The sequence below is a fragment of the Taurulus bubalis genome (genome assembly GCF_910589615.1).
Source record: "Taurulus bubalis genome assembly, chromosome: 1".
In the NCBI taxonomy this organism is placed as follows: Eukaryota; Metazoa; Chordata; class Actinopteri; order Perciformes; family Cottidae; genus Taurulus; species Taurulus bubalis.
In genome coordinates this window covers 21,527,091-21,671,269 of record NC_136589.1, presented here as the reverse complement: position 1 = coordinate 21,671,269, position 144,179 = coordinate 21,527,091, and the positions used below count along the sequence as shown (strand labels likewise).

The window sequence follows — 144,179 nt, the reverse complement described above, 5'->3', positions numbered from 1 at the left end:
CCTCAGCTCTCTACGCGGCTTGCGAGAACATTTTGTCTGTGACCTTCTTCGAACTGTTTCAATGTGTTAGCTGGTTGATGAGACACTCTCGGTGTCGGAGTGAATTTTCTCTCGGTTTTGATGCGCTTGACGAGACGGCGCATCTCGTGCGATCACAATGAGTTTCTTGACACTTTAAATATGACGTTACGAGTTCCGTCTGAACGGCCTGTTACTCATTCACTCTTAGTTCCACTCCAAGTGTGATGCTTATTCATAGAAGTACTTTCTGGCTTATTTGGTTCAGTTTTACAGGGATGAATAGACTTTTTCCTAACCGACAACAGGCTTCCCTTATGCAGGTTTGCTCTGCATTATGGTAAAGTCTTTCCAGTACCAGCACTAAGAACAGAGGGAAAATGACAAAGAGAAAAAGTGGGTTTACATTTTGTTTTCTGAGAATGACAGTGGAACTGAAACGGGGTTGCTTTCAGCACAAGGAGAGGGTTAGTGAGTCAGACTGTTTGGAATCGGCAGTATTTAGAGTTGTAAAACACTCTGAAGGGACCGGTGTTGTGAATGCATGGGGCATCCCAGGTGGCCTCCATATTGTGAGGCACTGTAGCTTGCTCATCCAGCAGAGTTAAAACAAAGTTAAAACATGAGATGACCCTTTTGACCGAAAGGAGACTATATTAGATAACCCTGATATGATGTTAACTACTGTGGTTGTGTGCATTAGGTAGGACAAAGTTTAGTCAATTTATTTATTTGTTATCTAAATACAGATATATAATTCTCTCTTCAGACCATGTATAGAGCAATGTGCACCATTTTCTTGAAATTGATCTCCTGAAAACAGGGGACACGTCTGTACGATCCTTTCTTCACCCGTGAACCCTTTGTGCATTGGGGCTTTTGCAGAACTGTTTCATGGGGGTGGTGCATTTGACTAAATGGAAGACTTTGGCTTGAGACTTTTTTTATCTGCATATATTGCAATAATTGGATGGATTGGAACCATGTTAGGTCCACATTGTGCCTTACCTGTGATGTCAAAAGCAATCAAAACGTCACACATTTATGAATGTTTTCCTGCCCTGCCCATACATTCTCGTTTTCCCGAGCACACAATCTTAGAACGTCCAATTGGCTCTGATTACTTCTAAGGATGAAAAGGATATACTTACATACCAGAGAAGGAGGAGGATGAGAGTCTGCCACATGAACCAATGAGTAAATTTTAAGTCGCACACACAGTGACATGAGACTTGACCTGAGACTCGACTCAGACTTGAGATTTGGAATGCGTGAACAGTCCTTCATCATTACATCAGTACATCTTTTTCAGCACTATGGAGACATTGGTACCAGCTGCGCTTTCTCTCTTTATCTTCTCTCTGACAGCCAGCTGATACACACACACATACACACACACACACACACACACACACACACACACACACTGCTGCAGTGCCCACACAGCCCCGCCTTTACTCACTCACTCACTCACTCACTCACTCACAATATAATTTGCCGGTCACCGTTGTCTTGATACAGCCTCCAGGGTTTCCCATTAACTTTTTACGCAGTCTAGGCCTGCCACAGTTTCATAATAAACTATATGTATTTTTACATTACAGTCTTGGTGGGTCAGGGCCGGCCACTCGGTGTGGGAGGTTCCCCTCCTGGGACCTCACCGTAACGGTGCACCCTGGGTATGGCACCCTGGATGAAGGTGGCTTGTGGCTCTGACCGTGAGCTGTACAGGACCTCGTCATCACTATTCATATAAAACCGCACTGAATTCTTCAGAGATTTAGCCCACGTGCACCAGATTAACTTGGCAGTGTTATATTTATCTTTTAATAATATTTCAAGATTATTTGCCTTTAATGCTTTTTTTAAATGTTCCCAGTCGTAGGAAACATATTTTATTTTATACAAATGTTCATATATTTCAACATGTATAATGTGTTAGAAATTCCAAGATTGTGAACACTAATACAGCACGTGCTTTGAATTGTCTTGCCACTTGACTTGGACTTCAGCTCAAAGACTTGAGACCTGACTTGCCCCTCACTGTGAGGTTTTATGTGGCTTTTTTAGAATGTGGACACACACTAGTTGATATTATTGGCATTACTCATTTAGGGATAAATGGATGAAGTGGTTTCTAGGAGACTGTTATTGAAGTGATAAAGCATAACCTGGCACATAATCTACCCTCTGCCAACTAACACGCAGAGAGCTGTCAGGTGAATTTCACACGTTAGAATGTAGTTCCCACAGTTTTTAATTGATCAAATGCCCATTCCACGATACAAGGAACTCAGCTGTCTTGTGTTGTTGAAGAAAGAAGAAACTACCTGGCTGCTTGCCTCTCTGCTATTCTGTAGCCACCTCCCTCACCTTCCTTTTGCATCCATGTCGTTGCTTAAGTGGGATTATTTTTGGTGTACTGTCATACATTATGCATAACCTCAAGCTGGTTGGTCCAGCAGAAGCATTCTTGCATTTAATATTCCTGACATACTGAGGATTGACTCCTCTGCCCTCTCCCGCTCTCTGCTACACCAGAGCTTTCACCCTCTATTTCCCCCTGCTGTCTGTCATCGTCCACATGGTGCTGCGTCAGGGCTGGACAATATAGACAAAAATGCTATCACGGTATTATTTTATATTCAATATATATAGTCTATTTTTTGTGACCAAAGCTGTATTGGTTAAGGCTACCTTTTGCATTCAATACGGAGGAAATACATATGAAAATCAAATTTACCTTTGTGTAAGGACAGGTCCTGGTCAAAAATAACGGTGGTGGTGGATGCCAGAGCGATGCCATCCAAAGAAACCATATCATCAGATAATTGATTTCTGAGGTGTTCTGGGCCGAGTAAAATAACTTCAGTCTTGTCCGAGTTCAGCAGCAGGAAGTGGCAGGTCATCCAGGTTTTGGTGTCTGTAAGACACGCTTGAAGTTTAGCAACCTGGTGGGTTTCATCTGGCTTGATCGACAGATATAGTTGAGTATCATCGACATAACAGTGAAAGTTTAGGTAAATAAAATTGGTCCAAGCACAGACTGTAGCACATGACCCATTAATAAAGAACCATTAATAATATCTAGTAGAGAGGCAGTTTTAAACAGCTTAGTCGGAACGGGGTCCAGGAGACAGGTAGAGATTTAGAAGTAGAAACCATTGAAGACAGTTGGTCGAGGTTGATGGTAAAAAATCTAACCAGACACACACAGCCTCCTCCATAGCCATCTCACCTGAGGATGGACCGGCAGTAGTCAAGGGCAGGAGATCACCATTCCTGCCTCTAATAGCCATAATCTTCCCATTGAAGAAGTTCATGAAGTCATTACTACTGAGGTCTATAGGAATACACAGATCCACCGAGCTATGACTCTCAGCCAGCCTGGTGACTGTTGGTGTAGAAGTTCTTCAGTCCGAGTGAACACGACATAAAGCTTGCAGTTTGTCACAGCGGCAAAAATATTTGGAACAACTAACTCAATCAGTCGCTTATTATGTTGTTGTTCATTCCCACCATTCTGCTCTGAGTAACCGCAGAGACCAGATCGTCTGCCGGCAGCAAGGTGTCTCTCCTGCTTATGACGGAGCTAGCGACTAACGGCTCACGTTAACGGAGGTTGCATTGGCGCGTAATTATGAATCCCCCTGCTTTTCTCGTCAAGACCCACCCTGTGCAGCATTCACAAGCTAGGATTGTCCAGATGTCCATGATCACAGAAGTACCCGTTAACTGACTTGTTCTGGCCCTATGGCCTGACCAACGGTCTATCCTGACCCCGACTATTCAAGGTCAAAGCCTAAACTCAACCAATCGTCTCTGTCTCAATCAGCTTTGCAGGGCGGGTCGTGCCAAGACGAGCGGTGGGATTCATGATTACGCTGGGTTATGATGCGTTTAAGATCTATTCAGTAAAAATGTGTCTTGGGCGAAGGTAAATTATAACACTATCATAATATGTTCATGCAATCTTTTATGTTTACAGTTGTTTGAAGGAGAGGCTCATGACGCTCAAAACTATTCATCCTCTGTTTTACAGCCACAAGGAAGACTGGCTCCACACACCTTCGCTGCAGATTGATTTATGATACTTGAAATTGGTAGGCACTAGTTTGCAAAAGAAAATGTCATATTTGTGTTTTACTGAAAGAAAAGATATATAAAAATAATAGGAAATCGATTTTTGTTCTATATTTTTTGTTAATATATTGTTAAACAGGTGCACAATATGACCAGGGATGTGATGGAAATGTTTTTTTCATATCTTTTTTATATACATCATCTCAGTAAGTTACTTGCTTTCATCTTGTTCTGGCAACCAAGTCTGAGAAGCACGGCACCCAAAGGGGGCCTTGCTACATAACTTCAGAGGTGGACAGCACTGCAAAAATTTGAGGATGCTTTCCTGCTTTACTCCCAATACGCAATGTTGTCATTTTGGCCTCCGCCTGGGATACTACGGTGAGCATAACCCCGGTTTGACAATGACCTAATACTGCTTTGAATCGTATTATTGGAAATGTGCCTTCTTTAGAAAGTGGGGCAGAGTGAATCATGGGCATCATAGCCCAGCCAGATGGAACCCTTTTGATGGATCATAATACATAATACATTGTGTGTGTGTGTGTGTGTGTGTGTGTGTGTGTGTGTGTGTGTGTGTGTGTGTGTGTGTGTGTGTGTGTATTAGACAGAGAATGGAGATTCCCCGTTTGTCAGCTGGTGCTTGTGTTGCCCACTGACCTTGGGGAAAAGAGGACTATCCCATCTGAAAAGCAGCCTGTCACAGTGACTAACCATTACAACCACGAAGCCAGTTGAATTATCCAAGTCAACAGGATATGGGTTGTTGCTGTGAGGAAATAGTATTCCTACCTGCTTTAGATGAGATGAGTAGGATATTTTTCGTGAGACCGGTGCTGCTGATGCATCATGCTGCTTTTCTTTAAATGAGCTCCACTGAAATTGAGGTAAGAGACTGATGATCCCACAGGGAGGACGGAAATGTTTTTTCCTCTTAGATACTGTGTGTGTGTGTGTGTGTGTGTGTGTGTGTGTGTGTGTGTGTGTGTGTGTGTGTGTGTGTGTGTGTGTGTGTGTAAACAGCATTCCGGAGTTTGCTCAACGTATCACTCTTTCACTTTTCATCAGTTAGTACAAGCAGTCAGATGAATCTAAACACAATTTTTATTTAGGGTGTGCTTTAAAAAATCTGATTCAACAGTATGTCATGTAAAAAGCTGCATCTTTTCAATACCAGAATCTGTGTGAGCCCCCTCAGTACATAGACAATACAAACACATTCTGCAGTGCATCACACGTGTGCTGTAAACTACACAAATACGGTTTAACACAGCAGCTCAGTGACAGGACAATGACTGCCTTTGGCAATTTACGCTGCATGAATTAGCCTCGAACCTAGCAGACTTTTCCTCACTCACAGCTCTTTGTACACTGAGTTGATTGAAGTCAACCAAACTCCGGATTATTTTCTGGCATTGATGCAGAATTGTCGAGGCATCTCAGAATGTGGCGATCGCTTCTGCACTATAGGATCACAACTATCTTTTCAGCAGCTTGATGTAACACATTTTGACGACCAGTGAAGCAGAGAGAGGGAGATCTTGATAAGTTCACTGGCTCTGAAGAGTTTTTCACCTACGTACTGTATGAGAAGCTGGGAAGTCTCCCTGGAAACGGTCCTCTACGTATTTGAAGCAGCAGGTCGGGAGAACTAATCAATATGGCCTTCGAAAGGAACATTTCTCTGCATCCTGTCATGCATGGCTTCAGATCTGATACCATGTACTTTGACTTTTCATCTGAGGATATTCTGTAACAGTAAATACATTGGTTTCTTTTATGTCTTCACCTGTTTTTTTATGAGTCTCTTGTTTAATTGTGAATCAGTTCGAGCTGCATTCACTCCTTGAAAAGTGCTGTGCTGTATGATTATGGGCTTGTATAACTGATTAGTCTTAGGCCTACTTCAGGACATTCTGTAACAGTGTGATGTCACAGGAGGGAGGTGACTCATACCCATAGAAATAAAATACTAGTAGAAGGGACATTCCCATTCAAATCAACGTAGCAGGAAGGGCTACCTTCCGTGTAAACTAAACCGACTTACGGCAAGTCTCAAAGTCACTGAGGGGAGGTTTGGCACGGGCAGTAGAGTCAGAACATTACGAAGCGTAGAGAGCCAGAGAAAATTTGCCATATTCAAAAGTGTAATGCTTCGTCCACAGAAAGCACTGTGCTATAGCCAGATGAGTGACTTTTGTGGGTTTATTTTCTGGAGACGGTGCAGCACTAAAGCACGGTGGAATTACCATAACAACAGACAACAATCACCATTTTATTTAAGTGAAATGGTCGAGGACATTAATTCTATGTCTGTTCTACGCCGGTTCTATTTCGAACGCTCATACCTCCGCATCCCCCAGCAGATCAAACACTGGGGATCGATTGCATTTTACTTCCCCAGTGGCACAAGTGTGTGTGTGCACACTAGCGAAGACTGTATACTAGCTTTGAACCCTGTGAGATCAGCTCCGGTTGTGTCGACTTGTAATGAATTTCAAACACAAGACGACCTTTACTTCATAGGATAAAGGTCACTTTCTTTCTCTCTCTCTCTCTCTCTCTCTCTCTCTGTGGCTCAGGAGGTAGAGTGGAGGTCGTCGTGTGAATGTCATGTGTAAGGAGCTCTAAACTGTGCTATTAATTTGGCAATTATATCAATTATCCACAGCAGGCGTAAACCTGAGAGGAGATTATTGGTGGTGTGTGTGCGTCTGTCCGTGGCTAATCGCTCTCTTGCATACGGCTGGACCCATCAGCCAAATATTTATTGTGCCTATTTATGACTATGCTCAAACCTCTCCTGGTTGCATTGATAAACACAACAAGTATATATGTATTATTGACTGTTTTATACTGCTATTGAGTGAATATTTAAATATTGTGTCCTGCTAGAGATTAGGAGTTGTCCAGATCAGCATTCCAGTCCAGCAGTATCCTTGCTCTTTTTTTCCAATCAACACTGAAGCAGAAGATCACGGCTCAATAGGGCACTGCTAGTGCTTAGTGTGCGGGGGCTGCATACTTAGGCCAGCCGAGTAGTAATCACAATCACAATCACAATTTGGGCTTTTGTGATATTTATTTAAAAAAATTCCACTCATATCAAATCAAGCGCTTCCTAAACTAACAGCCAGCCAGGGTGCGATCAAGATGTTTTGGGGAGTTATCATAATCATTCTTTACTGTTCCAGCGGCAGTCCAGAGCAGAAAGTAATGTAGTGTATGTTTAAAAGGCAATTGTGGTTTGTGTTTGGCTAAAAACATTACAGCTATGGTCATTACAGACACGTCTGGCAGAGATCTTTCTATGTCTATTTGATACAAGGTTTTTGAGTTTAAGAGCGTGAATGATTGTCTGTCCATGTTTCAGGCCTGTGAAAGACCAGCAAACTGTCCAGGCTTCTGTTCTGCTGAGTGAAGCCGATGCTGATGTGTCATAAAACCTGCATTCTCTCGACTGACCATCAGGGGCCGACTCCTCCAATTCCATAGAAGTCTATGAGAAAATGACTCTACTTATCATGTCATTTATTCCCTCAGTAAACATTGTAAACATGAGTGTTTGTCTCAATCTCTAGTTTAGCATCATGGTCATATAGTAAATTATGGTAATTTAGAGTCAAACAGACCATAAAGCAGGGTGTGCTTTAGGGCGGACTTACTTTGATTGACAGGTCTCTGAGACTGCTGTGTTTCGCTGTCGTTTATGTCGTGCTAGTTTCCCTCCTCTGATCTCTGTGTTTCCCGGAGGGCGGAGCTGCTCCGTATGAGCGGAGCTGCTCCATATGAGCGGAGCTGCTCTGTATGAGCGGAGCTCGGGATTCCACTAACTCATATTATCTGTTCCGTTTCAACAATAACGGGCTGGGGAAAAAAAACACGCTATCAGCTTAAGATTAAACAGTGGTGATGTTCTGTCCGGAGATGCAGTGACATAAACCAACTCACAGCAGAGAAACCTTTGGAAAGGAAAAGTCAGTGCTCTGTCATAGAGCTGCTTGTATTGCACTGCAGAAGAATTCGTGTTTAGTTTTTTGTCATGTCTTTGTACTGAGGAGGCTCACACACATACTGCTACTAAGAAGATGTAGCTTTTATGAATGAGATAATGTTGTAATGTGATTTTTGAAAGCCCTTTCTAAATAAAAAGGGAGTTGAGATTTCTCTGCTTGTGGTAACTGATGAAAAAGAAGCCATGAGAAAGTAACATAGACCAGTTTAGACGTGCTGCACTGAGAATCATTGTGCATCGGGATCGTGATGGAATCGTGAGGCCAGTGAAGATTTAACACCTCCAGTGGGCAGTAATGTAGGTCACTGCAGCTTTATGGGAATAACTTTGATATGATTTCTGCATTAGCTCAGCATTTTTGACTATTTTCTTATACTTTAAAGACTATAGGATAATCTGCAGATTAATCTGGAGCTTTAACATTTACTACTGCAAGGATTTAATCCGTAATTTCCACTCCTGCATATGTGTATGTGTAAATCCTCGGTTTTGACCTGTGTGTGTGTGTGTGTGTGTGTGTGTGTGTGTGAGTGTGTGAGTGAGTGAGTGAGTGAGTGAGTGAGTGAGTGAGTGAGTGAGTGAGTGAGTGAGTGAGTGTTTGAGTGAGTGTGCTGGTGACTCAGGAATGTGCCATTCATCTTGATAGGCTGAAAAGGATGCAGGGCTTTAGGTGAGCCTGGGCCCTCGTTCCCTCAACTCGACTGAGCGGCACGTTAAGACCCGCCTTCTTCAGGTTGACAACCAATCGGAAATGACGACATGTGACTACGCAAATGGGTTGGAAGGGAAACACATGAATATCAAAGAATAAGTAAAGAAGAGAATGGATCAATCCAATAATTTAATACCAGCTTCAGACTCTTACTTTTAATGCCCAGCCCTTTTTTTGTTGGATATAATGGAAAAGAGATTACATGAAAGACAAAGACAGTGGCCGCCTCAAAAAGCCTATAGGCACGCTCACTTCTGCTTTTCGCCAGCGACGCTATTCTTTTTTTACTCGGTCGCCGTCGGTCAACGACACGTTTCAAGCTTGGTGCCAGACGTAAGATACTACAAAGGAGCAAGGCGTCAAACTGCACATTTCAAGCTTTGTCTACAATTACGAAGGTAAGACCCTTAACATGTGTTTGTACGAGCCAAAGCTAGCAGTAGTAGATAAACGATGACGATGAACGAACAACGATTAAGTTGTTCTGTCACTTCTTGAACACACGCTACATTTTTCTCAAAGGGTAGGCTGAGCAAATGTAACTTTTACACATAATTTAATGTGGCATTATAAGCGACTGCAGACGTAACTGAGATGAAAGTTATATTCTGGTACGGTGCATCAAATGGTAACATTTATGTTTTCAACTGTACATGGTTCCTTTTTAATGAAATTAATGTCAATTCAAGTTATATGAACTGTAGTTATGGTTCATATTTGTCTTGTTTTTTTCAGAACTTCTCAACCTAACATACTATATGTATAATCTTTCATTGTTATTGATATTGCTCAGTATGTACTGCAACAGACTTGTGCAGTTCCAAAGCTTCCAGTGTGGCAGCGACAGCAGCTTTGTGCAAACCATGTGACAGCACTTTAGAAGTAGACTGCACATTCTCGACTGAAGATTACCTCTGTTCCCCCAAAACACACCTTCTCAGAGACCAGACGTCGCATGAACCAAGAACCAATGTAAATATGTTTTAACATGCTTCTTTGATTTGAATTATAAATACGTACTTGTGTTTGTTTTCCATCGCAGCCCCCCTCCTGGGACCCCCAGAATCCCCAGCTTCCTACCCTTGGTGGCCCTCCATCCCCAGTGAGCATGTCTACTTGGGAACATGACCATCCTCCCCATCTCCTGGAGGGCAGATGGATAGTCATTTGCCTCAGTTTTTGAAAATACAAAGCTTATGTTTAAAGTTAGAGGCTACTGTATCTAACTGTGTAGTAATTGTTATATACATGTGTGTGCACAGTCACTAATTATCATGCATCAGCTCAATTTGTGATTAAAATGAAAAAAAGAATTTCACAAAACATCCATGAACTTAAACCCAGTGGTTGAGTACAACCAGCTGCAATATGGATATGATGTAGTCTGTACTGTAATGCATCAATAATTATAATCTAGTAATGTTTAATATTTTATGTTATTTGGAAATTATTACTTTTACTTTTGATACTTAAAATAAGTTCTGCTGCGGGACGGCAGAACGCTAACAGGTTAACTGAAGTAACATTTTGAATGTGGAACTTTAACTTGTAACAACAGAGGGGTTTTTTTACACTATGGTATTGCTATTTGGTACTTTAAACTTTAAAGCCCCAAAAAACCAGCAGCGCCCAGTGCTGTACACATGAGGAGATCTGAACTGAACCAGGCTCAGGTTAGCGTGTGGCTAATTCGCCAGCGCTAAAGTCAATGATTTAAAAACAACATTCAGTGAGAAAGATAAAAAGTTAGACTTTAGTTTTATCCCATTAAATTATTTGTCTTTTTTAGCTTTTTGTATCTACAAAGTGATGATCTCTTTTAAACTAAACGCTGACAATGTTTTGGCTGTTTTGTGTTTCAGGCTGTTGAGCTGAATCTTTTTTCTGTGTTGATATGTTTTGGCTGAGGGCAGGGATTAAAATGGTTTAATGGATTATCATATTAAACCACTGAGATGATTAGCTCCCAAAAGCATCCCTGTCTGAAGCAGATGCCTCTTTGGTGCAACATTAACAAGCCTCAGACACGAAACAAAAAACAATTTCAACTGGTGGCAAGGTCACTGTTGTGAAAAGGCCTCCAGAACAAGAAAAAAAAAAAAAAAAAGAGTTAACATGATCACGGTACGGCAGTGCAGGAGGGGGAACAAGAAACACTCAGTGTATCATTTTAATCACAGCACAGCACAAGACTTATCTCTTTTTCTGGGTGACTTGAAACCAAAACAAACTACACATTACAGAACTGGTAAATCAGCAGTATTGACTTATTATCTGGTTATAGCAATGTGCTTTAACATGCTGTGACAAGAGTGTGTGGATGATGCATTAAGTTGTCAAATTTGACTCATTTAGCCATTTAATTCCACCATGATTTCATGCGACAGTTACAGAACATAAAATGCACCATCTGAACCCTAACATTAAGCTGGACTGTTTTTGAATTACTGTTCATGAAAGCTGTAACTCTTTTAATTACAATTTGTATGTTATTCGCTAATACAAATGCTAATCACGCGCGATAATTTCTAATGCTAATTGTGAGCATTCTGACTATTGTTACTGGTGTTTAAAGCTGCTTCCATGTAAATCAATGCTTTGCAATTGCAATCAAAACTATCTTCCTCAGGACAATGGCAGGGCCTCCCTTTAATCACAAAAATATTTCATTCTTGCCAAAACTGATACAAGGACAAAGGGAAGTTTAAATTGTAGTAAAGTAGTAAGTTAAACAGTTAAATACAGCTTAGTCCCTAGTATATGTGGATTACAGAACAGATACTTAACCCTAGCTGGTTTCGTTGCATTTTGAGTCACTCGAGTCAAAGCAAGGTTCCGGCTTAGACAGTTCAGATAAGAAAGACAGTACAGACCAACAATCTAGTAGAACCCAACACAGCAGATACAATAGTTGTATTGCAGAGAAACTTCTTTAGAGTGTACTCAGGCAGGATTCATGTAGTTCAGCAGTCTGAGATCTCACAGGTAGAGCTTGCACGCTTATGCTATCGATGTCAGGTCAAAGTGAAGCGTGTATGGTGCCCGGTGTCTCTGCAGGCACTGGTTGTTTGTGAGGAAAGTACCACCAGTCTGTAACACTGTGTACAACCATGAGTGGAGTGTTTTCTGTAGTATGTAATTAATGTTGTTCCAGGTCTTTTGTAGGTGGGCCTAAACAGTTTGTGAGTTTAGTCAGGTTATTGGATCTATCTGTTCCAGGCTCACCCAATTGATACTTAATAAATATCAGAAAAACCAAGTGGACCGTTGATTTTAGTTTATTTTGTCACACAACGGATATTCAGTTATGTTCAACTGCAATCAACAGAGACCAGATGAGTTGAGCTGTCAGCAAGAACATTGCAGTTCCAATTGTAAATCAAAGGTGACACATGATGCTTATTTTCAGGTTCACTTGATCCTTGTATTTTCAGTTCCTACTAGAACATGTTCACATACTTAAATGTTCAGAAAACATGCTATTTTTCTCACTGTCTGCCTTTGTCATAGCTATATTGACCATCTATCTGAAACACTCCGTGTTAGCACCTATCTCTTTAAGTTTAAACTCCCTAGAAAGCCAGTTAAAACTTGTAGCACTGTTAATGAGAAAGGCCTCATGGCTCATGTCGTAAGGTTTTATTGTCATATTGTGGGTAATATTCATAGTGTACATTGCAGTAGATAAAAGCTTAGGAAACCCACGGTGTATTTTAAAAGTACAAAGCATGGCTTCGATATGTAAATAAGCTGTTTGAGCTTTCTTGTTTGAAGTGCAGCAGCTCTCTGATCCTTTTATCACACCCACAGCATAGGCCCAGATAGGCTAAACACACGTCTGCCATTCTAACTCTGGGTCTGCTAAAGCTGCACGTTGTTAATGAGCCTGTTTCCAGGCAACAACTTCATCAGGTTTCCACCAGAGAAGAACATCTTAATAGGACCCCCGGGTGTCATTTCCCATCATCTGTTGCAGGACAAATTTGAAACTGTTAACACATTAATCTGTGAAACAGAAGAGTTAGAAATTGCTGATTTCTAGACAATTAAGCACCTGCTGTTGGTGTGTGTGTCTGGGTGCATACACCAAACCGCTACCAGCGGTTCTCACGGCCAACAGAGGAGCAAAGTTTTCACAAAGTCCAGACTGCACTCTCGGAAATCCACATGCATGGTTTCAACTGCATATCCATTCAGCACTCGGATTGTTGCATGTGCTGCTTGTGTTGACCTGAATTGAAGGCAAAGTAAATACTGTGGAACATACCTCGTCCTCTGGTTTTACTTTTAGAAGGGTTGATCTCTGTGAGGCTAGCTAATGTGTTTCTGACGACAAAGCTATTACTCTTCAGGCCCTCCATCCACTTCCTGCTCGCACCCACTCACTCTGCTGACAGCTTTCATAAAGCCTTCATCGTTGCATCAATACATAGCAGTCAACAAAAACCACATGTCTACGGATGAAATACTAAATAACCATATCTATACATGTTTACATGTATACAAGTTTAATAGATTTTATAGCACTAGCAAAAACTAGGTGAATCAAACCAACAAAATTAAATGAATTGTGAAAGTGAATTAGGGCCAAGAACATTATGATAAAATGATGGGCATTACCATGCTAACTGATCTCATAAATCGATGCAGCAATGTATTGATACCATTCATCACATAGATTTAACCACGTTTTACCATTGAGGAAAATTATCAAAGTCCCTCCAAAATACTATATTAGGACACAGTGTTAGCTTTGATGGCACAATTGCCGCTATTAGCAGTGTTCAACCTGTTAGCACCGTTAGCACCTAGCCATCTCCATCTTTGTGTACAGGCAATCCCGGTCACTTGTGGTTATTGGCTGCTAGCAAATCCATACAAATAGTATTTGTTTGTCTAGATCTGGCCCAGAAAAATATCAAATGTATGTATTGTTTGACTGGAGAAGTTTCGAGACTTTCGAGTCAAAACCTTAAAGGTTCGGCGTACCGACACCCAGCACGGTGATGCCTCCTCTTCTGCGGCCCCTCCCAAAGGCTCAATCCTCGGGCCCTTGTTGTCCATACGTTCTGTTGTTCTGTGGTTCAGAAAGGTGATACATTCTTAACTTTATAGTCCTGTTAATGCATGCTAATTATTGGATGCCTGGCGTAGCGTCCGGAAAACTTAGTCAAACAACTTCTCTGGTTCTCGAAATTTATTTTCCTTGATCACAAGTAAAGTAGCAAAGCAGCTGCAATCGCGATAGCAGGGAGTCGTCCAGTCAACACGCAGGTTGACCGTCCAAAACACCCCGAACAGCCGGAAGTTCGGCTCTTTAATACACGGTTTTCCGTCATGAACATCTAACATTACTATTGGCTCTAACTTGTCTAAGAGGAGGAAAATCATGTTCTCATCTTTTCTCACAAGACTGGAGCGTGCACTCTGGAGCGTGCAAACTGACCTTGCACAACCTGAACTCTAATAGACATAAGAATAATGAAATGAAGAATATCTACAGAATATAACGATTTATATTATCATATTCAGTTCCACAATGCTGTAGGATCAAATCAACTGAACAGATCATAAATACAATTATACATTCGGTATATATTCGGTCTAAATGAATAAAACCAAATACACCAATAATACACCAATAATTCAGTTAAACACCCAAACCATCTAGTTAATTGGTCTCTTACATTTACACGTGATGTACCGCCCACATACATCACAGCAAAAATAGCTCACACATGCAAAATTCATGTGTCGGCTTAGATTTCCAGTTCTGCTTGAGACCTCTACTGTGGCTCAACATGTTACATACACCGATTTTGTCAGTGTCAGCAGTGCTGTTGTCAACCGCATGTTGACGGTATAGCGGAAGCCTCGTGGGCCTGTTGCAGGTTTAGCTGTGTGTTCCACTGATGTCAGAATCCATTACTGGAAATCAGACATCAGACAGGCTGAGAGGTACAGTCGGCATCAAACAAATACCAAAAGGCAAATGGAAGTACCGTCCTATGAAGGATTTCTATCTTCCCTTTTCAATGTCACTCTTAAACACTTTAACGAAAGAGAAAATGTGCTTATTATTTTGATCAGATAAGGATAGAAAAGGCTTGCTCATGGGGTTTAACACCATCATACATTGCTGTCTTATTTGTCAAAGGGGGGAACACTTTTTGAAGTTTGATTGAAATACTTGGGAAAACTTTGTGCGCGCTATCAGGTACTTAACAATGGCAGTTTAATTAATTACATTTCCCAAACCTGATGCTGCAATGTCTTATCACACAAACAACCACTGTGACATCAAGTTTTCAGGTTTGACATCCGCAGAAACTGTAGCATCTCATCATCTCTAACAGTTAAACAGAATCCATTCCCCAAACCTGGCAATTGTAGAGTTCTAATAGTTTAGTTTGTCAAAATTGGACTTGCACATGTATAATTAAGAAATGTGCAATGTGTGAACATTACAATGCATGAGATTAATAATAATTAATAATTGTATGCATAAGAAGGTCACTGTATGTTTATATTACTGTATAATGTTCAGGAGTGAATGGAGTTTTAAAACAAATTGTTAGTACATTTGTTAGGAATGTGAGACTGTCTCTTCAAGAACAAGTAGTTCCCTCATTCGGTTGGCAGGCGGCGGAGTGAGACATTGGGACATCAGGAGTAGAACTTCGGTTGTGCAGACTGTTTTTACCAAACCGGAGCTTCGTTTTTTGCATCGACTGAAGAAATGACACCGCCTCTGGTAACGTAGGACCAACGAACACATGGAGAAGGGATTCAGGTGTTGTGTGGGGGAAGGGATTAACGAATGAGAAGGCATATGCCCCATGACTGGAGAATGTATGAACTAACACGCTCGCAAGAGCACGGGACTTCTTTTTCGACGCGGAGGCGGCAGGAACTGCGTGGTGATCTGTGAATTACTTTGTGGTCTGTGAATCTGCGGCGAAAGGGAAGTCCTCGATCAAGACTGTATAAACTGTATTGTCATTATCTTTTATTAAATCATTTTTATTATAACCAATTGGATTTTGGACATTTCTCCTCGCAAGATCATCCGGGATTCAGGACATTCTTTCACAATGCATGTACATGTATACGGAATCACATTTAACCTTGGAGCAAGGGCTGGGCGGTATTTCCGTAACTACGTCGCTTAGGGAAAGTGGAGTCGGATTTGCCAAACAACGTGGTTGTCTTCTTCTAACTCCTCATGAATTCTCCTTCCCATCTTTCCTTAACCCCGTGACGTTTTCCACAGAGGTTAAGGAAAAGTGCTTAGGGTTAGACGTTAGGAGGTAATTATTTGACAATTCGACCGCAGCCCCAGTGTGCAAATTAATGTCACCACGGACACTGCGCCTGCAATGGTCTGCCGCTTGAACGGATTTATTGTTAAGTGCAGAGAGGACGATGTTTCCCCCGACTTCCTTAATTACCACTGCATAATACACCAACAAGCATTATGCGCTACAATGCTAAACATGAAAGAGATCATGGATGTGGTGACGAAGATCGTCTATTCGAGCGAGAGCTCTTCAAAGACGGCTGTTCTACACACTGATGTGAGATGGCTTATAGAGCTCTGTCCGGAGATAAAGGAGTTTCTCTATGTTGTTAAACATGCAGAATACAACCAACTAAGAGTATGTCAATATGCTCACGTTTCTGCATTACAATTTAAAACGTGTGTAAATTGTGTGTTCTCCTGAAAGAGGGAGCAGCAAGACGTGGGACTGTAATGAGTCATTTTGATTTACTATTAAACCCTTTCACTTTAATTGTCGGGTAGAATGGACTATTTTTTTACTTTTGCACTTTGAATGTCACTTGCAGCCCAGTTATTCTTTAGTTATTTTGTACTTTCAGAGGCTTGATTGCTATTTTGAGTTACTTTTAAAACTTTATTTGTACTTTTTCTTTACTTTTAAAGCATATTTTCACTTTTATTTGTATTTGTTATGATGATGTTCTGATGTTCAGATCTTGTGACTCAAATACATTTGAAGTTCAAATTCCAACATTTTGAGTCATTATTTTTAATTTTCTATGGAAAATAGTCATTAGATTAGTCGACTAATCGAACAAATAGTCGATAGATTAGTCGATTATGAAAATAATCGTTAGTTGCAGCCCTACTGTAAAGTGATCAAACTGACATATTTGATATTCTCTCTCTGGTGTTGAACTTCAGCTTCAGCCCTCATTCTTTTATTTTACTTCAGTTACAGAAGCTTTAATGAAAGAGTTAAACTGGGCGAGCTCTTGAGTCTGAGTCATGCTTCTGATTATCATCTTTTTAATAAAACTATTTTGTTACATTACAATAAAACTCTATCAAGTCAACACAAGTTGTGTGGTGTTTCATAAACTGTTATCTGCATATTTTTAGGATCAGATTATAATCTACATATAAACCATAACAACATAAAGGGATATGAGACATTGTTAGTGTGAGAACGTATTAAATTCAGCATCTTTGAAACTGAACAGGGAGACAGTTTAGTAGCTTTGTACCTTGGTTTCGCTTTTATATTCCTTCTTTCATTTCTATTCCAACCTCGTTGATAAAGTAATACTATGAACCGGGTTGTTTAAATCGTCTGCATAACGCAACACTAAGAACACATGGACGAAGTATTTAAGATGCGCTTTATTGTGGTCCGAGATAGACTACAACATTGTAGTTTCACCGCTGCAGGCCGACGTCACTAACATGCCCCAGCCGTCGCGTCATAACTACGTCGCTTAGTGAAAGTGGAGTCGGATTGGCTAAACACCGCGGTTATCTTCTCCTAACTCCTCATGAATTCTCCTTCCCATCTTTCCTTGACCCTGTGACGTTTTTACAGAGGTTGAGGGAAAAGTGCTTAGGGTTAGACGTTAGGAGGTAATTTTTTGATTATTCGACTGCAGCCTGTCTCTTCCCGCGACAGAGTTTCTGTGATAGTGGGTGAGCTGTACCCAGCATGCAGTTCGGCGATGTAATTTTATAAATGTAAAATTATTAGTGTTACAAATTGTTGTGTCGTGATGTTTTACCCTGGGCGTTAGTTGTTAGTTAGTTGTTATTAATTGTTGTCATAAAGTTAGAAACCATGACTCCATCTCAATACACGTAATACAAGTAGCTCTGGCTGCTGCACCCTCAGCGGTGAGCTGTGAAAAATAAATGTTGCTGCCTGCTGAAGAGTACCGGTTTGACGGTATATGAAAAATTCATACTGTACGGAAATTTTAAACCGGTACCGGTATACCGCACAGCCCTACTTGGAGCACACACTGTCACAAACTGCACTCCCTGGGGGAAAACAAATTGGGGTAAAAATAACATGAACAATCATCAGATTGTTGTATTACTTATCACTAATGCAATTTATTTTGAATTTAGCAATGCATTTACTTTGATGTATGAAGTCAATTTCACTAAATCTCTTCACAGCACTCGTGCATCTTGGCACTTTATACTTTGACCCCTGAGGCTGCTGCTCTTACCTCGTCTCTTACCAATGTTGGTGTGTTCTAACCAGACCGAAGTCTGGCTGTGTAAGATAAGGAGACAGGATGCCGCTCACATGATCTCTTGAGAAAACAATATTTCACAAACCTTCTGTAGTAACTGTGTACCTATATGCGTGTGTGTCCTTTCCCAGATAACTGAAGTTAATGTGAGACCAGTTACACAGAGATGTCAATCCCTTCCAGTTAGCGACAACTCTACAATGATGAGGATATAAAGGAGGTGAGTGTGTATTGACTTAAACTCTTATTCTCATATTCCACAATAGTTTATTTAATTCTTCAAGACGTTTTCACATATTTCATACAAAACACACTTCTAAACTACCCACGTTCCACTGTCTAGAAAACAGAGAAAAAACGTTCATCTGGTTTGAGGAGTAAAAGAGAAAGCAGTACATGTACAGTACATGCCTGTTTGAGATACAGAGATAATATGCAGAGGTATTTTGTTTTTTCAGTTTCACTCCGCAGAAAGTGGTGTATAATTATCTAAGGAAAAAGATTCATGTCCACATTGTCCGTGTCGCATGAACTTTACCCTCGGCGAGTACCTCTGCAGATCAGCGCCCGTTTTATTCATTCAGACAAGGCTTTCCCAGAGACGCTGGGTTTTACTTGTGGATACGGAGCTGAAGCAAAGCACTGAGTGTTTCCAGTGAGCCGTGAATTACTTGGAGCTCTCCAGCAGCCTGTTGCAGATAAAGGTGTTGATCAGTCTGCTCTGTAATAGAGCACTGTCAGCTCTGTAGCAGCGCCGTGCCTGCTCAACTCCACCGTTTAGTAACTTGGACTAACAAAGAAAGGTACCTTTGTTAGTTGTTCACTCTTTGTTTGCTGCCATCCGCCTGAACACGGAACGGTCACATCTTCATTTTGAATCAGCAAAAAGGTCACCTCGAATACTCAAAGGTTAGCTTACTCCAGTCGATCTGATGCTTATGTTTGTGGTTAGCTTCAACAATGGAGAATGGTAAAACACCCAACTAATAGGTCTAATAGCACAGCAACGCTCTCAGTTGTGCCCATTTGGATTGCATGAGTACCAGCAGGCAATGGTTCAACCCCAGAGATCATCAGCCATAAACTAATAGTAACACATTTCACTACCTGTCATCAGTTAGGTCCACACATATCAGAAATACCTTTAAAACACACAGAACCAGAGTTGATTTCTTGAATATATGTCAACATTTATTCCTGCATAATCCATTTGAAAATGTTGGGGTTGTCTTATATTCAAGAAGGAATTTACATGTTACGTGTCCACAAGATGAGATTTTTGTTTATGTTGTTGTTGTCGTTCTTCCTGCAATTAGGGCCAATACAGAAATATCCATCTGCCAACAAACTTTTTTTTCAGTTTTGATAGTGAATATTCTGTCAGTGGTAGAGAGAAACAAAATGACCGATTCTTATGTCAGTACTCTGTGATAACAATATCACAGACCATAGCTGGCAAATGCTGGGCGTCCTTGACAGTATGTCCCATAACTAGAATGTAACCATGCATCCACTATTGGGCCAAGCCGTTTGGATAGCTGGTTGGGAGGGTGCTGTGAATGATCAGATGCCTGCTAGCCTGTTGGGCCACTGCTGGGTGGTGAACCCTTGGCATTGTTGATGAGGCCCAGAGACCTCAGGGATCAGTGGTCGCCAACCCTGTCGCTCTCCAAAATAAAATGAAAATAAATTCAGAAACACATTGGACAGACTGATTAAAATCATGTCAAAGCGGAAAGCGAACTGCGGTCAACTCCGCAGACACTCGGATCTCCGTAGTCAAATCGGCAGACACTGGATGACACTGAAATTTCATTGCACCTTTATACTGACATTCATGGTAAACACATTTAAAAGACCCAGATCGGGAGAGCAAGTGTTTTTGCGAAGTTAGCGGTAAGATTCACGGGAAAAAACATCAGTTTTTTCAAAATAAGATGTCGACAAATTGTATGCTAGCATATGGAAATTAGATTAAATAAATTATATTCACAGTAAGTGAAACATGTGACCTTCAACTAGTGAGTTAAAGAGAAAATACAACTCAATTTTGCGTGAAGTGTATTTATTATTTGATTTGAGGGTTAATGAAAGATAATTAATTTAATTATATCTGACTGATATTTCTGACCACATCCAAATAAATAAAAAAATCTTAACTTTACCGATTCAGATATTTTACGAAGTAAAAAACTGAACTGATTTTGTATCTTTCAAATAGATCATTTCTAACATTTTTCTAAAATAATGCTTCAATTCAAAGTTCATGAATACAAGTGTTGATAAATACAACAGTCAATATTGGTAGTTCATCCAGCCTGCTCATTGCAAATGTGTTTTTTCTTGTGGTTAACAATAATATTCTTTGTCACAGAAAATTGAAAGCTGGGCTAAATTGTTTGATTTCATTCAATTACAATTAGGCCAAATAAAAAGCCTCAAGTTGTAAGCACAGTCTGGGCAGTCTTTTCCTCTCAACGCCTCAATAGGTAGATCTTGCCTGTCACCGAGGCAGAGGTCAGGGATCTTGGGCTTTAAAAGGTTGGTGACCACTGCTCTTGGCCTCCAGGTCCTGGGAGAACTGCAGATTGCAGCTAGTCATCGAGTGATCAACCAATCATCTGCGTACTTCCAGATTTTCATAACCATCTCCACTGTCTTTAGAGCGTTGAGTTCTAGGTTGTATTGTCCGCACCAGATTACCAAATAGTCAGTCTCCCGGATTTATCCCCACCAGAGATGAGTCCCATGAGGGTGGTGTGGTGCGAACTTCAGGAGCTTGACGGACTGGTGACTGGAGGTGCAGATGTTGGTGTACAGCTGCACAGTAAAAAGCCAACATGCAAGGTCTGTTAGCAAGGTTCCACCACCATGTTTCAGAACCGCTCCAGTGGTCCTTGTTAATTTTTCTGTGTTCTTTATGCATTGGCCAATGCTGGCTTACAATTGGTGCCCAGAGGATTTCTATGCTCTGGGCACCAACCCTGAGCTACAATCAGCCTCTTAATTCATCTGAGACAGATTAATTGCTCTAGTGTGAATTCTCTTGTTCATGCAGAAATGTTGTAAAAAAAACTATCCCTTCCATCTGAAGTAATCGGTCTACCACAGTTTGTAAGGAATATGACAGGAGAAGATAGGTGTGAAAGACATGATTCACGCTTCTTTCTCAGTCAGCTGGTCGTTTTGGTCCCCACCTCCTTCACACATCCCACCACTGAGCTGTTCCCTTCGATCTGTCTGTATGTTGGAGGCTTCACAGGCATGATGTACAAACCCAGGATTTAATTTCTGAGAGAGAGAACAAGCAGCTCTGCAGCTCTGTTCAGAAGGAAAGCAGGTACTGAGAGAGAGAGAGAGAGAGAGAGAGAGAGAGAGAGAGAGAGAGAGAGAGAGATTACGCCCACGCTCTTCTCAACCCTGCTCTAAAGGCTGAGTTGAATCATAACATTCAGTGGGCGAAAAGAAAGATTGAGAAAAAATAATCCTTTCCACGCAGATTCTGACGTATGTGCATCTCCAGTCGATTGGGGGTCGTACGGATGGGAGAAAAGGGAAGAGAGGGAGTTGTTGATAGCCTCCAGCAGGGCTTAGTCTGTCCCTCTCTCCATAGGACATTAATGGCTCTCTTGTCTCTTCATAAAATCTACCCAGCCGGATGAAATCCTCACGACTTTTCTCAACAGTTCAGTCAATACTTGCTTCAAAGAATTAAACGTTCATGGCAGGTTATAGCAATTCGCCGTGCAGGTAGTTTTGGCAGTAACAGTTCTTCTCTGGGAGGGAGCTCAATCTTCTTGTTTCTCAACTTACACCGTTTTTCGTGGAGACTTTGTGTGAATGAATGTTGGTTTTCTTCCAGTTTTACGCCAGCGGCATGATAGGAGACGTCATCCACGCGCCCACTCGCTCTCCAGACAACAAATGGCTCTATTTCACATGGGCCAATCAGACATTACGCAGGCTTTGTACTCGGGAGCTTTGTCGTGGCTCAGAAACAATTTTTTTTTCTCATTTTGAAATGAAGCATCTGCAGATGAATTCCATACCTGATTCGTTAAGATCGATTAAAGTCAGGCTCAATTAAAGATATCCCTGTTTTGCTATCATTGTTGCCATCTTAATCGTAAGGGAGCCTGGAGTGACAATGGAGTGAGATACAACTTCTTTGTTTGGGAGAGGACAGGGAGACTCTACTGAGTGCACCTTTCTATTTGGTGTCATCTGACCTTTTCATATGTGTGTGCAGAAGTGATGGCTTGAGTGGCACTCATGTCCAATGGTTTAAAGATCCAATATAATGGATCATGGGAATAATAGGTCGTTGACGAAAATATTTCGTCAGTTTTCCAAACTGACACTATTGAGCGTATAGTGAAACAGTGTTGGTGTCAGCATGTTAACCTACGATGATGAAGATGATAAACTTTATACCTGCGAAGCATCAGCCTCACAGAACCAGTATAGCTGTAGACTGAAAAGAAGCAAACGATTTATGGGTAAGAAAAGTCCTTTTTTTACACAAGGGCTGCATAGCTCACTGCTTAATCTTCAACTTGTCAGTTCTGCAGTGAAGATTTCCTCCCAATTCACTGACTATTAATTTTGGGAAACCAGGGAAAACCATGTGAGGTCGCCGGCTCATCAACTGCAGCTAAGAGAAACCAGATCTTGAGTAGATGACTTGATTGAGGACCTGAGAATCAGATGGAGAGCCACTGATTGACCATTGCAAAAAAATAGAAATGTTGCATAATGCAGCTGTACGTTAAGCCCTTCTCCTCTCCTTCATGTGAGCTGGATCCAACAAGAAAAGCGAGCTACCATGGCTTCCCTCTCTGTATTTCACCTCACCTTCGCCTGCCGCCTTCATGTGCAGTGCCAGCATTCATGCACACACTCCATGCGGAGTCCTTGATAGATGCAGTGATATAAATATCTGAGAGTAGCTGAAAAGGTTTCACTCACGCACCAACTGTCCTCAACCACAGCAGGTTACAGCCCTTTAGAGGCAGACATTCTGTCCTCCATGCAGTCTGACACGCACAGCCGATCAAAAGCGGACACACTTGTTCTTCCATCCTAATCAACTTCCAGCTGATGTTCATCTTGAGCCGTTTTAAGGGAGTTTACCATAACAGGCAAAGGCACAAGGCTTCATAAGGTCCAGTGAATCACTCGTCAGTCACACCAAGTCTGTCTGAGTTGAAGGTTAGTTGGGTCTAGGTGTCCCAAGGTGGTCTAGGGAGCATTCTATGCAGTGAACAAAACACCAACTGTAGGCAGGCTGAGGCAAACAGGAACCCTGCAGGAGGTAAGACTTGTACAGCAGCTGCAGTGATGGAGCCAGAGAAGTGAGGGCGCCATCATTCAGGAATTATTGATTCATCGTTCATACCCTTGTCTGCAGCGGCACAGTAAACGGTTCGGCACACATGTGAACCGCAAATTAAATACACAGTTTAGCTTAACCATCGCAGTGTGAAATAAAGTTATCCGCCAATGTTTAGTGGAATATGCGATCAGGACATCGACATGAATGCCTTCTGTTCGTCGATCCCTGATAATGTTACATTGTAAACAACCAATCCGTGTTGAAATTGACCGGAGGAGAGCCGTTCAGTTCGTATTATGAAAAGTCAATGTGTACTTGGACACGAACAGCCGTCTCCTCGTGAGTCCTGTGTTTGTTTGACCCATCCAACGTCAGCTCCTCTTTCCGTCTATAAATGAGGAAGATGGGCCTTTTGTGCTTCCGTTGGTTTTGTTTGCGCGTTCTGTCTGCCCTGTTATTCTGATACATGACAGTCACAGTCGGTGCAGATACCGGAGCACTAACTAACTCACAGTGCTCTCTGTGGCTTTCTATTCTACCGAATACTATGCAGCGATCAACATGAGGCTGCAGTGGTCTGAATACTGAGAAATCACAAGTCATGCTAACAACAAACTCCTACACAAATAAAGGAAAAGTGCACAGCTTACACTAGGGGGTGTGACCATTCAATTCAAATTCTTGATTTAAGATCGATCCTCGACGTGTTCTTGTCATTTCAGGATGTGGCAAAATACAGCAGCGATGGCGCGACTCCTGTTTTTACTCTCAGTTCTACGGAGAACGTGAACATTACAACGGCTACGTTTTCATTTCGCACAGCGCAAGTCAACTTATGTCTGTTTTCTGTTTTACCAAATGCTTCTTTGGCCGTTCCACAGTTCAATGTCGACAAATTTTCTAATTTCTTCCGTTTTCTCATTCAGGAAGTCAGCGACGGTCTTTCTTGCTCATAGGGCTGCCGAACATCTGTATCAGTATAACGTCGCATATTCATTCAAAGTCATCCAGGTTGGGTTAGGAAAGCTTTCTGCCTAAAGCCACCAGACCGTGGTTTATATGCTGCTGCCTGAATTATTATTATTATTAGCATCTAAAGGACAATATATGCAGTGTGTGTGTGTGTGTGCCCGTGTGTGTGTGTCTAACTGGAATGACTAAACGCTGTGGAATGTAGGAGGTATAATGATTGCTGCTCACTCATGTCTGTTTCACATACTGCTGTGGTTGCCATGGTTACACATCCTTTCTCCTTTTGGTATTATTGTAAGACAACTAGAGTGAAAAAGAGAGGAAATCTCTATCTCTCTCACACACGTGCACACACACATTAGACTGCATATGTGGGGTGTCGTTTTCAAGCATATCCTTCCCAGCGGATGGTCACACGGTGGCTATGTTTGATTTATGCAGCAGCTGGAGCGGGAAACCCCGAAGACGAGTTTATATTCACGATCTGGTTGAGCTCCACATTTCACAGAGATGAGGGAGCATTTAAGGTGTGCTGATGTTTTAGTTATCAGTCAGGACATTTTATGACGTTAGTATTGGTGGTCAGGTTATTATAGTTTTAGCTTTATAACATTTCAGGATAAGTGCACATTTCATTACATTTTCTGAAAATTATTATATTATTGGGTGTTAAAATCTCACCAGCAACTCAGTCCATTTAGAGCGAGTTAAACACAACTTTATAGTCAACCAAGTAATTTTAAATGGCCTTACTATAATTCTCTGTCACTAATGTTGTTTTTATACCATGTGACTTTACCCAATTAATATAGGATATTAAAAAATAATACATATAATACATTTATATTAAAATGTACGAGTAATATTCAGTAAAGAAGAGAGAAGAGATTTTGCACTACAGCTGAAACTGTAAACAGAATATTCAGAGAGAAAATCAATATATCATATTTCGACCCCCTCTGCTTTTGTCAATGGTTTATCCACAGGTCCCATTTTGCATTGATTCTTTTCCGCCTGCACATTGATGTCTGAACAATGACTGGCCCCCGATAGCAGCCCTCTAAGTGTAGTCGATAACGACACGCCATAATAGCTGACATTAGGCCAAATCTTGCTCAATTACAGCCTTAGTCACACGGACATGTGTTCTAATCTGGGCTCTGGGTGTTAATGTCAGTATTTCTTCAAAACATTTGGAGAAAAGTAATCTTGAAAAGTGTTCTTTCTGCTGCACATTCTCATTCCCGTCTCATGCTTCAAGCTATGACGCTCTGTGTTCCCCTCTCGCGACAGTTTTGGACTTCTCTGGGATGATGTGTCCATTTCCACTTGTTACATGAACAGTGTATTTTTCAAAATAAACAGTTTAACGTATATTTTGTTAGTTTTTAGCTTTACTTGTGCAAGAAAACGATTTGATCAGGCTAAGCAAAAGAATGTGGGTTGGGTTCAAATAAATACGCTTGTTATGGGAGTAGCGTTACTTAAGGATGTAAACTAAGTAGTAACTAAAACAAATAAGTCAACAGTGCCTTGGTTTCATACGGGACATGAACAGCCGTCTCCTGGGTGAAAGTTGGTCTTTCTTTACAACGTCAGTTCCTCCCACATGGCTTTACATCAGAGTTGGTTGCATCTCATATGGACATTAATGGGTTCCTCTCAGTGCGTCTCAATCAGATTGTTTTTTTAGGTAATTGAAACTCTTATGTTATTGTTATATAGCATTAAGTGATCATATTTTGACGCATTAAACTACAGCGTGAGTGCTGCTGTCGTAGAATTCAGAGGTTGAAATCAGTTAGCTGCCGAGTCTTCGTTTCTTGTGAGAGCAGAACACTGGTCAGCAGCCAACTGAGCGTGCTCAGATCTCATCGCGACTCACCAGCACATTAACACACCGTCAGGAGTAGACTGTGAAATGAGCCCTAATTTACTTTCAGATGCATGGCCACTGGTGGTCACTAGGAGGAAGCAGGAGTGGGTGATTATGGATCACATTTACTGTATGTGTCATTTTATATTGTGAGGTGATCCATATATTTGTGAGCCAAGTTTTCCGTAAAAGCTAATTAAATACCAAATGTTCAATTCAATTAATTTGATATAGTCCAAAATCCCCCCACAAAAAAAAGGGCTTTACAATGCGTACACTCATCCCTGTTGGATAGGTTTAGGTATTTCATCGACTGTTTGATTAACCTGAGAATTTAGAGGCAACTGAATGGCAAAGTTTCTGATGGCTGGTATACTATATGTCTTCTAACGGTACACTGCTGTTCAAAGGTTCGGAATTGGTTCTTGTCTTGATTATTTATTTATTTTTCATCAATAATCAGCAATCAAAAACAGTATAATTCAGACACTAAATGTTTTATTTACTTTGGAAATAGTTTTGACCGCAAAAGAAGAAGAATTATGATTAGGATTACAACTTCCATTTCAAAGTCCCCACAGTGTTACGTGATGGGGAGGATACTGTTGGAACTTTGACGCTGAATTAGTTTTCCCATCCAGAAAAGCTTCAGTGACCCGCAATCATTATCAAACTCTAAATATTGAGTGAGTCTCTCTGACTGAGGAAGTTTAAACTGTGATGAGTTCCAGCAGTGCTGACCACACTAACCTTCTATTTACTGTGAAGTTTGAAGAAGAGCTTTTCTAAAGCAGCACATTGCCTGATAATTCCAGATTGTTCTAGTCTGCTTTTATTGCGAAACACACTGAAACAGGAAGCTGTTTCTATTTGACACATTGATGCTAAGTATCCGGTTTATTTTACCAGCGACTGCTGATTCAACTGTTGCTCAGACGGATCTTTGTCTCTTTCAGTCGTCATTCTGGTAGAATTATTGTAGTTTTCTCTCCTCCTTGTAAAGAGGACTTTCTATAAGCTAAACACAGGAAAAGAGCATTCAAACACCTAGCAGCTTCAGGCTATACAACAATGGAGCTCAGACAGACTGCCAGAAGCTGCTCTGGGTCAACAGGATCTGTAGTTGGTCCTCCGTCTGTACAAATCTATTTAAAAAATGTTCATCGCTGCTGATATGAATAGCTTCTATGGTAAATATGTGCAGTCGAACATTCAACGTTTGCCGTGTCTTAATTGTTATACGCCCCCGTTGGGTTTAGGTCTTAAGGTGGTCAGAATGGGGACCAGACCTTGGGTCTCAACAAGGTTTGTCACTCAGCTCCATTAGTCATGCAAACAATTTTCTGGAAGAAGTTTGAAGCATTCCAAAATAGATTTGTCATCATCCTCCTTATCACCTTTCAATGTTCTTCATCTCTCCGTCATCAGCCGCACCGTGCCCCGGTGTAGAAGTAATCTGGATACATTCTCTGTGTGCCTTCGGTGCTGGTATCCGCACTCAGAGGGTGACTCAAAGGCTTTTTGTTCACCAGCTTCCATTTAGCCTAAAATAACTTGATCTCAACCGTATTTCCATTTCTCCTGCCGCCTACACACAGCATCAACCCAGCCTGCCTGGCACATATGGCTCTTTGAAAAATGCAGCAGAAGGTGGTGGTAAAAGACGGGTTGGGGTGCAGCCGTCAATCTCTGATTTGTTTTCCCATCCCTTCTATAATATCTTGTCGACTTTGTTTCCGTCTGCTGCTTTAGCTCCGTTCCTCCTCTCATACACCTCTCCTTTTTTCACTTCTCCTTCTAGAAATTTACATTCAAGCATCAGTTGTATAAATAGCTAATCTCCAGTTCCGCTCCTCGTGGAGATGGCTGTCTAACCGATAAGTAAATCTTGGCCCACATTCATTCAGGAAACAAAATAATAGCCTTCATGACAGCAGTTTACAGTCCGGTCCTGTTCTGAGTAGTGGCTTCGGTTAGATGCTCCCACATGACGCCATCTTTAACTTTTTCATGCAGTCAGAAACACAGTCTGCTTGATGGACCGTGTTGTCGTTCTGATTCGGGCATCATGATCGGTCAGACTAAGTTAGTTCCAGGTCGGGCCAGTTGACAGCTGGTAGTTGCAATAATAAGGCCCTCTCCCACAGCCGGCACTAAGCGCTGAGGTTTTTGCTCATTCCAGACCGCTACAGTTGTAATTTTTACGCCCAGCGCAGCGTTGTGTGAAGAGCACATGAACTCATCCTGAACATGATTTGTGGTCAGGTTGCGTTGTTGGCGCACTGCTATCTTGAGGCAGCAGAATAGGCCAGGCACTTTCCACCATGTGCTATAGATCTTATAAATAGGGTCCATAGAGGGTCATTTGAATTATGATCCAGTTACTCCCCAAAACAGTTATTTTTATATAAAATCATGTACTTCGTACAAAAAATGCTATACAAATTAAATTCATGATTATAGTAATAACAATTATAATAATTGTAATATAATGATAAACATTTTAATGAAAAAATATAATAATAATAACAATAATAATAATAATAATAATAATAATAATAATATATTATTGTTGTTGTAGTTGCTGATAGATACAACGTGATCCTCTTAAGCTAACAAATACACCTCACAAACCCTCGAAAGAGTTTAACTAAAACATATCTTGTTTGTTTCATCTGGAGAAAAAAATCCCAGAAATCTAAAGATGACAATTTAACATTATGTGCTGGAATAATTTCTTAAGGTACAACAGTTTATCCATCTGTCTCTGGCGATAGGGCAGGTTGCCAGCACTGTGAGTCTGCTTTGATTTTGGTCTCCATACAGGTACAATTGTACCAACTACCTCACTATGAGACAAGACTTTACATGGCTACACGCGGTCAAGCAAGTTGTTTTCCCAAGAAGATTTCCGCACAGAACCATCATTCTCAACGCCAGTCGTTTTAACATTTCTCCTCACTTTTCATGCTAAGCTAGGCTAATCATGTCCTGTACTTACAGACGTGAGATTGTGACCTTGATATCTTCCCCCTCACCCCCACAGGATCAGTCCCTCTTAAGTAGTGGAAATACCGTCATACAGATTCTAAATGAGTCATCTACAGCTACTCTTTTTATAATTTGATGTAATCAGATGTATATTAGGGCTGGTCGAAAAAATAAGAAGCGTGTTTAAGACCCTGTTATTTGAGTCCTTGTACGGTAATGTCTGACTTCACTAACGCATCATTTGAAGTGAATCACTTCCTCCCTCGATTCAGTTGCGTTTTATTTTTAGACACAGCACTGTGAGTACACTGTCTTTGCTGTGAGACAGAGTAATTCAGGACTCCCAACCCATAATTGTCCAAAGAACACACATCCAGTGTTTAATCCAGGGTTCTTTCACATCTCAGGCAACATTAATGGGAAGAAGAGAAACTAATGATGTTCATTTACACTGCTCATTATATAGGCTTAGTGAATGAGATATAGCTAAAGCCTGTGGCCTGTATATTTCATGACCCGTTTTCTCTATGAATTTAAAATGTAGTATTGAGAAGTGGTTCGGTGGGTAATCATGACATAGATTCATGAATAAATTGTTAATTTCCCCACACAACGGTTGTCAGGGAGTCTATCACATCTCTTTTGACTGACATTAAGCCGTGGCCTTGGCAGTATCACTCATTTAATCGCCCACCATTTATGATAACAACTTGTAAGTTAAGATTTTAATTCCATTGAGGGAATTGCAAGCTATTTTTATTGAGTTTCCTTTTACCAAAAGGCTCAGAGCGAATTTGAGCTCTCTCTGGTAAACCGTTTTGCAGTGTGGGCTCTGTATGTCTGGGGCTTTTATTGTGAAATGTAAGGACGGAAGGAGTGGATCTTTTCTTTGCTGCCTTTGTGAAGGTTGAACAAACAAAATATACTTCTTTTTTTTGGCAGCATAATGTTCACTGTGTGAACCTACCCAAGACAAAAACAACCGAATGTTGACGTGATTAATCGCCCACAAAAAATAGATTTGAGTCAAGACCAGGGAAAAAGGATGCATTGGGGCATTTTGGTTCTGGTGCGGTTCATGTTCACACACCTAGAAAAAAAAGATTTTTATTTTGAAATACATCTTTTCAAACAAGCAACCAAAACCGAGTCGATCTGTGATATATGGATTTATTCTTATGGAACTCCAGAGCGGTGGGGGGGTTCAACTAATCTCAGTGTGTATGTGTGAGAGTGTGTGTCTTAGCCCTGCTCATCGGGACTTACTGTAGCTTGTTAGCAGCCCTTCTACCAGTGGAGCTGTCAGGTTGTGTTAAGCAGTTGTGTCATGGGCCAAGTAGGACAGAGGAAACTCGCACAGACATGCACACGCTCCCACCTTTCCCACAACGCCACCGCAAATGCAAGAGTGCGAGTGCTCTCATAACCATGCAGCATACACATCAACACTGTGGCCCTGCATGGCTGTTGATCTGTGATAAAACTGCCTGGCAAGCAGTCTGAACCCCGGATTCTTTCCCCAGAGTCGCCTGAGATGTGAACAGTTATATAAGATCAGAGTGAGGGGATTTCTTACAAAACTCTTACCTGCACTAATAAGTATAAGCTGATTGATTGGATGGATTGGCCTCGTCCACTGAGGAGGAAAGAAAAAGGACTGGAAAAGGATGTCCACGTGTATTACTCATCATCCCTCCCTGTGTTTATGTTTAGATTCATTGGTTCCAGTTCTTGAATCAACCCCACACTTTTTCAATTTAGTCCAGTGATTCAGAGGTTTGGTGTTGCCCCAAGCAACAGCTTTTTCTTGGTTACCAGCCAGGCCACTCTGAGCCCTTATGTGTGGGATTTCAGTGGATTATATATGAGATATGGTCACATTACACTTTGGCCGGAGGAACGTTGGTCTCCAGGTTTTATTCAGCTCAAACAGCAGCCAAATACAAGGCTGCGTTTCCTGTTGCACCTCCAGTCAGCTCCAGCAGACTTGTGGATCAGAGTTCTCCCATATTCAGCTTTGACCATGAGGAGGTGCCCAACCGACCAATAGAAATACTGATGCCAGATGTTTGATCGAGTGTGTGCCATCACCCTGTTTAGTGCAACATTACACGACTAGACTACATTCTACTGCATCGTTCTGGGACTGGTTTAAGTCTGTGTTCATAATGTTGAAACTGTCCTCTTAAAAAATCAACCCTATAGGTCGTTCGTACAAGCAGCTGATTACAACCTATATTTATGTGTATTGTTAGGTGTCAATGGCTGTAATTATTATAAATAATAAGTGTAGAGTCTGACTAAGTCTTTGTAGGGATGAGATTCGGGTGGATGGATGGGCCAAACAAACAAAGGACTTTGACACAAGAAACTGCTGTTTGTGTCCTGAGCCAAACCAAATGTTAATTTGTATAATACTGAATTTATTTTACTTATGTCGTCCAACCTGTACGACTTATAAAGTCGTACAGGTTGGACGACTTGTTCCTCATTTCACAATACCTTTTAATCTTCCCCAAGCAATCACTTGTTAAAAAAGGTTTCCTCACAAACAATATTGCACTGGGACATTTTAAGCTTTTGAAACTTAACCCACTCGTCAGCATTTATCAAACATCAACCTCGTCAACCTTACTTTATCTGAGAAAGAACAGTACAGCTGTGTACATTCCAAAAGCCAGTGTTGGGGTGTGGGTCCATGTCGCTTTTTATTCTCGCTGTGCACTAGGGAGTGCACCTGCTGCATGTGGCTCTTTCTGTAATTAGCTGTATACTCTTTATCTTCTTTGGAAACAATTGAGAAAAAACGCTGCACTCAACGCCTGCCAGCCTCCACCACACACTAACTGTTACCACGGTGCATTTTCTATTCTGCTGACATCATGCCGCACAGCAGTTTCATGTCAACTCTTAATATGTTAGCACTGGCACAGCATAGGTTCACATCCCAAAGCTTTTCTTGGTGGAGTTTGCATGTTCTTCATGTGTCAGTGTGATTTTGCAATGGTTGCTCTGGTTTCCTCCTACGGCCCAAAAACCCGCGGGTTAGGTGAAATGCCAGTAGAATGTTGTTCCAATGTGTGACAGACTGGCAACCTGTTTAGGGTTTACCTTCCTCTCAACCAATGTATTCTGGGATCCCACTCACCCGATCTGTCACACAATAAGAGGTGCCATCGTTAGATTGGGCAAAAAGGAGAAAATCAAATATCACAATATTTTGACCAAATACTCTGCCTCAATATCCATATTGCCACCATATTACATGTTGGACTATTGGTGATTTTACAAAATATTTAAACTATGACATTTTTGATAGATAACCATCAGTAATGAGCAGTAGAGGCAAATATTAGGAAAAGCTAGAACAGTTGCAACAATTACATCAATTTACTGTAATGCAGCCTTAAAAACGAGGAAAAGACAACACTTGTCACATGTCATATTACCATTTCCAAAATCGAAGACATTATCGTCTCGTTTTACAAAAACAATGGTATATCGATATATTACAGCCCTTAAAACAACCAAGTTGGTTCCTGCTGAAAGGGCTTTCGTCCTTTCACCACATGGTTGGTGGATCCCACTGTCCGCATGTTGAAGTGTCCTTTTGAGTTAGACACTGAACCCCAAGTCGCTCTCAATGCGCTTTGCAGCAGCACACTGCTCCTAAAATGCAAAGTATGGACTATGAGAAAAAAAATGATCATCAAAATCTGAAGGGAGGCATGGGGTAAAACCTTGGTCCCATTAAAACAGGACTGTGGGGCACATGGGGATGCTTTAATTAAAGGTAAAAAGTTGAAAGGTCTTAACATCTCCTTCACTAATATGATTTAATTAAAGCCACAGGGTTTGTCACCGTCATGGATTGTTTTTTTGTCAGACTTGTTGCCTTGCATTAACCGTTTCTTGTTGCTCCTCTCTCTTCCTGTCTTCCAGAGTCTGCAGCTCTCCTCTCAGGGACAGTCTTCTGCAGCCCTTCTCTGGTCACAGGCCCGCCTGGCATCGCTCATCCATACCATTCCTCTTTCCATCCACCCATCCTTCCCCCCTGTCATGAAAGGCCTGTCCGGTAGTCGGAGTCACCATCACGTGGTCTCCTATGAACCATCGTATGATCTACTGGGTCACCATGTTGACCGCAAGCCATATTTAATCAGTCAGAATGACATGCCTGTGCCCATTCCCATGCCGCATCAAGCTGAGCTTTCCTACTACAACGCTCAGCGTACCCCGTACCCCTCTGACAGCAACAGCATCGTCCCATACGGAACCTTCCCAAGGAGGTGCCTCTCCACCTCCTCATCCCACCATCCTGAGGTAAAGGATGAGTGTTTGGCCATGGTACCATATGTAGGGGGAGGAGGGGGAGGAGGAGGAGGAGGTGGAGGAGGCTATGGGGGCAAAACACCCACCCGGGTACCAGCAAACTTTGCGGACCCGTTTGAGCGTCAGCCATCGTTCTCCAGAGATGGCTACCACACACTGCAGTACAAACGCGGAGTGCTGGCCCACAGTGGGGGGGTCGGGGCCCAACACAACAACAATGACAGCCCAGGGAGAATACGCCACCTGGTTCATTCAGTCCAAAAACTCTTCACCAAGTCACATTCATTGGAGGGGGCACACCACACACAGTCCTCCAAGGGGGCCAATAACGGGAGCGTTAATGGTGGTGGTGGTGGTGGAGGAGGTGGTGGTGGTGGTTCAAGGGCCAGCCCGGAGGGTGAGACTCCACCGGTGGGAGTGCGCCAGCGGAAGCGCAGCAAGAGTCGCGAGCGCTGTCGATCAGCGGAGCCCAAGCATCGAAACCACCACCACCACCACCACCAGCTCCACGGCTCAGCGTCTGCTCCAGGCTCCGGGTACTGGAGCTCAGATGACAACCTGGAACGGGAGCTGTGTCTCTACCACCCCCACCACCACCAACCTCTGCCCTCACCCTCACCCTCCATTTCCCCCTCGCCCATCGCCATGACAATGGGCCGGTACCCCGGCAACAGCCACGACAAGTTCCCCCAGATTCCCCTCCCCAGTCTCTCCTCCTCGCAGTCCCAGCAATACTTCATGATGGACCCTTACGGCACACTCAACGAGCACACACACACCCACGCCCACGCCAACACCCACGCCCACGCCCACGCCCACTCACACCATGGCCACACGCACCACCACTCTGCACTCAAAGCCTCCCGGAGCAACAACGATGTGAAGTATGCAGCATCGTCGGCATGTGTGCCAGTTAGTGGTAGCAGCAATAACAGCGGTGGCGGTATCGTTGGAGGAAGTGGCCCCTTGCTGCCTCTGGGCCTTGTGGACGGGCCCCTTGGGAAGAAAGGGGCATGGTCATCAAGCCTAACGGTGAGCAGGGCCAGAGAGGTCTACACCAACAACAGCAGCCACAACCAGCTTCGAGCCAGCGCAGGATCCGGTAACCTAAACCTAGATAGTGCTCTAGTCAAATCTAAGGGCAGTCAGCAGCAGGAGCGCTCTTGCCATTTCTTACAGGTAACTAATTCCTCCCCGACTCCCATCCAAAACCAACCGATTCACTCTCCTCCCCCCTCTTTTTGCCTCCCTTTTCTCCACAACGTCCTATCCTCACCAATGTTTCCTTTAAGTCAGTGGTGTCCAGTCTTGAGACACTCCAGGTTTTCAGTCCTACCAAACACTACACTTTCTGCCCGAAAAATAGCTTCAGTTGGAGAAGGGCACACCGATGGGTGGAATCCATTGCTAGAGTGGCCATTTTAACGTTTTGGAAATTCTAGCCACGAATTTCCAAGATGTGCACAGCTGCTGTAGTGACACATTCAGTTATCATTTTTGGTCATTTAAGATAAGATAAGATAATCCTTTATTAGTACCGGGGAAATTTACAGGATTACAGCAGCATACAGACAAGTTTCATTGGTCATGAAGTACTATTTTAGCAGGGATGACCTGTCACAGTTTTAGCCTATGCGCCTATGTATGTGGCACCTCACAATCCCCTCTAGTGAATGCCCTGGTGCCAATGCCACTGTCCGCCTTCTGTTAAATGGATTAACTTAAAGGAGGTAGGCCGAGCCCATGCAAAGCCTTATAGATAAAATTAGCAAACAGCTTCAGACCTTCAGAAGGTAAAGCTGTTATGCTATGACGGAGTTAAAAAAAAGCCCTTTGGAGATGCGGTGACGTCCCCTACAGTCAGTGAGCAGAGTGAATACAATGCATCTTCTTACAATGTATTCAGGGATTGAGGCAGCTGGACATCCAGAGTACTGTCAACATGTAGGTATTGGGACACTACTATTACTACTACAGTTGCTACAGGCAGCAGTGTGTCTCTATGATCCTCTTGGTCTTCCACGACCACATGAATCAGAATCAGAACCATTTATTGCCATGTATGTTTTCACATACAAGGAATTTGTCCTGGCAGGAGGTCCATAACATTTAACAATAAACAGAGTGCAATGTTGATACAATACAGTATATAGGCTACAATATGGTATATCATTGAGTATTCATAGTATATAGTTGAGATAATATGATCAAGATATTATTAATCTAAGATATAACTGTGAGAAAAAAGCACAATGACAAATCTGTCTGCTACTTCAGCACCATGGACAGCGCCCTGCACTCTGCTGTTATGGGATTGAGAGATGGGGTGGAAGGAGGATGCAGAAATAGCCTTTTATGCAGCTTTACATGACAACCCCTCCAAGAGGTCAGTGGATGTGCATCCCAGTGTGGTGGGCTGCTCCGGGTCAAAGTCCTGGTATTCTCTAACAAAACTGCATAACTGTTTTATTGCTTTAGTGTTTGGCTGGAATGACAACTGCAGATGTACATGGCAGGAAACCATGACTGGATGTCACTGGCTAAGGCTGGGGACACACTAGAACTGGTAATAGGAGGGCTTTAGGCATGACTCCATCTCACATTCATCAATTTACAGACATTTTTGAGTCATTCTGATAAAAAAGAAAAAAACGAGAAGAAAAAAACCCAGTAAATATATATATATATATATATATATATTTGCAGGGTTCTTTCAATTCCAGCAATGAATCATTGGATCTTGGAAATATATAATTAAATGTAGCAAAATAATTAAAAGTGTTATATAACAAGTTATATTGATTAGCAATAGGGCTTCAATTAACACGTATTTTTTATTATGAATTAACTAATATTCTGATTGTTTTTCCATTAATCAATTAATTGATTTCCAAAATGTCAGACCACATTGACAAATTACCCCTCACAATTGGCTCACGGTCATCAAGTTGTTTGTTTTGTCTGACATTACCATCCAAAATCTAAAAATACTTAATTTTACAATCAACAAATGCTGGGAGTTCAGAAGCTGGCATTTTTTTTAAAAACCTAACAAAACTGAAATGATTAAAGCTCGGGTTGGTAATCTTGAGAAACATGAAAAATTATCCTACCATGCTTTTATTTAATACTTCAATTAGGAATAGTTTGCTTGGTCCACATTGATAATCCCATGTCATGAAAACTGGACTGTGTGTACATGTTTAACTAAACAGATGAGTCTCCACCACTGTGTGTTTTGAATAAAGAAATAGTGAGTTTGGAACGCATTTATGAAATCACATGTGTTATGAAGCACAGATAGCAACACATTGTACACAACAATCGAGACCGTTGGTGTGAGAAATCTTGACTCAATATGCGCCAAAACACAGGTATTGATCGCATTAGCCGTGATTTCATTCACATATGTTGATGTGCATTTGGAAGTGTCGCGTTAGAAAAGCCGTATGGAAACAGCAAGATTCAGTACGCAAACAAAATGTTCACGCTCCCTTGAGGTAGTATTTGTCAAAAAAAAAGAGTTTCATGGATTATGGCAACGCCTTTGCCAAATAAATTCTGACTCACACAATGTGTGAGTGCTTGTCTTCGTCTCCAGACATTTATTTTCTCTCAAGAATACATTTGCTTGCTTGCAGTTTGCAACCCTGACTTCTCCTTTACCTGCAGATCACAGCCAAGTGTAAAGCGTGGCCCATACCACCTCTTTAGGTCCCAGTGAAGTGTTTGAAAGGGAATAGTTGAGGGGCGCACAATTTGCAATCAAATCCCTTGCATTCTGTTGGACAGCTAAACAAATAGGCGGGCTTAAAGTTTGCCGTGATACAAAGCTACAGAGGCTTGCGGCTCCACACGCACACACCTCTCCACACGCACACACCTCCCTCACCTGTCGTTAGATCAGGAGGACGAGGGAGCGATGAAAAGAGGTGAACTGCTGAATCTCAACCGTTTCCGTCACTGGCTCAACGCTTATTTGGTCGGATCAGATTTTCATGAACGCCAGAAGCAAAAGCTGAAGACGCTCTAACCTCTACTTCCTTTGGAGCTTTAGAAGTCGCTCTGCGATTGAATGGAAACACGGCTATTGATGCAAAAAGTCATGCTCAGTGATTTGGAACATTGCCTAGTCGGATGTATATATGTGTATATTTTTATATATATATATATATATATATATATATATATATATATATATATATATATATATATATATATATATATATCCGACAACACTGGACGATTCTAGGCAATGTATGTATATATATATATGAAAGAGAAACAGTGTTACAAAAATTACTGCATGACTGATCTATTGAACCACATAAAGGCCTCTGAGGTGTTTTTTGCATATAATAACTAAACTGAAAACAAGCGTGCAATAATCTAAATCTCCGAGTATCTCAGAAGTGTAATTTAAACACTCCACTGAGAGATGATGTGCTTATGTGTTATATACAAACGCTAGTGCATCCACAGCCTTAGAGGGAACATTGCTCCCCTCCACCGGTCTACTACTCTGATCTCCCAAGTAACCCCACCGCCACCTCCTCCCTCTCCTCCACACCCTCACCCCTCCCACCTTTCCTCCACTCACCCAACTCACTCACCCCCCCTGCACTTTTTATTCACCCCTCTGCCACCTAACCCTTTTTTTACTACCTCTTGGTTTGAGCAGCCTCCCTCTTCCTTCTCCTCTTCCTCCTCTTTCCTCCTTTTGAGTTGAAGAGAGAAGTAAGTGCAGAGCCAGTAGCAGCCTTACTCTCTGAATGCTAGGTCTTTGACATGAACCCATGAAGAACGGCATCCTCTCCTATTTGTAGACTTCATTTTTAATTTAGTAGTGCTTCCCTTCCAGCCTCTCTACCAGTTATCTCACCTTTCCTCACTGTTTTTTCTTTTTGTTGCTTTTTCCTCTTCGTCTTGCTGTGCTGTGCTTTGAGGTGCTGTGTTGGGCAATGTGTTGGGGAGGCGTTTAACTGCCTATAGAGGTAGAGGGGTTCGATGTGTTTGGCTTCTCAGTGGTAGTTCAACTCGGGTTTATTTGCATTCCCTTTAATAGAGGAGCCCTTGTAGTGATTTATGGCTGCCGACAGAACATGTTACGATATGCAAGAAGAAGAAGACTGCAGCTTGTCAACATGGATGTAAACAATGTACAATTTAAAATAGTGCAAATGTTTTATGAATCTATTTGGAACTGCTCTCTAAATGTCAGATAGATCTCAGTAATACAGCTAAAAAGTCTGCGATTCATTCAGCTGATCCCGTCACATCTGTTTCAGTAATCCAGACCAAACTCCCAGTTAAACTCCTCAAACAGTACGATGAAGCTGATTTAATCCTTAACAGCATTGACTGCCTCCACTCAATCCACATTTTCAAGATGTTCCGTTCATCTCAGTTTCAGATTGTGGACAATAATTTGACTGCTCCTCAAGACTGAAGTGTTTCTGCCTTCTCAGCAAACAATATGTAGAAGACGTGTCAACTGAATCTGTGACTTTTGAGTTATTTCTAACTAAAGTAGCAAATGCATTCCGTGAGGTGTTTGAAAGGATTCAATACCGGGTTCAGATGTGATGACATGGTATTGAACCAACCTTTCAAACGGAGGCCGAAGGAAAGAAAAAGATCCCTAGTTTCAATATTGCACTTAAATGGAGCATTCTGGGACAGCAGCAGAATCAATGGTGGAGCTGCATTTCTATACTGACCGCTGACAGGACAGACTAAATCGGTTTCAGTGGCCTCTCTAAATACACTCTGCGTCTGGGAAACACTGAGAAGTCAAATGGGGGATGTAGTTCAATGTGTAGTGAGTAGTAAATGTTAAACAGCCTCCCCGGCACCTCCTGCTGCTGTTTCTTTGTTACATGTACTGCTGCGTGGGATTATTGTGTGTGTGTGTGTGTGTGTGTGTGTGTGTGTGTGTGTGTGTGTGTGTGTGTGTGTGTGTGTGTGTGTGTGTATGTGTGTGTGTGTGTGTGTGTGTGTGTGTGTGTGTGTGTGTGTGTGTGTGGTGTGTATGATTAGGAATTATTGTTCAGCACACATGTATTACACATACTCTGCACATTGTACAACACCCAAATGACATAGTGTAATACTGTTTGGGGCTTTTCTTGAGCCAGGCCCTTAATAGAGACGGGCGGTCAGTGCTAGTTTTCTCTTGTGTGTTACTGATCTGCTGTTTTCATTTGGTTTGATGCTATTTGCTGTCAATGCACTCTTGTTTCCTCCATGTTTCCTTGTTGTCTTGATAAATTCAGCAATCCAACGCAATGCCACTCCCAACTCGTCCAATACCGCAGCCTGGTCAGTGAACCTACACTTCAAACTGGGCTGATCCATATGGCTTTTATATAATATCTCCATGTACGATATATATCTCAATATTTTCACATTTTCTTTCTAAAATAACATAACCTTTGATGTACACGATGATACCAGTGGGATCATTTGAGCCAACTAATCGCAATCTCATCAGAATCAGAATCAGCTTTAATGGCCATGTAAGTTTGCACATACATAGAATTTGACTCCGGTTTCACTTTGCTCTTTGAACTTATACACAATATACAGTAAAGAAGATAAATATAAAGATTAAAAAAAGACATTAAAGACAGTAGTCAAAAAAGTACAGATAGTGCAGATGGAGGTGTCTGATTAACTCAGTGGTTCTCAAACATTTTCTGTCTCGCCCCACTTTGGAGGAAGAAAAATGTTCACGCCCCAACAAAATTGTAACAAAATGGTCCAACTTTTTGTAACTCCTCCATCTGTGCTTTTTCAAATAATAGAATAAAGAACATTGAAATCCCTTTCAAGTAAACCAGATTGCTCCATCAGACAAAAACTAATAACATGAACATTGCAAATAAAGTTCTATCTGTGCAAAAAATAACTAATATTTGGTTAAAAAAAAAACTTACCTAATGTGGCTGCAAATAACCTGTTTTGCACTGAATATATTTTCAAGATAATAACAATAATGTTCAACCTGTGCAAAACAAATGAGTGCAGATATGTGAGCATCACATTGTATCAGCATTAGTGGCTGCAGTGAGCTGCTTTCCTCTACAAATATTTTTAAAACAGGGTTGTAGATTTGATATGGCCGCTCTCAATTCATGCTCAATGTTGAGCTCAAATCTATATTCTGTTTTGAGAGACGCAACAGCAGAAAAGACGATCTCACGGAGACTTTTACCAAAACGGCAAGAATCGGTGAATCGCGCATGCGCCGCGTAACCTGTTAACGGCGCAATGTAAACATTTCCACGAAACAGGCATTTCGCCATGTATTTATTAATGAAGTTGTATGTCCGTGTACTTTGTACTTTTGTAATATGTAAAGTTATCATGTTCATGGAGGGTGTTCGTCCTGAAACCACAAGGTAGCGGTTCATCCCTGTTCTCCATAGTTTGCATGTCGAAGTGTCCACATTGCTCTTTAATTACTATGGGTGGGTAAACTGCAGAGAATAATTCTCCCACTGTGGGATTAATAAACGATGTATTTATTTATTTATTTTTTTACGAATCTGCATCTCCCCCCGCGCCCCACCTGTAATACCTCTGCGTCTCACTAGAGGGGCGACCCCACAGTTTCAGAACCACTGATGTAGCGGGAGAAGAGCAGTGGGGAGAGCACACATCCCTGGGGGGGGGCGCCAGTGCTAATAGGCTGGGTGCTGGATGTGATTTTTCCAACCCTCACCTGTTGCGTCCTGTCTGTCAGGAAGTTTGTGATCCACCGACAGGTGGGGGCTGGCACGGTGAGCTGGGAGAGTTTGGGTTGAAGAACCTCCAGGATGATGGTGTTGAATGCGGAGCTGAAGTCCATAAACAGAACCCTTGCATATGACCCTAGGGAGTCGAGGTTTTGCAGCATATGGTGCAGTCCCATATTTATTGCATCATCCACCGACCTGTTTGCACGGTAAGCAAACTACAGAGAGTCCAGCAGAGGCCCTGTGATGTCCTTCAGGTGGGTCAACACCAGTCTCTCAAACGATTTCATGACCACAGACGTCAGGGTGACGGGTCTATAGTCATTTAATCCTGTGATGGAGGACTTCATGGACTTCGAAAAAGAAACTTTTACTTTTACTTTAACTTAAAATAAGTCTTTCCAGAACCCTCAAAGACTCCAGCTGGAAGATCCGCTGCACAATAAAAACATTATTTTCAGTTATTGTTTTTAAAACATGGTTGGTTAGTTAATTATTGAATGAATCTGCGTGAGAGCCACATACTTGGGACCCCTCTGACCCCAGCTGATGGGTGCTGTCTATTATAGGATCCAGTAGACCTGAGTGGGCCTGAGACGGAGAGAGTGGCTCAGACTCTCTTTGCCTGCTGTCAGCCTCAACAAGGAGCAGTGTGACTCATTTATTAACTGTGATACAGACATTTATTATTCAAAAATACTGCAATCATGCCGGGAGCGAGGACACAAAGTCATCGACTCAGCTAACAAAATGAAGAACTAGAGAAAGAACCCTTTTCTTCCTTTACAATTATTGAAAAGAAATGTCATGTAGTTAAATCCGTCTTCATGTGGAGGGGGCGATATAATCCTCGATCACTGTCCATGTCTGGAGGCACTGATGAACTCTGATGAGGGCCACAGAGAGGACCACAGGGGCTATGTGGACATGCTATCACATATGCAGTCACTTGCTGCTGTTGGGGAGTGTTGTGAAAGCCTGTTGAGTTTAGTGTCAGTACAACACAGATGACGTTGTTTGAACTGCAGATTAGATGCTCGTGAATTTGATTTCAGTAAACAGTGCTCTCAGAGAGAGAGGGGCTTTCAGGATTTCTTTGTAGAAACTGGAGCACAAAGACGAGTGTACAAATTCAAAAAGCTCAACATTAAAGCCTACTACATTTCCCTTTTAAACAATATCGTCGTCTTTGATTGGCGAACAGAACACGGGGACCGGAGCCGCTCTGTCTGCCGTGTCAAACCACATTAAAGCTACTGCCCCCCCGCCCCTCTATTTGTTTTATCTGCAGAATTAGTATCTTCAGCATCTCGCCAGTATGGCTGTTACGCTGCTGTACCTGTTATTTCTGATGCTGCTGCCTGAAGCCATCAATACAGCCGAGCGTTGCCAAGGAAACAATCTACAGCCAGTAAAATAAAACACACGGTGCACTCTACACACGGATGTCACAGTGACTTGTTTCTTACAGACGGACGCTGCCCTTCACCCGAGTGTTTGAACAAACGGCGTCAGGATGACAGTGCGAGCCACAGAAAGCTGCTCCGCTCCTCAGCATTACAGCAGAGCCGTCATGGGCTGCAGTGGAAGTGAGGCCCGTGCGTGGGTGAGAGGCGCTGCTGATGCCACTGCAGCTGGTCCTTTCCCCGCATTCGCTTTTTATAGCCAAACTGCTCATTTGTGTTTCTTTTACGTCACACACACACACACACACACACACACACAAACACACACACACACACACACACACACACACACACACACACACACACACACACACAGGGAAGAGAGAGAGACACATTGAGGCAGATCGGCTCATCCTCTTTCCCCCACCATGATTCATATATAATTAGTCAGAACGACGGTGCAATTCTCCCGCTGTCTGTCTGTCTCCGTTACTCCGTTATAGGGAGATTGATTCGCTCCAGCTCGCACAAACACCCTAAAACGGTGCTAATTCAAACTAATGATCTGCTGTAGGTTATATATACTTATAGACTATATGCTACATGTACAGACATCATGTAGCTTGATCACAGCTTAACATGCTATTATTAGTGTCAGTAAAGTGTCAGTTTGGCAGCCTTGTTGAGGCCCAGCGGGCTTCAGACAAAAGGGATCACATGCAAAGAAACCCAGGTATACTCTTCTGTCAGGTCTGAGGTAAAAACACCAGCGGTCAAGGTTTGGGTTTTCTGAAAGGGTTTTCAACCATTTTTTCTATGTTGACTAATGGGGACAACATTTTTTGGTATTGGTCCAGTATTGAGTGAGAGAGCTGCAGCAATGTCAACGCCCACAACAATTATTATTTTTTAGCCACTGACAGGCTCAGATTGTTTTTAAAAGTGTCTTGCAACACTCTGGAAAAAACCCTACAGAGAAATAAAACCTTCTTCTTTTTTTTACCTTTTGCTCTGATGCGGTCTGTTTGTTTTTTGCTTCAAACCAAGTCTCGCTCATGGAGAAGTCTCGTTCTGAAATATCAGGAGAGGTGACTTGTTGTTGGAAGACAATGGTGGAAACGTGAGTCATAGTTGGACAGTGTTACTGGAGATTGTTGTGCTACATACAGAAAGTGTAGATCAGTGTCATCTCAAAGATTTTTCATGACATGGCATCTCGCGGGATTTCAGAACGAGACTTCTCAGGGCGAGACTTGGTTGGACACAATAACAAGGTTGAGGGAAAGGTTAGTGTAAGTGGAAACACAAGCACTTTTAGTGGACGTACATTGACGGTGCGGAATGGTTCTAAACTGCAGCGTCTTCCCTCGATACCACAGTCTGTAAATAAGAAGTGGACGTAGTCGTCGAGACGTCACCCGTTGGTTCGTGGAATGACGTTTTGAAGCCTTGATTCCATCTTGGAATACGGCCATCGCCATGTTTTTTTTGCAGCTAATGAATGGAAGTTACCATATTTGGAATGCGGAGGAGTGACGTAGAGACTCATAGAAAACAGTATTTATATGAACGTAGTTATTAGCCAATTGCATCAATTAGCAGCCCTCCAAGCGCAGGCGTCTGAAGATTTTCTTAATGGTTTCCTTCTTGCTGTATTCTCTATGTATCGTTCCTGTTTCCTCCTGTGAACAGGGGGAAATGTGAGTCATATGCCATGTGAGACCAACCAAACTACTCACAGTGTAGAGTTACTGCACTGTTCATTTCAAGGTCTTAATGTAGCCTTTCTACATAGAACTATCAACATATACACACTATTACCTCAGATTGTTGGGCAGTATTATAACTGCAATAAAACAGAATAGTTTGGTTGGTGTTTTAAACAATATTTATAATTCCATTCCCCTCCATTGTGTTGGGTTAGAGGCAGACATCGTAGTAATAATACCAAAACTATCTGAATGGATGGTTCTCTACGGAAGCCCTGAGAAGCATGTAAAACAAAATAGTGCTCTGATCAAAATAGATTTCTCTTCTGTGTTTATGACTTCAAAACATTTTTGGCAGGACAATCTTTTTATTTTTTCAGACCAATAGCCGATTGTACTACTGAATTAAAACTCACCCGGAAGAAAACGTAATCACACTTAAAAAATATATCATCAAATCTGTTTTTCTCACTTCCCCTCGAGGTTTCCTTAGGAACCAGAGCGAAGTGACATTTACATTTATTTATTTTTTGTGATTTGAGTGAACCAAGTTTTTAAGTCACCTCTGAAAAACATTAACATCCTGTTTGATCTCTTCAACTCAATTTTTTTTCATTTTTCTCCAAGTGTTGGTTCTATGTCTTTATGTTCTTTTGTGTTATCTTCATCTATTTATAACCACTCAGTCAGAATCTTACCCCATATGACAAGTCTTTCTCAATTAACAAACAGACCCCGGGGCCAGATCAGTGCAGACACATACTGTACACACACATACACACACACACACACACACACACACACACACACACACACACACACACACATTAGGCACCCTCCTGTGCTCATGTATGGACACAGTCCTGGAAAGCAGATGTATGAATTAGCCAGAGAGAAATTTCAGACTCAATCAAAGCACATACACGTACTGCTCCATGCTAATTAGCCAACAGATTGCACCACAGCAGTGTGAGAGCTGTGTGTGTGTGTGTGTGTGTGTGTGTGTGTGTGTGTGTGTGTGTGTGTGTGTGTGTGTGTGTGTGTGTGTGTGTGTGTGTGTGTGTGTAAAAGAGTGATGGATTAAGAGAAATGCCATTCATTAGTTTAGTCCAGCCTGTGCTTTTGGATGCTCGATCTCTCTGAGCATCCCGTGTGTTGTTGAGCGGCATGCTGAGCTCTGTATTTGTAGTGTCCATGTACCATCAGGACAGCTTAGTTAGCCAGTTTGGTGGCTGGGACTCGGACAGCAGCGGAGTGGACCCCCCTGATGGTGTTCCTCTGTCGCCTCCGCCCGGTCCCCAGGTGCCTCAGGACGAGTGGAGCGGCTTCTCCCCGCTGGGGAAGGAGGACGACATCCCTTGTCGGAGGATGAGGAGCGGCAGCTACGTCAAAGCCATGGCCGATGACGACAGCGGGGACTCGGACGGGAGTCCCAAACCCTCCCCGAAGATGCAGGCACGCAGGGCCAGCTACCTGAAAGCCACGCAGCCATCGCTGACCGAGATGACCACTCTCCAGTAAGATTTCCTTTCTGTCTCCGATACAGTAACCATGGATCTCAGACCTGCATCTCGTCCCCTCACAAGTATTTTATTTTCCAGTTTATTCTTGTCTCCTGTTAAAATAAGGCTGAAACGTCGATTGAAACAATGTGTGACATTTCATGAGAGTAGTGTAATTTATTTCATTTTTCCCCATGCATGTGTTTATGATACACATGAACAGGTCTATTATTCTTATATTGTTTTTCTCAAATATGTTTTTCACAAAGCTATTAGCATCTCCCTGGATTTGTATTTCATTTTAAAGCCAATTCAAGGCCATTTTGGTTTTTACATTACGAGCAGGCTTACTTAAAAGTGACACGTTGCTATCTTTTCTGCTAGCATGTAAGTACGAAACAGAAGGAACCTCAATCTGACTCGACGCTAGCTGTGTAATATACTTGTGAATCCATTTTTTGTTCTTCTCTTTTCTTCCCCCACCCCAAGTGCGCCGTGCCTTTAAAACACTAGTGCAGTGTTTGTGGGCGTGGTCACTTGGAGTGAGCGTGCAGCGTTGTTGTTGATTTTAAGACGGGTTTGTAGTTGGTTCATCCAACAGCCAAAGTGAACCGCCCCCAATGCTGCTCAGAGCACTGACACTTGTTGGGAGGTTTCTTAGACTGCGCCACACGCCTTCGTCAGAGCTTTATGCAAATTATTTAACCGAACAACACAGTTTTTTGACTAAAACTCCATGGTATCTCCCCAATGCTTCGTTCTATTGTGCTTTTTCTTGCAGATTCCGATTATTTAGGTCATTATCTTTACAAAGAGGGGTTTTACAACTCTGCAGGTTGTTGTTTAGGCCAGTGGTCCCCAACCCCTGGGCCGCGGCCTGGTACCGGTCCGTGGGTCCCTTGGTAACGGGCCGCAGAGAAAGAATTTATGAAAAAAAAAGCCTGAAACCCTGCCTCCATTTCAACATCCTGTCTTTGTGAAGCGGGTTTTAATGAAGTTACAGAGTGCACATAAAGGTTTAATTTACGGAGTAGAGTCAGTAGACTGGACATAAACACACGTCGGGGCTCGGTCTTTTTCTCCCGTCACCCCGAGACGGGACCGGCTCGTAGCAGAGAAACAAGCTCAGGGCTCCCACTAATTCGGGGTAATGGTGAGTTGTATCTTTATGCACTTTTTAATTGTTCGTATCATTTATGTCATATTTATTACGTCATATTTATTACGTCAAATAATATGTGGCTCAAAAAAGGTTGGGGACTGCTGGTTTAGGCCTTGAAGCATGGAGTCGGGGGCGGCTCGACAAGGCATTTTTGGGGAATATTGATCAAATTATGCTCAGATCATGGTGGATGTTCACAGTTATGATCAAAATATGGTATAAAAGTGAGTTATTTGAAAATAAACATTTTTTTCACAACTAAATTCTGAAAAAACGCCTGATCCCCCACATATGGGGGATCTGGGTGTAAAGGTGTGCTCGGTGAGTCGGCCCCTGAGAGAGGAGTGATCTTCACTCTGATTCACAGCAAGGAGCCAGAAATATCACAATTGCCTAATTAAGCTTTCACAGCTCTCTAAATAGTGAGAGTAATTACAGTCTCTCTCTCTCTCTCTCTCTCTCTCTCTCTCTCTCTCTCTCTCTCTCTCTCTCTCTCTCTCTCTCTCTCTCTCTCTCTCTCTCTCTCTCTCTCTCTCTCTCTCTCTCTCTCTCTCTCTCTCTCTCTCTCTGCTGATATTTAAATTGTGGTCTGATCTGGGTTGTGTGGAAGACAGCCCGCCCTTCAGCCATCCTCTGCCAACATTTGTTCTTCTTCTTTAATCTAATTAAAGCAGCCTTCTCAAGAGCAAAACCATCCATCCATTATCAGCCGCTTATCCGGGGTCGGGTCGCGGTGGCAGCAGGTTCAGCAGGCCGACCCAGGCTTCCCTCTCACCCGCAACAATAATATTTAACACAGTAGGTGTACTCCTTTCAAAGCAAAGGTGTACATGCGCCTTTATCAGTCGGGTGCAGATTTCTGCAGGTGTGTGTATCTACCACTGCACTCTTATGTGATTGTATGAATGCAATCCACAATTTTGTCAGGTGTTTTTGTTTTGTTTTTTTGTGGTCAGTGTTTATGGTTCTCATACTCATTCCAGCCACAAAAGGCTAAATTGCACCTCTAGCCGATGTTCTAAATAGGACCAAAAGCTAAAAGGCCAATATCAGTATTTCTACAACGAACACTTGCAAAGACTAACCCTGAAAAAACTAATAATTTCACCTGACAACTTTTTCCCATCTGTTCATCAATTTAGTTCAGACTCGGAATAGTTTTTTTTCTCACTTGCCTTCCATATTCTCCACTCCCTTTAATTACATACCATCATATTGTTGATGCTGCCAAAGACCATGGTAATAATGGTAATAATGCATCATGTTATGGCCAAAAATGCTGAGTCCTCATTATAGAAGTGTGTGCATGGGAAAAGTACTAAATGTGTGCTGATGAGAACTAGTATTCATCATAAATTGCATACACACACACACGATCAATGATTAAATCCCACACATTCTACATGTATATTAGTTTGCTTTAACATGATCATGACTAATTTACAAAATGACGAGACCTAAATTAGGTCTACAGTGTGTGGTAATAGCAACTTACCTCTTAAAGAGATCCTCGTTGATATTTGAGAAGGACATCGTGACACATACAGCAAAACATATACATAATTTAGGAACATTCAGACATGAATTTAACTTTCATACTGTATGTAATATGTATGAGATCATTTTAATAACGTAGTTCCACTCCAGTATTTTGTTGCTGTGGCTGGCATAGCGCTAGCTTGAATGCTGTTAACGTGGGTCTTTATGGATGGGAGGCTTAAATGCGCTTTCAAAGATGTTTGGGTATTAGATATTCAAATAAATACCCTTTCAATAACTTTGTATTCCTCGTCCTTCAATCAGAGGATCGAGGTTTGATCCCCCGGCTCGCTAGATGCTTCCTTGAGCAAGACACTCAACCCCAAATTGCTCCTGCAAGCTGTTCCTGCGGTGTATGCATGTGTGTGAATGTGTGAATGATGACATTTGGTTGAAGCGCTTTGAGTGGTCAAGAGACTAGAAAAGGGCAAAGTCCATTTATCATTTGATGTGTTACTCGCATGCTGCAGATGATGCTGAGCATGCTGACTGGATCACATAAGTCTGTAGCTCTCTCAGTGGCCACTACTCCAAACAGACTACTGCGATGCTGACCTTATGTGTAACACTTCCTCCCTGTCGTCCCTCTGGTCAGGATCTCGTCGGAGCACTCCCCCAAACTGCAGATCAGGAGCCACAGTTACCTGCGTGCGGTGAGTGAGGTTTCAATCAATAGAAGCCTGGATACCCTGGACCCCAAAACCCTCCTCGACCCCAAATCGCTGCTGTCCTCACCCCAATACCGCTCACGCAATGAAAGCTACATGAGGGCCATGAGCACCATCAGTCAGGTTGGTTGCCAACACCACTGCCTATATGTTGTCAGGATGCTCCACCTGATCATGTTACCATAAAGACACTGAGGCTTGGGAGGATATGGTGGAATATGTGGGGAGTGTTCGAAACCACATTTAAAACAAACTTTCACTTCTCTTGTACGATCCAAGTAAAGCGCCATTGTCTGTATGACCAGCTGTATTTCTTTCTTTTACGGATTCACTGTTTTCCAACCCAGACCTTATTCAAATATTTACCATCAGATAAAATACCTCGTTGATGAGAAGCTTGTTTTGGGCTGTAGCATAATCTGATGAAGTCATTTTTCGACTTCCTTAAAAACCTGGATAGTCGTTGACAAAACAACCTCAACTCAAAGTTGTGGAGCTTTTGATCACATGGTCGTCGTCAGCCACCAGATTGAGTCTGTTGAGTTGCCAAGCATCTGTAGAAAATCAACCATTCCATGATGGAAACACAGCTTTGTGCTTGTGAACATGAGATTCTCCGGGTCGAAGGTCTAAAGGATTGAGAGAAGCTTTCTCAGAGGCTTCTAGACCAGTGGTTCTCAACTGGTCTGGCTCCGGGACCCACCATCACACCTGAATGACAAGCCGCGACCCAAATTGAGTAACATTCTCAACTTCTCAAATTAATTTAATGAAAATATGGTCCAGTTTAACCTGAAATAGTAGAGAATATGTATGCTAACATAAAAACAAGTTTAATGATAAACCAAAATGACCAGCTGGTGGCAATGCTAGAGAGGGAACTATTCCCTTTTTCACTCAATTAGCTGCATTTTAATTAAAAAACAAACACTGCATCTTCAGGACACGAGGTATTACAACATACTTAACAATTCAGAATCTTCAGCCATTTTTAAACAGACTCAACAGCTTTCATGCACAAAGAAATAAGGCCAACAACTAAGAAGTAGTTTCAAAAAGACTCAAATGACCTAACTTTAACTGAGAATACACACTCACTGAATCTATGACAAAAACTTTACTATGGAACAAGTCACTGTCTTGAGGAGCAGCTTTTCCACAAATTCAAAATAACAAAACAAAAAGTGCAATTCAAAAGGATTCTTATATACAACATGAACTTCTCTTGTGATTACCTCATCAGTAGGTAAATACTGAAAAACATTGTGCTTTACAGAAATTTAAGTAGCACTCAATTCTCCTCACGACCCCCGTTTTTTTTCCTGTCATGCAGGCAGCGCCATCAGTTGTGAATTTTATATTCAGTATGCTGTTTAATTTAATTATCCTAAAAACCCAGAGTCACCCCCATATGAGGATGATTTGACACAACCTAGCACCTGCTGCTGACAACATGGAGGGACAAGTGCAAAACAAGTTGATACCAGAGCCGGAAAATAACGACACTCCACTGCATAAAAAAGTCCCTTCAAAATAAAACCACAGGATGAAAAAAAACAAAAAAACATAGAATTTAATTGAATAGATCGGCCACATTCTCACCGTTACCCGATCCAGCTATTCCAGTCGCTGTTGGCCCGATATATGTATGGGTGCATCCCTCGTCCTGTGTTAGAGTAATGCTGCGTTCATGTGGCCGTGGACCTATTTGATTGGCCAATCTAGAATAACATTGCATCACATTGCAGCAAGGTTCAAATTTTGTGCACCTGTGGGTTTTTTTTTCTTCATTCTCCTGAGCGCAATATCAAACACAAACGCCCGATTGGACTCAAGGATTGGACCGGTTAGAGAACAGTGACATAGTTGTAAACTGCAACTTGATTGGTTGGCAAAGGCAAACAAGCGCAAGGCGGTAATTCTAGTTTTTCATGCAGTGCTGGGCCCTATTTCTCGCACCTGGCTTACTGAGTTAGCAGGCTAATTGTCAGGATAAGATGACGTAGGTCTGGTTTTCTCGGTTTCTCGAAGCAAGCTTAGTTAAATCACCAAAGCAACACATCCAAAAATGTAAACCTGCTCCTGGGCAGGCTTACTGAAATTCACTGGATAAGCTGGACACTCCCACCGGACAAAAAAGGCAGCTCCCTTCCTCATTGATGAAGGAGCGATATTAGTTATATTAGTTTTATAAGGAGAGAGTTCTTTCAGATCGCCAGGATCCATCCTTTACATCATCATGACTTCCTGTACGCGGCGATATAGATTTTGCCGGCAAGAAATACTTTATTTACGAAAGCTTCTCGAGCCGCGGACATTGATCACCACAGGCGCAGCCGATCACCCGTCTCAGACACAGACTATCAGCCGCTGCATGCCGCGCTGTTCTTAAGTTTATTTAGCTCTTAAGAAACTTATGGATGTGTTGAAAGCACTCATAATTATATGACAGTGTTATTAGTACACCATACATATCATTATTGTAGAACATGATTAAGGTGATCGTGATGAGAATACAGAGAATCACACATCATTTATTTTCACTGCTTCAATTGATTGAATTTCTGATTAAAGTTAAAGTTGCGTTCACGGCAACAATGTTGCAAAAACGTTGGAATATTCGCAATGTGTTTGCTGTGAATGACTACGGTATTGACTTCCTCATATACCTTCATGATCATCTCCTGCTTCTCATCAGAAAAATAAAAAGAGGTTCCTCTGAGTTTATTTGACATTGTACTGTTAGAACATCGTGGTGTCAGTGCTCCATTATTATCCCTTCTGAAGAGGAGCGGGCGCGCGCATTTATCCAGAAGACTGACGTCTGGCTAGAATTAACGAGACCGTTTCAGCGCGGATCAGCTGTGAAGAAACCCAGATAGCCTGATGTCAATCATCTCGCTAATTTAAGGTGGAGATTAGGACATTTGCTTGACTTTGTTTAGCCAGGTACGAGAAATAGAGCCCTGGTTTCTGTCTGAACCCGACCTGAAACAGCAGCTTCGGATGAACAGTGTTCAGCTGACTAACTTTGGAGACACCACCACACCATGGACACAATGCAGTCTTGGTTGAAAAACAGTGCGCCCGTCATTGTTAGAAATGCTATCTGAGCCCAGGCCTGTGCACAGTGCACCACCACTGCATGTCTCCAAATCCACAAATTCATCCATCACATTACAAGTGCTTCCTGAAAGGACATGTCTGGTCATGTTCTATATTTTTCTTCTTGTCAACAAATCCCATGTGCAGACCCAAACCAAATCGGAGTGTTTCCACTAACGCGTATCAAGGCCTGATGTGTCTTGATCCTCTGCGCCACAGAGCTCCATTGTTGTGCAAAATCGATTAAAAACACATCAATGAGCCACAATGTAGCTCGACACTACCATGAACACACACACACACACACACACACACACTGTAGTTTGTTTTGACACACACACACACACACACACACACACACACCGTCCTGCTTCCCCAAATGCACAGCAGAGCAACAAACGTGGATTCATATGGATAGTTCCGTCCAAACTCACTCTTGTTTAATTAGTGTTTATTAAAACCGACAGCGACCAGCTGTTTAGCGGGCCTTTAAAAAAATATATACATATTTGGGAGCAGCGATGCATTCAAGATTTGATTGAGCTGAGAGCTGAGAGCAGACAGGGACGTACCAGCAGCAAATTGTTGGTTTGGGTCTTTTTTGTGGGATTTGTTGAGAAAAATACCGAATTTTCTTAACTTTCCACCTCAGAAGTCCTGACTTGTACAATCGCCGCTTGCCCATGATCAAAATATAAATATTGTTCTATCATGTTTAGGTGTTGGCACCATTTTTCGTAACCTTGGAATAAACGTGACTTTACTGAATAAGCCCAGTGCAGCAGTCCGCACCTTTGATGAGCTGCTTTCATTTGTCCCTCCTTAACCTTACCATGACCTCCACTTGTATTACTCATCCTGATTACCATGACCATACTGAATCGCCTCTGTTAACAGTTTTAATATCCTCCCCTGCATGGACCCAGCCATTAAACCGCAATTAATCAGTATGCTTATTGTCTTGAAAGTTGAGACCCATTCAATTTGATTTCAACTTGACTCAATGTGAAAATAAAGCTTGGATTGGAAAAGTGAAAAAAAAACAGGCAGATAAAAATGATTGCTGCCACGTCCCAATAATGGGACGTGGCAGCAATCCTCTTCAGGAAATTGGGCTGCTAGAAAGAGTTCGGTAAACAGGGTTGTTCTTGAGTATGTGAAGCTGTTTGAGTGATACTCAGCTCTCCTTCAGAGGCAGCTTCCCTGCCAACCAGCAACCCTGAGTTCCTCGTTTCCTGTCTCCTCCTGTGACACAGAGTTTGTTCCCTCAATTTGGAGGAACCCTGAAATGCATCTTTAATGCTTTATCACATGACGTGATGTATAAACCTCTATTTTAGACACTATTGAAGTAAGGATTTCTCATTTTGGCAGCTACGGCTCCTCCGTCCTCCCTCTCTTTCTCTCAAATCTTTCTCTCTCTCTCGCTGGGAGGAGCCAAGATGTGAGGAAAAGGGAATGGGGAGCAGATACACGTTAGCATAACGGAAGGCTCCCCCGGTGACAAAGGCTGATCCCGCCCCCTGTGGCAGCCATCTTTGTCCCTTGTGGTAGACCTAACCCAATGCTAAGTGCCACAACAAGCGGTGTCCCTGCATACAAAGTGCTCGCTGAGACTGTTCCTGTGGTCGATAAAAGGGTTCTCACAGACCAAGAAATCCCACTAAGGAACCACATAGATGCCAGCAAGCAAACCCTCATTAATGCCTTTGTGACCTGCATGCCTAAAGTACTTCTTGCACCCCAAACTCTGACTCCGGATGCAGTGTGTAATATCCTGAATGAGAATATTCTGGAAGTCTCCCCGATGTCCATCCTCTTCATCGTCCCCTCTGTTTCTCCCCTCTTCTCTCGCCGCCCCCTCTGACGTCCTCCTCCTGTCCTCCTCCAGCTGAGCGAGGTGGAGGTGAACGGGCAGCTGGAGCAGGTGTGTGAGCAGGTCTACAGCGCCATGCAGGCCCAGGCCCTGGAGGCTGCCATGGACAGCCTGGAAACCATGGACACCCTGCCAATGCCGGGCTGCTTCCGGATGCGGAGCCACAGCTATGTACGAGCGATTGACCAGGGCTGTTCGGGGGAGGAGGAAGGAGAAGGAGGGAGGCCGCTGCTCCTGCTGCCATCCTCCCCACCTCGCACATCTGCCACCACCGTCAGGACCATCCAGAGCAGCACAGGTAGGGCACTGAAGCGGGAGGTTCTGGGTATACGCTTGGCGATATGCCAACATTATCGTTCATCACAATATTGGTTGGCCAGGATAATGGTCCTCATCTGTCCACGTTAACAGAACGATATTCAGTTATGCATTGACTGTTATGCATTTAGCACTATATTCAGTCCCTTCTTTCTCTTTTTTTGTTGTTGTAGTGTAGCAAAAAAAGACAAGAAACAACATACGTCTGATTTTCATTGCGGTTATATGAATATAATTTATGGGGCTGTCAGATTGCTGCTAAACCGTCCCGTTAATACAGGTTAAGTGGGAGTTTTTAATCGCAGTTCGACATCTTGTTTTTTAAAAGCTAAACGCCAACAAATGTGGATTGAAGCCCGACATTTTGTTTAATTAAAAAACATTACGTCTATCTTTTCCCAATAAATGTAGACTTTTGTCTAAACCTACCAAAGTGGGCAATCAACCCTCAATCATCGGGGCAGCAAAACATAAACTTGAAAGTCAACGATGGCGAGACCGTACAAGGACAGTTACTACCATGTGATTGGTGTTATGTATTGATCTCAGCAGGCCCTTGTGTAAAATAGCACTTAATAACTGTACACTGGTACTTATGGCCATTTGTGTCTCCAGTCCATAAATATTTATGTATATGTCCGTCGTATGTCTGTTCAACTTTTTTTTGACGATCATTTCGTACATCATTGTTTTTCTTAAAGTAATGTCGTCGGAAGGGTCAGTTCAATCCTTTCCTTCAACTTTAAACCCTGGGCCACGAGCCTCTACATTTCAGAGACTGTCTCAATGAGTATGAAGTACTTGAACCAGCAGTAAGATAATTGTATCACTAGTAAGTTGAAGTCAGTTTAAACATCACTCTTAATGAGAACAGTGATGCTTGCTCTTGGAATGAAGAACTGCTGTTTGCTTACATGCATGAAGAGTTGAATAAACTGAGCATTCTTTTGGCATGGTGCCCCATCTGTGTAAATCTGGACTGGTCCAAACCCTGTTGATAGTGGGAGCTGTTGGTGGATCCCTTGGAGAGTTTCATCACATTGAATTACAATAGGCCCCGACATGCATCAACAGAGAAAGGTTCATGTCCTTCTCAATGGCAGTCACATTTTAAAATCCTGTGATCAGGGATGTGAGCACAGTCACTTATTTACCCTTTTTTTTTTATTTCTCATCCCTTTAAAAATATATATTTACATATATATTTTTAAAGCTTGAAGTAAAATGCCAGTAGTCTTGAATCAGGGACACCTTCAATAAGTTGATCAAATACCCTAACTCATTGTTCCCACTTTCTCTTTCGTAGCTACATTTTAATTCTCACATGTGTTGGCTGTTACATCATTGGCCAGCCACTACGAGTAACAAGCACACTGCTGCTTTAGTCTGAGAATAGTACTCAGATCTGTGAGAACATGACGAGCAGCCAAATTAATCAGCTCCCCTGTTCTCTCAAGAGAGCTGACAATTATCTGGCCTCCATTCCATATGACTTCTTCCAGAGGAGTCCCATGAGATGGACTGTTAGTCACAGTTGTCGCCTGCATCACTCTAAACATGGTAGTTATAATGTATACATATGTAATGTTAATACCACAGGCTACTGCAAACACTTTCTGAAAGGAGAATGTCCTGAACTGTAATCTGAATGTTGTTTCACAATCAGTTACATGCAAACCAAATATCGTTACAAAATGTTTGTAGGTAAGACCCTGCAGACAGCAATGAAGTACAGCTTCTTTGTACTGGAAGGGACATGGAGGGGAACCCTTAGAACGTTGTACTTTTGCGAGGTCTTGCAAAGATCTCACAAAGCTTATCGTCAAACCTTCTGTTGCTGTCGGTACACAGGTTCGACCCAGTGCTGAATATAAGATTCTCAAGCTGGGCAGTTTTGTGAAACATGATAGCTACAGTAACTCGGAGAATAGCAATATGGGACACTGAATTTAATACATTTTAGACACAGATAAGACAATAATTAGCTTCTTAGCGCACTTTGTGGTCCATCCACCTCACACCGGAGACAAAAATAGTTTCCAAGTATATTTTTTTTCAGCCTTTGATTTAAACTCCCAACCCATCACCTTCCTGGGGCGCTGTTCTTCTTTTTTTAATACAGCTAAAGATTATTTAATACTGTAAAATCTGTAAGACTTTCCCACCAAAAGCAGAAGCAAAAGACAAACAGGAGTCCTCTTGAAACAATGTAGGCCACTGGTTTAACAGGGATCATTATGTTATTTTCCTCTTCTTAATCTGGCCAGCAGTTGTGTAGATTAAACGACTAGATAACTTCTTTCTGCTAGATCCCTTTGGGGGAAAAAGACAGTCACTTTTTTTTTTTTTTTATCTTACTCCATGTCTTGTGCCTTCACTGGATCCGCCACAGTACTGCTGTGTTTCACACATAACAGGAGGAAGAATTATAGAAACGCTCCGGGTTGCAGTTACGTGCATAACTGCACTCTGGCGTTGTAACAATGAACCAGAAATCTCACAGAGATAATCTTGTAAAAGCCCCTCCCGCCCCCCAAAAAAAGGTCTGACTTCATGCGTGGTATTCATATGAGAACATGCCAGAGTCGATGCCACGGGGGACTTTGTGTCGGCTGTTTGGTATTAGGGTTGTCTTTATTTTCAAAGTGCTCAACCGGAGGTGACCTACATTCACTGTTCCTCTGGGAATTCTTCTAGAGTTAACCAAGAGGATAAATGGACACACACACACACTCACATGTAGATAAGCACAAATGTGTGTCTCTATACTATTCAGTCATGCGCACACCCGCACAATCTTTTGCAGTCACACAGTACAGTAGATGTTGAGCTCGGCATCCACATGACTAGAGATTGTGCTGAGAAATGTTGGTCCAATGTCCACTGAACTGAGTTATCCACTCAGGCCTATTGTGCAACTGCATTATTATCACCACAGGACTTTTAACAGCTGCATTTGGCATTTGTCTTTATTTGTCCACTCATAGTCATCCGTGGTATATTTAATCAAACACGAGTCTCAACCCAGAAGGCAAGAAAAACACGAGAGAAAACTCGCTAAATCGCTAAAAAGATGGCCCAGCGAGACGGTTGTTCAGTGGTTTCAGCTCGTTGCTTCGACCAGGAGAAAATGTCATTGGCCAGCCTGCTGCCAAACCATAAACTGTGCATCAACATCTTCCTCCTGTTATTACCGGCTGAGGCAGCGGGTAGTGTTTCACCTTGTGAGTCTGAGTGTGAGTCATCAATGGCAAAATGTGGTCCAGGAGACACCGACTGCAGCAGGAAGTAGCACAGAGGAGGTTTTGAGTATTTGTGCTTGGTGTTTCTATTTCTGTCTGTGGACATTAACTGTGCAAGATGCAGTTAAGAAATTCAGTTTCAATTCAGTTTATTTTGTATAGCCCAGAATCACAAATTAGCCTTAGAGGCCTTTACAATCTGACAATCTTTGACATACCAGGACCTCACACTGGATCAGGAAAAACTCCCCTAAAAACAGAAAAAAAACTTTCACAGGGAAAAAAGAAACATAATTCTGAAAAATATGTAATTTTCACGGTTTGGTTTTTGTACAGAATAAAGAAGGTTTTTTTCTAAACTCACTAATTAACATTATTTGTACACTTCAAATGAAAATGAAAATGAACATAGTAAATCAAATTAAATGCAAGGCAGATAAAGTTAGATGAATCTATTTATGCAATAAAGTTTACCTTGACGGTCACTAACTCATCAGGGTGTCTTCAAGAAATAAGTAGGTTGAGGAAGCACTGGATAAATCCAAAGGGTTTATTTCTGAGGCCAAATCTGAAGCAAATTGTCATTTTAAATTGGATAACTTACTGGAGGTGATGACAGAGCCGTCCATTAGACTGAATCAGTGGAGCCTGCATGTCTCATCATCCACTTTAAAGGAAGGTTTCCTGCTCCCGTTCTCAGCTGATCTCCTTGACAGCAGAGAGCGCTCTAGCTGATGCTTAATGATGTTTGTTTTGAAACAGAACAGCCATATCAAGAAAAATATGGAGGAGTCACGGGCCAAACAATAGTTGTTGTCTAGTTTTCAACCAGTTACACTGCAATAAAATTAGTGTTTCTAGACCAGAAAACCCCATGTGCTGCAGATTTTTTTTTTTAATCAAAATAATTACCCAACACTTCAACACCTAAGGGTCCACTAAAAATACTATGATGGTATGTGTAAATAAGTCAAATTAAATCAAATTGAATCAGCCAAATATTGGTTTCTGTGCATGGCTTTAGCGCCCACTTAAAAGATTGCGATGTAAGATGTGAAGTCTAATATTAGAGTGTAACAAACAGAACAGGCAGAAATGGTAAATTATTGGTTTATGTGCCAAGAAATGTAGTCGACATCAAGCGCTTTAACTAGGATATAAAATATACATACAGTGCACTTCATTAGAAATACGCCTAAGATAATCTCTATTTTATTCTAAAACATTCCCCATAGTTTGGCCACCCCAGAGATAGAGAAGAAAATGCTCAAACACCAGAATAAAAAAAATACAGGAAAAAAGACCAAAACAACCAGGATGGAGACACATACATGAGATGAAAACATAAAAAGATGAGTCAACCACATGGAAATAAATACTGCATACCAGCGTGACTGAGAAAGGCCCAGTCAGAGTTTTCTAGAGTAAAACGCAACATAAATGAGGTCAGACTGATGAGCTGTGTATAAGACCAGTTAATCACCTCCTCTCTTTGTGCTTCCTCACAAATCCAACTTTCCTACCAGCCTCTGTGCTCTCCATTCAGCTGCTGAGGGCCATATAGCATCCTCCATATTCATATAAAGACAAAACGTCAGCCTTCATGTAGAACACTCTAAAAAGCCTTTTTGGATCGTTTTCTCTCAGCATGACATTCGACCTTTGCTGAATGTCGTTAACACAACTCCTTCCACTCCCTCTCCATTGTGCACCATCAGATAAAGGCAAAAGGCCAAGGCAAAAGTATCTCCTGTATAGTTTTTGTGTGTAAATGTACCCAATTAAAAATAAAGCAGTGTCATGCAACAGCTCTGCAGTAAATCCAACCTTCATGAGATGTTAGAGATGTTAACTAATTTTGGAAGCTCTAGTTTGGGTTGCTGTTGGTCTGTTCACCTCATTTGTATCAATGAGAGAAAAATAAATATACATTAACTTTCACAATCACTTGACACATTAACTTTCAACAACTAATAAACAGGCGACTTAGTGTGTATTTGAGTATTTTCTCACTGTGGAGTCAGATTAACCCACCAGCCAGCAGGCCACGGGGCAAAAAGAGACCAGAAATGATTTTGTCGAGTACAATTTTGTTGAAGGGTGTAAGCTGCTTGCTTCATTGCTAATGTAGTGTAAACGCCTTAATGTGTGTGTGTGTGTTAGGTGTTGTAGAATGCCTGCACCTGGCCATCAGAAACAATGAGTATTTATATAAAATGAATTAACTTGCGTTGACTTTGCCTTGGGGCTCCACCCTTTAAAAAGGAACGATGATAACCATTTATTTCAGTGTTAATTGTGGAGGTTGCTACATAGTTCTGAATTCAGTTGTTCCACGGCCACTAACTGAAGCTCCACCTCTTGGAGATGCCGCAGGCTCTTCTTCCAGCGAAGTAGTATCCTGGCGGCAGATAGGATGAAACAAAAATAGTAGTTTTCTCGTTTCTGCCGCTTTGGATTTAATCCAATAAACTAATTATCAAAACCTACACGAACCCTTTACCTTCAGTGTGACTGACGAGCCCTTGAGGCAGCTCTACTTATTCGTCCTCTCAATGACAACTCAAATTGTTTTTGAATTCATCCAGCGTCTTTATAGTACCATCTTTTATAGTACCATCTTTTACAATACATTCTTTTACAATGTCCAAACTATATTTAATCCATGGGAAGTTATTCTCATCCACTTCAATGTATTTCCCTACAGTTACTCTCTGTTGGGGGTTCAAACTGGAGGGTGATGCCCTTTTCTGGTTTGTAAAATCAGCCACTGGTGCAAAGATAACCCTGCCCAGTTTTGTGACATCATACTGAGGATTTTAATTAGTTTGACCTAAACCTCAGCTAAGTGTTTCAATGCCAACGCTTCCTTTTTCAGTTTTTGTTTTCAATCCATCCATTATCTTTCCTCTAATCTGGGCCGGGGCGTGGAGAAAAGCTTTACAGTTCTTCCTGGAGAAACAAGACATTTCCCAGCCAGACCAGATATTTAATCCCTTGAGCTTGTTCTTGGTCCAACCGGGGATCTCTTACCAGTTGGACATGATGAAAACCTTACTGCCATGATCTGCACACATCTGCATTTATTTTAAATGGAACCATTAATAGTATGCATACGTTTTACTGCTGGCTTATGGTGACAATTTACCCAAAGATGGAGGTAGCAAACAGCTGACATTGACCTGACATTGATTGGTGGTCATGCAGGCCAGTCGAGCTGATGGCACTTGGCCAAGTTGGAAATAAATGCTCTGAGCAGTGAAGAGGCCAGGAAGTGTAGCTGTTACAGATGTCCACGGTACAAGGTTAGAACCCATACTGAGACTCATGCAACGCAGAAAAATAAAAAAAGGTTTTGCATAATTTAATACTAATTAGAGTAGTTTCCTGTAAAGGTTATGCTTGTTCTATATTTGAAGTCAGCAAGTTCACGCCCCCTTGTCTGGGATTCAGGCAAAAGTTTGCAGAGACTGCTGGGGGCTGAAGAGAAGAGAAGCAAAGTGACTACATAAGCCCCCAGGCTTAAGGAAATCAGGACGGTGGAAGAAGCTCCGATGCAACTCTGAGCTTCGTAGACCCCATCTAGTTCAGGGAACAGGTCCCACACAGCTGGCTCCGGCAACACTGCAGGGTTTTATGATAACAAATTGTGCAGAGTCCGTTGGGAACTTGTTCCCAATTGGATCGGGCCTATTGCTCAGCAACCGGTATTTGCTTGCTGCGTTGTCGGACGGCATGCCCTTTCGGGGGCGCGCCCATTCGGAGTGCATGCTCGTTTTGAATGGTTGCCCGCACGGAGCCGACTGATTACTTGGCCCCGAAAAGCATTCACGAGATCTGCTCGTTGCTCGTAGTCTCCAGTGAAGAAGAGTTTGTTTGTCACGTTAGTACATCCAGCATTCTGCAGCCAAAGGGATCCGCAGTCAGTGATCTTTGGCTAGTGAGGGTGTTGCTACAACTTGTGATGTCCAAATTGCACAAACCTCAACGCTGCACATCGTTGGTTTCCCCAACAATGCACCCGCCAAGTGTGAAGTAGATCAGATGAATGATTGTTGAGATATGAGGTCAGGACCCACAAATAAACAGACAGACAGACACTTTAAAGTTATATTCTCCTTTCAGATAGGATGATTTGACCAAATCAGATCAGTTGGGCTGTTGCACCCAGTGCATAGACACCTTTAGAGGGTTCTCAAATTGACAGCCATTCCAATCCTCCGCTATGGTCCTCAACCGACGCTGACTTAAGTGACATCATTGAAGGACATTTATCAGACTTCACACAGCTCCCTTTGGGAACCCAAAAGACATTATACCACTTTTTTTTTTTTTTTACTCCACAACACCTTCAATACAGACCAGAACAAACTTGAGCCGATCCTTTGACATGCAGCCGAGCAGTTTCTCAACACATTACATGTCAGTCTGAGAAGCTGACTTCCACCAGCAGGAAGCTCCTTTTTCAAAACAAGGCCCCAGTGAACCTTTCCTTTGGCAAACTGCTGATGCATCAGAAACCAAGTGATGAGCTGTCCTGACCCTGTCCAAAAGCAACCTGAACATTCTGCTGAAACACTTGAATTACAACAGGCCAGCTCTGTCTGGGGACGAGCGGAGGCAGAGCAGACCGGCTCCCCCCTGTGGAAGTCTGATTTAACAGCGACTGGGAGGAGGAGGCTTTTCTCTCTGCAAATTTAAATTTGCAGGGTAAAAACCTCCCTCTTTGAGGATTATCCTCATATTCCTCGTTTGGCCCGTAGGCACCGTTACAGCCAACACACAGCAATTATCTCTGAGTATTAGTTAAGTATTACAGAAAGGCTGAAGACAGATGTGGGCAATGACAACTTTGATGTATCTGTAACGTCAGAGGGGAGTTGGAGGTGATTAAAGTACACCAACGCTGCCTTTTTTTTTTTTTAAACGATTAACAAGGAACATAATAAGGAAATGTTATTTAATGTATCTGGCAAGTCACAAAGATGTTGACATTGAATTATTAAACTTGTTATGGTTATGTTTAGACACTCTCAGTACTTGGTTAATGTCAGCGGAAGATCCTGATCTGGTTTAATACATAAAAAAGTCTGCACTGACTTGAGACATAATGTCAGTATTAACTTTTAACCAAAACCACAATATTTAACCAAACACACAGCAGTCTGGATTTGAACCCCGGTCTCTGGAGTCACCTGCCTTTTTCACACCCACCTCTCACCTTTGTGTGGCACATAGATGTATCGCTCCATCCAGCTAGCGATCCCGTTTGACACCATAGTGTTACTGGGAAGGCAATTTAGTATGTTAATGGTATTTTTGGACGACAGGGTTTGGAAGACAGACGGTTAGCCCCTCCTATTTCTAATTATACTTCCTGGTTTCTAATCAATAATTTGAATATTCACATTTACTCAGGCATAAAGTTGATTCGCACAGGTGGTTGTTGAGTAATTTTACTACTTCTGTGGGCTGAGATAGAGACCAGATGAGTATGGAATCTGAAAATATGTCCAGTGTGATGAGCAGGTGACCCAGATTGGAGTGGGACATGGAAAAAAACTGAGGTCGTGATCATCTTAGCAATAGAAGATCTTTGACGTGTCGAGTCTTGGCCAATCAGTGTTAATATGTCTACAGCGGCTTCATTTTCCTCCCACCAGTTTTTTAATGGCAAGCTAGTCCGCTTGCTAATACGTTAGCTAACGTTGTTGGGAGAGACAGCGAGTGACATTACTGGCAGTGGCGAATCCGTGGCAGCGTGTGGCGTCAGACAGGAGAGCGCTGAGTCAGCGGCACTGCGGTTCTACCTACCGACACCTCACTACATATAAGGAGAGGACAATGGAGATTTTATCCAACTTTTATTTTAATAAAAATAACGAAATGAGTTTCCTCCGTAGGGTGGCCGGGCTACTGTTTATATTTAAGGGTTTAAGATCTACGTGTAGGAAAAAGTGTATCCTCTTAATTATAATCTATATAGTTATACGGTTATAATCGCTGTCACACAGAGAGGTGTGCATGTTTAGGTTTACTGGTGGAAACATTATTCAGTGTTCTAGACTAACAGTGACGTCTCCTCAAAGTAAAGTGGTATAACAGTATGACATAATATGGTCAAATAAAAAGGCTGGTACATTATACATATTATGGCATATAAGTGTAATATTATGAAGTGAAATGTAGTAGTATCAAAACAATATTCAGGATAGTATAGCAGTATTGCATATTGTAAGTATTAAGTCTACAAAATATATATATATATATATATATATATATATATATATACACACATATATATATATACACACACACAACCGTACCGGGTCACTTAGAAATTTCCTTATTTTTCAAAGAAAAGCACTGTTTTTTTCAATGAAGATAACATTAAATTAATCAGTAATACACTATACATTGTTAATGTGGTAAATGACTATTCTAGGTGGAAATCTGGTTTTTAATGAAATATCTACATAGGTTTATAGAGGCCCATTTCCAGCAACTATCACTACAGTGTTCTAATGGTACATTGTGTTTTTTTTTTTTTGTGATTGCATAGAAGACTAATGGATGATTAGAAAACCCTTGTGCAATTATGTTAGCACAACTTAAAACAGTTATGCTGGTGAGAGAAGCTTTACAACTGGCCTTCCTATGCGTAGCATCACATTTGTAGGTTCCATTATACTCTCAAAATGGCCAGAAAAAGGAGAACTTTCATGTGAAACTCGCCAGTCTATTCTTGTTCTTAGAAATGAAGACTATTCCATGAGAGAAATTGCGAAGAAACTGAACATTTGTCTGGGTGACCCCAAACTTTTGAACGGTTGTGTGTGTGTATAATATATATATATATATATATATATATATATATATATATATATATATATATATATATATATATATATATATATATATATATTTATTTATTTATTTATTTATTAGGGGTGGGAATCACCAGAGGTCCCACGATTCGATTCTATCACGATACTGCAATATAATGAGTATTGCGATTTTATTCCCTTTTTTTCACCGCAAATTGTCCCCAAAGGAAAACTTTGTCAACATATTGTATCTAAGAAGATAACGTTTTCAGTCTGTTCATCTCAATTCAATAATTTTTATTGCAGCAAAATGTGATTGTCAAGCAGACAAACTGACCAACACTTTCATAAATGTTGCACCTGACAAACTGAACTGCTTGTGTTACAGTCTGCATAGTCGCGTCATTCGAGCTGGACGCCCCAGAGAGGGGGCGGGGCTTATCTCTGTGGTTTATCTCCGTGCAAAGAGTTTTCATTTCTGCCATCCACCATGAAAATAACGAATGAACGATGAAAAATCACGGACTTTGTCCTGTTCGCCGTGCAACAGCTGTGCAGCAGCGCCGCTACGAGTGACAGGAAGTCCAGACGTTTGATTTACACGCGGACGGCGCATTTCTCATTTCTTTCTCCGATGCCTCCCATAATTGATTACATAAAAAAAAAAGATTGATACTTGGCTTCCGTGTATCAATACAATATCGCCACGCAAACTATCGCGATACTATGCGGAATCGATTTTTCCCCCCACCCTAATATATATATACATATACATATACATATATATATATATATATACACACATACACACACATACACATATATATATATACACACACACACACACACCTAAAGGATTATTAGGAACACCATACTAATACTGTGTTTGACCCCCTTTCGCCTTCAGAACTGCCTTAATTCTACGTGGCATTGATTCAACAAGGTGCTGAAAGCATTCTTTAGAAATGTTGGCCCATATTGATAGGATAGCATCTTGCAGTTGATGGAGATTTGTGGGATGCACATCCAGGGCACGAAGCTCCCGTTCCACCACATCCCAAAGATGCTCTATTGGGTTGAGATCTGGTGACTGTTGGGGCCATTTTAGTACAGTGAACTCATTGTCATGTTCAAGAAACCAATTAGAAATGATTCGAGCTTTGTGACATGGTGCATTATCCTGCTGGAAGTAGCCATCAGAGGATGGGTATATGGTGGCCATAAAGGGATGGACATGGTCTGAAACAATGCTCAGGTAGGCCGTGGCATTTAAACGATGCCCAATTGGCACTAAGGGGCCTAAAGTGTGCCAAGAAAACATCCCCCACACCATTACCCCACCACCACCAGCCTGGACAGTGGTAACAAGGCATGATGGATCCATGTTCTCATTCTGTTTACGCCAAATTCTGACACCATCTGAATGTCTCAACAGAAATCGAGACTCATCAGACCAGGCAACATTTTTCCAGTCTTCAAACTGTCCAATTTTTGGTGAGCTCTTGCAAATTGTAGCCTCTTTTTCCTATTTGTATTGGAGATGAGTGGTACCCGGTGGGGTCTTCTGTTGTTGTAGCCCATCAGCCTCAAGGTTGTGCGTGTTGTAGCTTCACAAATGCTTTGCTGCATACCTTGGTTGTAACGAGTGGTTATTTCAGTCAAAGTTGCTCTTCTATCAGCTTGAATCAGTCGGCCCATTCTCCTCTGACCTCTAGCATCAACAAGGCATTTTCGCCCACAGGACTGCCGCATACTGGATGTTTTTCCCTTTTCACACCATTCTTTGTAAACCCTAGAAATGGTTGTGCGTGAAAATCCCAGTAACTGAGCAGATTGTGAAATACTCAGACCGGCCCGTCTGGCACCAACAACCATGCCACGCTCAAAATTGCTCACCTTTCTTTCCCATTCTGACATTCAGTTTGGAGTTCAGGAGATTGTCTTGACCAGGACCACACCCCTAAATGCATTGAAGCAACTGCCATGTGATTGGTTGATTAGATAATTGCAATACTGAGAAATTGAACAAGTGTTCCTAATAATCCTTTATATATATATATATATATACACACACACATATACACACACACACACATGGGTATTGACAAAAGAAGAATTAAAACCCATAATGAACATAGTTTGTCAGCTTCTCGACGAGTGATGCTCTTCGGCACTGACTCGCCCGTCACTGCCCCCCGCCCCGCTGGTGTCACCTTTTTCACCCCTCATGAGTTTGCAGGTCTGACTGTAAATGTTATACCCAGTGCAGGCTGGCATGAAATGGCTTGCATAATACTTAGTAAGGAGGCCATAATAAGTTTCTCCAGCTCGGCAAAAAAAAGCATCTCAAAATGCATCAGATTGATGCTTTAAAATATGGAATATTTAATTTTTTCTTACGGGGGGCATGCCCCCGGACCCCCCTAGAGGGGTAATATCCTTCTCACCCCTGACCCGTTTTCATGCCTGTATTACTCTCTGTGATGCTTAGCTAGATATTAATCTCATATCTGTGTGTTAAGCATAGAACTGAAACCAAGACGCTATTCTTGTTTGTTTAATCATTAATTAAACCTAAATATTATCCCGACAATTTTTGTCCAATGCACAATTTATACCAAGTTGTAGGGGCATTCTATCCTATAGCTTTTGAGAAATCTCCATCTGGACCGAAGTGGTGGACTGACCGACTTTTCCTTCCCTGGACCCATAGCACTAGATGGTTTAAAATCTAGTAGCACAGTGTAGCACTGTACTTATGACACTCGGAGGTCAGAGAGTTTCATCGTTTGCTCATCTCAGTCGTGACTGTTCAAGGGTTAATATTTGTGTACGAGAGAGGTAGCGAGAGACAGGGTTTTGTTGCCGTATGTTGCTGCGTATTGTTTTTCCTGCTGTTTTCCTGCGAGCTGGACATTGATATTTAGATATATCAGCAGCTAGATGTGTAGCTAACAAGTGCTTTATTCCCCCCCCCTCAGGCTGCATGTTATTTATATACACACAGGCGTGAATAAATGTAATTTCACGTCTATATTGGGATCTCCTGGAGCTAAATAAGAAGCATGACCACAGATAAGAATGCAGAGATGGGAAAAAATTAATTGCTGTGTTCCACTGCAGCATGGAAGAAAAATGAATGGGTGTATTGGTGTGCATGCTTATAGTGACAGCTCCAACAGTGGGCCTGCAAAGGACCGACTATATGGAGCTAAATCCAGTTCATATGTATTGTTCATTTGAAAATAACATTTGAACCTGAAAAATCAAGTTTTGATATTGAACTTTTTTTCAGTAACAGATTTTATATTTTCAACTTTCACTCTTTACTTTTACAGTTTCAAATCTCTTTTTTTCGGATTCAAATGTTTTTTTCAAGTTCAAAACTTTTTTCCCAGATTCAGATTGCTTTTTTTCCCAGGTTCAAAACATGTTTTCAGATTGTTTTTTTTCCAGCTTCAGACTTTTTGCCTGGATCTGGCGTGGGGGCGTGGTTTCAACTGCAGGGGCGTGGTCTCATGAGTGACAGCTTAATGCCGCGTTCACACCAAAACAGTTGTGAAATATTCGCGCGTCCAGATTACATGTTAAGTCAATGCACAGCCGCGTTAGGTTGCGAAAAAGCGAATTTTTCGCCGGGCGTCGCGATAGAAGCGAAACGGCGTCGCAACGCCGCTTTTTCGCTGGCGTTCAAATATTTCAACTCCAGCGAATAATTCGCATGACGCGGAGTTGCGAAAGCCAATCAGCGTTGAGAAGCTCCGCCCGGCATCACCGCCGTTACTGAATGAAACTGCTGGTCCGCTGAAGGAGCTCTGGAAGCGGCTTCATTCAGACACTCGTCCTGGAGGAGTCGGAGCTGTGTGTGACTACGGATAATGTTATGAACCCAGACACGGGGGCGGTTGATGTTCCGACGTGTGTGGGACTTCCTCAACAAGTATAAAGCAGAACTAGTGGTTATTTACCTGGTGGATGAAGGAAATAGTAAATGTTTTCAAGACAGAGATAAGCCCCGCCCCTTTCCCCAGCGATGGTTGCGAAAAAACGGATTAACCACAGAGAACGAATTTTTCTTTTTGAATCAGCTGCAGCGTTCTGATTGACTTTTTACAGAGGCCTGTGAACACACCGTTACAGTAGTCAAGTCTACTGAAGATAAATGCATGGACAAGTTTCTCCAGATCCCGTTGAGACATAAGTCCTCTAACCCTTGATATATTCTTCAGGTGATAGTAGGCTGATTTTGTAATTGTCTTGATATGGCTGTTCAGGTCTGAATCCATAACTACACCTAGATTTCTGGTTTGGTTTGAGGTTTTTAACATTAGTGATTGAAGCTGAGCGCTGACTTTCAATCGTTCGTCCTTATAGTAACACAATGAGTCAAGTAATGTTTAATCTGGATGAATGCTGCTGCACAGGGTAGACTATCGTTATGATGATAGTCCGTAGTCTTTAATATAAAACAGCACAGTGTTGTATCACACATTAATCTGTGAGGATCATATTTCCACAGCTGACCGTCATCTCTCCGCGGTGTTTCAGTATATTTCTCTGACAGGTGTATGAATGCATAGACAGGCATCACCTTGACACCAGATATTTTTTTAATATTATATATATATATATATATGACGGACAACAGCGTTTTGTAAAGGATTTATTGACGTGAGTGTTTTGAAAAGGCACGTAGCACCAACTTTCACTTTTGTCCTCACTACGTGTCCTCGCCGTCTCAAGGACAGCCTCACGGCCAGCCTCACGGCCGGGTAGTGAAGTTTACAGCAAACTGATCTGTTTATAGTCTCAGAGGAACATCTGCCTCACGCAAAAATAATAAACCATTTAATTCAAAACCAGTTCATCCCACACAGCAGACGGCATCGCAGGGACAGTACGCTGTGTTCACAGTAGTGCGAAACGTCAGATATTATAGTGTCGTTTTTGAACGGCAAAACCCGGCATAGTGTATTGCTCTTATACTGTCATTCATGCCAAGTATGGTCTAAAACAGCTTGCTAAACATAACTGTGTCACCGGCGTCAATTTATTTTACTGCCAATTTCCGTGAATATGCTGTATGAAGAGAGTCATAATACTCACGGTACCCACGGTACCTGAAGGCAACGTGGTTAAGGCTGGTTGTCAGCCTTCATTGTTAAGCTGTCACTCATGAGACCACGCTCCTGCAGTTGAAACCACGCCTCCACACCAGATCCAGGCCAAAAGTCTGAACCTGAAAAAAAACAATCTGAAAACATGTTTTGAACCTGAAAAAAAGGGATCTGAATAAAAAGTTTTGAACTTGAAAAAAATATTTGAATCCGAAAAAAAGAAATTTGAAACTGTAAAATTAAAGAGTGAAAGTTGAAAATATAAAATCTGTTACTGAAAAAAATATATATTTTTCAAAGTTCAATTTCAAAACTTGATTTTTCAGGTTCAAATCTTATTTTCAAATGAACAATACATATGAACTGGATTTAGCTCCATACACCTACAGTTTCAAAGCAACAGTAGTCCAACATGTCTGTTTCCAAGCTTTTTCCTGTGTGTGTGTGCACGTCACTGTGGTGTTGTTCCTTTGTAGCCAAATGATAGCTTTTTTCTCCTGCCTCCTCGCTTCAAAAACCATAATAGAGGTTTATTTGTTATCTTGCTGAACTAAACGTGTGGGTATCAAACGTTTCTTTAATTGCCATGGAGTTCATTTTCTGCGATAATCCAAAAATCATATTGCCTTTTTGTTGAGAGAACCAGTGCGATTCTAACTTTCGGGGTTGGTCTACACCAGTGGTCGGGAACCTATGGCTCGCAAGCCATATACGGCTCTTCCGGTGACGGCATATGGCTCCCAGACAATTTTGAGTTGGGGGGAGGGGGAAACAAACAAACAAAAAAAAAACAGTTTGGAACTGATTTTAAAATACTAGTTTTTGAAAATTTCACAGGCGTGGTTTCAACTGCAGGAGCGCAGTGTTCCCTCTAAACTGCTCGCGTGCTCGGCCGCGCATGCCAGTCGAAGTGGCCGCGCAATAGATTTTTCAGACCGCACAAACGATTTTTTTTCCAGGAGTTAAAAATCTTTTTTGCTCCAGTGTTTCTGAGATAGGAGTGAGCCATCGTCACAATAATACGATCTTTGATGTGATGTGTCGAGTCTTCTTGACCAATCAGCGTCCCGTTTCTCGACATGCGCTCTCTGTACCTCTGCTAGCGCTCTGCCTCCGTTAGCACCCCCCACCCCCGCTGTCCTCCTCCGGGCGCCAGGAGTGAAGCTCGCCCAGAGCGCCACATGAGCTCGGGCCGGCGCTGTTTAGGCTCCTCTTGGCGGCCATGTTCCAGCAGTTATAGGCTACCATGGCGAAAAGAAAGGCAGAGCAGGCGCCCCAGAAAAAGGTCTGCCTAACGTTCAAACATGAGTGGCTAGATGAAATAGTCCAAACTGACACAGGTAGGATGACACTCAAACATATTTAAATATGAAGTTATTAAATTGTTTATATAGGCTACCTTTAGGAAAAATGACACCATGTCAATTTGATAGGCCTATAATTATTGTTAAGCACTGCATTAGCATTTTTTATTTAAATGTTGTACCTGCTGAGAAATGACTAAACACCTTTGAGATAGATATATATATATATATATATATATGTCATAGCCAGTGAACCAGTCATAACCTCCCCTTATTGAAGTTCAACAAAGATCCTTTAAGTTCAACTAAACTGACTGGTAAAACACCATCATAAAGGATATTGAATAAATATCAACCTTGTATACATATTGATGCATTTGCTGTCATCTCAAAGCACCCGCAAAGTGCTCAACCTCACCACGTATGAACCAGACTACAAGGACATCAGCAAAACCATGCAGCACCAGAAGTCGCATTAAAAGTAAGACATATTTAATTTATTATACGTTAAAAATACTATATGGCTCTCAATGAAATATATTTAGAAATATTTGGCCTTTATGGCTCTCACAGTCAAAAAGGTTCCCGACCCCTGGTCTACACTATTGTGAGCCCGACGTATTCTTAGCAAGTGTCCGGGTCGAGAGTCAACAGTCGTTACAGCTGTGAATGTAGCAGTGCGTGTGCAGTTTATTTGTTGGTGAATAAAATATACAACTCCTCAAGACCAAGAACCTGTGTCTTGCTTGCTACATGTTGATTAAAAGTTCCTCCTGAAGTTTGCAATAGCTCACAGTGACTCGCTGTTTTGTTAAGCTTTTTAAGACATTTTAAATGTCACCTGTTTAAATAATAGCACAATTAGCAAGTTTATTATTAACAGCACTTCCACAAAGAACTATGTGCTTTGTTTGTACGAACAATTCACAGCACATAACTTTACTAGATCTCGTTTTAGTAAGTCTTAGAAAACTTGGTATCATTTAGAGATTGTTGTCTATTTTAATGTAGTTCTACTGAGCTCTCCAGCAGAAGACAATGGCAGAGTTCAGACGACTTTTCCACGACAGACATCTCACGTCTTACTCAAGACATGAGATACCTGTCGTGGAGAAGTCATCTGAACTCTGCCATGTTCTGTCACTCTATGCACTTAGCTCCGGGCTCAGTGATGTAGTCCATTGGCTTACTGTTTGGGATGCGTCAATATTGTCGGTAACAGAAGGCAGTTCAAAGTAGATGATCACAAGAGTTGTCATAAATTAAATTCTCACAATCCTCCTACTGTTGTCACAGGAAACCTTTCTTAAATGTGTAGTTGCAAAAGAGGAAAAGATAACAGCTGAGCAGGCAGCAAGCAAGACACACAAAGCTTATACAACTTTTTTCCACATACACAGTAGTACTCCCTGACACGTGGAAAGACACTTTGATGTGTAAAATCAGTGGCGTTCCCCGAAGAGCATGAACTTTATCCTAAAATGCAGAGTTCTGCAGTTTGTGTGTAAAAAAAAAAAAAAAAAAAAATAACCTTTATCTGTCAGGAATGATTTTATTAATTAAACTTCCAGCTGAACAACCACATTCTCCAACCAACACAACAACACATATTATCACTGCCATCCCAAAACAACCTATATAAACTGACCTATTTTGAGATAAAAGTCTACCTGAGCCGAGAAGGAATGTCACTCTTCTTGGGGAATGTGAAAGGCTCTCTGTAGAGTCAGTGTTTGGTTTGTCCATTCTGGGCTACTGTAAAATCATGGCGGTCAACATGGCTTACTCCATGAAGAGGACTTGTTCCCCATGTAGATATGGAGGGTTCATTTTAAGCTATGAAAACACTACAATTCTTAGTTTCAGGTGAGTATACACTAATGGAAACATAGTTATGGATATCATTTCAGCTGATAGAGTCCTTGAAATGCTACACACTGGTCCTTTAGAGAAAACTGCTATCTTCAATATCACAGTCTTAAAAAAAAAAAAAAAAAATGTTTTCACAACAAACCAGCCACCGGACTAACAACATGTGCAAAAGGTTTGGAAACAACTGCACCACACAAGTCATTATTCACACAACCACCCTTACAAGGAAAACCTAAACATTGGTCGTTTTTAAGTGTGTGAACAAATGTTCCAAGCATCACATTAGAGTAACTAAACTAAAAACACATATTTTTCAACTACACTTTGAATAAGGAAAGTAGTACCGTAGTAGCACTTAAATGCAGTGGTGGTCGTAGTTTTGGATGTACGCCTGTCTAACAGGCACCGCGCCCCTGCAGAGTCACGTCCACCTCGTTGTCTCCTCTAAATGTGCTGCTGCGTATCTCATGCGGTCCACTCACCACATAATAGAATCAGCCACAAGCTAATCCGTTTCTCAGTCAAGATAGCTTCTACTTTTTAAATGCAGATTTATCCAACAAAAGGTGCATTACCACCACCTACTGTTAAAATTACAGAAAAGACACACACACACCACGCCAGGGTTCAAACCACCAATCCTCTGATTGAGAGGCAGGCGTGCTAACCATTGAGCCAACAGTCAGAATGGATTGGAGGACTGACATTACTAGACATACTATTGGGCTATGAAAACAACTCTTACGAAGTCCTGGCATGAATTGCTCGCAGACGATAACCCTCCTAATAAGAAGTTACTCCAATAACGGGAGGGACACAACCTCTAGAAACAAGGAAAATCCTTAAACATAAAACGCTCCCGAAGGAGGGAAAAAAACAAACTACAGAAACACAAATCAAAGCTAGACTAGAAAACTTTAACAAACGCAAAATCACTCTCGAAGGAGGAAACAGAAAACAACTTACGTGGCGAAGCACAAAAACTTTTGGAAAATTCAACTAGGACTGTGGCTACAGGCTTAGGTGCACAGACAAAGATAAAACACTTTGGCACAAGACAAAGGGGAGACGCAGACTATAAGCACATGAGGGTAATGGGGAACAGGTGGAAACAATCAGACAGTGACACATGAGGAAGGGCAAGTGACCTGGAACGAGAGGAGAGTTAGGCTTCAAAATAAAACAGGAAGTTATGAGACCAAACCCCAAGACAAGACAAACCTCACCACGGTGTGACATGTATAGTTCAGTGCTCATGAGGACACATTAAGAAATATAGATCACAGTTAGGCCTGTCACAACACTTACATTAATAACAATACGATTGAAGCAGTCAAGGACATGTCCTGAAAGCATTCATACCATATAAGGACATCTATGGACATGACCTCAATAATCTTTATGTTGGCGACTTATTGTACAATATATGGATATGACTTTGACCATTTTTATGTTAGCAATTTGTGGTCTGATATATGGACATGACTTTGATCATTTTAAGTTATGCCAGAATAAACAGCAGGGTTTCACCTGACTTGGCGATTGCAAAGATATATAGAATATTTGTATAGTTTTTCACATGCCAATTCCCATGTCTGTATATTCTTTGCAATTCAGAGTACAATTTTTATTTTTATTATTTATTGTGTGTGCTTGCATTATTATGCTATTATATAATGATTATATCAGTGGCATAACATGGTTTTAAAATAACAATAATAGTGTTTATCGTAATTATTTCTGGGACAATATCGTACAACAAAAGTAGTTATTGTGACAGGCCTAATCACAGTGTTGCTGGACTTGTTTGTTGAACAGCTGGGTCAATGTCTGAAACATATACAGTATAGAATTTGACCCCCCTCCCTTTTTCATTTTCTTGTAGTTTCATCTTGCATCACCACCTATAAGAAAACCCCTCCTCCAGTGCCGCCCCGAACTTCCACCTGCTCCACAGCCTCCAAGCCCTACATCTCCATCACAGCCCAGAGCAGCACAGAGTCTGCACAGGTACTGCACAAGCCTATTCAATTACTTCTTCCCTCATGTAGTCACACAACATCAACGTTTCCCTCTGTAGTTCAGGTTGATTTGACTGGAAAGAAGAAGATCTCTTCGACTTTGGAGCTACAGACACCAGGATCAAGATGCTTGAAAATACCTCCTTCCTTTTTCCAAGAAAACGTACCGGTACTTACTCGTGGCCATTGTCGGCCTCTAATTTGCCTGGACCTGTTATCCAAAATGTTTTGGACCCCATTCCTGTTGATGGATAACACAATCTCACTCGTCAGATTCCGAAGCTCGGTCAGTGGCTCTACGCTTGAAAAGTGACGCTCTACGTTTCCCTCTCATATTTTGGACGTATCAGGGATGCCGTGTCAGTTTCCACTGATTACATGCATAGTGTATTTTCAAAATAAACTTTCAGGGTAGTTTGACCTCAGCTTTTAGGTTTACTTACACAAAAAAATACTTAGGTTAGGTTTGAGAAAAAGATTGGGGTTTGGGTTGAAATAAGTAAGTTTGTTCCATAAAATAGTCTGTTTGTTACGTCACTAGTGTTGATTAAGTAGATCATTTAAGTCACAAAACTACAGGAAAATAAGTCAACGCTAACTTGGTTCCACATGAAACACGAACAGTGGCCCCTGGGTGAAAGTCTGTTTGCTTGGCCTATCTTGTGTCACCCCACACCCAACCTTTGAGGACTTTGGCGCATTTTGTACAACATCAGTTGCTCTGACTGTTTAATAATGACACAGATTAGTTAGTTGAAAGCCTTGTGAACAGTACCTACAAATGTTCCACTCTGGAGGAAAGTAAAGCAATCCATAGCGTCATGTTAAGCGGATCCCTTGTGCATCACTCACTTACTTCAAAGAATACCCGCCAAATTACCATGCATATATCAGTTACCCACCTTGTGTTACCTTGAATTTTTGACGAAAAACATGCTATTTCTCTCATGCCTCCATCAAATAACGGAGAAAAAAATAAATCTATTGAAGTAAATGGGGGCCTTGTTTAACAAAAGCAAAACTATATCAAAACCAGTTTAGGTTTTAGCAAATATGCATGTGTTTGAGAAGTAGTGAGGATTTTTAAGAATTAAATTATACTGAACGGGTTGTGTGAGAGTTTGTAATAAAAGATCAATATAAAGACAATAAAAGAGTTTTTTTTAATATTTTCTATTTATTCAATATTTGTATCTGCCATAGTCTGAACAGATGGGTTTTCAGTCTGCAACCGAAAGTGTTTCAAACAGTTATGACTTTGTGCAGCTTCTGATTTTTCTGATGTGATATTTAATGGTCAAATCAACCGTTTGTCTTGAGAGCAACGTTCCATGTTTTATAAAACCAACCAGGATGCGTACATGGAAGAGGAGGGACCCAGAGGTGACATGACCATCCAATCAGGGCTCAGTAACTCAACAGAAAGCATCGACAGCATGAAGGCCCTGACAGCCGCCATAGAAGCTGCTAATGCACAGGTTCGTGCTTTGTACTGATAAGAATCAACTTTAGCTTTGTGCAGTTAACACATTGTCACTTTTGAAAAGCCAATTCCCAATTATTATTTTGTTATGTTCATTTTTGTAAATAGTGTATTCACAGTGCACTTTATGCCTCTTCTCATTATTCCCATGTAGGTACATGGACCAGCAAGCCAGCACGTCAGTAACAGCACCATGACAGTCAGCACCCCCATCCCCTCAGTCCTGAGCAGGGGCCCAGTTGTTGAAGTCCACCGGGATGTATATTGGAAAGAAGCACTCAGGAAGGGCAAATGTCTCTCCATAGGCATCCAGGTACGTGTGAGACAGGAGTGGAGGCGGAGAGACGAAATAGAGGTAATAATGGGCTTCATTGTTGGTGATTATAAGGGACTCATCCTGCCTATCTCCTGTAGGTGGATGGACCGGAGGAGATTCCAGATCCAGAGGACCCCTCCAAGTTTACCTCTGTAGGGGTGCAAGTGGAGGATGACAGAGGGTAATCCTTTTCTGTGTTGAGCTTTAAGTCAAAATATACTTGAAACAACAATCTATTTTACCCTAAATGAGACCATCATTTACGAAGTGAACATCATATCATATCAAATGAAGACTTGAAGCTAGAGATTGAGACCAATCTCTGTTACATAAGTGACAGAGAAGTACATTTTTTAATGCAAATGGTTACTTTTCATAGACTTCTCTAAAGTCAGACTTCTTTTGGCAACCAGAGCCCCCCTGCAGGCCATTAAAAAGACTGAAGGTTCAAAGCCTATAAATCCTGAAACATCTGGGCCCCATTCCTCGTACCTGACTTACTAAGTTAGCTGGATAATTTTAAGGATAAGATGACGCAGGTCAGGCTTTTCGGTTCCACGAAGCAAGTTGGAAAAATCACCATAGCAACACATAACTAACTGAACTAACTAACTGAAATTCACTAGATAAGCTGGCCTCTCCCACCGGACAAAAAAGGCAGCTCCCTTCCTCATTGATTCAAGGAGCGATATTAGTTATATTAGTTTTATAGGGAGAGAGTTCTTCTAGATCGCCAAGATCTGTTCTCACATCATCATGACTTCCTGTACAAGTGCCATCAATTCTGCCGAGTCCTCCTCGAGCCGTACATTGAACACCACACGGCGCAGCCGAGCATTGGCCGTCTCACAGAGTGTATGCAGACTGGATCACAGTGTCTCACAGACTGGATCACAGCTTTGAGCTTTTATGCAAGTGGTACATGTTTGTACAGTGTCGGCGATGCGGAGAACATCGGGAAAGCCGCTGCATGACGTGCTGTTCGTAACGTTTATTTAGCGCTTAAGAGACTTATGGATGTGTTAAAGCACTCATAATTATATGACAGTGTTGTTAGTACACCATACATATCATTATTGTAGAAAATTATTAATTAAGGTAGACTCATGATAAGAATAGAGAGAATCACACACAATTTATTTTCACTGTGTCAATTGATTGAATTTCTGATTATGAATACTACATACATACTGATCCACCCATACACATGTTCAAACACCTAGTCATATGGTAATAGGGCTGCAACTAACGATTATTTTAATAATCGATTAATCGGTTGATTATTTTTTCGATTAATCGATGAATCGAATAAAAAAATGTTTTTATCAAAAAAGTGTTCATTTCCAACCCTTTATTCAAAAACAGAAGTGACAGTGCAAAACATCTTCAGAAAGTGCACAAACAGGTTGCTCCTTGAACATCCCTGCGCTGTTAATTAAAACAACAAAATGGACTAACACTAAAAACATACACATCTATACTTTACATCTGCCAAATGTGAGCCCTTTTTACTGTAATTGATCCCTTCAGAGGCTGCATTTACATACCCTGCTTTATCAATATGTATGAAATACTGGGACAGAGGGAAGCTGTACTGCTCCATATAGAGCGTCCTCTTCCTTAAACTCGTTCATTCTGGGTCTCTTATGACCACGACGTTACGTTATTGGCTAAGCCCAACTACGTGATTTGCTTCATTCTACTTTGAGTAAAAAAAAAAAAAAAACTGCAGCCAGATCCGCTGGTGAGCCGGTTTAACGTTAACGAGTGACAGCGTGAACTGAACCAGACCGGGGGGTTACGGCATGTTTAATCACGTTGCGTTTTTTTACAAGCAAGACTGAACTGTAACGGAACATAACGTAACTTTAACGACAATACACAACCCAAACACGTTAGCTAACGCAATAGCAAGCTGACTAGCTTCCATTAAAAACAAGTTTGAGGAACATGAAGACGCTGATTGGCCAAGACTCGACTTGTCAAAGATCTTCTATTTTTGAGAACAACACAACCTCAGCTTTTCTCGTGTCTCACTCCAATCTCAGAAACGCTGGCCGGCCAGTTGCTCTGCTCCGCTCTTTTTTTTCTTCTCCGCGACTTATTGCCCGGCGTAATAATCGCGCGACACAACGAATCGATAATGAAATTCGTTGCCAACACTTTTGATAATCGATTTTTATCGATTTTATCGATTCGTTGTTGCAGCCCTATATGGTAATCTACACATACGTGTATATACACATATATAGTACATGATACATATGCACATACAGTACATATATCCTCATTAGTATATATTAATTTGTATACTACTGCCAGCAGGCACATTTAAATAAATATAATCCGATTGATTTGAGTGATGAGGCACTTAAAATTAGACGATACATTTTCCCAACACTTACCCATTTAACTGATATTTTGCGATGCTTATGTCTAGCCGTTGCAGCAGGGGCGGTTTTATGCTGCGTTCACAGCAAACATGTTGCGAATATTCGCAACGCGTTGGATGTGAGCATTAGACTTTGCCATGATTATGGACTTGACTTTCTGTCTGAGAAAAAGGAGGCTGTTCCTCTGAGTTTATTTGCCATTGTAGAGTTAGAAGGTCCTGGAATCTGTGCACAACTATGCTCCCTTTTGAAGAGGAGCGTGCACGCACAATTATCCAGATGACTGACGTCTTGTTCGAATTAACGAGACTTTGAGGAATCGACATAGCCTGATGCCATGTCTGTAACTTCTAAACTCAATGTCGTTTTAGTCATGGAAAAATACCCATACACTTAACATTATTTTGGATGAGTATAAAGAAATTACATCAAATATGTTTGTTTTTTATAACATTTGGATCCACCAATTTGTCTGGATGGACACATAAAATGCTACTGGCTATTGTAACATTCCAAGGTAGTTATAGTTTGCTAGATGAATATGCTTAACTCTGGGCTAGTATCATATGGTTATACGTAACTATACGTTATCTATACGTAACTGCAGAGCTTCAAGGAATGAATGTCAGCCGAGAAAGACCACATAATAAAGAAACTGGAATCAGAGGGTAGAATTAGTATGAACTACAGTGTTTCCCCTAGGTTTCCAGTTTTTTTTTTTGTGGGGTGGGGAGGGATCTTGAGGTCAGTCGAATATAATGATAGGGGAAAACAACTATATTGTAGAAATGAACAGAACAAAACATACGATGGGGTGTGAACAGCAGTGGTATCAGTAGTGTTGCATGCTGGGTGTGTGATTGTGTGATTGAGTGACGTAAGTGTTGAGTAGGCTAGAGTGATTGACATTTAATAACAAAGTTAGACTGACGGAAGAGATTAGATGAGTAAAGGAGATGGAAACCATGAGTGTGAATACAGATCGCGAGGAGTAGTATAAACATTAGTCACTGATTGTTGACTTAAGGTATTAGGGTAAATTTAACAAGTTCTGTGAAGCATAGAATATAGTCGGCGTCAGAGGGAGGGCCGGTTGGTGATGGAGGTGGGCCGGTATTGGACCAGCCCAACCCCGTCGGCCTACCAGGGATTTCCCCGGTATACCCTATGGCCACTCCGCCCCTGCTTTAAACTGAGAAAGAAAAAGGAAGCACCAGTTCAACTGGCTCTTTCCAACTTGGAGGAACAGCACTTTTAATCCAACTTAATTTTTATGGTCGCTTATTTAAAGCTTGTGACTGTGAATTTTGATAGTTATATTTTTGGGATACACCTAGTTAGGCTGATGTCTGGTCCAGAAGCCCTGCAGTACACCCAACCCGTGTGAAGGTTCTAACTTTCAGTTTTTGTTGAAACTCTTTTACTGGGGTGTATGGTGTGATGAAGGACTAAATTACCCCTCCCCCCCCCCCCCCCCCCCCCCCCCCCCCCAACTGTCAAACCTCAGGCTACAGCCTCCCGGATAGCTATGTGTATGCGTCATGTATTGAAAAAGCTGTATTGTTACATAACTGTCATTTAATGTATTATAAAATAAACTACTTATCAACAGATTTAAATAATTATGTTAAGATAAAGGTTAGTCAGGATCTATACAGTGTTGTCAGACTGACAGCTGATTCAGTAATGAGGAAAGCACTGACAGTAAATATTCCAATTAGGATGCTTGTGAACTGGCTGAACTGCGTGGGATTTTTGGTTGGTGAATCCGACGACTTAAGGATTTTATTGATCAATCCCCTTTATGCATATGTGAATCAACAGCACAAAAGTGCTTCAATGTGCTTAAAGCTGCTAAAGTCAGTTTCCTGGCTTGCTTATTTGAAATACACTATAAAGTAATTTGACAAAATAATCAAAGTGTATTTAACCAGCGATGAGTATAGTATCTTTCAGATCCTGACAGTGGGGTTTATTTAAAACATCGAGTCCATCTATCAGTGTCCTTTCTGCTTCTTATCCATAGCCTGGTAGCGGTGGCAACAGGCTTAAAAGGTAGTCCAGACATCCCTCTTCCCAGCAATGTCTTCCTTCTCCTCCTTGGAGATTCCAAGATATTGACTAACCAGATAATATATATAACCTTGTTCTCTGGGTCTACACCGGGGTCCTTTCAAGGACTATTTCCAGATATATAGTCCAGCCCTTCTCCTGTATCTTGGTCCCAGACCCAGCCCAACTATATCTATATATTGATGTTCCACGTTTCTAGATCCAGTCTATGTTGACAAGAGCTGAGGGTACTGAGCTCACAGGATGGCAGCTTGATGCAGTTCTTTCAGCCTGTGCGTGACCTGCATTAGGCCCTGGCCACCAGACGCTTGCTGCCGAGCTCCTCCCCCCCAGGTCTGGCACCAGGAGATGCCTCAATTTGCGTGTCCATCCGGGGAGAGGGATCCTCCTCTGTTGCTCTCCCTCAGGTTTCTTCCCTTTTTTCCCTGTGAAATGGTTTTTACTATCTTTATTTGGGGGGAGTTTTTCCTGACCCGATGTGAGGTCCCGGGACAGGGATGTTATGTGTACAGATTGTAAAGCCCTCCGAGGCAAATTTGTATTTGTGATGTTGGGCCATACAAAATAAACTGAAATGAATTGAATTTAGGGTCTGTAAAGCCCCACTTTCAAAAGCAGCCAATCATAGAGTTGCAATGGTCAGCTATGACCAGTATTCTAAAATGTTACGTTTTTTACATTAAAATCCTGTGGAGCAAATCATTATCTAGCATGAGCATTTATATGACACGCTAGCTACTAAAGGTATTCTGACTATATACACATGCTCCTTCTGCTTTTAAATGATTGTACCGATGAAGAAAGAGGAACAGTGTTGTTCCTCTTTCTTCATTGTCTTCAGTCTCCATCTCCAGATGAGGTGGTTCACTTTCACACTGATCTGTAGCTTCAGCTTCTATCTTTATCTTATGAACCTGTTTTCACTGCTGAATTAGTTTGTCAACCTAGATACATCCTTCAACACATAGTGTAGACGCTTCTGTCTGCTACTTTCTGAAATTACTTTTACCATTGTTTTTTTAAGAATTTGATCCGATAGTGCAGATAGTGACAGTGTGTGCTCCATGGTAACTCTGGCAGTTACAGTATATGGACTCGCAGCATGAGTGAGACTTAGCAAAGGGTCAATTGAGACCTGTAACCAATTTATTTTTTAAATGGAAGCCTTATTTTATCAACAGAGCAGACATGGAAAAATCTTGGTGTTAAATATTTGTGTTCTCTTTCTTGTGTCCAGGTATCGTCGGTTCCAGCGTTCCAACAGTGTGACAGCAGCTGTACAGGTAAGCTTCCACTACTGCTTTTTTGTTAGTGGGTTACCCCTCTCAAATCATTATCTCCTCCACAGCACTTTTTTGTGTCTGTCAACTGTCTGTTTATTAGTTAGCAAAATGTCTATAGTTAGACAGAGTTAACAACTGTTTGGGTCCTCTCAGATCATTTAGTGTTTGAAGGATGAGGGTGTTTTGTTTGAAGGATGAGGGTGTTTCATTTAAGTACCTGATAGTAGATAAATGAACAAAGATTACATTTTCTTTCTCAGCAGACATTATAAATTTACAATTCTAGTGAAATGCCTTAAAACAGCACTTAACTGTCCACTGAACCCAAGGATGGGCACATTTCCCTCGTAAAGCTTTTAGGCTGTGGATATGAAGCTGCGGGCAGTAAGCGATCAAAATTGGGACTCCATCGGAAAACCAGAACGAAGTGCACATAAAAACTTTTTTCAAACAAAAGAAGACACTTGTTCTGACAGGAACCCAAGGACAGTTAGAAAATTAGACCCGGAGATATTCAACCCTATCCAAAATGGTTACAAAAGATTTGTAGACTAGACTGAATACAATTTGGAAGCTAGTGGACCTCTACTAGTCAGACAAAGACTTAACAGACCTTAACCACTCCAACAACTATTGACTTGTTCAGTTGGTCATTGAGATTTATCCATTATTCCATCCAGGCAGATATGGACATGCCGGACCTGATGGACACCCCTCTAGACTACTCAGACACCGACATGGAAGTCATGTCATCCGGTGCCCTCTCTCGACAATACTCCCGCGATGCTGCCACCTCTACCGTCAGCATCCAGGGCTCAGGGAACCACTACCATGCCTGTACCTCCGATGACTATGATGATGTGGGTTTTGACCCGTCCATCCTCCCCCCTCCAGACCCATGGATAGACACTGTTACAGATGACTCACTGGACGTCAACTTCAACAGCTCTGCTATTCTGGAGGTATGTGGGAGCGTATTCAGGGTTAACCCACGGAAAATGGGAAAACCGTCAATATGTAAATCAATTACAAAATAATTGCTTGGGTGTTTTCTTTTTTGGGTGTTTACTAATTTGATATTTACTCATGGTTACATGTTGGTACAGATATATGAAATTTTAAATAATTGAACTTTGTCTATTCATGCAACCATTTCCATATCTCTCTAAGACACAGACGTCTAAATATTTTTTACATTATTTATCTCAATACTCAGTTCTTCACACCAGCTATATCAAAGTGTCCTTATACCTCAACAGTTTGTATGATGTCTTACGAAAAGATACTCCTCATTTTTCGTACCCTTTCCTACAAAAGCCAGCAATAGGCTTCATTTCTGCTTTTTACATGCAAACGGTCTTTTAAAAATAAACGCCCGTCTTCTACTTGGTTAGGTTTATGAAAAGATTGTGAAAAATGTTACGAGGTTAAGGCAACAATAATTTGTTCTGTGTATAAGATGTCTAGATGTCTCGACTCTACATAGAGACATGTCTTTTTACAATATTTACTTTATTTATTTAGAAAATGAATTAATGAATGATAAAATAATTCCATCTTTAGTTATCTCTCTGTAAGATTCAAGTATCTCTGCTGTCCAACAGGGATTCAACTATTTCACACAGAATTCACTCTCCATGCTCATTAACTGAGTCTGTGTGTGTGTGTGTGTGTGTGTGTGTGTGTGTGTGTGTGTGTGTGTGTGTGTGTGTGTGTGTGTGTGTGTGTTGGTGTGTGTGTGCCTCTATTAGCATTTGCCCGTAGCTTGTTAGACAGCAGCTGACTCTGTGTTGACTCCCACCCAGCTGCCCCGGGTTGTCCAAATGTTTGCATATTTTCAGCGATGTTATTCCTATTAAAAGTGTAGCTTTCTGTCCAACATTGATTTTCATGATACAAATATTGAATTGCTCCTTTAGATCCCACAATCACAGCATCAACAAAAAACATGAACATAAGTTTTTTAAAAGACATATAGATTCAGTGATTAGTATTAGGGCTGCAACAACGAATCGATAAAATCGATAAAAATCGATTATCAAAAGTGTTGGCAACGAATTTCATTATCGATTCGTTGTGTCGCGCGATTATTACGCCGGGCAATAAATCGCGGAGAAGAAAAAAAAGAGCGGAGCAGAGCAACTGGCCGGCCAGCGTTTCTGAGATTGGAGTGAGACACAAGAAAAGCTGAGGTTGTGATGTTCTCAAAAATAGAAGATCTTTGACAAGTCGAGTCTTGGCCAATCAGCGTCTTCATGTTCCTCAAACTTGTTTTTAATGGAAGCTAGTCAGCTTGCTATCGCGTTAGCTAACGTGTTTGGGTTGTGTATTGTCGTTAAAGTTACTTTATGTTTCGTTACAGTTCAGTCTTGCTTGTAAAAAAACGTAACGTGATGAAACATGCCGTCACCCCCCCGGTCTGGTTCAGTTCACGCTGTCACTCGTTAACGTTAAACCGGCACACCGGCGGATCTGGCTGCAGGTTTTTTTTTTTTTTTTACTCAAAGTAGAATGAAGCAAATCACGTAGTTGGGCTTAGCCAACAACGTGACGTCGTGGTCATAAGAGACCCAGAATGAAAGAGTTTCAGGAAAAGGACGCTCTATATGTAGCAGTACAGCTTCCCTCTGTATTTCATACATATTGATAAAGCAGGGTATGTAAATGCAGCCTCTGGAGGGATCAATTACAGTAAAAAGGGCTCACATTTGGCAGATGTAAAGCATAGATGTGTATGTTTTTAGTGTTAGTCCATTTTGTTGTTTTAATTAACAGCTCAGGGATGTTCAAGGAGCAACCTGTTTGTGCACTTTCTGAAGATGTTTTGCACTGTCACTTCTGTTTTTGAATAAATGGTTGGAAATGAACGCTTTTTTGATAAAAACATTTTTTTATCCGATTCATCGATTAATCGAAAAAATAATCAACCGATTAGTCGATTATTAAAATAATCGTTAGTTGCAGCCCTAATTAGTATATCAATAGGTCTGTGTTCAAAGAAAGACTACATAAAAAATACTGTGTATTCATATTATTTCCCTTAATTAAATCGTTTCATCAACTTCAGTCCTGATCATAACTACCAAATATAAATTAATTTGCAGATTTGAACTCTTTAATAGTTTGTTTAAAAAAATGTTTTCATGAAAAAAGAAAATCCCCACAAAAATTAGCTAGGGGACTTTTGAGACTTGAATATGTCAATTATTAGCAGAAACTTATAGAGCTCCATAATACAGCAGCAATTGTGGGAACCAGGAACATGGCATGTATTTTCCTCACAGACAAACACTTTACTCAAGCTGATGCAAAATAGTAAATTCTACAATCTTGAAGCAAGATCCATTGAACACCTGATATTAATATAATCTATGTATTTATGCTGTGATGGCTATGGAAACAAACAAGCTTTTTTTTTACAGATTTTTAGAAAATGAAGTAGTGAGTTTTAAAAAACTCAAGCGCTTCTAGATCATCAACCACAGGTCCGATCTAATAAATTTTAAACGGCTAAAGTACTGTAAACCCTTGTGAGAAGAGAAACGATCGGCTACATTTAATAAAAAAGATCATTATATTTTTATAATTCCGTAAACTCCTCAACATGACTGAGCGATTATAACGTTTCACTATTTAACTCATTTAGTACCCCTAACAATTTCGCTCAAAGTACCACGGCTGTAACCGTAGAGACTGTACGAATCTTACAGTTTTTTTTCCATTCTGGCTTCCGTGTTTCGAGGTCCTGCGATCTCAATGGGCCCCAGACTCATCATCAAGATTTAGGTCAAAGATGCTAATTTTTCTATTTCTGAACCGAAAAACATGATTTTTGGACTGGAAAGGCTTGAAAAAATGTCATTGCTTGTGTTCATTGTGATTATTATTGCAGGTGTGGATGCTTTAGGTCTTAATCTTTCTAAAGAGGTGCAGTGTTACTCTGGGGCATGATGGGAAGGCACCAAAATACAATTTAAAAAACTCGGGGAGCGATCGAGTAGTAATTTCTTGACTTTTGATCATATTTATATAAAATAAATAATAAATATATATATATATATATATATATATATATATATATATATATATATATATTATTTATTTTTATTATTTAGTCTCTTTTTTTTTAAGGCAAGGGGTTGCTGATTCTTTAGAGATCAAGGACAATAGGGGCTGGTATTCATATCAAGGTCATATGAGCTGGAGCAACCCTGTCTCCTAAAAATTACGTTCCCCCAGAACTAATACGCATTCCCAATTACGTTTGATCAGAAACTTATCTCGTCCCTGATTATGTTTGTGTTTGACGTATTACACATACGTTGATTATACACGTATACCTTGATTAAACAGTATGTTGATTATACACGTATTTTTGTTTGATTGTTTTTATGTTTGTGTTTGACGTATTACAAATACGTTCATAATCGTGTGTTTGTGTTATTGTTTTCTTGCTTTATTTAAGCATATTTAAATTTTTAAACTCTGCGGAGAAAAAAGAAAAGAGGGGCGGGGTGAGGCCAGTGACAGCTGGCCAGTGACAGCCGGCCGGCCCGGGCCAGGCGCCGGCCGCACCGGGAGCCCGAGAGTTGGCCGCACCGGGAGGCGAGCACCGGGAGGACCGGCCGCACCGGCCTGACGTGAAAAATATTCAAACGGGCGGAAGGTGTCACGGGACCCAACATCCGGTTTCCAAAATACTAACTGATATGAATGTGTTCAGAACATTTCTGACCACATCCAAACATCTTTACTGTACCAGTACGTTGTGTTTGACTTATTACAATATTTTTGTAAGACCAGTACAGTTAAGATGTTTGGATGTGGTCAGAAATGTTCTGAACACATTCATATCAGTTAGTATTTTGAAAACCGGATGTTGGGTCCCGTGACTCCTTCCGCCCGTTTGAATATTTTTCACGTCAGATTCTGCACTTGATGTGACCACAGAGATCCGAGTGTCTGCTGATGATCGCAGTGGTTTACTGCACTAGATGGAGTTTATCACACACTTTGGGCTGCATTCACAAACAACCCGACTCAGAGAAGACCGGAGCCGGCGCGAAGGAGGCTGTTACAGACGGCCTGACGGCGACGCCAAGCGTCTGAAGACCGAGCCCCGGTGCGGCCGGTGTTCCGGTGCGGCCGGTCCTCCCGGTGCTCGCCTCCCGGTGCGGCCGACTCTAGGGCTCCCGGTGCAGCCGGCGCCCGGCCCGGGCCGGCCAGCTAACACTGGCCGGCTTCTCACTGGCCTCATCCCGCCCCTCTTTTCTTTTTTCTCCGCAGAGTTTAAAAATTAAAATATGCTTAAATAAAGCAAGAAAACAATAACACAAACACACGACTATAAACGTATTTGTAATACGTCAAACACAAACATAAAAACAATAAAACAAAAATATGTGTATAATCAACATTCGTGTTTAATCAACCTATACGTGTATAATCAACGTATGTGTAATACGTCAAACAAAAACATAATCAAGGAGGAGATACGTTTCTGATCAAACGTAATTGGAAATGCGTATTAGTTCTGGGGGAACGTAATTTTTAGGAGACAGGGTTGGCTGTAGAACACCTAGGTCAGCCCTAGGGTCCCCTAATTAACCTAGGGTTGATGAGGATCTCAGTGTCTCTGTATTTTGGCTACACTGTTTATTACAGACTAGCTACAACCCTTTAGATAGAATTTCCAAAATGCAAGAATGTCTGTAATATGATGCATAAGGGGTTAACTCTCAAGCTATATGGATAATATGTTTCTGATTGTGTTACATTATAGTGAACATACAGGAGTGGCTACATGCTGTTAAGTCTGAATGCTTGAATGGCAGGTGGTTCAGCGGTCAGTGTGTCACAGAGATGGACGCTGGTTTCTGAAGCTGCTGCAGGCCGAGACCGACCGTATGGAGGGCTGGTGTCGACAGATGGAGCTCGACCAACGGGACAATGACCTGCCTGAAGATGGTATGACTAAGTTTGTTTTGTTCGTCATGTCCAGGGTTCAAGGACGTACGTTGCTACATCGGAGAGACCTCATTTTATTTGCCCTCAAATCTGGCAGTAGTACATTATTCTCTGCTGGCAGAAAACTAAATTAAAAGTGAAGTAAATTAGGAAAAAGTAAGCAGTGGTTCCCAACCCTTTTTATTATGACCTCTTCACATGAAGAAATGTCTCAGTACAGAGTGACTGTCTATACACCTATTCAAAATGTCTTTTAATTTCCGATCCCAATAAAGTTTCCGTGGAGGATATAGACACAGAGTTTCAAAACTAGCTTTGAATAAAATGAAGTCTTAAAGTGACAGTTCACCCAGAAATTCATTTGTTTCCTCTTACCTGTAGTGCTAAATATCAATCTAGATTGTTTTAGTGTGAGTTGCAGAGTGCTGGAGATATCAACCGTAAAGATGTCTGCCACACTACTATTTTCTTTCCGCCAAACTACACCAACTACCACTGAGCACACTTCCTCCTTTGCAGTGATACATACGGTTGGCGGGTTTAGTCCGGTAGAAAGAAAATAGTGCCTAAAACACAGCAAGGTCTGTGGAGTATCTTGAGTTTTTTCAGATATATTGTTTGACACTTTGAGCTCATAATAGTTCCATCATATGGGAAAGAAGTGTAATGTATGCAGAGGTCCTGCTCCAGGAAGAGGAGAGGAAGGGGGGAGATTTATTGGGAACAGGTGCTGCACCTAACGCGGTGGTCACTCCTCAGCTGTTTTCCCAGTGATCCTGGAGTAAATAATAATACTCACCAATTTAGGAATAATGCCTCGGCCTTTTATCTCACCCCGCAGTTTGATCGTTAGGATTTTTTTATGATATTATGGGTTTTCTCTAGGGTGTTTTTCAGTTAATGCTGTAGGCTCTCACGATAGGCTGTAACTCGTCTCAACCCTTATCAAGTGAGTACGTATAACGTCTATACAATCTAACTGCCTATTTTGAACACTCACATTTTAGACACACTTCACAGTTTTCGACCAGGGTTCTTACCTTTTTTTTCAGTCTCTAAACAACTGGCAGATCTCAGTCTAGTCTCCAAGAGTCTAGGAAATCTGAAGTCTTCTGATATCAGAAGTGTCATGCAATCTCTCTTGTCCTAGGGTAGAGATGTTTGTCTGAAAATGTGATGTTTCTCCTCTTTTGGTAACTAAGTTTATTAAGTCCAGTTTTCCAAGGAACTGGTGGATTCCTTATCCAGATACAGAGATCTGGGGAAGTCCGCAGTCTCCAGTCAGGATAGCTGTTAAATACACACAGAAGCAGTCTGCTCCTACTCTTCTGCACGTGTCAGGATTACATCATGCATCCTACAGCCATTCAGACCAGTGGAAGTTTGTTACCTAATATGGCTATTCAAAAAACACATCCTTTAACACAGGATTGGTTACATATTGCCCCTTATAATGTTGTATGCAGGTTACAGTGTACACAAGTATACTTTTAGACTTTTCATTCACCCTACAATCATTCAACATAAGACAGACATCTCTACCCTAGGACAAGCTCCCACGGTAAAAGACGGCTCAACTTCTTTTGTCACTTGCCTAGTCAAAAACAAATAATTGCACCAAAGGAATCCTTAGTTCACACGCTGCTCATCAGCACGTGGAAGAGCTAAAACACGTTTAGAACGGTCCATTTTCTGGAGCACAGATGGATGTACTGTTGGTTCGTCTCGTTCTAAACTCTGTGTCTTTGCTCGCAGTCCTCGGGAAGATGCGGAGTGCTGTAGGAAGTGCTCAGCTGCTGATGTCCCAGAAGTTCCAACAGTTCAGGGAGCTGTGTGAGGAGAATCTGGTGAGTACATGCAGTCAGTGTGAGTCATTTACATTAATGGGACACCTCTCACTTTTTGTGTGATGGACTTTTGCACAGACTAAGGTTTGATTTACAAACGCATGTTCTCGGTTTCTTGGATTACTTTTCATGTCCTTTACCCATTTACTTTTCCTGCTTTCTCCTCCAAGTTGTCTTCCTTTGTATTTCCTCAACCTTATTCAGGCATGAAAATCCCTCACCTTTCGGCGAAATTCGCCGTTTTGAAACCAAAATATGTCATCCACGTGAATCACGTAGATCCGAAGAGTTTTTGTTTTTTATGGGGGGGGTCAACTGTCCGCCGTTTCTGAGATTGGAGTGGGACACGGAAAAAAAACTGAGGTCGTGATCATCTTAGCAATAGAAGATCTTTGACGTCGCGAGTCTTGGCCAATCAGCGTTAAGATGTCTACAGCGGCTTCATTTCCCTCCCACCAGTTTTTTAATGGCAAACTAGTCAGCTTGCTAACACGTTAGCTAACGTTGTTGGAGAGACAGCGAGTGAGATTACTGGCAGCGGAGAGTCCGTGGCAGCGTGTGACGTCATCCAGGAGAGCGGCGAGTCAGCGGCACTGCAGTTCTACCTACCGACACCTCACTACATATAAGGAGAGGACAATGGAGATTTTATCCAACTTTTATTTTAATAAAAAAAACGAAATGAGTTTCCTCTGTAGGGTGGCCGGGCTCCTGTTTATATTTAAGGGTTTAAGATCTACGTGTAGGAAAAAGTGTATCCTCCAGTTAATTATAATCTATAGAGTTATGCGGTTATAATCACTGTCACACAGAGAGAGGTGTGCATGTTCAGGTTTACCTGGTGGAAACATTATTCAGTGTTCTAGACTAACAGTGACGTCTCCTCAAAGTAAAGTGGTATAACAGTATGACATAATATGGTCAAATAAAAAGGCTGGTACATTATACATATTATGGCATATAAGTGTAATATTATGAAGTGAAATGTAGTAGTATCAAAACAATATTCAGGATAGTATAGCAGTATTGCATATTGTAAGTATTAAGTCTACAAAATATATATATATACACACACACACACACACACACACACACACACACACACACTACCGTACCGGGTCACTTAGAAATTTCCTTATTTTTCAAAGAAAAGCACTGTTTTTTTCAATGAAGATAACATTAAATTAATCAGTAATACACTATACATTGTTAATGTGGTAAATGACTATTCTAGGTGGAAATGTCTGGTTTTTAATGAAATATCTACATAGGTGTATAGAGGCCCATTTCCAGCAACTATCACTCAGTGTTCTAATGGTACATTGTGTTTGTTCATCGCATAGAAGACTAATGGAGGATTAGAAAACCCTTGTGCAATTATGTTAGCACAACTTAAAACAGTTATGCTGGAAAGAGAAGCTTTACAACTGGCCTTCCTATGCATAGCATCACATGTGTGGGTTCATTATACTCTCAATATGGCCAGAAAAAGAGAACTTTCATGTGAAACTCGCCAGTCTGTTCTTGTTCTTAGAAATGAAGATTATTCCATGAAAGAAATTGCTGAACATTTGTCTGGGTGACCCCAAACCTTTGCACGGTAGTGTATTTATGTATGTATATATATATATATATATATATATATATATATATATATATATATATATATATATATATATATATATATATATATATATATATGTATATATATATATATATATGTATATATATATATATATATATATATATATATATATATATACATATATGTATATATATATATATATATATATATATATATATATATATATATATATATACATATATATATATATATATATATATATATATATGTACACACACTTGGGTATTGACAAAAGAAGAATTAAAACCCATAATGATCATAGTTTGTCAGCTTCTCGACGAGTGACGCTGTTCGGCACTGACTCGCCCGTCACTGCCCCCCCTCGTGTCACCTTTTTCACCCCTCATGAGTTTGCAGGTCTGACTGTAAATGTTAGACCCAGTGACAGCATGAAATGGCTTGCATAATACTTAGTAAGGAGGCCATAATAATTTTTGACTCATGGCTGAAGTTAAGTTTCTCCAGCTCTCCCCAGGTTGGCAAAAAAAGCATCTCAAAATGCATCAGATTGATGCTTTAAAATATGGAATATTAAAAATGTTCTTACGGGGGAGCTTGCCCCCGGACCCCCCTAGAGGGGTAATATCCTTCTCACTTTTTTCACCCTGACCCGTTTTCATGCATGCTTATTATCTTCACAATGACCTGATACGTATTTATGCTTTTGACATTTTTAGCCTCCAGGTATAAAGTATATGGGAACCCTAAGAAGCAGGAGTCCGATAAAAACAATTTCTATGCACTCAAAAACAGGAGTGACCCGAGATATTCAACTATCAACGGCTTGATCGAAGCAGCCTGCTTCAATTTTGTTTTACTCATCTTCCTGTGGGCTTCCATAGGAACACGGAATCTCTCTAAAAGGTCATCCAAATTCAAATATCTCAACAACTACTGCATGGATTGTCATGACATTTCGTAGAGATATTCATGACTTCTATTGCCATCAGGTCAGATTTTCAATTTGTTGGAGTTAATAACATGTAGTACTTTACTAGACTGTTAATACTAAAGGAAAACACATTTTTAGCACTGACATGGTAAAAGACCAAAGGTTCCTTCTGATATCTAATATATTATAATAAGTGTAATAGAATCAAATTATAATATAATTATAATGTTGATGGATATCTTTCTTGAGTTTCGTAAAGTGTAAAATAAGATTAGAGAATTGGAGTTAATCCTTCCGAATCATTTTTGATGGCAGAGAAATATCTTCATCATCATCATCATCATCAAAGAATGCTCACTGGGTAAAATCCACCAATGCTATCTTGTATGTGCTACTGTTAATATAGTGTTAGAAGAAGAAATAAACCTATTATTGTTGTTCGGATAAACAATGTTTAAATGAATAGCTGGTGACATTTCCCCCACAAAAATTAGTGTGGTCTTATTTCTCAAGAAACAGACTTAATGAAACAGACTAACCAACCCAATAAATGGATGCAACGAGTAGGGCGGGTCATGACCTCGCCATAGACGGAAAAAAGAATGGGAAGGTCTCATCATATCATTCTGCGTAATATTTGCAGTGAGAGTTTATGTTTTTGGAACAATGGGCCTTCCAAACAACGGACTATTATTTCTGGGACAAGTGGGTTTTGGGTCCAATGGGACGTTTTTGGGATTATTGGGGTTTGAACAATGAGCAGTCCTGGGTTTTCTCTTCAGCTATATAAATGTTTTGAGCAATAGGAACTACATCCAATAGAATACAAGGCAGTAATACACATTTAATAAAAAAAACTATCACACCATGACCTCTGACCAGTAATTAAATATTTATTCATCTTTTTCAATATATTTTATATTGTTTTTTGGTACACATTCTGGAGCACTTTGGTCTTCTCTATACATTTAATTTAAGATGACGTATTGTGTAAAACAGTGTTATCCCTTTTTCTCTTCCCTGGGTTTTGTATTTGATTCTACTTCTTCCCACCTTCCCCTTCTCCGATGTTATAGAACCCCAACGCCCACCCCCGTCCTGTGGCCTCAGACCTGGCCGGTTTTTGGGATATGCTCCAGCTGTCGATCGAGAACATAAGCCTCAAGTTTGATGAGCTTCACCAGATCAGAGCCAACAACTGGAGACCCCTGGATCCCCCTGAACGAAAGGTACCCTTATACACTGACATTTGGTGTCTTGAGCCCCCTTCAGACATACACTTGTTTACGTTAATCTGATTGCAATTGAAAGTTTTACGGCAAATCTGAACAAGCACCCAGAGCACTTTATGTAAATCAGTCCCAATTTACCGTTGTGTCATTCAACAATCAAGTCACGTAAAAACGACCTTCCCATACAGCAAAACTGCATCGCCAAATACACTTTGAGGAAACGTATTTTCTCCCGAAAGCGGTCAGGGATGGATGGATGGATGAATAAATGGCTCAAACACAAAGCTGTCACCCAGGAGAAACTAAAAGTTAACAATGACTCATTTTACTGTGCTCAAACATACGTAGGTGCTAAATGGACTGTACTTGTAGAGCTTTCCTAGTCTTCCAACAACTCAACAAGCTGTAACACTACATGTCATCATTCACCCATTCATACACTGATGGCACAGCCCACAATTTGCAATTTGGGGTTAAGTGACTTGCCCAAGGACACATTGACATGGATCGACCTGCCAATTTTCCTATTGATGGATAACCCACTCTACCACTGAGCCACACTCACCCAAATTAAGCAACATATGCACTTACTTTAAGCCAAACTGCAATGTTTTACGGAACCTATCCAAGAAGCTTTGTTGCTTAAACCTGATATTTTGTTGCATTTGGTTTCAATTCATTTGTTTAAAACTGTGACCATGAAACAGTTCCTTTGAAACGCAGTTGAGAATGCAGTTTGATTGTAAGGGAACATCATTTTTAGGAGTCAGCATTGCATTCAATGCTTGTGTACTGTTGGACATCATGAAGCGAGCAGCATGATTTACTCTCCGATGATGTTACATAAGGAGTGAGTGATGTGAAAATGTATCAGTGGGTTCACTGTGAGAAGAGAGGTGAGCTTGCGATGGTCATTAATCAAAGCTTCAACAGGAAGATCAACTTTCAAGTTCTTCAGTGACGCAGCCTGCAGGAGAACAGCGAGTGCTCTTGATCCTCTTTATCATCACATTTATTTCATCTTTCTCGGTTCTCTCTCTCTCTCACACCAGGTGCTAAATATCGCACCCACATTGTGGCTCTTTCTGTAAATGTCCTCTAATGTCTGAATGAAGTCATTCGGGACATTAAGGTGAAAAACATCTTTGTCTGCATGACATAAAGCCACCACGTAGATGAAGCCAACGCTGTTACATAAAACTGCTTTTAGACCAAAGTCAACAACCCAGAGGGAACCGTGGTGAAATATTTAGTCGGCGGTAACCTTTGTCTTTAACTTAGAGCTTTTGAGATTCAAAAACCAGCCGATGTCACACGTTTCAGACTGCTGCTGTCACCTGCGTCTACAACCCCCCCAATCAAAATACAGCTTGAGATGAAGGAACACACTGACCTGATGCCACGTTGTAATCACCTAAAGACAAACTGTACAGTCCATGTAGCTTGCTCTGTTGTGTTTTGCAAAACCTGCGATGATGTGAGTTGATGACATGTCTCTGCTTCCCTATTTCATTTTCATTGTTGATGGTTGATCACCAGACACATGTTGCACTATAGAGCAAGCCTCTAAATAGAGATCAGAGTGTAACACAATATTATTAGTGTGGCATAGTGTGTAGGGGCCTTTACATTTATATATATATATAAATAAATATATATATATATATATATATATATATATATATATATATATATACATTAGTGCTGTCATATTAGCGCGTTATTAGTGCGTTATAAGTGCGTTATTAACAGCGTTATTAACGGCATTAACGCAAACCAATTTTACAAACCAGTTAACGCATTTTAATTTTTTTTGTTTTTTCTCGCGAGCACCACGCCGGATGTAGCTCAACCGGAAGTAAAACAATCGGCACACCGTTTGGGCTCGGAAGCTAGGCTAACGTTACGGTTTGAAATGAATGAATGGTGAGCGCAATACGGCAAAATGAATGATAAGACGCTAATGAATGGAAAGTTTACTTTCAAAAAGTTGTCAGATGGTTCGCTTGACAAGACCAAAGTGGTATGTGCCATTTGTCATTGTGAACTGAGCTATCATCGTAGCCTATCCAGTCTGAAACCACTGAGACCACTTGATGGCCAAGCACACAGCTGATGCTAACTCTGCGCCCCCTCGTCATAGCCAGACAAGAATGGATGACTTCGGACAGAAACACATGGATACCACAATTATTAATTAATTGCGATTAATCGCGAGTTAACTATGACATAAATGCAATTAATCGCGATTAAATATTTTAATCGTTTGACAGCACTAATATATATATATATATATATATATATATATATATATATATATATATATATATATATATATATATATACATATACAAGCTCCAGATGTTTTATCTCCAAGACCTTTTCTAAAGCAGAGTCTGGACACACCTGTGCTTCTTGGATGGAAACCTTCCATGTTTGTTTGACATGCAGATGGTAATGCCCAGTGGGAAAAATAAAGTTGGTCCATCATTGAGCGAGAGCCCTGCAGCCGTGAAACGGGCTGCAATGTAATCCTTTGGTGCAATTCCGCTCACTCAATCTAGGTTGTTTTAGCAACATAAATCAGCTAAATATTCAACCATGACATTAAAGATTTTTTAGATAACACTAAGCTCCACTTTCTGTACTCAAACTCCAACAACACCACCACTCCTCTCTCCAAGTCTCACTCCACTGCAACAAGTAACATCTTGCGAGATTTCAGAACGGGAATTACCTGCTTTCTCTCCAATGTCCATCAGGGGGCGACTCCTCTGGCTGTATTGAAGTCTATGAGAAAATCTCTACTTCTCTCTTGATTTATTCCCTCAGTAAACATTGTAAACATGAGTTCATGTTTCAATCTCTAGTTTCAAGACTTCTTCAATACAGCATGATGTTCATTTAGTAAATGATGGTCCATTTAGAGTCAAACAGACCATAAAGCAGGGTCTAGTTTTGGACAGGTCTACCTTGTGATTGACAGGCCGCCATTGTCCATGTTTTCGTCTTCGAACTTTAACCCTTTCCCAATTTGTTGTCAGTCCATGACAGATAATTGGGACATTTTGGTTGCCAATAAATGTCTTCTTCGGGTTCTGTTTTATTTAGCTCCACCCTTGCCAAACTTAAGGCTTGAAAGCGACAGTCCACAAACCAATGAGTAACGTCACAGTGACCACGGCCACATCTTCTTATATGCAGTCTAAAGTTTAGACACAATAGCAATTAATTTACCAACAATGTTATATCTCTGTAATAATAATCTGAGCCTTTTAATGGATGTACAAGGATTACATTGCAGCCCATTTCGTAGCGTTCTCACTTAACACTGGACCAACTACCAAAAGCTGTTGTCCACTAAGACAGAAAAACATGGGAAAAGAAGTTCCAGATTGGAAGAAATTGTGAAGTTACCATTTAAAGTAGTGACCGCAGTCCTTCTGAATTACAAAAGCTTTCATCCATGTTGCAAAAGAACACACAATTAAAAGGCAGCTTAGGCTTGCATCGCATCTCTTTTAAACAGCTTGTAGCTCGGTGAAATAACCATCTACACATACATTCCCACGACAGACGCAGAGAAGGCCTTGTTGTTAATCTTGCGGTGCATGGTTGTCTGCCTTGGTCTCTGTGCTGATACAGATGCTCTGCATATCTTCAAGTGTATCTGTAAATCTCTTCCAGCTGTCCTCTGCCTGCCCCGTTGCTCTCTTCCAGCAGTCTCTGTGGTGGCTTTGCATCATTGTGAATACTGACTCTGCTGGCTTCCTCATCCGCTCTCATTGTTGTCTTTTTCTTTCTTTGTGCTTTTTTTTTGTGTCGACAGTGAAGGCGCTCGCAAACAGCCACGCATCTATCAGCATAACTGCAATGCCAACAACACCACGGGGCCTTGACACCTCTGGGCCTCCGTAGCTCCATCATGTCTGTCTTTTCCATCCATCTGCCCATGCTTCCTTCCTCCTGCCCTTCCTCCCCTCTGCCGCCTGCAGCCGCCTCACCGTGTGTGGCTTTTTTATGTGTGTGTTGGACGGGAGGGAGAGTGGCTAAGATTCTTGGATCAAATTAGAGATGTGCATAACACTGAAACACCAACAAAGAAAACAACAGGGATTTAGGAGGCAAATTAAACTAAATGTGTTAAAACACCAACAAAAAGGCACATTTGCTACACATTTGCTACTGACAAATTTTGTTTCAGTAGAAAGACAAAAGACATGATGTGTTCTGCTTAGCAGAGAAATTGGTCCCATGTACAGCTCATGAAAATATAAAATAGGTGCAGAAACAGACCTTTGTCACAGGAAACTCTCACAAACAATGCAGTATATTTATGTTTTCTTATACTAGAATATTATACTAGAACCTACCTATCTTGCATGCATATGGATATGGGTCACAGCCATAGATAGATAGATTATTGTACAACAAAGTTAATATAATAGCGGAAAAGGAAGAAATGTGCAAGGCAACACATGCAGGACAAGAAAGATTCCAGAGTAGCTGCACCGAGTTATACGGAGTGTCTGATTCATCTCACCTCTTCTTCACTTACACACACAAACAAATGCAGAGGCTTCTACAAGCCACTACAGATGCATTAGAGATGGCAGCTACTCTGTGCATCACAGATACACACACACACACACACACGTCTGTCTTTTTCCTGAAATGTTCTCCACCTACCTCCCTCCCTCCCTACCGTCCTCTCCCCACCAGGAGAGGAGGCTCCCACCTCCGGTGCCAAAAAAGCCGCCCAAGGGCCCCCACCACCACCCCCCTCTGGCCAGAGACCGCTCGCTGGAGAGCTCGGAGAAACAGCGGCAGGAGGCCAGGAGGCGCCTCATGGCCGCCAAGAGGGCGGCGTCCGTGCGGCAAAACTCGGCCACGGAGAGCGCGGACAGCATCGAGATTTACATCCCCGAGGCTCAGACGAGGCTATGAGGACACTCCCGGGGACACGCACAGGGTTGACACGCAAACATGGGGAACACCACGCCACACGAACACAACGATGTACGGTCGTCCACACCAAGGTGGAGGGGTGTAACCAAATACCAATACGTTTAGCTTTTGGAGTGATATTCTTCCAGGTCATAACTCATCAACACACAGACGTCACACACATGCCCTTTACAGCAGTGTCTCTAGCTCCAATATTAAGATGGTGCTCCATATTGTCTCATAATCATCAGATCCAGACTTTTTATTTATGGTCAGTTTCAAGCATATTAGTTGCGCAGAGCAGAATCAAAGCTGACTGTTGTTCCACAGGTGTTATTTTTTACTTCACAATCAGATATCAATTAATAGTAAAGATACTGAGAAGCGTCTCAAATGTGTGTCAAGCTGTCTCAATTTTAACAGACATTTCAAATGTAGTTTATTTTAATCTGGACCTCTTCCCATTGCACACACACTCCCTTTTAAAAAGTGTAATGAGGCCCCATGAGTTTTTTTTGTCACCTCCTGTTGTAAATACATCCACCAGTTGATAAAGAAAATCATGCAATGTGGCCCAATGCCCCCACCCCACCCGCCAACATATTATTGTGCTAATTATAGATACAAAACAATGTGTTTTTGAAACAGCCGGTGTGTATTGTTTAGGGGGATCTATTGGCAATATTAATCTTTATTATTATTCTATAGGTGTATAATCACCTGAAACTAAGAATCTTTGTGTTTTTGTTGAGCCCTTTTTCTCTTTATAAGGAGAGAGGCTCCTTATATAATAATAATAAAGATTAATATTGGCAATAGATCCCCCTAAACCCTACACACCGGCTGTTTCAAAAACACATTGTTTTTCACAAAGTCCTCCATGTTTCTACAGTAGCCCAGAAGGGACAAACCAAACCCTGGCTCTAGATGGGGTCAGCCACCGCAGGGACCGCAGGGATTTCACGGGGTCAAGCATTGACATTTTGTCAGCTGAATGAATGCCTGTATGGAGGACAAATCATTTTTTATTATACAACGAAAAACATTGACAATCACATGACAAATTAAAAATACAGACATCGACTCCTCCCTAGATATGGACATTGGCTTTGCGTTACACCCTTACCAACCCATGTGCATTTGACTTTCCAGAACCCACAAGACCCTAAATACTGCACCCTTTAGTGGGTAGCATCAGTTGACCATGACCTGTAAGAGCTGTCCAAACCTCGAATACACCACGGCTTTACAGTATAGCCCCGTTCTTCAGACACATGCAGAACACCTGTAATGTGGGAACACTGTGTCCAACTTCTAATAACTGGGGCTTTTTATAAAGATATGTTCCAGTGGTTCTCCACAGCATGTGTACAAAATCACCCCCAAGATTGAGCAGAATTTAAATACAAAGTATTTCATCTATTATTAATGGTTCTGATTACTAAGGATTAAGGACTCCTTTTCCATCTGCTGAGGAAGATCGTGTAATTATCAACGCACAAAAGATGCAGAGTACTTGGGGAGAAATCAGGGATGCAGCCAGGAGGAGGCTGTGCCAGGCAGCTAGAAGTACGATAAGCTCAGAGTTTGACAATTTGAGTGTCAAAGTCAGACATCTTTTTCCACCAACAATTCACTTTTAGATGCTCTATGGGATATGCCAATAAGTTCTCACTCTCTGCCCGTCAAATACCAACGCTTGGTCAGTGGTCGCCGGCTTCTGATATCGACGCACCTTTAGCGTCTGCTAACTTCAATGTGTACCCATCCGCATCATTATTGGATGGTCAGAGCAATGGACGTTACGTAAAGAGCGAGAGAGTCTGCGTCGGGCGGGTTAGAGATGTTGGTCGGGTCAAACAAACAGGACTTTCACCCACTGCTGACCTCATCGTAAATTAGTTTTGCTGCGTAACTTGCGACCTTGCGTGCAAACTATCTAACAAACCTACTTATTTCAACCCATACCACAATATTTTCCTAAACGTAACCAAGTAAACCTAAAAACTAAATGAGGACGATAGGCTTTGGCGTGTTCAGCCTCACAGCTTGGTCAGATCATACAGGAAGTGGCGTGACTTTTGGGTCTTTGTGTAATATTACACAAACGCAGAAGTGATGGACAATCTTACACACAAACACACATAGTAAACACACAATCATCCACTTGTCATATGACAACACTTGAAATGCACACTGGCGTACACTCCCAGGTAACTCTTTCAGGTCTCGTGGCCGTCTGAACACTGCAGGTGTAATATAGAAACAGTGTTTCTCTTCCCTCCGGAGAAGAGGCAGCCATGATCACTGTTGATCTTTCATCTTTCGCCCCGTCTCCACACCACATCACTTCTTTATTGGACTGAGGGAACTTCCTGTAACGCTCAGCTGATGTTTTCGTCCACTATGGTGAACCCTCTTAACAACAGGGAACATATTTTAAAGGAAAATTCTGTTACTTGACAAACTATGGTGTATTTTCATACGTTTTTGATTCCTTTTGGTTGTGATTATTATTTTATTTTTTACTCGCCAGTCGAGTCAGAGGGCAGCACATGTCACCTCAAATAGGAGCCACCAGCCAGGTATGAACCAAGTGTTCTAAAGCGCTTACTCAAAGATTTGTTTCCAAACCGCCCGATGGCCGGTGAGGTTGCCCTCTCCGTGTTTTAGCAATTCAGCTTTTGATGACCAAAACTACAAAAACTAAGTTGTAAATAACGTAATTTTCTTTTAACTCTGTAACATGGAAAGCCATCAAGTGAATTATGAAGTGCTGAAACTATCACGGCACTATGTTAGAGGCAAAACCATGCCTAATAATGTTGGTAAATGGAGTGGTTTGGGTCTGTGTACGATCACCAACTGTGCAGAGGTCACTTATTTTCTCCCTCCATGGTGTGATCTTCAACTCCGTTCTCCTTTTTGGATTTTGAAGGTGATTTGTATTTTACAGGGTACATTTACAAGCAATATTTAGTGGGGATAGTTTATGGAAGTGCTCAAAGATTTACTATGTAACACAGGACCCTATAATTAATTAGACAGAATGAGGCTCAGTCTAAGTGCAGTGTAATATTATTCTCATGGCGTCTCTGAAGTAGCTTTAGTTGTGTGATTAAAACATTGAATTTAACTTTATTAATTTAAAATCTTCAAATGCATTGTTTTCTTCATTAGATAGATGTTGTTTAGGCAGTCCACAGCTGTAAAAGTAACTCCACCGAAACTCTCACATTTTAGAATGACCGGAACAGAAATGACAATATGGCTGGATGTGAAATATTCTTGTTTTGTTTATAGTTTTTAGACCTTTGAAGAGGTTTGTTAGACTGACAAGAGTAGTGAATATGAAAGGTTTTCATTCGAAAACACTAATATTTTAATTAAAAAAAATCATTCAAACAGTTGGTCGGCTTGTAACTGTTCATCATAATGCTCTTTGGCCCTCCTGATGAATTCCACTGTATTTAGATTGTATTTACCTCTCACTATCCTCACGATCAACCCAAAGATACTACGGCTCTATAGGGTTTAAATTGTTTTGTTATTCATTAATTTAATGTCTTGTTTAAAGAAGTTTTTTTTAAGTTTAAATGTATTCCTCCATAGACTGTAACTTTTACCTCTGTGTGTTTATTTTGGCTAATAAACGACCAAGATGTGTTATTTTTATATCGCCATGGCTAGCATAGCTAGCTCAAACAGCTGTTTTATTACTATAAATCTAACAAAATATAAGTAATGTATATTCTTGATACTGCAACTTTAAAAAACATCCAGCCTCATCGTCATTTCTGTTAGTCACTTTAAGGGGCACCAAAGCTTTGCACGTTTGTTTACTCTTCTTTTTGAGCCCGAATCCACCAGTGAAAACAGTTACAGTGTTTTTTGTGACTTCATCTTTTTCAGGTCTCAGGAAATAACCCCGATGATGTCACAGTGATGTCATTATCTCAGTTTGGGCTTGGAGAGTTTAAATTTGGAAAATAAAGTGTTACAACCTGGAGGTGTGGAGTTAGAAAGTTGAGGGGGTTTATAAGGCAGAAAGGTATAACAAAGAGGCCCTTTCAAGTTGCATTATTGGAAATGTAGGTTCCAGCATTTTGGAGCTTGACTAAAGGTTTGGATACCTCAGCCTCTGCTGCTTCTATTTTGACCACTTGTTTTCAATCCGTCTCCTGAGAGTCCCCCAACTTAATGGAAAAAAAGCCCCTCAAAAAAAGAAGAAGCTATTAAAAAGCATATAAATGTATGATTCACTTATCAGAGACAACTTCCAGTTGACACACCAACAACAGATTGAATTTAGCCACAGATACTTAGACGCTTCTTGACCAGAGTTCTAAAGTGCCATAAGAAGACATTCCAGATCCATATTTCATACTCCACAGCTGAAACACACGTGGTTTCAACAGTAACAAAGAAAATCAAGATGTTTTTTGGGCCACTTCATGTAATCTGTGATAATCCATTTATACTACTACTTATGCCAACATTTATTGTGACAACCTCTTATATAACTGGCATTCATCTCTCCAGAGCAACACTGGAAATCAGAAGTAGGATTCTATTCTACGCTGATGATGACGTGATGTTGATGAAAGTATTCAGTATTTATTTTCTTCTTTTGTAAAGATCAGTTGTGTGTGTGTGTGTGGTGGGGGGGGGAGAGGGGGGGGAGGGTGTAATTTTGTACAGGATCTAATTACCTCTGTGTTTAAATGATGATGACAATGACAGTGAGCCATATTCAATGTGAAATACCCTTCTTATCAAGAGGAAAGGGCCATAAAATGCTGAAAGAGTTGTTTTTCTTTTTCTTTGAGCATTTACTGATTCATTTGTTTTGTGTTCCAGTAGCAAGCTTGCTGTCTGTGTGTTTGGGAGGAACAGTAGAGCAGGAACAACATCACACGAGCCGAGGGAAACAGGAAGAGATGTACGTTGGGAATCTTTAGTGTTTAATAGAAGCTTCTCAGATAAAAGCCTTGATGACCTTCAGACACAAAGTCCAAATGTGATGCTGTGTGTCAAAACTGAGAAATGTGAAACATGAAAACAAAGAGGATGAAACCTATGAAAGATCAGGGATGCCAATATTGAAACAGGATTGTTATCAAATTTAATTTTGCTTTGTTTGCGTGTTATCAGTAACACAATTAGAACTGCAATTAAACCATATAAATGTTATGTTTGAAAACGCATAATTATTGACAACAAAAAAACGTTAATGCAACTGTATGGAGTGAAATGGACTGAGCGTTTTCAAACTGGACTTTAGTTTGATTTAGTTAAGCTTTATTTGCACTAAACTAAATTACAAAAGAAAGAGAAATAGAGTAAGTAATAAGTAAATAAAAGACATACAAAAATAACATAAAAAACATAATTAAAGGAAAATAGAAGACAAATAAAAATAAATGTGGGACCAATCAGCAGAATATTATTAGATTAAAAAGTGAGAATCAACGTTACATTTCTCTTTATTCAAAATGTTTTGGGTAATTCCATTTATGAACACATAAACATCACCAGAGACATTTGCTTTTTCCTGCATCAGGAGTTTGATATGTCATGACATTTTACTTTTTAATGTAATGAAACAATCTTGCAACTCCATTTCTTTAATAAAGTCTGTATGGGAGAAAATCATATTGATATAATCAGCAACCACAACTTGATTGGATGCCAGTTTTACGCTTGACAATTATCTGTCGACAGAATTAAGCATTTATATTTTAAATGATACATTTATACATGCAACGTGTACTTTTTTTTTTTTTAATTGGCAGTCTTGGACTTTCATAGAGGACAACCTTGGATGTAATGCTGCTGCTTTTCCTCAGGAAGAGAATCAGGGTCTCCCAGACATGTTGGTATGTTACTCAAACTGTGTGTGTGTGTGTGTGTGTGTGTGTGTGTGTGTGTGTGTGTGTGTGTGTGTGTGTGTGTGTGTGTGTGTGTGTGTGTGTGTGTGTGTGTGTGTGTGTGTGTGTGTGTGTGTGTGTGTGTGTGTGTGTGAGAAAGAGAGTCTATGTGTTATAACGTTTGTATGCAGTCCATTTGTATATAAAACCATTATGGAAGATGCACTGTGTGTGTGTGTGTGTGTGAGGTCTCTTTAAAGTGCTTCCTGAGTCCCTTGTTTTCTATGTCGGGCCTTTCCTCAGTACGGTCTAGTAGCCTCATCGAGTCTTTCTGTACATTAACTCTCCGCTCATGTTTGTACAGAAAACGTTTGAAGGTGTTTCATGACGCATGCAGACACAATATTAGTATTTATAAATCTATATCTAAGTTGAGAACATGTATTTGATTTATTTATGCTCTTATTTATTCTTTTTTTTTAAATTTAACTATGACATTCTGTTGAAGTGGTCTGTCATGCTCTTCTGATCTTATGTTGTATTGTAAAGAGATGATTATACGTCCATAACTATTGATGAACCATAATAAAATTAAATATCAACTCTTCTTCCATGACTGATCTCTATTCCCATTTGAAACATCAAGGCAGCTCAGCCTGCTTTATCAAAGTCAAAAGATCTTGCACACAACTTCTGCATCATGTTTTTGTTCAGTAAAATGGATTGACTAGTAATTATGACAAAAATCCGAATTTTAAAGAAAACACACTTTTAATATCAATGCATTGTCCTCTAATGTGAAAATACAACGTACATTTGTCATTATGACATCATCATATGTTATAATCTCCTAGGTAGATTGTCATGGGATAAAATGTTGCAGTAACTTTGCTCTTGTATAAATGATAATAGTTTTTCCTCTCAAAATTGCCAGAATGTTTTGTTTCATAATGAATGTCTTTCATATTTATCTCAGGCAGACAAAGGTTTAGAAGCGTGTTCTCATTTGTAAATAATAACAATAACAATCTCAAAATTCTCATAATTGATAAAGTGCTATCAATTTTGGGAGTCGATCAAGTTCCTGCATCGTGTGTGTCTTCTATAACACTGTCCTTTAAACATTTCAGAATAAAAGCATAGGTGAACAAATTAAGTGATTCTGTGCCCCGAAAAATGCTTAAGGGCTTTTTGAGTAAAAAGAGGACGTTTTGAGTAAAAAATAAAAAGACAAACATTACTTTTGTTTCATCCTGTTCTGCTGATGCAAACATCTAACTAATCACTAGCAGTGATGTTGCTGCATTATGTCAGTCAAGATCACATGCACGGTAGAATCTCTAGTAGAGACTTGATCCTGAACCTGCAGGCGTTCTCCTCTCTGACCACATGGTGGCGGTAATGCATCAAGGATGACATGACCCACGTCTGCTGCAGGGTTTCAGGAGGATTATACGGCTTGTTCTGCAGAGGGATCCGCGCATGCGCCAAAAAGAAGCAAGCCCCTCTAACGAGTATGGCCTCTCGCCTTGATACCCGTAGGTTATCAGGTATTTATACTCCTCGGCCATGTTTCATCTGCAGGACAGGTGATTAATACATTGTTATTATCTATTATTATCTTTGTTATATTTGTATTCATGAGATGCAATTTGAACTTGCTTTATTGCAGACAATTAAGATACAACTCTCTCTGTCTCTCTCTCTCACACACACACACACGCACACACCAGCGGTGGGCCGTGCGTTTCTAGGCCTTCAGTGCCATGTAGTCCAAATCAGGGGCGGACTGGGGGGGAATGTGGCCCAGGAGTTTCTGTCAGACCGACCAAATCAATACACGGCGCGTTCATACAGACTGTCGTGTGTGGACAGCAGACACGCAGTCTTATACGGACAATTTTTTTGCACTATTATGTACCTGTACCTGGAAGGACCCTGGGACCCACTTAAGGACCACAGACCCAAGTCAGGACTCAGTTGTCACTTTGGCAACAGAGGTCTCTGTTAATCTCCTCCAATCCACCCCCCAGGGCAGAGCGGGACTCTCTCCCCGGTCTCCTCACATATTAGCCCGGCTCTTAGTCTGGAGCCCCCAGATTAACGGCCAAACCAATTAGAGGCCGCAGCGGACGAGTCAACCCCCTCCCCCCCCCCCCCCCCCCCTTAGATACAGACTCCAGCGGTGTTTATGCTTGACATTTTTGTTTAGAGGTTAAAGAGGCAGAATAGGTATGTATGTAATTCCCCCACACCCTCCATCCTCCAACAGCTACTATCAAGGTGTCTTTGAGCAAGGCAGCAGACCTTCAGCTGGGCCAGGAGAGCTGCTTAATGTCTAGAAACCTGTTGTCAAGAGTTGTCATGGAGTTCATTCACCGAACATACCTTGTCAATGAGGACAAATATACATGCTTGTTCTGCTCTGAGACAAATGATTTTCTTGTTAGTTTTCTATATAATCAATAAGCTTTTTTAAAGGTTTTCAGCAGGTTTGGTGTAGTTTACTTGACCCTCACCCTCATCCACTGGTTGCTTGTATTGTTATTATAGGGCATATTTTAAGTCCCTTAATTTGACTCCAGATTAAGCTGTTGAATTAGAAACAGTTTGTCTGTCCCAGAGGACGGTCCCTCCTTCTTGCTCCTCTTGACTTCTGTCGACTTTGAAGGATTCATTCTTTTGTGGATTTAATCTTTAGCCTCCTACAACCAAGAGTCATCACACACCAGGTTGTCGAGAGTTGAGGTGGAAGATGTTCCAACAAGCAGCCATCTTTCAGCCAAGACACCACACTTTGTTCTCCAAGTGGAACCAAAAGTCAATGTTGATGGTTTTGTGTAACAACACTTCCGTGGTTATTTGAACCCAAACACCGATCTATTCCTAACCCTAACCCGGTGTTTGTGTTGCCTCAACCTAACTGAGCTCCCTGTGAACCAGGAGGTTTATTTTGAAAAGACGTACGCATGTAACGAGGGAAAAATCGACAAGTGTTGCTGGACTTACGTAGAAAAATGCACCAAGAATTGTGAGGAGTAACTTTTGGTCGGTTGTGTGGTCTGAGCGTAGGATTTTGGGCTGAGCATAAACCAACACCCACTGTGCTGGAGGTCTGCTCAGCTGCCATCATTAGAGTTGACCTGGAGCTCTCCTGTGGAGGTCGTGAGCGAGCAGCACACACTCATTATCCTCCACAGAGCTCCCTCCTCCTGCCCTCTGTCCGCATCCCCCGCCTGCATGTGGCGGGATTCCCAGGCCTCCCTGGTGCTCAGGCAGCGGCTCTCGCACTGACACCCTGTGACCTGCTTTCGTCACCGCTCGGACGAACGTGTGTCTGTCTGAGAGTGCAGCATCGGGACACGAGCGAGAGCAAGAGCGTGTTTCTGTTTGCTGTTGTTCCAGTCAAAGTCCAGCAGTTATCAGTACACAGGGCCCCCTTGATCACATTCGGCTGCAGAAGACACAGCAACCTGCATGAGGCTGTGCTCTGCAAGAAAGACAATTTGGTGAACCAGCTCGAGGCCACCTGTGTTTCTGTTGAGGTCACAAGCAGGAAGTAATGACACAATGGTGGACAGCTCCGGGGGTGAAGGGGTGTCCTGGAGTCTGGGTTCATGTCCAATCTCCAACAGTCAACATCGGTTTTCTTTTCGCAATGAAGCCGATCATAGCGTGAAATTCTCGAAGTAGAAGAACAAAACTATCACCAGACTGACCAGATTATGTTGAATGATAGAATAATAAAATAAAGACTTCCTTCTATTCTATCGTCTGGTTCGGGATCTCTGGACGCTTCCTCATCGGGATGTTGGCACTGGGTGTAAACATGGCGGCACACATGGCGTCTCACAGGAAGGATAATGATTAGCGCAACATTAACATTCCACGTCACTCGGCTCGTTAGGTTGAGGCAACAAAAACAACTTCATTGGGTTTAGGCAGCACATTGTGGTTGAGCTTAAAATAAGGAAGTTAACGTTAACAGCGTAACATAAGTTTGGGAAATACCTTTCAAGCGTCTTGAACGTCATCCTTGGCACCGTGTTTATACTTCACAGCTCTGAGCGCAGTATATTCACACTAATACGTTAACATTTCAGTCACATGACACAGAGTTAAACATCTTTTAAATGGAAATGATGTAAACTAGTTGGCAAAAATAAACAGTTCTTTATAGTTTTTAAGCTTTTGGCGATATATCAAAAATAAAAATATAAACCATATGGAGTTCAATAATTCAAAATAAATCTCCTCTTACATGTTTAAACTAAACACTTAATGTGATTGATATTTTCCCCTTTCAGAGACATTAAAGCGGTCAGCAGGTTAGATTCAGCTGAATGATGCAGAGCGTCAACTAGAGATCATTGTGAGAAGGAACATGGCTTATGATTTTATTATTAACTGAAGTTGCTGCTGGAGCATTAATTATTTCCCTTCTTTCTCCATCATACCTGTTGCAATCTATTAGCACACTATTGACTGTTACATAAAAACAATATAGTATGCTATAACAAAGAATAACATTATATATCAATAAAAAAACATAATATATGTAAATGTACATCAAAGTAATATTATGACATAAAAAGTAAAGACAGGTTATATCACATGCCATAGAAATATCACAATATAATGCAATAAAAGTCATTCAAATGTCACAGTTTAGTATTTACATAAATGTTTTTATTAAATTGTCTCACATGCCATAAAAGTAATGCCATAAAGGTGTAATAAAAAATGTAATAGTATCGAATGACAAGACACCTCATATATATATATATATATATATATATATATATATATATATATATATATATATATATATATATATATATATATATATATATATATATATATATATATTAATTGTATACTTTAAAAGTATATTGGAAGCCATACATTTATTTCATAGAAATGCCATAATATGCCATGAATTCATGAAATCTAAATATCATTGTATAGTATGACATAAAGAATCTCATAGAAATTGCATAGTATGCCATAAATGTGTCGTAGTGTAGAATGCTATATGTCATACTATAGTGTCATGACAATTGCATGATATGCCATATAATATGTCATAGTATAGAATGTCATGAAAAATAATAATATAATAATGTCATGTGCCAAAATAAATAAAAAATAATGCCTTCAGGTATTTCATGGAAAAAGTGATAAATAATGTCATATCATTGTATGTCATTAAAAAGTAGTAGTATTGTCATACAAAATGTCTTAGTATAGAAAAACATAAAATAGCCGGAAATACATTTCTTACTGTCAAAGTGACATAAAGAAACGATATAAGAAATGCATTGTATCACAGTAAATAATGCCACTAAAAAAGAAAACTGTATGATAAAATAAAAAGTAATAAACAAATGTCATAGTTTTTTATAACAATTATCATAATCTAGTAAATATATTACTTATTACTATATTACTATTAATTTAATAAATACATTTCATAGCATGTCACAACAATGTCACTGTATGCCAGAAATACATTTCTTAAAGATATGTGTAATAAGTACATTTCATGAAAATGTCATATATACAATCCACAGAACATAAATCATACATATAATGAGAGTAGTGATTTCAGTTGTAATAATTGCAGAACAAAAGAAAAGAAAAAATGTCATAACATGCCATTGAACCCACAACCTTCAGGGTGAGCAGTCCGTACCTGAACTTCTTATTCATAATGAATCAAACACACAAGATCTCTGGAGAAAGTGAACCCTCACAACCTGTGAACGTGAAGGTTTGTCTGCATATTGCAGCAAGAAGAATGAACCCTCAACCTGCAGGAAGCTCCTTCTCTTTTGGGGGTTCAGATCGGTTGAACAGACTGGACCTTCCTATTGTCATCCATTCCCCTCAGGTTGATAAATATCATTTATATAAATATCATGGTGAGCTGATCCTGAACTTCACCATTAGTTTGGAGATGTTTTTGTCCTCCTCCGAGGAAACACATTATTATTATTACTGCATGAGCTTTACACACTGCTTGCTCCATTGCTATATGTAGCGCTTGAACACAATCCAAAGAACATAAATAATTTGAATAGAATTATCAGTAGAATCAATAATAATTGAAGAAAATAGAATGATACTTGGTCCATGGAAACGTCTGTCCATGACTTGTAGACTTTGGCTTTTTAATGACTTGTTATGGCATTCTGTATATTTAACAGAATTCTTCTGTGAATTATACTCCACACTTTCTGTTTTTAAAAGTGTGATGGAATCACTTCACTGCTTCATGCTTATCTGTGGAATACAATCCCCCTTTTATTTCATTTTGTTATTTGCCAAGTTCAAAGTCAATCTATTTCACCTAAAGAGGCTCCAGCCTCGTCAGCACAAAGCACCAACATGTGGAATATGAAATGCTAGACTGAATATTAATATATATATATATATATATATATATATATATATATATATATATATATATATATATTGCAGAGAAAATTAACAGATATGAGCAAAAACATTGAGACGTTCAGGTGTGTATCGCACAGAAGTGAATAAAGTTAAACATGTTTGCAAACTTTTTTTTATGAATTAGAAATAAATCATTTTCAAATTTAAGAATCATCTAAATGCAGCGACCTTCAAGTGACCATCGAGCAAAGGTCACGATGCATCGACTGAGTTACTGCTCAGCAAATCCCTTTAATTTGTTTTATCACCCAGATGGATAATCCCCTGTAGCAAAGATTAGAGGGATTACTATGAAGCTCTGAGGATTAGCCCCACATCTCATCCACTCATTGGTCTGGTTCACTTTCTGGGTTTCCTTTTTCCTCATATGACGGACAAGGTGTTCATATAAAAATACTCATTCTGGGATTAGATGATGATGGAGGAGGAGGTGAAGGAGGAGGAGGAAGATTTATCAGACACGCTTTTTGGCAGAAATTCAAAGTTAGAAATACTGTGATAAAGACAACTAGAGATGTGGATCAGGAACAGTGATGCATTATTTTATGGGTCCATAATGTCATATTAGTTTCCTTACAGTTTAGGTCTCCTGAAAGAACATTGTAATTTACTTTTAAAAGGGCGTTCAAATTAATGCTGTTTGCACAGTTTACATTCTTTAGCAAACAATTAAACATGAAGTTAAAGGTTCAAAGAACAAATTCAAATTTAAATGGAGCTTTTTGAAGGAAATTCCTATTTTGTGTAATTGCTAATAAATTACTTTTCTCTTTCTTGCAAAGGAAATCATTATAAACTGTTTTAATTGTTTTTATTTTACGATTATTAGAATCTAAATGGACACTTCAAATAAAGTGTTGTCATGAAGAATATAAACCTAATTAATTAATAAAACATATACATACTTATATACATGTGTGTGTACACATATATACATACGTATATAAATATATATGTGTGTGTGTGTGTGTGTGTGTGTGTGTGTGTTGTGTGTGTGTGTGTGTGTGTGTGTGTGTGTGTGTGTGTGTGTGTGTGTGTGTGTGTGTGTGCATGTTTAAGGTTAATGGTTGTAAGATTAAAATGTGATTTCTTTGAATCGGGTTCGACATAAATGTCAGTTCTATTCATTCATGGTATTGTATGGAAAAGTAGGCTGCTATTTGTAAAAATACATAATTTTATAGTGGTTATTCTCTTTTCTCTATTTTTTTTAGGTCAAGAACTATAATTTAACCCCACCAGCAGGAAACCCTCTGTGTGCATGGTGCTTTTTATTGTGGGGTTTTGTGTGTGTGTGTGTGTGTGTGTGTGTGTGTGTGTGTGTGTGTGTGTGTGTGTGTGTGTGTGTGTGTGTGTGTGTGTGTGTGTGTGTGAGCTCGGTCCTAATGCCCCGTCCCGCCTGCTGCATGCTGCAGACCGAGGGGCTGCCTGGGAACCGAAACACTTGCTCCGCTCGTGCAGGTCGTCCCGTTCAGAATGGAGCGCGCTCATCAATGCGGCGGCGTGGAGCGCGCGGTCACGGCGCGTTAGAAACCTGCACGGTTCGAATTATCATCTGGTTTGGAGCAAAGAGGAGGGGCGGTCACACACACACACACACGCACGCACGCACGCGCGCACACACACACGTATAGCCACACTGTTGCCTTGGTTTTAATAAAAGAGGTATTTACAACGGTTATACATATTGCAATTAATTAAATTCAATGTACATTCCATTAGAAAGGCATTCAAGAATGACGTAACACGTGTCGAGACCAGCTCTCCCTGTCTTTTTTCTCGATGTTTTTTATTCATAAAATATTGTATAAATAAGGCTCTGACTGATATCTGAACAAACCCCTCTGCATAAACCCTCATAATATATGAATGAAAGAGTAAGGTTTGGTGCATGTAAGAGCTGCTGAAGTGAAGATGTCTGGATCAAAGTCTGAGAACAACGGCCTTTAAAGAGATGTTTATTTATTACATCATGATGAAGACTCTACAGGTGAAGTATAAAATAAACACCTACATGGGTATTTTGTCTGAACGAAGATGTTAAATATAGAAACAAAAGGATGCTTTTGCCTGTATTGCCTTAATGTAATGTCTTCATCTAGACCATGCTGTTGTTGTTGTTGATGATGATGATGATGATGATGATGATGATGATGATGGTGATGATGATGAGGAGGAGGAGGAGGAGGAGGAGGAGGAAGAGGAGGAGGAGGAGAATGAGGAGGAGAATGAGGAGGAGAATGAGGAGGAAGCACACCAGAGAAAAAATCCGTCTCGTCTCCATAAAGGTTATATTGGGACAGTGACGTATGCTGATTGCCTCCTGCAGGGTCCGGTCACGTGTGGTGTTGTGTTGTGTGGTTTGGTGTTGTGTGGTGTGTGGGGTTGTGTTGTGTGTGTTGTGTGTTGTAGTGTTGTGTGTGTTTTGTGGTGTTGTGTGTGTAGCGTGTAGTGTAGTGTGGCGTGGTGTGGTGTGTGTTGTGTGGTGTTGTGTTGTGTTGTGTTGTGTTGTGTGTGTGTGTTGTGTTGTATTGTGTTGCGAGGTGTTGTGTTGTGTGGTGCGCGCAGCACCTGGTTGGTACCGGGACGCGCGTGCATTGTGCGTCTGTCCCCGCGACGGCTTTATTATGTCGACAGCGCAACACAAGCCTCATTTATAACACGACATGCTGCATTTACGGCAATAGGGACGCAAATGGCGTTCTTCCCACGGCCACGGCCCCGCAGCAGCTTTCAATCAGTCCGCAGACACGCGGTGCGCGCGCACCCAGCCCGGCGCTGCGCTAAAGGGCCGTTTTCCTAAACAAAGTGAGCCCTCTCTGAATGGGCTGAATGGACGTGTCCTCACGAGGGGCCGGTGGGTAATCTCCTGTTCGGTGTACCAGGGAGCGTTAACACGTCGCGTGAGGTGTCAGAGAGGCTTGCGCGCTCTCCAGGGCCCACCACTGTGCCTTTATTTGTCAACCAGTCCTCCCAATTCAAAAAGCGCACTGGCTGGCACAAGTGGCCCATCGACCACTCTGCTGGTGCACGTATTTATGGCGGCGGCGCGGCCCACTTACCGCTGAATAAATGACCGGGCTGAGGGCTCTTCTGCGGGTCACCAGGCGGACGCTTCCACGGCTCACGCCGCCCACAGCGACCTGCTGACGGACTTTCAGATTCAGATTCAACTAGTAGTAGTAGGAAAGCAGTAGTAGTACTACTTGCCTGCCCCGGTCATGTGGCAGTTCAATAAATAAACGAATAGTCGTATCAATTAGACGTCAAACATGAAACGTCATTTGTCTTTAGTGTTTCACGTTCCACACAGGATTTTTCCGTTGTGCGTTGAATTGACTTAATTCAATTTCAATTAACAATTAGAAATACGTAGAACATATGTAAAACATAACAATAATAATGTAATAATATAAAATACATTAACAATAATAATAATAGTAACAACATTAATTATAATAATGATAATAATAATGATGATGGCGTAATAATAGTAATACAATCATTATGTTGACATGCACAGAGCGATAAAGAGTTTTGAGCCCATGTCTTCTATAATAACAATAACTAATGTTTGTGTTTTTTTTATCAGAGAAAAACTCAATGAATTTATGAAACCTGTTGCTTTAGCTATACCAGCCTGTTTTAAACGTAAAGCTTAATTCGGGCACATTATTGGAGGTCACATTTACTCGTTGTAATCTCTAAAATGCAGTAATTCGCAACAGAACAAGTTCCAGCTAGTGTCACTATAGTGAGAGAGCCGGTGTCAAGGCGGTGTAAAGCACATGGTGACCAGTCTCTTCGCTCCGGGGGAGCAATTCATCTCAACCTGTCGGAGAGAACATGTTGCGCTTGAGGAACAGAAGGGGACTCCGAAAGGACCGGTGTGTAAACAGCAGAGCGGAGTTGAGACGTTCCTTCAGCCCGGGACAGCGGGGAGAATGGGGCGTGGCGTGGCGAGGAGGCTTATCTAGAGGAGCGCCTCGCGGACAGAGCCCTGATTGGTTGGCACTCCCGGCCAGCGGCACGCGACTATGGATGTCGCTATAAAGAATCCTCGCGTGCCGGTCCTTCAACTCAAACTAACTGTTGACCGCGAGCAGCGAACGCAGAGGCGATAAAGACGAACACAGCGCGTCATTGTTTACAGAGAGAGGACAAAGATGGACAGCGTGCTGGACCCGTTCTCCGGACTCGATTCTTTCTCCTCCCCTCCTTATTTTGACGACGACGACTTCTTCACCGACCAGTCCTCCAGGGACAGACACTTAGACGCGGACGACTTCCTGGACGACGACGTGGACTTCCTCGCAAGCCACCTCCAAGACTACTACGGAAAAGACGCGGGCGGCAGAGCGGCGCCGCACGATGCGGACTACGACATCGGCGACCTGTCCTTCTCCTCCTCGTCCTCCACCTTCTCGTACGGCTGCGCCGACAGCAACCCGGACCTGTCCCCGCGGATGGGCCACCACCACGGCGGGCCGCTGATGAAGCGGCGGCGGCGGATGAGGTCCGACACGGAGATGCAGCACCTGCGGCAGGCGGCCAACGTGCGCGAGCGGCGCAGGATGCAGTCCATCAACGACGCGTTCGAGGGTCTGCGGACTCACATCCCAACTCTGCCCTACGAGAAGAGGCTGTCCAAGGTGGACACGCTGCGGCTCGCCATCGGCTACATCAACTTCCTCGCCGAGCTCGTGCAGTCCGACCTGCCCATCAGAAGCTCCAGCAGCGAGGCGCACGCGCAGCCCAAGAAGGTCATCATCTGCCACAGAGGAACAAGTATGTCCACTTCCAGAGCGCCTCTCAGCTATGCATTTTTGGCCGGTGAAAAATACAGAAAAAATAAGAAAAGAAGCTGAACACTAATTCTCTATTGTTTTCTCTCTCCAGGGTCTCCCTCCCCCAGCGACCCGGACTACGGGTTGCCTCCCCTGGCCGGACACTCTCTGTCCTGGTCCGATGAAAAGCAACTCCGCGAGCAGAACATCATCCGCACCGCCAAGGTCTGGACCCCGGAGGACCCCCGAAAGCTGCACAATAAACCGGGCCTCACGGACATTGAAAACGAGCCTCCCTTCGGCTTGGTGATCTGAAGGAACCAGCTGACACGCGCATAGTACATGTGAAGACTGTTATTGTTAAAGGTGCACTTGAAGGGTGCATGAGAAATATGAGCACCGTGTGAGCTTATACTGTACAGATATTGTATTCAATGTTGTAAATAGTTTTATCATGTTGATAATTTAATTATTTTGTAATTCAGGCAACTGGCAATCATGTATTTATTATTGTTGTTGTTCCACTTTTTTTTTTTTTTACCACAAGTGATAATATATGTTTTAATTTAATCGTAATGAATGAGAGAAACATATTTTTTATACTGTTGTACGATGATTTATATTTATATTGAATCTGCAAATAAAAGCACTTACTGATGAAAGTAAATACATGTGCATTTTCTTCTTCTTCTTCTTCTTCTTCTCCTTCTTCTTCTTCTTCTTCTTCTTCTTCTTCTTCTTCTTCTTCTTCTGGAGTTGAGCATCAACATGTTATGTTCATGAGTCTAACCATACATTTTGAGCTTGAAGATTCATTATTAATCTTTCGTATAATAAGATCACGCGCTGCACATTTACTGATGAAGTCCACGGAAGCTTTTTGTTTTTGTCAAACTACTAACTGATGGTTTTAATGTAGATCAAGATTTCCGTTGAGAAAACTTAACATTAATATTTCTACTATTGTTTGTAACTCACTGAGTTTATTATAAACACGTTTTGTCACCGACTCTTTGGAATTATTATTATTATAGTATTATTATTATGTCAGTGTTGGACCTTCAAATAATACTAATAAAAAAAATGGAAAAAATGTGATTTCTGCAGATGGAAATGAGCTAAATATAGATCATCTCCTCTCATCCGGAGGTCCTTGTTTAATAAAGACTTATCGTGATGAATATGCATAAACACAAGTGACTGCTGGTAGACTGAATGGAGCCTCTGATCACGCGCACAACGTTATTATCACGTTGAATAACTGCAAACAACGGATGGAGCGAGAATTATGAAACAATCACTCCTTAAATATTGTGACATAAATATGCAAATGAGATGCTAATGAGGCGACATATACCCCGCGACAGCTGAAGGTGTTTAAAGTGCATGCGGGCGTGCACGGTGTGGTGGGAGGCTGAATGCCGCTCTGTGCTGCCAGGTGCTGCCGGGGCGGCTTTTCCCGCGGCCCGGAATCCAACATGTGTCCCTGGACCGCGGCTTCCTCTGCGGCCGCCCCCACACCACCAGCGCGCTGCATATATGAACCGCTGGTCCCCATCACACCATCACACACCCACCACATAAAACACAAGGACGAGGCGACTTGCACCGCGGCGCTGCTGCAGGGACCATGAAAGTTTGGATTGTTTTTTATTTATATTTTTACAAAACCTTCCAGCACCGCAGGTATTTATGTTCATCAGTCATCAGCAGATTCTTGCGTGTTAAACAGAAACTTTTTCTTCTGTGTTCTCTCTCTCTCTCTCTCTCTCTCTCTCTCTCTCTCTCTCTCTCTCTCTCTCTCTCTCTCTCTCTCTCTCTCTCTCTCTCTCTCCTGCTCCTCATGCGAGACAGGAGCATGTAATCCTATTACAGCCATGGGAAAGTCAAATGCTCGCGAGTCAATGGGCACCTCCATCTCTCTGGCAGCAGCTTTAAAACTTTGGTATCTTTGTGGCTGCTCGCACCTTCGCGCCTTTGTGCGCTGAGCTGCTTTTTGTTTTAGTGCGCGGAGCTCGAGCGCCTCTCAGCATCGTTGGAGCGGGCAGCCAAGCGGAAGGGACCGGCTGAAATACTCTCGGCTATCTTGTCACTCCGCTACACGGCTTGGCAGAGCTTAAAAAGGACTCGAGCATTTTTAACTGTCTGACAGGTTTTATTTCCTTTGGTCCACAGCAGCAGGCCGGGACATTAGAGAGCCACGCCAAGCGGCATTTGGTTGAGAATGGCTGATTTACCACTTTAGACAGAATGGCAATACACGGCCTAGAGAACTAAGTATTATTATTATTATTATTATTATTATTATTATTATTATTATTATTTTATTCAGCATTGTGAGAATACATTCAAACTGTATTAACGTATATATAATGAGAGGAGGCTGGGGGGGGAGGGAAATCACAATATAGCCCGATTTCTGAAATTCAATTTAGAATTTGGTCGTATTTCAGGAAAACCCCTGACTCTCAAAGTCCAAATTAACAATTGCGAAGAAAAACTAAAAAATATATTTTTAATAAAGGAGGATGTAAGTGACTCAGTGAATCTATAATCATGTTTTCCTGAAGAACAGCTTTTTTTCTGCTATAAGACTTTGTAATTCACACTTCAGATCTACTGATCTTGATGGCTGCTGTTAGTTAACGTGATGCATTCCTGTAGATTAAAAACTTATATTGGATATTAAGAAAGAATGATACCATCGTTATAATAACTTTTGGATATTTTATTGCTGGTGTCATACATTTTCAATATTGAACACAGCACTCCTCCATGCGCCGCCTCATGAAATATGTTGATACTTTTACTAAAAAGATAATAGTTGGCATTCTGTTGGAGCGTAAATCATTATGTATCATTATTTATTCTACTATCTACAATTATTTTGTTCAGGATCAAACTACAGGCCGTCTCCTATGACTTAAATGGGATTTAAAGCATTGCAATGCATATTTCATTTGGAATTTCAGCGATTATTATATGTAATTGAAGGTCACGTTTCAATCAGTTTGAGTCACTTTTCACCCCGCCCCCCTCCCAAATCCTAACTGACTCCCAGCTCCCCATGGGGACACTCGGGTCTATTGGAGAATACCAAACGAGTCCCGCAGAGACAGTCGTGCGTTCACGGCTTTCCTCGGCAGAGCTCCGCCGCGGAGCAGCCATCCTGTCTGAGGCTCACCTCGTGTCCCGCTGTAGCTGCCGGAGGCTGCAGGAGCTGCAGGAGCTGCAGGAGGCAGAGATGGGCACTTTTACGCACCGGCAGGCTGACTAAGCGCGTGTTGGCTTGCGCTGAAAAAATTGGGCTGAAAAGTGAATTAAAGTCCAACGGGTCTAAAACCTCTTTGGTGCTGTGAAGCTTTGGCTAAACAGCTTTGACTGATAGATGAATGAGAAGAGAGGCCGAGTCGCCTCTAAAGCTGCCAAATCCTCTTTGAAGCCTGGTATGAGCGCGCTGGAGAGGCGTCCTAAATCGGCTTGATTTTCAGATTATCTCGCATCGGAAACACAACGGAGCCACTATTAATACCCTTGATTCTGTTTTCTTCCCCTTTTCCTGACCAACATGGCACCAGTGTTCCAGCTGTGAGGATGAGCTGCAGTCCTCCAGCTCCGTGCGCTGGGGTTCTCTGAGCCGGCCAGTAGCCCGACATGTCTTCTATGGAGCGGGCAGCGGGAGGACGTGTGGCGGGGAGGGGAGGTAGAGCCGGGATCGGGATCGCGCTCCCTCACCCCCGCGTGCTCTTTTCCCCTCTCAGACGCGACCTACCGATCTAAATGACATTTTTATGAGCGCTTCCCCTGTCCCGCCTGAACAGATCGGTCTGCGCCGCGTTCTCCCGGGGGATGCACCTGGTAGCCCAAACTTTGTCTCTGTCTCTTTTCATAGTCCTTGTGCCTGAGTCCTGGACAGCAGCTGCCTAAAAGCAAGCAAAGAGAGAGGCCCTTGCAGTGTCTTCGAGACGGGTTGGCACCGTTTTCCGCGTCTTTAATGTTCCATCAGCCTTTGTCCGGGACACAATATGGCAACTGTAAAGCATGTGACGTTTTGCAATAATAAAACACATTTTCAATGACGTGACACCGGGCTGAAAGCGCCGCGCGGGCCAGCCAGGCTGAAACCTGTCCCTGCGTTTGTTTTGTGCGCCCCCAGCCAATTAACAGCGAGGTCTTTTGGCCGCGCCTTGATAAGCCAATTAAATTTATGTCTCCTAATTCTTTTTTTTCAAGGGGAGAAAGGAGGTGTCTTTGGTGTGTCCTGCTCCTCGGAACGGGGAGTTGTCTTGCCATCACCTGGCGCTTTCTCCACAAGAGAGCAAACTGTCCCGGGTGCCCCCGCAGCCATACGCTCTCACCATCCTCCTCCATTGTTTCCCGCCTTGATCACTCATTACCGGGATTTAAAAAATCCTTTATGGGCCATGTTTTGTGTCATATTTTCATCCGCAAGATTAAGCAGATGCTGCGATTGTAACATCCAAACTGTAGAGCTACTCAAGGCTGAAAGAGAGACAGCCACTCGGTGTTGGAGCGGGGGAGAGAGAGGGAGGAAAAAAAGCTTTGGGCACATCTTCAGAGGAATAAAACATTTAGGAGCCATAAACAGACTTCAACCTGCTCTATTTCAGCCTTTGTGTTGTTTGTGAATAATTAATGTTAATAGGGACAGGTTTGTATACTTTGAATGCGGGACCACAGGTGCGGAGTGACAGGATGAATAACCGGCCCTGATTTTTGCCAAAGCTCGAGGGCTCTTGTCCAGGGTCTCCAAGCTGATGGAAAATATTGTCATGTCTTTGATTCGCAGCATTACTTTCACGGAGGACAAAGCCGGGTGATGAAAAGCTTATGTTGGAGTGAAACGGGCGATGACGGTGGCCGCTTCAGACTGCTGAAAGAAAGAGAAAGGGGGCGAGTCAATGGCAGCGCGCGCTCCTGGTTTTGTGCGCAAGTGCTCCATCTAACTCAAATAAAGGAGCCTTTCCAACTTTTAAAGGACCACTTTTTGCCTTTAGTGAAGGCTGGACGGCTGTAGCCATTAAGCATATGGTAAGGCGCTGGTCCTTTGTCCCCGAGAAGCCCTTGAGATACTAACTTGTGTTCTTTCCGGGATATTTAACTTCTAAAAGGCTCCAACTTTATGCGCCGGCAACAAGTGGCTCCGGGGCGCGTGAGCAGCTTTCCCCATTGAGACCAGCAGATTGTCTGAGCCAAAAGAGACAGCGGGTTGATGATCAGAGGAGGGCTTTATTTATGTATGATACACAGTCGCGTACATCTTAGGGAAATTGCTTTTATGTTATTTAACTTGGAGAAATGTAAGTTTCCTTGGATGTGTTCCAAAAGACTCTTTTTTTGCGCATGGCAATGCGTGGACAGACTGCAGCAAATGCGCGTGGAGAAAATTATAACTCAAATAAAAAGTCAGATGAAATAAGATCAGTCACGAAGAGATTGTATTGATGCTTGATGCAACCCCCCTCCCCCCATACAAAATAGTTTGGTCCAAAAGCAATGCGTCAATCGGAACTAGTGTGCAAGGTAAAGGATAATGAAGATAATGATAATTCCAGCGAGAATGGATGCTTAGTAATATGTCAAATTCAGATTTGACCCTAAGAACTTTCTATAAACATTCAACAGGCGTTCTGACTATAAACTCTGATCTCGGGTGCAGCGCATTCATGCGTAAAAGTCGACGCGTAATCCGGCTACGCATCATTGCGTAACAGCGCATCTACTGCGCACCGCAGAGAACTGCACCTCCACTCCTCTGCACCTCCACTCCTCTGCACCTCACTCCTCTGCACCTCACTCCTCTGCACCTCCACTCCTCTGCACCTCACTCCTCTGCACCTCACTCCTCTCCAACGGAGCGCCGGAGACGTGATGAGCCACCAGCAAAGAGGAGCAGTCCTTTGTTCCACGCACGACTTTTAACAGGAGGCCCTTCAAATTAAAAAGCGAAGGTGATGGAAAGCCCAATATTATGCAACCAGTGACGTATTTACAATATAAAATGCCGCATATTAATTGTTCAATAAAAAGTGAAAACTTATTTGAAAAGATGCTGCTTCATTTTCAGTCTATGAGACAACACGTCTATGAGACAACATGTTAACACCTGTTGTAATAAATAATATGGATACCTGGTGTTAAAAGAGGGATTTATAGAAGTAAAGAGTCTCAATCTGGTACTGTGTGGAAAACGAAGCAACGTCAGTGTCCCTGCCTGCTGTGTCTGCTGGGGAAATAAAATGGACGAATCCTTGACGTTGTCTTCGGTCTGATTAGAAAAAAAGGTTCTGTTTCATGAGCTTTGTAATTTTTCTCCTCCACTGAAATGTCATCAATATAAACACTTCACTTTGTGTTCTGAGCTGAGCAATAACTCACAATAACTGTGTGTGTGTGCGTGTGTGTGTGTGTGTGTGTGTGTGTGTGTGTGTGTGTGTGTGTGTGTGTGTGTGTGTGTGTGTGTGTGTGTGTGTGTGTGTGTGTGTGTGAGCCAGCTGGCCGCCTCTGGCCCCTGAAAACCCCCCTGGTGGACAGAACACGGCGGGCTGACCTCCGCGCCGGAGGACTGGAGATGCGCCTTTGAATGAATTAGCCGTAAAGACGTCTCGCTATGATCATTGTTGCGGCTGAAAGCGGAGGGATATGAGAGGCATTGTGCACAGCTTTTTCGTGCCCCGTCATGAAATATTACAGTCTATTCACGAGGAAGCGCCATTGAAAAGATATGGAAATGAAGCAGACTGGGGCTGATTCCAGAGCGGATCTCAAAGCACGAGACAAAAAAAGAAGAAGCAATAAATACATAACTATAATAAATAAGTATCGCATTTTTCAGGGCAACAGAAAGGATCTCAGGCTTTAGTAGTGTTGCATGCCCTGCTGAATGTTCTCCAGTCGCACGCGCTGACAAATGATTCATTACAACTCGGTAAAAAAAAACACCCCAAAAACCCTGAATAACTCCACAAAAAAAGTGATAAATTACCAATATGCAAATTTCAGTCACGGCCGTTTGTACGTGTGCGTCTCCATCCATCTCCACATTCTGCGCTGCTGATCCCCGTCGCGCGCTGAGGACACTCAGCCCGTTTAGACCGAGGGCTTTTGTTCGAGTCCCACACTGAGATCAGCCTCCAGGGAAAGGCAAGGGGGGTTATTTTTTTATATTTTTCATACCCCCCACAAACACAATACATACACACACACCGCCCGTACTTTCCTCTGGCAGTTGCCAGGAGTCAGAGGTGTAAAAGCATGCATCATTTTTCACCAGCTCTCCGTTTTTGATATCACAAAGCGGCGGCTTTGGAACAGCCTCTCCGCTTGTTCGCTGGCCTGAACTTCATGGACGTCCGGCGGCTCTCTTTTCCTCCCTGAACGCGGCGCAGCGGGGAGGGATTTGCAAGACAAATGCAGCTGTGTGTGCGCGAGGGAGTCAAGTGGCACAAAAAGGCCGTTTCAGTCAGCGATAGGATGGAGAAAGTCAGCTTTATGCGGACGTCAAATCAATTAAAAACAAAAAGCCCGCATGATGCAGAACATAGTGCTTATGGTGTTGAAATGCAGCTTATGTTTGGATTAGCAGACTTAATGCAGATTTAGTGTTGTTGTCGGGAGAGTTGAAACAGGACCAGCATTAGTCTATGACACTTTGAGGTCCGTTTCCATTCAGAATAAACCAGATTAAGCCACTTCCTTCTGAAAAAAAAGACGGCCATTGCCCAGAGAAACTTAGTCTTTTTAAAGCTGAGGAGAGTATTTATTTTTTAATGGATGTATTTTTAGTTTTTTTAAACGAGAAAAACATTGTGAAGACGCCTATTTATTTAAGAATACAAAACATATGAAAGTGTTTTTATTCTTTTTATTTTGCAGGTAAAATATTCTGCAGGTTTATCAGTAACGTAGTAATAATGGTCAATACAACTTTGACTCAACTCACTTTATTCACTCTATCGTGAAATGTCACAGTGAATGTGAAGTGGTAATAGTGTTTTTTGTGTGTGAAATATCAAATCGAAAGCATGTTTAGTGGTAATAGTTTTTTGTGTGTGAAATATAGCAGTTAAAGCCCATAGAGTTATTTCCTGTAAGATATATCAGCAGGGAAAACCTGTGAGGTGTTAACAGTGTTATCATTTATCGTGAAATATCAAAGTGAAAGCATGTGAAGTGGTTACAGTGTATTTGTGTGTATACCACATCTGAAGCCTGTGAAGCTATAATTATGTACTTTATTGTGAAAATCAGAACATAATCGTTGGTGTAAACTCATGCACGTGTTGCTGCTGGTCCCGTTGGAGGCGTCATGAGGCTCTCACTCAGCCTCGCTGCTCCTCCTCCTGAGCGGACCCAGCCGGCTGCAGTAAGTCAGGCCTGTGGCTGGTGGCCATGCCGCTGACACTGGACGGCTTCCAGCCTCGGAGGGCCGTGATTAACCAGGAGCGGCCCCGCGCGGCAGGAAGCCCTCCAACCAGCCAGCGCTATTTATACACTTTCCAATGAAACCAATTACTTTTTACAGCGAGCCTCGGCGCGACACTATATGTGTTGTTCCTGCAGACCAATAGAGTACGGCAGTGAAAGGAGAGGCAGACGTGAAGTAGGAAACCCTCCCGAGCTGCTTCAACAGGCTGTAAAATATACCTAGAGTCGGTATCCATGGAGACTCACTGATGGTGAGAGCAGCCAAAGGACGCACAAAGCCTTTTATAAAACTCATTTTTATAATCAGGACTATCTTTTATTACTCATCTTCTGATCCCAGAGCAGCATTAGAGTTGGAAACTAATTGTATAAGCATAAACATTAACATAGTGTTCATACCTTTTCATGTGTACATTGTGTTACCGGTTTTAAGACACATTAAACTAAGTTCACCTCTTATTGAATCCAGACTTGTGAGGGATTTTATTTAGTTAGCACCTTAAAGCTGGCAATTCATCTAGGCCATGAGCAAAACGTTACATATTATAGTTTCTAGTGTCCTGTAACTTCCTAGCATCCACTGGTTTCCATCCATTTCCTGTTCATTTACACTTAAATACAAGTTAGTTACCGGAGGGTCAAATACGGAAGCTAACCCTGCGTCTGTCTTCTCCTAATTAGCAAGTGTTAATTAGTTGTTGTTTTAGTATAAAATAAGTATCACTTATTTGTTTGGTAACGTTTTTTTTCTTTTCTGAGCGTTCGCTCTGCAGATAAAGGCAAACGGACACGTTTAAAACGTGCCACAATTACAGCAAGAGCTCCGGTTTTGAAGCCAATCTTACATATTGGCAAAACATGAGGTTTTCCCATGTAGATTTACAATGAGGATATATTTGTATATTAGTATTAATATATAACTAATATAACCCAGAGTAGTTTTCATGCATTCGATCTGGGTTATTTTATTCTCGTAAATTGAGCGTGTTTCATGGGAATGAACAGGAAGCCGCGCCTAGAAACGCTGCAGTTCTCTTTATACATCCATCCACAGTCCGAAACAGGACGGCTTTTACTTCTTTCACTTCATTCATGTAATTTATTCGTCACGCTCCTGACGTCTAAATGCCTCAATGTGTAAAGATGGTGGGCCGCCCCTGCTAATCCAGTACAAATCCAACATGACTCGTTCTCTTATATCAGAGGCTAGGCCAGATACATATCTTGGAAATAGATCCAAGGTATTCATTACAATTCAATATTCTATAACTGCAACCACATACTCTGTGAATATTATAAGGAATTCACCAAAGTCTACTTTATGTATGCTTCCTTTACTGCCGAGAGGGAAGGGAGGATGTTCCCGCCTCAAATGAGCTGAAAGAACATGTCATATCTTCATTGTCCATGCAGGTTGGAGTGCTGACAAAAGATGTTTCTCACAGTCAGATGATCGCCGGTTTATTGCGCTGCCATCATGTTGTGCCGAGAGTTAAAGTCGGAGACATCTGTCTAATAAATGTCAAGTAAAAGTGTTGTTATTAGGTTACTGGTTGTAAGTAATGTAGTAAGCAGAGGAGGAGTTCAGCTGGATCAGCTAATAAAGCGCTCATATCCCCAATCAGCGGTCCGCCTAATTGACAGCCACATGAAGAGAGAACAGCTAATTGATTATAGGCTTGTCGTATTGCAGCGCACCAGGGGACTGATGCCGAATGGACTGAGGGGATTCTCTCCTTGACCCTCTGTGTGAGTGAGTGTGTGCACGTGAATTTATGTTTCTAGGAAACAAGTCAGTGTGTTTTTCTTGGAACTGAGTTGCCTTTTTGGCTCAGTTCTTCAGGGTAAGTAAACCAAGTTGTCGTTTGTGTGTGTTGACAATTCCTCCTATGGCACAGCACGGGGTCCTCAGACCGCCAGGAACAAGTTCCACACAGGCTGCATCCGATTGAAGGAGTGAGGAGTGAGGGGTTGTTTAATCTCAGCTGCTCCTTTTCTAAACCGGGCTACATGTAAAAGAAAAGGTCTGCATCACAGCCTCCATTGTGTGTCTGTGAGCTGTTACTCAGAGAAAATTCCTTTAAAGAGCAGTGGCATTCCTCTGCGTTGTGGACAACAAAGGCTCCAAAGCTACAGTATAGGCCTCAGTCTGCAGTTATACTGCAGCGGTATAAAGAATGTACTATGAGGAGTACCAGTCACCAGGTCAGCAGTCTCAGCCCCAACGTCTTAAACAGAGAAACTCGGGCGATGACTCTTTGCGTCCTGACTTTGATATCGATGCCCCGGGGCCGTCCAGCATCTGCATGAGTTCGAGTCCCGATGGCGTTACCATGCAGGACGTCTGGCTGAAAATTGTTGATTTCAATTCAAACATTTGACTCCTTTGCTATCGTCGTCTGAAATTATTTACCAACGAGAAGGAAAGGTACGCTCCAAGCAGGCTGGTGGAGTAATAAAGTAATGTGAAAGCAGAAAGAAAATACCTGTAGTCAGAAGTTACCTAATCATTAGGGCTCATCCTCTGATGCTGGCAGTCCAGAGTGTTGATGGCCAGAGGGACAGAGACCGGCACAGATAGATCATCAGCTCCTGCAAAGGCGTATCCCTAATTACCCAGGGTTCCCACTATTTCCATTGACTTTCATTGACTCCCTGGTTAATTATCAGTGTTTTTACACTCCAGTTGAGCTGAAAACATCTAATGCAATGAATGTGTGAAAATGCGTTCTCCTTTACTCCTGGCAAAATAAATAAATAAACAACAAAATATGAAATATGCCAAACTTTCCAACTTCGATTCACCAGAAACACTCCAAATTATTGTATGTATTATTGTATGTACATCAGCTTCATGATGAACAAAGAGCTCTCTTTTAGATTTTTGTATACTTAAGTCCAACATTGTTGGCTACACATCATTCTGAAATACTTTCATGTTCTACATCCATGTATTTCTTCTTTCCTTTTGATTATCATGCTATCTATTTTGAACATTCAAGTTATTTTTCATATATGTTGAAGAAAAAATAAGGTTAATATAGATGTAATACCAAACAAATAGATAAATAAATAGAAAAACATGTATTAGACTGTTTTGCAGTGTAGGATAATGAATGATGTGAGCTGTGATTATTACATCTCCATATTCTTAATCAAAGTTGCCAAAATGTTCTTTTTGTACTGTAACACATTTATTTTGCAGCAACAGTTTCTGTTTTAGGGAATATTCCACTCTCCACCAACGCCCCATCAGTGCTACAGAAGCGAATCACCGTATCCTCCACTTCAAAGTCCTCCATCGCCACACTGTTACGTTCCACCATAAATCGGCAATTCATGGTGCTTAAAAAGAGCCATTGGTTTAATCCCATCCCAAGTCATTTTTTGTTACCTATCAAAGTGAATGTCGGGTCCGGCCCATGGGAGGGGCGACATGACATTTCCACGGCAGCTTCTAAACAGGTCAGTCAAGGGAACCATGGAGTCCAAAGCGGTGGGAGGGGGACACTTTCAACCAAAACCGTGTAACTGAATCTAAACCAGTGGTTAAACCCATTCAGCAGTGCAGGAATGGGGAGAGCCAGAACAATACAATACCATTCATAGGCTAACACAGTCCCAATGGACTGACCAGGGAGGGGTTTTAATCAGGCAGAAAGGCTCTCAGCCAGCCAGGCAGTCCGCCAGTCAGTCAGTCAGTCCGTCAGACTACAGAGGCCCTCGCTCCACATAAAGAGCCCCACATCTCCACACTTACATTTATCTCTCTGTGTTTGTTTTTGAGTGCGTGATGCTCTCTTGCTCTTTCAGAGAGCTTGAGGAGTAAGAAAAATGTAAAGGCGCTTCAGTTGGCGGCGGCTGAGAGATGTGATGAAGTGAAAAGGGGAGTGAGGGGATGGAGAATGGGGAACTGAGAGTCAGTCTGCCCTCGGCCTGACCTGCAGCTTTCAGGGGGCTTGAACACATCAGAAATCCCATTGTGGGAGGTGATTAATTGAGAGTGATAACTTACCATGAACAGAGATTGTTATAGGCTTTAATGTGGTAGGCCTGGCTTTTTAAACGCTGCTTTCACGTAGCTTTGTAGTCCAGCATATGGGCCCAGACGTATTCACTGACAAAGGACGAACGGAAATTTATCACGCTTGTATGTCCTGCTAACAACGTGTTCTCGCTCTCTTTATTTAAACCCCTATCCTCTTTTAGCCTTACTGGCTTTTGAACCTTAAGCACTAATGGGAAAACACGTTCATGCAGTGGCCATAACGTGTTATGGTTAAAGAAAATATAGCTGCAACTAATGATTATTTTCATAATTGATTAGTCTAATGATTAATATACCACTGACTTGTTCAGTTTCACCAATCTCAATTTACAAGAGCCTTTGAATTGCTTAATCAAAACATTTGTTTTTCAATTCATTATTATTGTGACACAAAAAAACCCTGAAGAGATGCAGCAAGTACGTAGCATTTTAAACTCGTAAATTACTTAAGCTATTAATGCATTATCAAAATTAATTTGTACATTTGGATAATTTTACCAGAAATTGTCACGTTTACGAAAACATCATTGCTAGTTGCAGTTGCCCGTCTTTAAAGTTAAACAGTATCAGAAGGAATGAGTCCAGTTGTCTTCCCCTTAATGCCAGCAGGGACTTGGGCTATTTTCTTTGTAAATGTCAGCTAGCTTGCTAGCTTGCCTTTTGTTGTTATTTTTTCCCTGTTTTTAATGCTTTTTTACGAGATATCTTCTCCTCTGAAGCTGAACTCAGACGCTGAACAACTCTGGACCATTTGGGAACGACAGGCTGCTCTGCAGTGGAGCGAGCAGGATATACGAGACTGAAATGTCACTGAAAAGAATGAGATGAAGCCAAACGGGTGAAACAAATAATCAGCCGTGAACTGCTATGACCGAGCCGCTTCATTCATATCTGCCTGTTGTGACGTGTCACCGGAACGTCGCCGCAGAAGAATTGATCTTGACTTTTTTAAACGAGACGGTCTGAGCTAAAGAGCAGCAGGGGAAAGCGGAGTGCGTGGTGACACGCAGTGTTTGCTCTGGACAGCGGTTTCAGGGCCCCAGGGTCCTGTCCGCTGGCCCTTATCTATCCCAGCTCAATTACTGATGTGTCAGCAGTGATCTATGAGCTCAGAGGGGCCAGAGGGGGGGTTGGGACCTGGCTGGAGGTGGCCTGGGACCACATGGCCAAGTCATGGTGTGTGGACTGGGGGATTCTGAGGCTACCCAGAACTAGTGGAAGGAGGGGCATTGCGGTCACATTGTATCTTTCAGGGTGTGAGCGTCTGATGGCCGGTGACACCGAGCGGTGATAGATGGCTGCTCATAGCTGAGCTATTGATACGTCAGTGTCTGTGGATGTGGAGGGAGGACCCGGGAGTCACTGCCAGGAGGTGTCTCACAGCATAAACTCCTATATGAAAAACTCAACTTGACAAAGACTCAACAAAGAAACGCAATTTCTGCTGAATACACAAAACACCTGTAGAGAATTAAATCCAGAAATCTTCACTTACACCAAACGTTCCACATTTACTCCTGTATATATTCTAAATGGTTTTTACTTAGAGGTTTGTTCAGATATCAATCATAGCCACATTCATACAACATTTTATTAATAAAAACATGGAGCATCTTTTTCTTATTTTTTTATGGCTGTTCACAGTATTTTCTGGTTTATGGAGTGATACAAAGAGATATCCAAAATTCCCTCTGTAAAAACCTTTGACTCTAATATGTGAACCTGTGACTCTATCAAGGGTCTGATATCTCCACTGTAAATGTTTGCAAATGAGTTCATATTTAATAAGACAATGTCTGATTTGCATATTCAAACATTAAGATTTTAGAAAACATGTTGGACAAAAAATGCATGTCTAATGTCAGTAATCAACTGGGGAAGTTTATTGGTGATATCTATTCGTGAAAGTTATTTTCACCAGTTTCACCAGTGCTTTAAATCTACATTAAAAGCATCAGCCATATTTTCTATGTGAAATCTTCAACTGTAAAGAACAATTCACTGGATTTCATAGTTTAAAAAACTGTCTTTGATCTAATGTATGTAGATTTCACATGTACTACATAAATGATACATCAAAGTTAAAATGACATGCACATTATTCCTAAAAAATATTAATGCTGGTAAAAAAAGTCTTCTTTAACAAGATATTTTTTAGTAGCAGATGCACTCCTGATATGCAAAGTTATGAACTTCATGAGTCACGGTGCATGAGAGCGAAGACACCAACAGCTTCCCCCCGAACGTCTTCAAATCATCATATTTTGTCTTTTAATCAACAATGGTATAATCTGGTAATGCCAGTATAATAAACAGGCTGGCTTCTGTGCATTTGATAGCTCAGTCTGTGGTGTTAGCTTCCATATTGACAGGGGGCTTAACCCCCTCCTCCCTCCCCAGATTTATCTGAGCTAGTCGTGTAATCTATGCTCATTAAGCTCACAGACCAATTATAGGCGAGTCAATACGAAGCCTGCAGATTACTGCGGTCAGCTCCGCCGTCCGGGTCGGTGAACGTCTCAGCTTCCTCATCAGGAGCTTCAGGAGGAAACACAGCCGTGACCTCTGCTCTCTTCTCACTTCATCACAACCCGCGGGTGTCAGCAGTGACAGGCGCTGGAGATAAACAACATATTTGTACACCGGAGCTTTGACAATAGGTCTTGGCTTTTTGTTCAAGAGGTCCAAGGTTCATTTATGTCGACCTACAACACAGTGTTGCACGACGCAATGCGTGTTTAGTTCTATGATGCTGCTCAGGAAAAAAAGTACAAATATTATTTATAAAGGACTGTGCAGGATAAGATTAGTATTATCACAGAGGAGAGAAGCCGTTCTCAAGTTCGTTTTTTTGTAAGGTCTATGGTGTATTTATTCTCACAGGCTTCAAACTTAAGTAGTAAGCGTGCACGGTTTGAGACCATCCTAGCTTTTACTCAGACTGCAGACTTGTCATTGCAGATAACTAAAATAGTGTGAGTGTGGATACCCTACGGTCTGGGCCAGGTTCAGACAAATATAACTAAAATAATAAGGGAATAATAAGGTAGTCCATGTTCCATGTGAAGCCAAAACTAAACAATGACGTAATCCTTTTTTCAGTCACACTTTATCATGACTATCATCTATAAATGGTAAATTGAAGTTAATCAGACTTTAGGAAACAGTTAAGTGATAATTCCATTTCATTATCCAAACCATTTATCCTATTCATGGTCGGGGGCGCTGGAGCTGATCCCAGCTGATCCCTGGAGTTTATCTCAGGGCACATATAGAGACAGACAACCATTCACGCTCACATTCACACCTACAGGCCATTTAGAGTTCAGTTAACCTGATCTGCATGTCTTTGGACTGTGGGAGGAACCAGGAGAACCCGGAGGGAACCCATGCTGGCACGGGGAGAACATGCAAACTCCACACAGAAGGAGCGCGGGATCAATCAAAACAAACATCACATTTCCACACTATATTCAACATTGAAAATGATTATTATCCACCAAATATGCAGTACTAAAGACTTATAAACATGACTTTAGTCAACGATGTGAGCACCTCAAGTGGAATTCCATTTACCGCCATTACATTGGAGCTGAGACAGAAAATAGAGCGGCAGATGTATACAAAGTTCAGCAAAGAAAAGGCTAAACTATCTTGGATTGAATAAGAATATAGGTGTATTTGTGAGATGAGAGCAGTTAGCAGTGTTTTGTTTTATGACATTTTGTCCATTGGTGGATCCTATTTAAGACACAACAACACCGTTTCATCTTTCTCTAAAAGACTTGTAACAAATCCTGCTAGGGGTGGAAGTAGAAACCATGGTTCACTGTGTGTGTGTGTGTGTGTGTGTGTGTGTGTGTGTGTGTGTGTGTGTGTGTGTGTGTGTGTGTGTGTGTGTGTTTGTGTGTGTGTGTGTGTGCAGAGAATGCATTTGTTTCCCCCTGTGGTCTAGAAGACAAATTAAAGTGTAAGTGCGTGAATCAGCACGGACCCGGGAGGATGAATATTCATTGGCTGGGTGAAAAGCTGGATGAGACGAGTAGGGCTTAGCAGGACCTGCACCTGGTGAACCTTGATCTGTTCGTATCAAAATGTCCTGGTGGTGAAAAACAAGTGGAGGAAACCAATTCACATGTGACGTGCGTGGGGGTCCATGCATGTGTGGGGGAGCGCGGGAGGAGAGGAGAATGAAGAGATCGATGAATATGTATGCTGCGTCCCAGTGTGTGTTCACAAAGAGCACCATATGAGGGAAGTATGATAATGACAAGTCTGTTTGTGCGCATGTTGTATATTTCATCATATTACTTCGGCAATATGTGGTACTTTGGTTTATACGTTTGATATATTGTCGGCTGGATGCAGAGCTTTAGTAATAACACTTGTAGGACTCTCTGATACCGCCGGCTGGTCAGGGACAAGTCCCTAGATGCTTGTTACATGATCATGTATTGTCTTTCAATGGAATCCTCTATCGTGATACGCAATTACGACAATCGGATCTAACAATGAGGCTGATGGGTTTTCATTGGAGTTAGTTCAATGCCTAGACTGTATATGAGAAGAGGACGTAGTCATGGTGACATCACACCATCTTGTATTACGGCCGTTGTCATGTTGTTGTTTTTGATTTCGTATACGGCTTTTGGTAGCGGCATCAACCTGTCATTCACAGTAGCCCCGCCTTAAAGCATGTCCTGCTTTATGGTCTGTTGACTCTAAATGGACCATCATTTACTAAATGAACATCATGCTGTATTGAAGAAGACTTGAAACTAGAGATTGAGATCATAAACTCACTTTTACAATGTTTACTGAGGGAATAAATCAAGAGAGAAGTAGAGACATTTCCTCATAGATTTCTATACAGCCAGAGGAGTCGCCCCCGAAAGCCAGCAGAGAGAATGCAAGTTTAAGACACTTCTGGATCGGTTTGGTTGCCTCCTGTATAAGACACCGTATCGTGTGATGAGAAACATGTTGTGTGGTTCATTTTAGGTCTTTTAATTCAGTGTTTAAACTATTTTTTTCTCCAGTCACGCAAAATCTAAGAAAGAGTTTACATTTGGTCATATGGCCCGTCTAATGATTCTTGTGTATTTGACTACAAATCAATATTTGACATGTGACTAAGTAAAGACGTCATTCACAACATGTTAAGTCCACATCGCGATTAAGGAGGCGTTGCTCTGTATGTTTCTTTTAATCCATTGTGTGTTTTTCTGCCATTCTCAGGCTCCACCCACTGAATGGCAGTATTTGTGCGTTTAGTGCTTGCTGTGCCATTAGCTCCAGCTCCTACAAAGAGCCTGGGTTTGACCCGGCTAGCGCTGTCCCTTTCTCAGGGTCTCATGGTCCTCCTGCATTGTGAATGGTCGTGTTGGCCTTTTCTTTGGGACCTTCGGCCAGTATTGTGAATGGCTGATTTAGAGCTTGTGGTCAGAGAGGCAGGTGAAGGTCAGGGCAGCAGAGGTCAACCCCAGAACATCTGATTTACTTCAATATGCCTGCGGTCACATAGATGAAGCCGTAATGACCATTGGGACTGAAGCCGTCTGCCAGGGCAGCCAGCGCACTGTCACGCAGACATGATGTAGAGCTTTCAGAGGCAGTCGTGCTATATTGGACAAAAAAAGCCAAGTCATTTAAAGGGTCAGCTCACCCAGATTACACGTGTTTTCTCTTTTCCCTCTCGTGGTATTTATCCAATCAGATCATTTTGAATGTGCTTCTTTCTTTGGAACGTCTTTCGACTGAAGAAATATTACGGTAGACAGTATTGTTCTGATTCTGATATTACATCAAATGTTTATGATAATGAGATTAGATTATTCAACCTGTGTCCTACAAAGTATCTTGTTTCAATAACTTTAGGCAATGATCCTATTTAAAGGATGATTTTTTTAAATCCGTTGTCCTTCTTAAGATTTTCGACCCATCGATTGCACCCTTTTGTGACATGCATCGGCCACTCTCTATTTCAAAAGCCCAAACAAACTGTTGACAAAGATTGCAATTGCTGTTCTATTGGTTTTATGGATTGGATTTTCTCATGTTGGCTATTCAACGTTATTAGAATGTCTTCAGGTAAGTGCCACTTGCTGTCTTAATTCCATATTCAGCATTGTTGGTCAAATCTGTCACCAAAAAGAGATATTTTCTCAATGTGTTAATAAAACCGGACATTAGCATAGCGGTGTTTTAAGCTAAATGCTTATGTCAGGATGGATACTAGCATGCTCACAATGCTTCTGTTTAGCAGCTAATGGCTAGTGTGTTCACAAATATCATGGCAACCATTCAGTGGTTGATGAGATAGTTCAGCCCGGACCAAAGTGTAACAAACCAACAGCTGGAGCAGTATGTTGCGTTCAGGTTGTGCTTGTGTAGTAAAGAGAACTACAGGAAGGAGTCGATAACTTCTGGTTCCCTTGACTCTAAGTCAACGGTTCTTTGACGGGGCTTTTGGTTAGATGTCTGAAATAATGGCTGTGATTAACAAGAAGCGTAAGAGATTTACAAGTTTTGATCTACAAAATAAAATAGTAAGTAAATGCTCTGCTTGTGTATTTAGATTTTATGTCTTAATAAAGACGGTTGCTAACAAGTGTTGTAATACTAGTGCTCAACACTAGTGATCCTTTAGCTCCGTGGTGGAGTTCCTTTATAGCCGTTGATGTTAGATTTTTACTTCTGTCAATCGTATTCACATTTCAAAAATCATAAAAGTGCTATTTGTTTGTGAAGATTATCTTGCTGAAACTCATATAAATATCATGATGACTTTTTCTCATTTGGCATTTTGTCAAGGGAACAAGTTTAATGCATCATCCCCGCAGCACTCTATCTGCAACACTATCAAATAACAACAATCTTTTTCCATCTTAATGAATTTTTTTTTTTTAATTTTAATGAATTACAGAATTTATTTGTGGAAATCTTATCAAATGAAAATTAACTTTGCTTGCTTTAAGCAGAATAAAACACATTTTTCAAATTGAAATGTTTTCCATTTAAAAATGTTACAATAGATTGGACATTTTTAATTTTGCCGCCGTTATGGCCTTCACAAATCATGTGGGAGTAAGTTGTTGCAAATGCATGAATAAATAGCTACAACCGGCTAGTATGTATTGTAGGCGAACTTGTATCCACATTTCCAGTCAACAATGAGAATGGTCCCAGTAAAGAGGGCCGTGATGTGGGAGGGATTCCCATCACCTTCTTGTCACATTATCAACTGGAGTGAAAGCATGTGGTAAAAAGGCTTTGAGTGCCACTGGGGTGTTGACTGTTGAGTGTGTGAGGCTGATTGTGACTCCATTTAGGTGTGCATGGAAGTGTGCTTGTGTGCGTGTGCGTGTGCGTGTGCGTGTGCGTGTGCGTGTGTGTGTGTGTGTGTGTGTGTGTGTGTGTGTGTGTGTGTGTGTGTGTGTGTGTGAGAGTGAATGAATAGAAGCCTGGGCTGTCACATTAGCCATGGTTGGGAGTATTAGTGGGCGTCTTTCTGCCTCTGTGTGTTTTGGTCTGGCTGAGAGAAGGCTGCCAGAGCAAAACCCTCCGTTCTTTTTCTCAGCCTGAGAGAACGGAGAAGAAAGAAGAGGAGACAAAATGGAGGAAGAAAAGGGAGCAGGGACCTCCTGCTCGTCCAGTCCCTGATGTGCTTTGTCCGTTGAGACGAGACAGTAAATGTGTAGGTGTTTGTCACCAACAATAGACTGCAAACAGCATCATCTGCCTGCTTAGTTACAATGCTACAGCTGTGCCACACGCTCTAATCACTGGCTGATACCGCTCGCTGAGGCCTTCATTGACTGCCTGTCACTTGGATAAAAAAGATAACTCAGTGCTTTCACTGCTGAAGTTGGAGGAGAGTCACACCCAAAGCATCACATTATTCACTGCCAGGAGTCAAACGGGCCGGTTGGAACACACAGCATTTCATCTGACAAAACACACACAGTTCTGTAAAGAGCCAGAGCTCCCAAAGCAGTTTATCAATCCAGCTCACATTAAAGGGACCCTGGGAAGTTGTGAGACACTTGCAGCGTATGAAGCAAGATATTTGGTTTAGTGTCATTTCCACCTGGGTCCCCCTCGCTCTAAATAACTCTTTCAGTTTGGTTCACTCCCTTAAAAATTGGATTGGTGCACCTTGTTTATCAAACTAAACAAATTATAAAATTTACATTTTTGTTTACATTCTAATAAAAAGACACAAATTAAACATCAGTGGACTATAAGTAAGTAAAGGAACCTATAAATGGGGTCTCTATCAATATTAGAGTATTAACAGACCTAGCTAGATTGGTTTTCAATTAGCCTTTATTGTGAAAAGGTGTAAATCCTCCCGTCTCTCCAAGACACGCATGTTATCTGTGGGCCTACTCCTCCCAAGTGTCCCTCTGTCAGCAAGCATCTGTGAAGATACTGTATCATAGGCAGCATCTGTATCCTCTGTATCATGTGACAACAGCAGCTGATGTCAATGAGTCCTCATTCTCTGTGATGTGCCACAGGAAAAACATCTTCCACCATTTGTACACGTGTGATCAGATGTGAGGCGCACTGATCGGCTGTAGCATCTGTCTGATTCCTGATCGGTTCAGCCACTGAGAAAGAGAGAGCATTGATCTGTATCACGGACTGTATCAAATATGGAGGTTGTTGCCACGACGCCACACGAAGGTTTCTGAAGAGCCGTTTTGGGCAAAGATGTGGCTTGTTGGTGGAGTTGAAGGTCGGAACAGCAGAGGACAACCTTTAATTATGACAAAACTTTAAGCCCACATATAAATGAAGTGGGTGAGTTATTTGAAAATCGACTCCTAGTACAGTTGTCATAAACGGGAATATTAGCTATAGCGACAGAAAATTATTTTGTCAGTATCAAACTGATTAAAGATAAAGATAGAAGCTGAAACTACAGATCAGTGTGAAAGTGACCCACCGCATCACCTGGAGATCCAGACTGAAGACAATGAAGTTAAGGAATAACACAGTTCCTCTTTAATCACTGTTACAATCATTTAAAAGAAGAAGCAGCATGTGTACATAGTCAGAGTATACAGTATAGCCTATCATTTGTATAGCTACAGTTTCTAGCTAGCCATCAGACTTTTAACAGAGAAAATGCCGAAAGGTAATCGGTCAAAAGTATGGCTGTATTTCACAAAAAAAGATTTGAACAACGCTACGTGCAGCAAATGCAACAACACAATTGCGCGTGCGTCAGAGCGGAAGAACTGCAGCTGACTGGAAAGAACATCGGCTGGGAGCTCTGCAGGAGAAACGCTCCAAGCCGCGACACAAAGTGAGATTATTAAGAGCAGCTCCGTCTGGTTCAGAAAAGCTCTCCCAGTTGATATTAATGATGACGTGTAGTCCAGTAAAGCAGCAGAGTTTGTAGAATCCAACAGTTTCTGAGTGGAGTTCTGTTGCACACGGACCCATCAGGCCACCTAATGCTTGTGCTGCAAAATAATTGCTGAAGTTTGAAGCTGTGTACAGCAGAGTGTGTGTGTGTGTGTGTGTGTGTGTGTGTGTGTGTGTGTGTGTGTGTGTGTGTGTGTGTGTGTGTGTGTGTGTGTGCGTGTGCGTGTGCGTGTGTTTTGTATTTATTTAAGTATACTGTAAACCAGTGGCGGCCGTGGATTTTCTACCTGCACTTCAGTGGATCAGCTGTTAAACAGCTGGGCGTGGCTACTATCACGCAACGTTTAACCACGACGAGCTCCAGATCCACTAAACCAGCCTGAAGATGAAGAACCACTGATGAGAATCTGTGTACTTGTTGGACCCTGGTCGGTTTACTACTCTATGATTGGTCAGTCTGCGTTTGAGGGGCGTGAGAGCGAGAGAGATCACTGGCTCTTCATCCTGTGTGCCCGTTGTAACGTCCATTATGTTACAAAGGTGGCCTGGAGCCTAAAGCTCAGCTAATAAAGTGCAGTGTATTGCAGTGGTCATGAATGCAGAGAGTCTTCTTTTACTAACGTTACCGTTTTTCACGACAAAGGCTTCTAATGTGTGCAGTTTCTCTATCTATAGTGACAATCACTTAAAGGTCCCACTTGACCAGAGGTTCCTAGGTGCAGTCCACTTACTTACCCCCTCCACATTGTGCTTAGCTTTCATTTTGGTCCGGAAAATGTGTAGAATTCCAAGAAAACAGTAGAATGGATAAAACTTGTTCGAACAGAGCGTTTGAAAGCGTCTGTTTAAATACTACTACTACTTTGATCATGTGAAGACTGCAACATGAGGCCGAACGATATGTCCAAAAATGTTTCCACAATATTTAGTTTTATATTGATCGATTTCAATAATTAAGAGCAAATATATTCAAAATAATAATAATAATGCTCATTTTACAGTTGTACAGAACCCAAAAGAAACCAGGTCAATTATGGTTTAGATTATGTAATTATTATTTATCACAACGAATAGGGGACAAACATTCAATAGAACCAACATGGCTTTACATTAAACACTGAGTAAATAAAACAGGAGCCCTGTTAACTATTACATCGGTAAACGACATGTTGGATACAGCTCACCCTCTGCCGATGTTTGTTTAAAAATAAATAAATGTCATAAACTGATCATTGTTATAAAGTAAGATTTTACAGTGAAATAATTGGACACAATGAATTCAAGTAGAGAATGTCAAAATCGGGACAGATTAAACGGAGCTACCGCGCGTCCTGGCTCATCCCAGGCTCATATGACAGCAGGCTATTCGCCCCCCAGTTGGACACAGTTTCACCTGTAGACGTGGTTGGATGATATGTCATAAGACCTTATTCCTTTAAAACATACGGAGGCCTTTACCGTAGCACTGTGGTTGTAGGGGCTTGTTCAAATGATATTTTAGAAAAACAAATGATCATTCATTATAAGCCACGATGAAACAGTCGCGGCAACAACTTTCAGATGAGAGATTTAAAGTCCTTCCTACTTCTCAAGGTCAGTTTTCCCAGGTTCCTAATACGATTACTGCTTCTACTCCCTTTTCTATCCAGTGTCAAGAAACTGTTGCAACATAATGACGCTCATTTGTTAAAAAATAGGAGAAACTGTCTTTGTGAAAAGGTTTGAAATTCAGACAGTAGGCTGAAGATGACAGTGAATAGCTTTTTATGCCTTGTGTTTTGCATGGCTGATGCTTCAAAGACTTGTGCTAAGGCCCCGAGATCCTCTGGCGTACATCCACATTCCTGATGCTGGTAATAAGTGTTGCTCTGGACACCCTGATGAATGCACTTCATTGTTGACTCTGTGCTGAACCAGTAGTTGTACATTAACTGAAAATCAATAGTGGCGGGAGCCGTGTGTGTGTCCAGCCCCGTCTGTTTTCTCTTCGTCTGATAGCACTGATGCCGAGATCAGAGGCTGCGAGGTGTTGTTGATTAAGCATTTAAGAGACGGACAGACTTTAACCTTCCTGTCGCTGGGGTCAGAGGTGACATGTTAACACTGGACCACGGCACGTTTCCTGCCTCAGCCTGAGCTCAGCTGTCCTACTTCACATATGTCAGATATCATCTTTAGCATTTTGTATGAAAGTATTCTCCCCAAACAAAAAGCATGTATGATCATCTCTCATGTTGGCTAGACACCTGGGTGCTTGTCTCTGAAGTGCTATCAGGTAGTAAATAGCAGTGTTGCCTACTGACACCTAATGGCTTGTTCCTTAAATAAATGTATAAGCTAGTATACATACAAGACCTCTATAAGTTGAATTGTAAAATACAAATGTTGCATTTCCATTTACTACTACGTTAGTGCTGTTTCAATGGCTCTTATCTGAGGATTTTGTGCATTTTAATTAAAAAGTGTAAACCTTGTTTCTGGCTTCATATGTATTTATGTATGAACCTACAGTATCTTGAATTGTTTCCCCTAGTAGAGTTAATAGTCATCCAACCTTAAACGCCCATTTTCACCGCTTTAGCTTGGCCTTTCTGATGGGCAATGGAACTAAAAGTGAAACGTATCAATACTCTCTTCAAAGTCATTGACAAAACACTATAGTTATGTTTCACTTTTGGCTCAGTCTCCATTTAGCTCCTCTTTGGTCTCCACCATCTCCTGAGAGGAATGCTCAAATATGTTCGCTAGCTCGTCTCTAAAAGTGTCTGCTTTTACAAGCCTTTTTGCAGAAAGGTGGTTGTGGGGATCTGCAGAGTTGGTGATGGTTTTTCCTGCCAGAAAAACATTGATAAACATTGATAATAGCCATTTAAACTACCCTTCGAAATATGTGTCTCACCTGAAGCATGTCTGTACGAGAACATTGCAGCATCCAACCCAAGCATGGAGTTTCTTTGTCTGTAATTGCATTTTCTACTCAACTAGGTATTTGCTGTATGCTCATGTTGTGTATATTTAAGAATTATGAATGAGTGTCATTTACCGGTTCTTTTGTTGAAGCAGGTAATTGCAGGACATGTTTTTAAAAAGGTATAAATAAACAGATTAAATTATGGAAGCTGTAACAGAATAGCCCTAGAAGTGAATACAAATATGGCCACTGTATCTGTAATTGTATTAATTCACAGTGTTCTTCACCAGAGGCAGCACCTATAGCAACCACAAAGACACAATATTACCTGCTTTTGCTTGAGCCATTGCAATTGTGTCCCGGTAAAAAGCAGTATTCACCAAGCCAGTTGCCTCAAAGCCTGGTGCTGAGACCCTGCAGAGACTGACCACGTCTTTGAGTACAGCACCTATTACCACCGCCTATATTGTCCTCTGGATGATGATTAGTGACTGCAGGAGATCTTGAAGGATGTGCATGTTACTCTTAACACTTGTTGAAAGAGCCCCTTGAGCCAACTCTAAAAGCAGGTTTCTATTTAAACTCAAGGGAAGGAAGGCAGGGCAGGGATTATCGAACAGGTTGAGTGCCATTGTTGTAAAAGTAATATGGTGGCTATAGCATTAAGATGTATGTTTGTGCATAGGGGCTGAGAGGCCCATCATTATGGCTAGACACAAAGGTTCAACACAATACTGTGTGGAAACATGGCCCAGACATCGGCCGGAGCAAAAAGACTGCACCTGCTTGCCTTTCTGTATCTCTTAGAACAGGAACCTTCTCCTGTAAAATACTGTCATTTGCAATTTGGTGTTTTTTTTCAAACTGGATTGTCAATTACGTTTTGATGGAACCGTTTTTTCTCACAGAATTAGGTTTGTTTTTCAGTATAAAAAATGTCGTGTTTCTTTTCATAGTATGTGGAAGTCCACAGTCGAAGGGAGGAAGTAAGGTTGGATGGCTGGATAAAAAAAGCACAGAACTTTCACCCAGGAGACCAGGGCTCCATTACTCGTACATGGTTCAACAAAGTCGATCAAATGTCCTATTATCCAGCTTAAATAACCGAGGTGGTTAACGTCAGACTGTGTCGGTTTTTCTAAGGCTGATCTGCCCTCAAACGGTCTCGTTAATTCAAACCAGACGTCAGTCATCTGGATAATTGCGTGTGCACGCTCCTCTTTAAAAGGGGGAGTTGTCGAGCAAAGATTCCATGATCTTCAAACGCTACAATGGCAAATAAGATCAGAGAAAGAGCGTCTCTTCTCTCCGCTGACGAGCAGGAGATGATCATAACTACATATGATGAATTTAAGTCCATTATCATGGCAAAGTGAGGAACGGAGCTGCTTTTTTTGTCCGGTGGGACAACTTATCCAGTGAATTTCAGTAAGCCTGTGCTGGAGCAGGTTTAGGGATTTGGATGTGTTGCTATGGTGATTTTTCTAAACTTGCTTCGTGGAACCGAAAAGCCTGACCTAAGCCTGACCATCTTATCCTGAAAATTATCCGGCTAACTCAGTAAGCCAGGTACGAGGAATAGAGCCCAAGGGCCGTGTCCCTTTTCAACCAAATCAACATTGACTTATTTTTTATTTACCTGTAACCTAGATAATGTAACAAGTGTAATTATTTAAAACCAAATCATGACGTTAAACAAACCTAACCTTCAAAAGAAATACATTTATTGGTTAATGACCAAACACCCATCAATGCCACTAAACTTAGATGGTGGGACTAAGCAGTTCTGTCCATAAGCACGGTCTAAACCAACTGCTAGCACTCCTGCAGACATACACCCACTCAGGATACTCAGTGTGTGTTTCACTTGTGCTTTAAGTGCACAACTGCAACCCAAAGTATCTTTTCAGGCACACTTGCGGATGAAGGGATAATCTAGCTGGGGTATTGTCTTCACAATGAGAACTGCACACACCCTCTGTTAATTGATCAATGTCACTATGACCAAAAACAACACTTTCCAACTTTCACACTTTAGGCCATGCCACCGTGCCACTGAGTGGAACCTGGATACTGAACTTTACCTTTCCAGTCAAATGACTTAACACACACATACACACATAAAGACACACACCCAACAAAGCGGAAGTGCTGTGATTGAAATGGTGTGTGGATAGAGGTGGGGGGGTAGTGAGGGGGGAGGTTATGAGACAAAACGTGGCAGACGATTGAAGTGACCTGAAGGGGAAGGTCTTCATCAGCGAGACGTTGACAGCAAAGGGGGCTACGCCAACATAGTCTGCAGCCAACATCTGCGTCTATATACGAGATATTTACTCCACTCACATTTATCCATTTGTCTGTCTGTCCGTCCATCCCTCCTCCCAGCCACCCGTTTGTGTGCCTGTCCATGCATCCATTTGAAATAATAATAACGCTATTGATCTTAAACCAATCTGTCTTTTATCATGTTGACTGCTTGCCCATTTTGACGGGTCAATTACTTATTAGTATTGTGTTGATTGCTGTCACATGCTACCTCCTGAATTCCACTTCCATCAAGGAGCTGTGAGGGTAGAGTGCTCCCTCTCTTTCTTGATATTTTCTCTTTATTCAACCTTTCCGCCAACCTCTCTTTATAGTGCATCTCTTATTGTCCCCTAATAGACTACTCAAATGTGAGCCTTGTTTGAGGTTTCAGACAGGTGCCTCTGAAGAGGTGTTCTAAAACAGCGATTCTACAAATGGGGTCAAGGAACACCAGAGTATGGCCCCGGAGGTCCCCTGACTTTCACTCGTGGTACCACTCCTCACATGACATGTTTATTAAAAAAATGAAATACTAATTCAACAGCATTTTCCCATCTTGGTCCGTGGGAATAAAGGCCTTTGCAGACCAAGTCTGTATTGTTCCTATGCGTT

The 144,179-nt window shown here is 41.6% G+C and overlaps 2 protein-coding genes across 2 annotated transcripts; both read left to right on the top strand.

The window, feature by feature from the left end:
• Positions 1-33,595: 33,595 nt before the first annotated feature.
• LOC306747753 (disks large-associated protein 1-like) lies at positions 33,596-99,353 on the top strand (the record flags this gene model as incomplete). The annotated part of the gene is made up of 14 exons (XM_079230845.1): positions 33,596-35,047; positions 46,025-46,239; positions 49,521-49,716; positions 54,590-54,872; positions 75,140-75,264; positions 76,628-76,753; positions 76,913-77,071; positions 77,173-77,255; positions 82,778-82,823; positions 83,504-83,785; positions 88,658-88,790; positions 90,546-90,637; positions 94,251-94,397; positions 99,129-99,353. The coding sequence occupies 14 exons, from the start codon at positions 33,596-33,598 to the stop codon at positions 99,351-99,353; spliced, it is 3,564 nt and encodes a 1,187-aa protein (XP_079086971.1).
• Positions 99,354-115,851: 16,498 nt separating this feature from the next.
• ptf1a (pancreas associated transcription factor 1a) lies at positions 115,852-116,787 on the top strand (the record flags this gene model as incomplete). The annotated part of the gene is made up of 2 exons (XM_079227765.1): positions 115,852-116,473; positions 116,585-116,787. The coding sequence occupies 2 exons, from the start codon at positions 115,852-115,854 to the stop codon at positions 116,785-116,787; spliced, it is 825 nt and encodes a 274-aa protein (XP_079083891.1).
• Between the last annotated feature and the right edge of the window lie 27,392 nt (positions 116,788-144,179).